The sequence below is a fragment of the Coturnix japonica genome, chromosome 9 (assembly GCF_001577835.2).
Source record: "Coturnix japonica isolate 7356 chromosome 9, Coturnix japonica 2.1, whole genome shotgun sequence".
NCBI classification, from domain to species: domain Eukaryota; kingdom Metazoa; phylum Chordata; class Aves; order Galliformes; family Phasianidae; genus Coturnix; species Coturnix japonica.
In genome coordinates this window covers 11785539-11928081 of record NC_029524.1, presented here as the reverse complement: position 1 = coordinate 11928081, position 142543 = coordinate 11785539, and the positions used below count along the sequence as shown (strand labels likewise).

Sequence of the window (142543 nt, the reverse complement as noted above, 5' to 3'; positions counted from 1 at the left end):
TAGGGAGACGTTCTAGTAAAGCAGCTCTGTCCGTATACATAAACCCTCCAGCTCCTAGTCCATGCAGGTAGTGTTCGATGAACTAGTGATGAAAAGGAATTAGCTGGCTGGTAATTCATCTAAAAGATTGGCAGAGGATTTTATAGGCTTACACCAGAGCTGGCTGGAGACAATAATCTCTTTTCTCAAAGAATGCTGAGGTCCTGACGCCCAGCTCGTTGGAATGAAACCTGAATGCTTTTTAATTCTCTGTAAAAGATTTTTTTTCTTTCTTTTTTTCCTCACTGCTTTTTGTTTTTAAGAAGGAACAAAATGTTTCATTGTGATTTTGTCAATGATTTTGATAGAATGGATTAAAAGAGTAAATGTCTTCCAAATACCAGAGCTTTTTAAAAGAAGAATTCCATTCCAAACACATCAGAGCTGTTTTCTCTTCTGAATTTTTGCTGAAATTTCATTTTAAGGAAAGGTTTACACACTTTGGTGGCAGTGTGGGCTCCCTGGAAGCAATGATGTGCAGTAGAATTTCTGCTAACAGGATTTTTCATACAGTTATACTTATTGCTGTCCTGGAGTTGAAAGGGGCATGGGGGAGGCTTGTGTCCACTTGGCAGCCTTTTACAATGCCAAAGCAATGTAAAAAGACCTCAGAGTGCATAAGAAACAAGAGAAATCTTTGGTTTTTAACTGCCCCTGGATGAGTGAGCAGGATTGATCGATGCCTTACTGCAATTTTACACTTGTACAATCCTGTTGCAAACTGTAATAGTACAGAAGAGTAAGAAACAAGGTTAGTAAAGTGCTACAGAGTAGGCTTTGGAGAAGGGACATCTGGCTCGAAGTTCTCATGCCACAGTCTCTTGGTGGGACTAGAAGGAATGGAAGCTTACATGGCAGCTATTCAGAGTTATCTGGAGGTTCTAGGGGACTTTTTGTTTTGTTTTGTTTTTCCATTTCCTCCTGGTCAGTCAGAAATGAGACCCAGTGCCAGCCATGGAACATCAAGGACTGGTCTGCCGTTCACAGTTAACACTGAAGCTCAGCAGTTTCCAGATGTGCACACTGGGATCCTTGTTTGTCAGATCAGCATTAACCAACTTTCTCTCTTATGGTTGGAAAGGAGTGGTGTTATATGAAAAACAGCGAGTTCATCTGATACTTTTCAGAGTCAGCATGTCGCCCTCCAAGTCTCTTGCTTCTTCCATCTGCAAAGGGCTGTAGTGTCTGAAGAGGCTGTGGCTTGCAGTAAGGGCAACTTGTTGCTAAAAATGTTTTGGTCGTCATGCACTTCTGCATAGTGGTGTTTAATAGAACTGTGCAGTATGTGGACACTAGAGGGCTTGCTAGAATCCCTTCTCTGGCTCTGCACGTGCAGGTCGAGCTTGTTCAGTTGGGTACATGAGGGAATCTTTGCTCAAGTTCTTGCAAGTGGATTTTAGTCTTGAGGGGGAAACTGAGGACTACAAAATCATAAGGTTCTGCTCACCCACCACCTCAGATGGGACTGTGTAAGAGAGCTCTGTTAGTCCCAGATACTTAAGCAAGGAGAAATGTGACTTTATTCTTGGGACAGCCTTGGAGCATTGTGTACTTATCTTTCATTTATTCACTGAACACAATTTTCCACGAGATTATTTTCATTAGTAAGTCTGACTCTGGATGTGTGTGTATATATCTTGTGAACAGTCACATTGTTTTACCAGCGTTTACCAAATACTAATTGGTTGATTTTGTCTAATGACATGAATGGAGCAATGTTGCTGCTGGCCCATTTTTTAAACAAAAAGAAAAAAAAAGCTTTTTTTGATAGTAAAATGAGTATTGTCCATGTAAAGAGACAAATAGCATAAGTCACGCTACCTGAGTCTTGAGACAAGCCACAAAGTTTTGTTGTTGCTTTTTTTCTCTCTTTGTCTATTATTATTGGATTTCCTCAGGTTCAGGTATTATAAATGCGGTGCTTTTGTTTATTTGCTTGTTTGTTTCTGCAGCTATAAGGCCTTTAAAGTGGACATTCTGAAGTGATTGTGTAAATACTATTATTTCATATAGTGAAACATCTCTAGTGTGGAAAACAGCAACAAGAAAGCATGGATGTAGTATAGGGATGTGAATTCAGATTCTGCAGACTTGATTTCCAAGGTTATGTTCTGAAGTGTGTATTTCATACAGATACTTAAAGTGAAGCAAAAAGACCAGGAAACCTCTTTATCTACCTGTGTTTTTAGGTGATCTTGATTTTTAACTATTGCACATTCTTAAAATACAACATTTTTTGGAACAACGCAGTTCTGTTTGTCTTTAATTCAGGTGTGTCAGTGATGGAGGAGATTTGACACGTGCCCGTGGCTTTGTGTCCAGAAGCACTCATGGATTTATCAGCATAGAAGAGATGAACCCAGGTAACCAGCCAGGTGGCTTCTTGAGATGATAAACTGGAGGAAGATCAGAAGGTAGCAACACCACAACCACTTCTCACCTGGTAAGTGCATTTCAGAAGATCACTTGGTCCTGCTGCAATCTTTGAAAGTGAGGTTTTAGTAGCAGGGCTGTGGGGCTGGGGTTCCTCTGCCTTTCAGCATCAAGTGCATCTCTTACCAAATACAAGTTGCTAATGGGAGCAATGCAAACAGAAACTTGGTTTCAGTTACACGTTTGATATAGGAAGATGATTGCAGTAGTGATCTCCTGAGGTTCAGACTAGAGCACTGAGTTGCTGTGTAGGCTGCTGGAAATTCGGTTGTTTGTAAGATATACCCTAGTAATGTGACTCTGTGCTCAAGTACCAAGTTGAACACAGTGTTATGCATAGCAAACTCACCTCCTGGTAATGTTTTCATTCAATCTGTCTCACCCTGGTGCTGTTGGCTCTAGTTCCGCTTTACCTACCATCTGAGCTGCTGCTTAACATTGTGTTTAACTGGCTTAGAAACAATGATATCACTGAGTTCCCCCACTTCAGTTTTTAACAATAAACCTTCAATCACAGCATTGGGCAGTAAAACAGAATGGCTTTGAAATTCAGTGTGCTACCAACAGGCAGCTTTCCAGCAATGGGTTAAGCAGGGCCATCTCTGTAGACTGTCCCTCAACAGTCTTTTGTTGAGTTGACCTGCTAGGATTTTTACCTCTCTTCCTACCCTTTCCTCTTTCTTTCTTTCTTTCTCTATTCTTTTTCTCAAGTCTCTTGATTTCATGCTGGCTTTTAAATTGAGGATAAAGTTAATTCACTGCACAATGCCACAGCTGGAATGAAATATGGCCGGTGGCCCATGTGGCAGGGAGGGGTGCGTGCTGGCTGGGGGTGGTTCATTGGATCTCCTAAGGCCACTACGGGCTGTCGCTGATTTATTGATAGTGCTTCTAAGCAACAAAGCAAGAAGTTAACTAATTATGAGCATATGGTTCAGCTCATGCTTGACTCAGCAGACACCTTGTTAGCCTGGGGCTAGCTAGGTGCTCAGAAGCAGAAGAGGAAAGTTTTGGGTAGAAGTTGTGGTCCAAAGTCCCACAGGCAAGCCAGAGGGAGACTTGATTGATCCTAATCTGGCCTTTTTGTTAGGAGGCAGCATGCTGCTGTCAGGAACAGCTTGGTAATAACAGATTTGTGGCCTCTACGTCCTTGTGGTTATAGTCAGCACGCGACACTCGGTCGGCTCCTTGCATGCTCTGTGCTTAATTGGTCTCAATGGTGGGGGCTGAAATGAGATGGTAGTTCAAGGTGCAACACATGCTATACCTGAAATTGCAGCCTGTGAGCTGCTGCACAGATGTCAGCTTTTTACTCATGGACTTACCACTAGGGAACCAGAGCGTTCCTACAAAAAGTGATAAGGGATGTCTGAGAGAATCTTGCAGATTTTCAGTGCTCTGTATGAAATTAATTAGAGGGAAATTTAGAGAGAGTGACTGGTAGAGGAAGAAGGAGGGAGGCACACAGAACTTAGTAGGAAGTTTATCAAGGTGAATTTCAGTGTCTTCATTGAGTGGTCATATGCATAACTTGTACACAGGAGAGTATTTAGTGGGAACTGTTGTCAGCAAAGGAGGGAAGAGGGTGTTTCTTCCTGTCCATCTGTTGGTCTTTTACAGATGAATTGTGCTGTGCCACAGGATTCAGATCAATACAGTTAGAATCTTTTTTCCCCATGAGTGTGCATGGTCTCTAGGAAGTGCAGGCTTATTGCTGTCTGGATCATACTGAGGTTAGAACAGTTTAAGAATGAATATAGTTTTCCTGACTGGAAATGCTGAGGGTAGGAAGATAGCAATTTTGCTGTTTGGCAGCAGAAAGAACTCCCGGGATGAATGATTTCACGCAGCCAACAAACAGCTTATCTGTGACTAGACAGGACTGAAGCAGGCAGGCGGTCTGTGTATTGGAGTAAATAAGCAAGGTCAGGTGGCCTAGTCACCTCTGCTAGACACTGGTGAGACTGCATCTGAAGTACTGCATCTAGTTCTGTTCTTCACAGGACCAGAGAAGATTCTTGCTTAGAACAAATGGAGTGCAGCCCAGGGTCTGGGACAGCGACATGGCATTATTAAGGCAGAAACAGTTCTGAGTCTAAATAAGTCCCTGTTCCTCATCAATTTCTTATCACTGACTTCAAGAGGATGCTGCCAATAAGTTGAGGAACAGACTTTGAGAAGCCCCTGGCTAAACTTGTGTGGCTGCTGAAGGTAGTTAGAGCTCACCTGGCTGGCAGCGCTGCTGCAGGCTGGAAGCTCTAATGTGGCTTGTACTACAGACTTGGGATGCTGTGATGTTAATCTCTTCTTAAGTCACCTAGAGGAACTGGAGGAATAAATTCTCAAGCTATTAAAGCTGTTTTTACTGTGGATTTCTGACCAAAGCATTGCTTTGTATTTGCTTATAGGGAGTATCTCTGACAGAAAGCTTTGTCTGCTATTGTAACCAAACAGCAACAATTACTACTTATGAAGATTATTATATCAACATGTCTGTTGTGATGTATATTAGACAAAGAACTGAGACTAAATGTTCAGCCTTAAATTCTCAATAGTTCTCATTTGTATTGCTCCAAAGTGTGTGGGAGAGATCCACATGAAATAGCACTTTAAGCCTGGCATAACACTTCATTAGTGTGTATGCATGTTGCAAAGCAGCTTTGGAGGAAATCAAAACTGGGACTTGATGCTTGCCTGTTTCTCTCAGAATCCATTTCCCTTTGATTCTTTACCCAGAGAAGTAGAGGGGGATAGTAGAGACCTTTTCAAGGTGGTTTCAACATTGCTCACTGTGGAAAAACAGCCACTGCTTTGATTTGTTACAAGTACAGGTTATTTCAAGAGATCAGGCAATGGTCATGAATATTTAAAGGAATTGAGCTCAGGTTTGAAAGTGTTTGGATCAGTAAGAGATTTTGTACCTAATTCAGAAAGGGAGCTGGGGATAAAGATTAGGATTTAAATAATGATCCAAAAATCCTGTATGATACTTAGAAACGTTTGAATATAAAGTCCAATTTCAGACTTGCTGCCAGGGAGATATCCTTGCTGCCATTTTAAGAGAAGCTCTTCTGACTTCATTTTGAAGTTACTGTGACAGACAGATTGCATCTGAGTAGGAACTCTCTACAGTTTAGCTGGCATCAGACAGAAATTGGGAATCAGCCATCGTAGTTTTATAGACACTTTATAGTCTCTGAAGTTGGCTGAAGAGGAAAATGTAAGCAGAACTAGTGCCAGCAACAGATGAAAGGCAGAAAAACTATGTTGTCAGTCCTTACAAAGAGAAAGCCTGCGTTAGACGCAAGTACTAAAGAGTTCCTGTTCAGTCAGAGTCAGATTCAAAGCTTCTGTACTATGTGAGTTAATGAAATGTTCTGTCTCCTTGTCCAGATGTTGAGTAAATGTTGCTACAGCTGTAGCTTCTTACCCATTTCTATTTCTTAGAGAGCTTTACATCACTACAGACAGAATTTTCAGGTGCACTCTCTAACAGAATCCACTGTTTCCTTGTCTCCTGTTTTTCTTTGGCTGTCCAGCTGAAACCCTAATCTAAGCAGCTGCCGTGTCACAACACTCTGGTTTTGATACCAATTGCTGCTCCCTTTCCCACTTAACACAGATGTAGTCATTAGGATGACTTGCATCCTGCTGCAAGCAATATGTCCGATCTTTAACGTACAAAGGTATTGTTTAAAGGGCTCTAAAGGTTTTGAACAAACTGGCCTGGCAGGGGGACTTTCAGCTTCCCCTCCCTTATGGGCGCAACAGCCTGTGTTTGTAAACAGAGCCTTATAGGACTAGTGGGAGCCACTAGAGGACTGTCAGCTGGTTAATTGGATGTCAGCTCCCTGCTGGGAATAAAAGCTAATGAGTCATCCTGCATAAAGAAAACGGCCCAGAGTGAAAGGCAAAGAATTGCACAGCAATAATCACATACACAGAGAAACCCGCAGCTCGCTTGTTGGGATAAAGGCAGGGCAGCATTTGGGGACAGAGGGCTTCCCTGTTTGGTTTTAGTTAAATAGAGATTAAGCAGGTTATGAATCTATAAAGATGAGATATCGTTGGTGTGTATTATGTGTGAGCATGGATGCATGAGCAATTGCTCTGTATGCAATATGAACATTTTTAGGCCTCATATTTTTGTTGCCTTTGTGTTTTCTTTCATCTTTACGAAGTTCAGAAATCAAAATGGCTGTCTAATGAGGAGTTTACTGCAGGAAGTAACAAAAAGGAATCATGAAAGGAAACCAGCAATCATTATTTTAAGCTGGAAAGTTACTTTTTCTTCTTGTGAAAAGTGAAATCAAACAGATAGTCAAAAAAGCCGGATGAAAAGTGTGTTCTAAAAGGATGAGGTTTTTGTTGAGAACATAACATTTTGCAAAAAGAATAATTGGAGTTTAGCATTTTGTGCATATACATACATACATACATACATACATATATATATATATATATATACACATATATATATCAGTATAGTTACATTAAAAAAATAAGCCTTTTTATGTACATTCTTTTCAGAGGATGAATGAGAGAAACTGGATTTTGGCTGTAAGTTTTATAATAAGGGCATATGTTGCCATTTTGTTTTATCTTTTTGCCAAAGAAAGGGCTAATAACAGGGAAATAGGCAGACATACAAAGAAGAAAATACAAAGCTCAAAAGAATCTTCAAAAAGATAGCTGTAAGAGATCCTGAGAGGCCATTAGACCTGTCTAGATGCCCTAAAATAGTTGATTTCTATTTAAGCTCTGCCTGACAGGTATTTACGTAGCCAGTCCTTAAAATGCAGGAGAATGGAAGTTCCTTAGCCAACCAATTTCAGTACCTCACTATACCTCTGCAGCAATTCTTCCTGATGCTTAACTTCAACCATCCTTGTAGCAATTGAAATCCATTGCTTCATGTCCTGTACTGCTTGGAAATACAATCAATCCTCTTTCCTCTTTCAGCACCCTTTTCCATACTGAATTCTTTCCTTAAATCTTCCTGTCTTATTCATGGCAGGCAATATGTTATTTTTTCCTCTTTCCTGGTATCCTGTCCATTGATCTTTCTGGTGTCTCCACAAGACTCTGTGTAGTTATCATTTATTAATATTATCATATTATTAAGGGGGGAAAAAGAAGAGGAAAAGAAAAGCTAAAACGACATGCTGCAAAGACAACTTGTTAGTTGGGAGAACTTCGTAGGCAGGAGCTACCTGCTAGCTGGGGATGTGAAGATGGTGGTGGATGCAGCCAGTCCACAGATGTCATCCTAAGGCTTCAACAGTTCTTGGTCCTGTGTGGCCCACCCTCATCTTGTCCTTTATAACACACAAGTAATATGCACTCTGATCCTGTTATAATTCATAGCAATAGCACCAGGAAGATCTATATGTCTCAGTGCTTTTGAGTCATTCAAAAATGGCAATTTGTATGGGCTGAGAGCCAACTGAATAAATGAGATGTTGGCTTAACTCCAGATTTATGCAACATGCTGGATTTTATCAGTGCTTCTGTGAGTTGGCTTGGAAAGCAAATATGCAAATTGTTATTTGCATTTGATCTACAGATACAGCTGAATATGTCCACAACTGTTCTGAAGCGATCGAGGAAATATTTTCTTCCCTCTTGTCTCTTGAACTGCTGAAATATTAGTGACCTGGGACTGTGGGACTTCTTGATTAGGGAAACACACTATTTTGAAGTCTTCAGCAGCTGTAGTAATCATACGAGCTCCTTTCTTCCTTGGGCTTCTAACCATGCCTTATAACGGGGTAGCTGTTCCGGAAATAAAGATTTCTGATGAACTGATGCTTATAAGAAAGACAACTTGCAGGGTGCTGTGTAAGGATGGTGTAGTTCCAGCTATCCTAAGGAGGAAGAAGTATTGTGTCACCTTCTTTCAAAGCAGTAGTGAGTTATATTAGCTGGATAGCATGGTGTATTTACCTGGCTACTGCTAGTGCTAGATCAGTTCTGTGGAAAACAGTCAAAAGCCTGTCAATCCTATAGCAAATTAAAACAGAATCAGAGAATTAATGCTCTTTATAAATGCAGGTTAAGCCCACCATAAGCATGCTGTAATTATAGTCAGCTGCCAGGCTAGTGCAATCCAGTAGCACTGAGCTTAGGAACTGAGTATACAATTAATAGGAGCTTATATTAAAGGCATTAGTAAAGTTACAAAAGCTTTGTAACAACAGTGTGACCCACGGTTGGACACAAACAATGTGTTTTTGTGTGCTATAATTAGCACACACAAAAACTTCCTATTACCTTGACAGTTTTTCATTTGTTCTTTAAAGAACTGAGCAATGTAAAGCACTGTTGGCCCATGATAGATGGGAGCTGAGCTCTCGGTGTGGAAATGTCAGGTGTTGTCACTGTTTGGACAACTTGGGCAGTACCAGCTGGTCAGCAGACATACCTGACAAAATCACTTACCTACAAGGTCAAACTCTGCCTACACGCTGCTTGCATGCACCCAAGTAATACCAGGACTGGCACACAAGGAGTCATTGCCAGCCTTCCAAAGAGTCTCTCCTTTTTCTCCATCTTACTTTTGAGACAAATAGATCTCAGCGCAGAAAAATTTTTTGCTCTGTTGGAGGACCTGAGAGTTAAAGGAGAGAAGTGAATGCGGAGGAGGAGGAAGGAATTTTCTCATACGTAAGCCTAAGGGTTTGAAGAAGTCATGCATTGAATTTAACCCCAACATGGCGGTATTTGTGATCTGTGAGAGCTGGTATCGAGATCAATTTTCAGACCTGGGACAAGTTGGAGGAGGACTGAACAAATTGCACAAATAAAAGGTAGCAAGCTGTGAAGGTTATGCAAAGGAACAAGATCTGTGTAGAACCTCTGAACCCAAAGAAGTGGAGAAAAACAGCTAGTGGAGTACTGATAAAAACCCTTTGGAGGCAAAGAGTGTTCAACAGAAGTTTATTCGCCAGATGCAGTCCCAGATGTAGCTTAAAATGCAGATGGTACTTAACACGTAGCCTTCTGGGGACTCAGCTGTGGGACTAAGGAGGAGGTGAAAGAAAAAAGGTTATGTTCACCTGCAGCCCAGACAGTGTGTGCTTGTGCCAATTAGCTCCTGAGATACACTGCTTCTAAGACTTGCACCACTAAGGCCACTGATGTCTATGGTAGGGCTGGCAGCAAGTACAGTCCTGTGGCAGTGAAAGGTGTGGCATTGCCCTGTAGTTGCTCGGTCTGAAAGTACGAAGTCATCTATCTACTCCATTTCTGTCACCTACTACAGACTGTCTCTTCTTGCATTTCATGAGGATATGTGTAATAAGATTTTTTTTTTCCTCACTAAGCAGAACTTAATGATTGAGTTATGGTAGAATCTCTGATGGGGCCTTTCTGCGTCAGGACAAGCACCCTTAAAACTTGGTAGAGATCAGAGATCATCCAGAGAGCACTAATGTGCAGTTCTTCTGCCCAGCAAGTGAATCTTTTGTTCCTCCTGTTTGCCACAAATGCAGTCAGTTCTTAACTGTAGGTCTGCCATAGGGCTTTTTTGTCATACACTCTTCTGAGTTTATTTCACACTTGTGTTGATACGCTTTTCTCTCTTAAAATCTAGCTTATGCCCCTTCGAAGCCCATTTATCATCTTCACTAAGCTCTTCTCTTTTGCTGTCATCTTTCAATTTTGGGGACAGATATTAATTCCTAAGGAATGTTGTTTTTTTCAAAACATCCCAACTCAATGGCTTTGTTTGGACCTGAACAGTGTTCTAGTGCTCAACTGAGATGGAAACATCTGCATTCAGGATTTGTATACTTAATAACCTAGATGATACTCCTTTCACTATCTGAAAGAGCAGGCTTTTTTTCTTTTGTTTCCTGTACCTGAGTTTCAATAATCTTCCACTTGAGGAAAAATGTGTATATTTTTGAGTGGATGCAGAGAATGTCAGAATTATTGGATAAAGTATTGTGTTATTGCTTCCTTTTTTCCTGCTAACTACACAGTCTGTGCTGGAGATTTTTATAAAGCACACTTTGCTAGCAGCTGTGGCTTTCCTGTAGTGCACTAATATGTAATACAAATGACATCTGTCGTGTTTGATTTGTTCTGGTGCTTAAGTTCAGGGAGGAATAGCTCTCACTTGTGATGGGAAGTTTTGAGTATCTCCCTGCATGTTAAACTGTCTTGTAATTTGTTAGGGTTAGACAAGAGGGCTGTTCTTTGCTGCAGCTGAAATAGAAGCCCTACTAATGCACTAATCACTAGTATTAAATACAAAGGCAGCGCTTCTTGAAGTTTCTGAGTTGTGGGGAAGTATTGCCTTGCTCCTTCATTCTTACCTTGGCATCCACCGTGGAAGACAAGCAGTTATGGAGCTGAACAGCCCCTTAGAACCTTTATATTTTATTCATAAAGACTGACTAATTTAGTCTTCTCTTCAAAATAAGGAATGGTTGTAAAGCTCTTCAGTGTCATGTTGCTTAATTTGATCAGTGTTTGCCACTTCTCATCCTAAAGGTGCTGATAGCTGGAGGGTTAATGTTATCTGGGATTTTGCCTGTGTTGAGTTACAAAGCTGAATAAAATAAGATGTTCTAGCCCGGATAATAATTTGCTGCCTCACCTTCATCTCAAATGGTGACAAAACTTAAAATAACAAAATTATTGAGTGACATTTTGAAAATAATATTAATAATATTATATTATATTAGAAAAATGTCATTAGATTTGCTTCTCATTTTAGTCTGTCCTACAGATGTGCTGATGGTTATCTTAGGTCGTGTGTCCCTCTGTGCTCCCTGGTTCTTGGCTAACCAAGGTGTATTACTCTCTACCCAGTCTGTACTGCGGTTGCAAAGACTTTTTCTTTTCTTAACCAAACCTTTCAGTTTCTACCATTCTACCTTTTGTTCTTTGATGTTGATGTAATACTTAACTGAAAATTTTATAAAGCCATTTAGTGGATGGTTTGCATGAAACATAAGCAAATAAGTTGTAGGTTAAGGCTATGTTTGTCTCCATGTTCTCTGTTGGTGTGCACATACCTTTCATTTTTATATGAGTAATGTATATTTCTATTTTTATATATATGGACATACACACACATACATATACCTAATCTGTTTTATCCCGCTGTTGTATACACTACTGTTGTATTCCCCAAGTCCAGATAGGTTTCATACACGAAGTCTTGACTGTCTGATTGTTGCTATTATGCTTCTGAATATGTTTTCAAAAATAATTTCCTGCCACATTCCTGACTGTATTTGTAGGCTGAGTTTATCCTCTTCCCTGCTGTTCCATGATCTGCCCCTAGGTTACTAACAACCCCAACAGACAGCCTGGCTCATGCTACCTGCTGCTTAGACGCAGATTAACTCACTGCCAGCCATATGGACTACCGACTTCACAAATTCCTCTCCTTTTGCTTTCAGTTCTCTGAAAAGTTAATGGACAGTTTGCTGGTAAAGAAAACACAAAACAAAACCCCAAACCTGTGACATAATCACCTGGGCTTAACAGAACTGGCCCCTCCATCTGCTTTTACACTGGGATTTGTGCACGTAAAGCAGAATATGGTGCTGTGTGCATGGTGGGTTCATGGTGGTGACTTTCCCTTATGGCATATGTACTTGTTCAGAATGGAGTGTAATTGGATAAAGGCAATATGCATATATTGCATATGTACAAATATATATGACTTTGTATTCCTAAAATAATCCCCACAGAGAGGCTGGACTTCAATTAGTATTAACACTTGTGTTGTCATTGGTTGCTTTCTTTGCTATGGTTTCTACCCTGAGCTCTGGTCCTTGAAACCTACATCACTTTAAGTGTTATTAGATTGGCAGATCAAATTTTGAGGTGATTTTCACAGAGAATTATGAAGGCATACAAGATATAGGAGTGTGGATGTTATACCTGAAGAAGAGATTCTTGGTAGGTTAAGATGATGTGACATAAATATGGAGAGGACTATGATATATTACTAGTGTTGCATCTCAAGATTTTATCAGAAAACTGAACTCTACATGCCCAGCACTGAGTGTAGGAGCACCACGTGGGCTCTCTGCACAAACAAGTACCTCCTGAGCCACTCTACTTCTGATTTTTCTTGCTGTCTGGGGCATATGGAGATGTCCAAAGGAGACTGGTAGTATTAGCAGGTGCTTTCAGTCTGCGCTTGCAAAAATGTGACACGTGTTTTAAGATCCAAGTGAAATGTGTGCTAAGCCACTTCAGGCAATCACTAGCCGTAAAACATATGTATTTCTGTCATTTAGGCACTCTTGTATTTAAGACTTAGATTTCAATCATGCCACCTCCAGTAATTTGTGACAGTGAATCTTGGTTATGATATGCAGTTTGTAACATCTGCATTCCTGTACAGGCGTGTTCTATGGCTTCTCCCAGGACAGAATGCAGCCTGGTATAGGATAAGGGAAAAGAGGCAAATGTATAGTGAGTTTTTACTTTCCAAATGATGAGTAATTTTTAACAAACTATTTCTGGTATATCCTTTCTAAATATAGCAGCTTGTTACTTTTTCAGCTCAATTACTGAATATCCATAGAAGAGCCAAGCATTGATAGTAGGAAATACTGAAAAACTGTTTGAGTTTCATATCAGTTGGTGTACTTAGCTTAGGTGATATTGGAGTCTGATGCTTTGGTGCCTCCTTGAGCTACAGATGTTACTACAGAAATTAGTTATGTGGAAGCACAGGTTCTGACTTTAATTTTAACTGAAAAGGATTTGTAAATGATTTTTGAAAGTATTGACTGACCTGAAAAAGTTATAACTGTTCTTATTTAATACATTTATTCATAAGAATGCCTTTAAGTTGTCCATACAGTCAGAGACAAATCTTCCGCTTTTATTCAAGCTGGCAATAGGAAAATGAGATTAAAGGACAAAGCTGGTTCTCAGGTCAATTTGTTGAAAGTTTCTGCTAGAAATTTTGATGCTGAGTCTCACTTTGTATAGAAAAAAGAAGAGCTATCCCTCATTCCTGGGTTTCCAGGGAACTAAATATCTGGGAACATCCATCCTCATTTTTATCTCAAAACTATACTGAACATTTATGTTTATATTTAAGATGGATGGGTCTGCCCCTTAAACTTCCCTGTTTTGAATTAAAAGTATTTCATCCCCTTAAGTTTGCATGGCTGTTGTGGCCTTCTGGAAAGGCTGGGCAGAGGCAGGCCCTAGGGCTAGATATGTTGGTGCTGTGGTTTACCTGGTAGGCAGCTCATCACGACACAGCCCAGCCTCCATCATGCTTCCATTACTCAGTGATGCAGCAGTGCTATTAGGACTGCTCAGCTGAAACCAGGACAGTTAAGAAGGAGGGAATACCATGGTCCTTCTTTAGTCTTTGGTACATGGGAATGTTTGTTTAGTTCTAAGGTTTGAAATCTCTCCTCCTCAAGGTGAAAAATGAAGACAGTGGGCCCAAATTGCCAACCTACATAGCACCCAGAGCTGGCCAGAAGCCATGGCAAGACCACGGTGGCTGTGTGTGAGAAGAAGTGGTTCATTGCTGTTTTCTTCACCTACTTGGCCTACACAGACTCCTTACTGAATGATTGCATAGTCCAAGAAGTGGGCATGATGTCCATTAGTAATGTTTTTTCCTCTCAGGTAATACACATTCAGCTTAAGTCCTCCGTCCGATCCTTGTGTAATGAATATTTCCCAGCAGGATAATGACTTGTGCTACAACCTCAGGTCCTTGGGAGGAGGGTGGAAGAGATTTCTGTATCAGCAAATACCTTGGGAGTGAACATGGGATATTTAGTGAGCACGTGCAAGCTACCATGAGAGCAACAGGGAACCAAACTCTTAATGAAACCCCATGACAGGAGAGTAAGGCTGGCTGGTGTTGTTGCTGGTGCTTAGCTCTGGTGCTGACGCCAGCCAGGCCCTGTTGAAATAATCCTCTTAAGGAAAGAAAGAGTAGAAAGCATGTCCATCTGCTGCATGTACTCTTTGGCTGCAGCATNTTTCTCCCTGCCTTCTCACTCTGAGGTGTAACAGGAGATTCTAGGAAGACAGAAGTACTTGAAGTTGGAACTTTCATTTGAACATGGATATGGAAAAGAAAGCAATAGAAGTTGGTCTACTTCCCATGAATCACTTTGCATGTGGGCTGGCAGCCTTTACAACCTGACTTTCTGCCCCTGTTCATACACAGAATCATAGAATGGCTTGGATTGAGAGGAACCTTCATCCTTCCTTCTCCATCACTGGATCACACTGCTGCTCTCTTGATTTACTTGCCTCCTAAAGATCTCATATAGAGATATTCCATGATCTGTCAGCTTTCTTCTGAAGTTCTGCTGATGGTTTGATACCTTTTGGACTAAACGAATGCTGAGATCATTCTGGCTCCAAAGTCCTGAATTGAAACACCTGTGTTTTATGAGGGCAATGAAGCACTGGTCTTGCATCTACTGTAAGACTTGCATCTACTCCTGGTTTTGCATTTACTCCTGATTTTGATTTAGATTTTTGCTTTTTTTAGGTTATGAGCAATCTTTGACACTTACTTTGTGACATTAAAATGTTTTTAGGGTGGTGTCGCATGGCATCCTTTATGTACTGCGTGCTTGCTTTCGTAAGAGAAGCTGATCTCAGTCATGTGGGTTTTTGTCTTTGTACTGGCCAAGTCAGGTAGAGGAGCAGTACATTTCTTTCAATATTAAGCCATCAGCAGATTAAAGCAATATACTGTAAGGAAAAAGAGGTTCCTGAACATTATTAAGTCTTTAGTTTAGGATTAGGAGATTTTAAGACACATTTAATTAAACAGAGCAGGGACACCTTTATAAACCTGAAGTTGGGGTTAATTCACTCCTCTAATGTGCTCCATTTCTTCATTACACAAAGATGAAACAAATTCCGTGTTGTATTTGGGGAACCCTGGAAGGGAATGTGGAGTTTCATCTCCAGACAGTTCAGTGCACTGAAAGGACATGATTAATTACTGTGTCAGGGGACTCTTTGTGATGGAATGAAATGAAATCAAGCCATGTCTTGCAGCAAGTCAGTCCCACTCAGAGCACTTTCATGAAGATAATATCCTTGCTGAAGGACAGGAACCAACCTGGTAAAAGAGACCCTTCCGAGCAGCAGCAACATGGGGTAAGAGGAAAGGAAGATCCAAAAGTTGTCAAGACTTTGTACTTGGTATCTCTTTGACTGTGATAAGCCTCATTTCATTTAAGTGGTGATGTTGGTCAGTGTGTGCTTCCCACCTCTGCCTTTTTCTGGACCCAATGGCTTAGTGTTCAAGGGACACAAGATTTACAGAAGAAAACACAGAATTATTTGTGTTAACAAGTTATGGGTGTTTCCTCCCTAGGCCTGAGTAAATCAGTCCTGGACCTTAAGCTCTGAATTTAACATGAAATTTATTATAAAGAAATTAGAGTATCAGGAGAAATGAATGAATGTGTCTCGATATTTGGCAATATTGCAACAAATACTGTTTTGGGGGTAGAAGGGCAACTTTTCTGTTTTGTTAAGTAATGTGTCTGGAGATCTTTAAACCCAAAAAGGAACATCTTGTCTCTCACAATGCAGCTCTGTCAATTTTCTTCTTAGTTCTCTTTGAAGGGTGAGGTTTTGTATGTGAATAAAGCATCCTTTCCCAACAGGCATCTGCCTTGATTGAGTTGTTTAGGGAGGGGGAAGCTGCAGTCTCTTCAGAGAGTCAAGTCCAGTTTTTAATCAGTGGTGTGTTTTCTAGTTTCCATTTTCTTTCCACTGTGAGCAGTAGCTTCAAACTGTTAAAGGAAAGACCCTGTCTATACCTGGAATGGGAAGAGTACTCACATGCTGCTTTTGTTCTACATCTCAGCTGCATTTATTTGGTGGGCTGAACAGTGTGAACTGAAAGTGGATGAACAGGCAGCCCCAGTTTCTGCATCCTTTGCAACTGTTTCTCACTTCTTTTGTTCTAAATGTCTATATAAATCCGATACAAGTTCGTGGTGTAGGCAATCACAGCTGAGTCAAGGATAGCAGAAAAGTTACATTTTTCATTATATTCCATAAGAAGTCCTCTATAGTTAATGCAGCATCAATGATGCTTTTGGTCAGAGCACTTCATACACGTGGGAGTTGGGTTTTGGCTTTGTGTAGTATTCTGAATGCAACTCAGTACAGACTTTATTTTCTCCTAGTTGTTTTCTTTCTCTTGTTTCCCCTGTTGTTTTGTTTTGTTCCTGGAATACCAAACAGCTTGTTTATAGCATGGCAGTGTCACTGCTGACATGTAGATCTAGACTCTGGCCCTGCAGATAGTTAAGGAAGGGAAATAATGCCACCTTATGTCCTGATTTGTCACTGCCGAGCCTGATGTTTCAAGTCAGATGTATTTGCAGCAAGGACTGTTCTGGACTGCCTTTCCTCTGCTTTTTGGAGTTATTTCCACTTGATCAGAATGGATATGAGATGGATGCGGAATGCTTAGTGTGTTGGTAATGATTTGGCTCCTGCATTGCCTGAACTTGGCAGCATCAGAGCAAAAACAAGTACAAATTAGCCTCAAAGGGCTAATATCAAACCATTGAATATTCACATGAAATTCTTCCTGGGTTATTAAGTAAACGAGGCAAACTTTATAAATGCAAAATAAATTTAGGGATATGTTACATTGATTGTAACATATACGAAAATGAATGTAAGTCCTGTAAAATAAGTGACTATAGACTTATTAGTTAAAGCATTGGGAGCAAGCAGAGCATGAATACAGTCAGATTTGAAATTAACAATTTAAAGGGACCTCTGATGGTTGATGGATTTATTTCTTTATTAAATCTCAGTCATTTTGAGGGGAAAAGAAGTGAGATTTAAGATATAAGGAATACAACTGAAGTTTTTCTATGTGTGATTCTGTGCGCATATTGCATTTTATTTTGTAAGCTTGGCATTGCCAACACAGTCACTGTGTGATCTTAATGTCTGCTCTATTGTAATATAATAGATACGTTTTGTGGTATTTCTTTAAAGATGTTTTGTGTTCACCTGTTTGAAAGGCAGTGGGAGGAAAGTACAGCTGCCAAAGTGGTCGATTGCTCCATCCATACCAGCCAAAGAGATGGAAACGCCAGCCATGCTTTACCAATGACTAGGACTGGAGTTAGCCGTATCATTCCCTTCCAGGTCTCCCAGACATCCACCTATTTGTTTTACAGCCCACAGTGTCATCCAGTTTTTATTTTCTCCCCAGGATCATTTTTTCTACCTCGCTGCCTTTTTGTGATGAATCGGAGCAGCCCGGTGTGTTCATTTCTAATATGTTCCTGATACATCATTGGTTGAAACACGCAATTTCAGATTCAAGTTTATTTAGCTGCCTTCTTCCTTAATGAGCATTTGATCTTAGAGTTCTGCATAGAAGTTTTGGTGCAATGTTTTGGTTTGTTGATGATTGCTGTATGGCAAATCCTCTCTGCTTGCACATTATTTTGTTACAGCCTTGGGAGACTTTTCAGGTGCAGCTGATTGTTTGGCTGTTGTTGGCTATTCACTGCGTGAGAAATAGCAACAAATTAAGTGTTTTCCCCAAGTTTGTAGCTGACAACTGTGTGGAGAGCAATCTGCTAGAAGACCAATTACTATTTTGCTCAGAGAAAGGGGACGTAAACCCGCCAAGACCTTGGTGCTGAAGCCATTGGGACTTAGTAAAGTAAGTAGAAGTTGAATGTGAAGTGCTCGGAAAGCCGATAGACAGATAAAACGTAAAATATGATGCAAAGCTATCATTCATATATACAGAATGTTTATTCCTTGTATGTTATTAGGAATGACGAGATTCCTGCTTCTCAGAAAGGAATGAGTGCAGAAGATACCTTGTTTTCCTCATTCATACTCTGTAAGGGAAATTGGTATGCTGCTCTAAATTAACTCACATACTCAGATGAGAGGTTTGAAAAAACCAAACACAACAAAATGATAGAAATACTAAGATAGTGAATAATACCGAAGGATACCAAGAGGTCAAAACTATGATCTTAATAAAAAATCAAGTGATTAAAATGAATCATGCAGAGGAATTGCTGAAGGGCTGGTGGCCTTCAGAAAGTAAAGATGTGTTTCCTCAAAGATAAGGAGTTCAGTCTTGCAGTGTGTTCTTGGTTACCTGCTGAATTTGATGTCATATGGGAAAGAAGCACCATAGATTGGTGTCTGTCACATTGCCACATTAGAAAATGTCAAAAATATTTGTGCAAAATCATAGCTTTTGTGGTCAAACTGAAATGATACTCAAGAAGTATTTCACTTCTCTACAGAAAAACAGTTTTTGATCTTCCAGTTTTACTACAGCATGAATTTGTTTTTCCTCGTGCACTGATTGCATAGTAGGGGATCGCTGTTGTCTGAGCAACTTCTTTGGGATGGAATCCTATAGAGAGAGAATGAAAAAAGGATCACTCTCCTGCTTTTGTAGTCTCTTTCCAGGGTTTTGGCATCACCTCCCCGTGTATCCGCTGTGCAGTTAGGAAAACATTTTACTGTGCCTTTGCTATCTTTATGCCTTTGTGGATTCCTCACCTTCTTTTGGATCAAGTTCATTTCTTCTGCTTTTCTCTCGAACCCTTATCTTCCTTGGTTGAATAGAGTGCTGAAATAGTTGGCAAACTTTGGACATCCTTAATTATCATTAGTAAATTGTTGAGAACACAGTGGACAATTGATAGTCTGGTCTTTGGAGTGCCATTAAAAGAGATTAGAAAAGGCTGTTTGTGTGCGTTGTACAAATTTGTTTGTTTTCAAGCACTGAGAGTATAATGAAAATGTCCCAGCCAGGCTTAGCTGTTGCCGTAGTACCAGCCAAAGCCTGGGACATGTGAGTGAAGCATCGTTGTTCTGGGTTACCCAGGACCTCTGGGTTACTGAAGCTGGCCCTTCTGAGTGGAAGACTTAAAGGCAAAATGAAAGACAAGTGCAGGCTGACTGTCCTTCCTCTCCTCAAACCTATCCAAGAACGTCTGCTGGTCAGTTGCAAGTGGATTCTAAAGGCACTTATGTAAAAGGACATCACTTAATTATGTAAATCAATAATAAATTAAGTGAATATCTCAAGTGGATATATGCGTTTCCTCCAGCAAAAATCAATAACAAATGCTTCAGTTAAGAATGCAAGAAAAAATAATACAGATTCAAACATCATCCAGTTGGTATTAATGAATGTTCAGCATGTTCTCTGATAAATAGGTTATTAGGTAGCTTTGATTGTGTGTTTTGCCTAATGTAAAAATATATTCTCTTACTGCTGTGTGCAAGGACTCATCTAAACATTTGGTGTCAGTAATGTCTTATGTCTGATGAATTTCCCAGCATAAAGCTGCCAGCACCAGAGTGTGCAAAGAGAATATGGTGAAATGAAAGGACCAAGGGGGGGGAAGGATGGAGCTCTGCTGCTGTCTGTAGTCTTCTGACTCAGTTTAAATTACTAGAGAATGTTTTTTTCTTGTTTGTATATATCTTGGTTGTATGTGTCAAACAGGAGTGATGTTGGAAACATCCATCATGCTTTGTAGAAATTCATCTGGCTTTTTCCTTTATGTTGCCCATGTGTTTCTAGCAAAGAATCTGTCACTTCATTTTTGGATTCACATGAGTTTGAAATATTGAAGTGGAGCTTGACAAAATGTCTTAAGTTTCTCACTTCCATCAAAGTTCTGAGTGGCTGTATTTCAAACCAGCAATACTTTCTCTCAGGTTTCCTTGGATGCTTGCCAGCCTCAAACAAATGCTTGCAAACATGACTTTCAAGCTTCTCACAAAGTCTGGATGGTTTTGATACCATTTCTGATGGTGTTTTGCTGAAAGTTTCACAATCGTCTTGGTTGTAGGGATACCATTGTTCAAACACTGCACAGGTACATAATTTTGATGTACAGTGGGATTAATGAGTGTCTGAAGAGGGTTTCACGCTCCTCCAGCAACATGAGCTGTATGAGTTCCAGTATTCTGCCTATGTTGTTGGCATTTATCATATGGATATGGAGAAGAGCCAGTTCTGATTTCCCCACATGTAAAGAGTTAGGATGGTTTTTGAAAGAGAGGGGATGTGCATTTTGCTGACCCTACAAAGTGCCAGACAAGGATGTATAATGCTACCCATTATTATGAATAGCACAGAGAAAAGCTCATATACTGGAAACTGAGAGTCTCCTTGCCAAAAGATGCTGTAGAAGCTAACTTTCACATGTGTTCAAGAAAAGACTGGAGAAGTTCAGGAAGGAGAAATCCTGTCAGGGTTACTAAACATAGAAAGCACCACTCTGGCTCAGGAAGCGTCTGAGCTGAAAATAGTTGGAGATGGGATGAGTCTAAGGGAGAAGTATCAGATGTGTCGTGTGGTCTGTCTAGCAGCTGCTGTGGTCAATGCTGAGGCCAGTCTACTTGGTTAGGTCAATATTAAATCCCATCCAATACAGTGAGCATTCTTATGGTTTCTATATTATATGTATGTATATATATATATATATATATATATATATATATATATATATATAAGCCTATTTTTCTCATAACATACTCTAGTTTTATTAAATACTGAAATATCAGATGATTGGATATGGCTTGACATATTTCCATCCAGAGCTGAGTGAATCCCTGCAAGTTACAGACTATTGGGCACATAAGAGAGTCTAGATTTGGTGAACAATTTTTACTTCTTTATTTGGACCAGAAACAGGCTGTACTAGTGCAAAAAAAAATCATGTTTGTGCTTTCTCTCTTTTTCTGTGCGGCTGCTATGCTTTGGGCTCCAAGGGAAGTTCCAATGTGAAACCCAGAGCAACAGTTAAGAAAGCTAGTCTGTGCTCTGTACACTAAAAGGACATTGTGTACAAATGTAAGCACTTTTTAGCCACTGTTCCTGCATAATATTAATTAATCCACTGATTAATCTAAATTTGAGTAGACTATCTGGCTACCTGTTAAAGTGACAGAGATGAAGATGTGTTTCTCCTTTTCTGACCTAATGCAGGCAGTGACTTTCAGCAGAGGATCTGAATATCTGCTGCTCAGTGTGTGCTTGCTTTGCTCTGGGAAGCAAAGTTGTCCTCTGGGAAACCACAGAGAGAAAGATGTTAGAGGAGGGAGAAAAAAATTCTGTCCTGCTGGCTTGATTAGACAATGAGAACATGAAAGTATGTCAAGTTGTCAGTTGCCCAGGGTTAATTTAGGCAGAGAAACTGTAATTATCAAAGTAAAGTTCAGAGGCAGGAAAAAGGTTTAACCAAAACAGGCAGAGAAGTAGGGTTTGGTCTACTCTTGAAGGTCTCTGAATGGCTCCATTGCTGCCACTGCACACTTTTGCACACACCCTTCATACACCCAGAAGTGTCTGTTTCACGTGGCGCTGCTCGTGATGCAGTTCTTTGGTCCTTCCTCTTTTTGTCCCCCTAATCAATTTTTTCCACTTTCTTTTGGGAAGAAAGAAGAAGTTGTGAAGGGAGGGAGAAGCAATTTCTTTTTAATTGCTTGTTTGTCCTTGTCTGCTCTCCCATCTTTTCACATTTCTCAGAGCAGGGCTGGGGGTGTTTTTGTCTCTCTTTTCTTATTTTCACTAGTACTGATGGGGAAGAATGACATTTTCTGCTTGGATGCAAACCAATCACTTCCCCAGACCTCCTTGAAAAAGCTTAATTTGCTGAACTAGTCGGTATTCCATCTTCATTAAAAACTCCCAGACTGGAATTTGGATTTAATCCTTTTACTCACGTTTTTCCTTTTCTCTTCTGCCTTCTACAAACCCACTTATACTTCCCAAAGTCCTTTCCTTACCTCCTTTTTTTCCCCCATTATTCCTATATACTCAAGTTACCCTTTGCTTGGGAGGAAAAATGACAATATATATATATAGCTCCTTCCCAACCAAAGCAAATAAAGCATACCCCAAATAAATAAATAAGTAAGTGAAGAAAACAAGCTGCTAGTTTTTCTTCTGTCTTCCCCTTTAGGCATGAGGTAATGCCAAACAATTCAGTGCGTGATGCAATTGCCTGATGGACATTCAGCAAATCCCAACAGTAGTAAAGACAGAGTTTACCCAAGCACAATTTGGCAGTGATACTAACCTTCCCAACAAGAGGCTATTTAGAGTCACAATGTGATGCATTTGGAACATTTTCATTCAGCTCAGGATTTAATTGCTCGCTCACAAACCACCTAGACGTTTGTGCCAGCGTGTTTGTGACTGGAATTGTTTGCTATCTGTGCATTGTTTCTCCTTCTTTTGCAGTGCTGTTCAGTCGCCAACTGAGAAACTGAGGCAGGAATGAGAATGCGTTCCCGTAGTGCTTGCTGTCTGAGATGGGTCAGAAGGGAATTTACCCTTTGGTTATGTCTTGTATCTTCCATGTCTTGCATCTTTTTCTACAGTTATTTCAAACCAGCAACCTTTCCCCTTCTACCAGCTTGCTCACAAAGGATAGTGGTGAATGGGGTATGAAGATGTAATTAGCTGTATTATCTTCACATAGAAATGAGAAACTGTAGCACAGAGAGAGGTTAAATGTCCTGTTGAAGGATATGGAGATAATCATTGACAGAACGAGGATTAAACATGGTTCCTGACCCAGTGCCACCAGGATGATTTAGCCACACAGATGGGCTTTAGGCTGGCTGGCTTTGCAGCAGCACAGACATGGCACAGCCTATCTGCTAGAGTTCTCCCTGCATTTCTGTCTTTTGTTTTTACCTGTCTCCTTGGAAAGTCTCGAGGTTGAGTTAATTCTACCAGTTTAAAACACCAACACTTTAAAATGTGCTTAACCTTCACCAAAATCAAGTCACGCTGTCAGGTTACAGGACTCAAAGGCATATTTCAACACATTAGTGAGCTGAGGCCTTGATATCTTGTTGAACATTATGGAATCCTTGCATAGGAGTAGCTTTGTGCAGGTCAGTGAAGTATGATGGAATTATACATGCCGCTCACAGCTTTATTTCATTAGAACTATCCATGTAGATGAGCCTTATCAGTATCCTTCCTGAGGTGTTAGCAGTGAGTAGGTATTCTCAGCAACTAAAGCACCAAAGTAAAACAAACCCATTTGTTTACCAGTGCGAGCTTGCAGGAATCATTGTATTTCTTGGTACCTCAGTTTCTCCTGCCAAACAGCAGCAGTGATGATTGTCTTCCTTCGTGAAACACTCAGAAGCCAGTTGATGCAAGGCTCCCTGCAGGCATGTGCTGCCAGTCTGCAAGAGACTGCTGCGGGTGCTGATCATCTCTGTACAGCAGAGATGGAAAGAGAGTGCAAAAAAAAAACAAACCCAGGCTGTCCTGCTTCCTACAGCCTTCCTCCCATCACACACAACTTCTGGTATTCTTTGCTTTGGTATTAATTAGCAAATGAGCCAATACAGAAGCACTAACTTGGGTAGACTGTCCGTTCCTTAAGTTCTTTTAAATCAAGGAAGTGGCTCAAATGTGGTGGGTGTGTTGATGTTTTACATTATAGAACCACCCACTTCTCTGTCAGGTGCTTTTGCTGCCTTTGCATAGGAAGTTACTGCAGAAACTTGCTGTTGGGACACTACACTATATGCCATCTTGTTGCATGGCAGGAGTCCAGGCCAGCACCCACGAGCAAGTCAATGTGTGAGATTAGTTTAATCCTCTCTCAGAACCCTGTGATGGGGAGGGGAAGGACAATGTGACCTAGTGCCAGCATTTATTTTGTCCACAAGTTCAGTTTGAATAGAGAGGAGAAGGTGGTGGTGGTGGGGAAGGGAGAGAAAAAGCCTTCCTAGAGTTCATTGGGTCTGGAGGGGTGCCAAGCCCAGGGGGTGGCTCACAAATATGGGCTGAAGAAAAGCAGGGAAAGAAGAGTGGAATGATGATTAGAAATCACAAATGAAAGAATCCCAAACAGGGGGAGAAGAAAAAGAAAACAACAAAAACGTCTCTGCTTCTCTGAATATGTGCAGCAAGGAAAAAATTCCTCGCCTTTTCTAAGGGTCCTATTCATTAGCAGATGCACTTGCTCTTTTGCCAAGGGAAATGGAGCACCCTGTGAACAGTCCTCCCCTCTCTCCTGGGGAGGCATCTACTGGCTCAACCTTGGGGTGAGAGAAAGTGCCACCTCTCCTCTGCTGAAGCCTCTTTATGGTCCTGCTTCTTGCGAGGCTCTTTGGTCTCCCTCTCCTTTTGCTCCAGCCCTGCTCTCACTGTCTTATTTATGCCTGCTCCCCAAGGTGTGTGCAGCAGACTTCAGAGGGACTGCTTTACAGGAAGGCTGCTTGTACTCTGCCTCTTCCACAGGAGCTGTTCAGGAGAGGTCACCCCAAGCCTCACCTCCTTTGTGATGCTCATTTTACTCTCACTTCTCTTCTGCTGTGCAAAAGCCTCCAGTGACGCCCAGAGAAAGCAAACCTGCCTGCACTTCCCAGCATTGTATTTTTCCTCCTCACACATCCTCCCAGCTATCACAGGCACTTGTGAGAAATAAAAAGCACTGCACATCCTGCCCGTTCCTTTATGCAAAAAGCAGCTTGCAGGCTCCAGCCTCCCGTTCAGTCTCCCCTGCATCCATGCAGGCCCGTGTGTCTGTGCCCTGATAGCGCCGCCTGGCGGCAGCACTGCGCTATGACATGCGGAGCTGCCTTGGGATGACCGCAAGTGGCCATATCTCCGGCGGGGGAGGGCGAAACACCGAGTAAGGAAATGGATATAAAACCTGGAAGGTTATGGAGTAAAAGTAAAACAGATTGTAGCCACTGGTGCACAGAAGTGCAGGAATGCGTGCGCAACGTGTGTGTGATTTTTATTTTTTTAAAGCTAATGTGATGTTTGGACCTGAATCTGGATGTGATGTTCAGCTCCTGGATCTGAATTTCCTTCTCAATCAAGTTTCTTCTTTACTGGGACCCCGTTTAATTTGTGGACAGCTAGAAATACAGAAACACACGTTCTCTGGGGGGTTGTAGAGACTTGGCTACTAGCAGACAAGTTCAGGTCCCCATCAGAATCCAAACTGGGTGCACCGGGGTCCCCCACCCCCAGCTGATGGGGCCATGTGCACTAACACTTAAATCCAGCACATCCTCGCATGACAATAGAAGACACAGCTCTCCTGGGTTTTCAATTACTTCACAGGAAGCTGTCAGGAACAAAATATTCCTGGAACAGCCCACTAAGTCTGGGGTTTAATTCCTCTGTATGTTTTTCTAAAGCAATCTCAGATTATAACTCTGACAGAGGAAATCCAGGGGGTGAAAATTGCTATATGCTTCTCTGGTAAAGAGTATATGTGCCTGGAAGAGGTGGAGAGAGAAAATCCTATGCTGTTTTTACTGCTCAGCTGTCCACTGAGAGCAGTCTAGGAGAAGGGCAGGTTTAAATTGTGTGAGATATGAGGACTGATTTCAGAGGCAGCCTTTATGCATAGACAGAGTTAAACACTGCACAAAACTCAACCAGTGACTTTTTATTTGTGCTTATTGTTTTGTCTATAACAAGGTTCATTACTGTTAGCCTTCTTCCATGAGTCAGGGGCATACGTTGTGCTTTAAGGCAGTCAGCATTAAAGCCAAAGTCAGGATGCTGTATCTTTAACACTGCAGACAACAGCTCAGGTGTTTCACTTTGTAAATACATTCAGCTGGGGACTGGTTAAACATCCAGCCTTGTTCTTTGTCTTCCTGCTTCCTTGCTAGACATCCTACACTGAGCTGGGATAGTAGTAACAGCTGTGAGTAACTTGGCATTTTCTTTGTGTGGCAGCAGTCCCTTGTAATGTGTGTTACTTATATCAGTGTCATGAACACAAATGTAATCCTTTCTTGCTAAATTAGGCACCTGCAGACCTTCTCCTTCCAACAGGGTGATTAAGGCTTTGCCTGCTTCCAGCTCTATTGAATGAAGGGGCAGAATCACTGGGTCTGTGTGCCGATGCTTTGTTGTGTACTTAGTTAATGAACTTACAGCAGTACTTGCAACTGCTGTCTTCTATTGCTACAGTTATATTTACTTTGTTTTAGTGAGTGTTACTATAGGCCTAGACAAGCGTTGCAAATGGACAACTACATGAATGTTGCTTTAGTGATCTACATTTTGAATTTCAAAACACATCAGAGCTGTGGGCAGATGTTAATGTTATTGCAGGGGCAACTGAGGCACAACAGGGATGTTTTCAGAACAGAGAGATTTTAGTTTGTTAGGCTTTTTTCACACACTGGGTTTGCTTTTGTTCATGTCTCTGTATCCTGCACAGCCTGCTGTACCATGCAGGTTTACCTGATGATTCAACACAGGTGCAGGATCTGTCTCTGGGGATGTTTGTATGTACTCTTTGCTGTTTGTGACAGCTGCTTAGGTAACAAACACAGCCCTGTATCTTCCTGGCCATGAAAGCAAAAGCATTTTTTTGATAAGGGGTTTGCTGAGGAGTGTTTTTAAGGCTTCAGATTGATTTTGAGAGGCTGTAAAACCTTTCCTCATACTCATTAAGAACTCATTGAGGAGAGGAGTTGCAGCTGTGTGACAAATTGTCTCAGGGCTGTCACACAAAGGCTTAACGTGACCTGTCATGCGTTATTTAGGCTCATGAGCGATGGGGAGAGAGAAGTTCTGGAAATGAGAAAGGGTATTTAGAGAAGGAAAAGCATGTTATGGGCTTTTGGTCCATGATGGGTTTAAGTAAAAATCATCAGAATGGCAGGCTGTTAGACTGGCATTAGACCTATGGGCAATTTAAAACCAGCAGTTTCTTAATCATTTAGGAGAGTCTGAGTATCAATACACGTGTTGAGAAATACACCAGGGTAATTCCAGGAGCGTTCTGCAGTGTGACTGAACTCACTGCAGTGGGAGAGGATTTGGGGTGTGACTTCACAGTTGGAAAGCATCTAGAATGAATGAATTGTGGAAAGATTTTCACCCTGTATTAAATTCGTGTATATAAACACACACGTATTTTAGTCAACACACATTTTTTTTTTTCTGTTCTGTTTTCGTGTTTATATGATTGATTTCTAATTTATTAGAGGCTAAAAACCGTCACTGGAGAAAAAATGGTTACTTCAGTGCAGACAGAGGGCTGTCTGTTTGATTTAAGGTCTGTTGTTACGAGTGATGGTGTTTGCTCCCTAAAGCTGCTATACGTGCAGGCAAACATAGAATTATGCGGTAGACACACTACATGTTTATTAGTTTTTCAAGGCTAACCACAAATAGAAAATGAAAAACAGAGATGAAATAAACTCTTTTTTTCTCCAGGCTGACTTCTGACTAATGCAAGGGAATATCTCTAGGCTGGGTAGTGATTCATTGTCCGCAATGAAGGACCCTGACCCAGCCTGCCTGCTACTTTTGCTTGAAGTTAGCCATTGAACTGATTAGATCTGGAAATTCCCAATCTCCTTGCAAAAAGAAATAAATGCCAATGCAGAGTAATTATTTGCCCCTGTGCTCAGAATTCCAGTTGTGGCTCCATCCCCACCTTATCCAGGTAGCAGAAATACTCTTTTGAGTTTCCACACATCACCATTGTCAGCCCTGGAAGAAAAGGGGGGCAGTCCTTCATTGTCTTCCTCTCAAAGCTGATGCTTAGGTTCCAAAAGGTACCTTTGCTTCTGTCTGCCTGTGAATGCAGATATAACACCTAAAATTTCAGAGGGACAGCAAGAGTAGAATTCAGCCTCTTCATGTTTCTCATTGCTCCTTGCACTTGGTTATCTTTGATGCATTGCTCCATCCTGGATGTTCCTGCATCTGGCAGAGGTTGCCTGTGTATGCATAACACATACACACATGGAAAGCCATCATCACTTTTCAGCAATAACCTTGTGTTGTATGTGAAGACTTTTTCTTCCTTAAGCGGCAGCGTGCTTCATATTTCAGTTCATTAAAGTCAGAACAGTTCCTGCCAAAGGGATCAAGAACCTAATGGAAAAATCAGTCTTGGAAAATGTTTATTTGGAAAGGGTTACTATCACACCAGATGGTTGGCATTGCTTTGCTTGTTAGATTTGCTAGTACTTGAGAGTGATGGAACACTTCAGCAGATCAGCAGCATTGAAGAAGCTGAATGGTTTAGGTTTCCCCTTTGCTCGTAGGTGAAAGGCAGAGGAAAGAAACACTTTAAGAGGAAAGCAGCAAGATGAGAATTTGCTGCTTGCCAATATTAGGTCTGGAAAGGATTTGACCGAAATGAAGGACTGGCATCGGCAGATATCAGCTTTGCCTTGGGGAGAGTAGAGTTAATTAGAAAGCCAGAGCCAGCCTTTCAAAAATCACATCTGTGTTGTCATGTACACCAAATAACCCAAGAGTGTGGTCTGTCTCCATAATAGTGACATACAGGGCCAAATAACACTTCTCCAAACCTTTGGCCGACAGCCATAGAAATCATCTTTAAACAGATGCTGTCAACGTGAAAAATCATTATATGTATTTGTGTGGAGATAGATATCTGTATTGACATTCCTAACCTGTATTACTAAAATAAACTCTTCTGGGTGTTTTTGATTTTTGGTTTGGATTTTTTTCTCTTTAAGCCCCACTGACCCTTTGCCATCTCTGTGGTCTAGTTGCCTCAGCTCAGTTTTATTCCCCTTTGACTCGTAGGTCTTTTCAATGACAGCACCAGGAAAAATGAAAACTCTTGAAATCAGTTTAATTTATTGTGGGACCAAAGGTGTATTTGGGGCCATCCTCCACAAACTGCCTGATTTCAGCTTTCCATGCATTAGTTGAACTACTACAGAACTCTTTTTTTTCTGTTGTCTTATCCCGTGGTTAAGTGATCAGTACCATGTCCCTGTGATGTATTTTATTGTACATTTCTGGGTAGCAATCACTTGGGTGATAGTTGCGTTTCGTCTAGAATATAAATGAGCTGTTCTGTAGGGCTATCTTATTCATTTTTCCCCTGACAAACTGAATTCTTCAGACTCAATTTGGTCTTTGCCTCACAAGTTTACAGTCTGAAAAAGAGATAAGCTGGAAAAAAAAGAAAATAAGCAAATGGAAACAGAAACTCTGTTAAGTGTTCCTGAACTGCTGGAAGGCAGCTGTTGGCTCTTTTAAGGAAGGACTATACTCAGGCCCACCTCCATCTTCGTCTCAAGGAAGCAGATGCACTCAGAAACCTTTCTTGCTTCTTTTTTCAGTCTGAGTATAAGCTTCATTCTACAGTGTGATCTTAAGATGAGAGGTAAAATGTGTGAGTGTGCCTGGTCAGCACAGAACTGAACTGCTGCTTTGTCTGCTGGGCACTGGTAGGTTCCTCCTGCACTTCACAGGGAATGAGCACTTGCGTGTGGTGAATCCAACAGCACAAAGGGTCAAAGAACATTTGTAAAACATTATGAGATCCATGGCTGTAAAGTGCTGTATGATTTCTTTTGGGTCCGCCTGCCTACAGCTCTGTGGGATTCACTCCTTGGCTCCGATCTCCTTTTCTGTGCTCACCAACTTGCCTTCAGTTTGCACATAACCTGAGCAAGAGACGTGGGGAGCCTCACTTTCAGACACAGTCTTGTCTGCATCTGGTTCCAGAAACTGCTCACTTATCTCTAGTTAGGAAAACTATTATTCTTCATTGCACAGAGCTGCTCTGTGTGTGCCTGTTGTGCCAGCTTCAACTTCTGCTGGTCACTGAAGTATCTTCTTACTCTACATCTGCTTTATCTTTGGTTGGAAGAAATACTGATGCAGTGAGAATTTCTTGTATGTCACACTCCTGATTGTGTCACAACTGAGCTTTTCCAGCAGAAACTTGGTGATGTGGAGGCACAGATGAACTGGGTGGGGGTGACACTGTGCTCTGAAGATCCCTGGATGCAGCCAGGGCAGCACATTGGAAGCCTGTAACCTTCTCTGACACTGAAGGAAGGGAGCAGTCTTGTTGGAAGTCCACAGTGAAACCCCCTCCACGCCGTCTTCTTATGGTGGTGCCAGCTATTTAGCTTAAAGCATCACTATGTATAAATTAAGGAATACTTTCACTTAATCTCCTAAAAAAACCCACTGTTTTGTTTTCTTAGTGTATTTTATTTCTGAGCTGCGAACTCTAGGGCAAAAGCTAGTAGGTAAAGGTTGTTTAAACAACCAGAAGAACACCAAGGCAGAGCTATTCAAAGCAATCACATCCAAAATTTTCACTGGCATCAATTCAGGTTATTGTTGACATGTATGTGACTTACAGTGAAAAAATCCAGGTCTGAGAGCAAGGGTGTTTAGATAAAGGTATCTTTATGATGGGAGCAGACCTTGTTAACAGCCTGTGGCATTTATGTTCCTCTTAGATCACTGGTTTATGATCAGAAGCTCTCTAGTGGGAAACACAACTGCAGTTTTTCAGTATGCACCTGACAACATTTTGTTTTGGTGACTCTTTGTCTGGCTCTGCCACAGACTGTGTGCACTTATAGCTACCTCACTTGATCTCACAGCAGTCCAGTTCCAACAAAGCAGGGGTGTTGTTGCCTCTGGGAAGGATCTAGGAAGGTTGAAGAAGAGCCCCAGAGAAACACAAGTCAAAGCAAAACATGCTAGTGTGAAACAGCAGAGAGCATGTGCATATAGCTGTTTTGTGTCATAAACGGATTTACTTGAAATACTGAGTTTTAGCTTTGTCAGCAGAACCAGTCACAGGTATTTGCCATCAGTATCTTTTTATGCTTATTTGAGACTTCTCCTTTTAATTTGTGGGCATAGCCACAGATTGAAAAACTCCGTGCTGCTATGAACTTCAAAAGTTTGGCATCGTTTGTATCATGGATTTGGAGTAGCATTCTCCACCTTTGATAACAATAGCTGAAGTCAGTGAAATACAAACAGCAATTTTAGCCATTGGGGAGGAAAATGTTAATGAACAGTTTATGAATTCCCAAAGCTTTGACTCAAGTTTTGGATGATGGCTCAGCTCAATTTTACTTCTAATTGAATGTGTTCCCATCCCAGTGAAGACAAAAAAGTGACATAGTCTCTGGACACAGTGTTCATTATTGCTATAGCACGTAATAGATCCAGAGAATAATTGTATCAGAAATCTAAGTCATGGCTTGAAGCAGTGATTGAGCAGCTGCTGGGAAGGGTGGGCCAACACAGGGAGCTCAGGTGCATGCAATGTACCTGTGTCACTGGAAGGGGTGGAGCCAGGATCCATCCCTTTCCAGACATCATTTAGGGGTTAGCAGTGGAGGTAGGGGGATTTTGTTGGAGATCTCAGAGTATTGCAGGCTTTTCCAGGGTAAGCGGATTCTTTTCTTCATTTCTGTATCATCAGCTGTTGCATTTGATCTCATCCTTACTTGTTGCAGTTTAAGACTTTGCTGCTACCCTGTCATTACTGTACTTTTCATTGTGTTATAGTGTTACAGTAACTGGTATCATAACTGGGTGTAGACAACGTGAGAAGGCTGCAGTGCAGCTAGGCCAATGAGGGTATTGTTGCAAGGAGAGTATTGTGTGGCGACTTTGACTCTGACCACAGGCAAATATTCCTGGAGTATCTTGTAATAGCAGAGAATTCTTGTATTCATTGGTAAGAGAGTAGCACCAAGAAACCACTGGATGTTATACAAGTCTGTAATAGCTCATCTGAATGTGGAGGCTGTGAGGCTCCCATCTTCCACTATGAGCAGTGCCCTTTAAGTCTAAATCAGGGGAGTACAGTTGAAGAGGTATCAGACTGCCCTCTTCGATTCTCCTTTGATATTGCTTGGAACCATTTAACTGACTCCTTTGGAGCAGCCATGGGCTTATATGAACCCTTGAGCCAAAGCTCAACAGACGAAGTTCTTTCTTATATGGTTTTTGGGTCAAGCACAGTAAGATGGTTGGATAAGATCTAAACTGCACAATATATCAAACTAAATAAATATGCCTACTTTTAAAACAGGCGAAAGTTTGATAAAGAATAAATTGTCAAAAAAAAAAAATATATAAATCAGTACTTCCCCAAAACATTCAGAAGTTTAACTTTCAGTGTTGTTCTTCTTCCATTAAGCTTTGGTACAATCAGTTCCCTGTATGTTATCCAGTGGATTTTAGGGGATTATAGGAAGTTTCAATATCAATAGACGCCATCTGGCTTTCTGACGGTCATGTCTGCATGAAGTAGAATTTATTTGCAATTCAGGAGCGTCATTATATTTGTTTCAATGTTTCAAAAGTATATGTCTGTTCATCCTCAGGAATTCTGTAGGGGTATGGACTGTTTTTGCTGTATTTTTCAAGTTGCTGTGGTAACAAGGAGATACTGTGCTTAATATTTATCATGTGCCAAATCTGTGCCCTGGCTACTGGCCCAATTCTGGGAGGTATTTAATACTGCCTGAAAGTGTTAGAGTACTGTCAAGTAAACCAGAAGTAACTGTGGGGATATAGTCAACATCAGTGTTGTGAAAACGGTCGTATGCCTCCTGAGAACCATGGAAGGACACAGATTTGATGTACTTGTTTGGCTGCGGTATCTGATAAGTGGTGCAAGTGCTTGCCAGACCAGCTGAAAAAGAAAAATCTGGTGTTGTCCTCAGCAGAAACAGGTTGGATGCTTTCAGTAGCTGTTTAAATGAGTGATAATTTAAAAACTACTATATTTTTATAGTAGCAATTAGAGAAATACAGATCATCTGATAAAGGAGTACACCTGGATGTTATTTTTCATTACCAAGTGAAGGAGAGGAATGCTGGCATAGTACTTGAGGTTCTGCACTGGCTGCAGAAGGGTAGGGTAGAGCTTGGCTTTAAAGCAGAATCTGTGATGAGTTTTATCTTACCTGGTATGTTTCACAGACTGTTTCACCTGAAGAAAGCACTGAATTGAGACTCAAAAGCTCTGAACTCTATCCTTGGTGACTGCTCCAGACCAGATGCATGACTGTAGGTGAGTTGCATCATATTCTTCTGCCTCTGTTTCCCACAGGTAGTTATATCCCATTGTTATAAAGTGCTATAAGACATTAAAGTGAGAGTTAAGTGTGTTATTTGTTAATTTGTTATCTTGAGAGAAAATACACAGCACTTACTTTTGAGCATCATAGGTACTATAGTTCTAAAGCTGGGCAGCCTGCCATTAGAGGTAACTATAACTTATTATGTACTGGGAATAAAAATCTAATCAGAGTGACAGTGATAGCTGTTTACTTTCAGTTCTACCTGGTTACGTGGGTATTTGAATAGGAAAGAATGACCTGGACTTAAGTGATATGCATTAGCTGAGATCATATCTGTGGAAGGCACATGTTGAATAAAGATCACCAATCTCAAGTTTAGTTTCCTTAGTGATACTACAAACAGAAAAACCAAGCCAGAAAAGATTGCTCAATAATGTTAAAACTGCTTCTCTCTGATCATGAGGTCTGATCATTTCAGCCTGCAGGTGTAGCATCATCAAAATATTAAAAATGGTCATGAGAAGAGAACAGCACAGATGGTCTCACTACTACTGAATCGCTTGAACTTGGGACATTATACTCTAGACATACTCCTGGCTCTTGTGGATTGAGATAAACCATACAATTTGTTGTGATTTCTGTTTTATGCTATCATGTAAGAGAAATGGGGGGGGGGGGAGGGGAACCCACCACTTTTGAAACCTCACATTTCAGAAGGACATAGATATTGGGGAACAAAACATGTGATATGCAAGAAATAAAGCATGTATAGATGTGGTTGGTGCCATACAAGTTCTAAGTATTAGACAATTAGGCAATGGGAAAACTAGCGTGGTTTCACCAAGGGTTAGTCCTGCCAGACCAACCTTGCTGCTTTTTATGATGGTGTAACTGTGACAGAGGACAAGGGTAGAGCCCCTGAGGTCATCTATCTGGACTTTAGTAAGACCTCTGACATGGTTCCCATGACATTGTTCTCTCCAAATTGGAAACATGGATTTGGTGCGTGGACTGTTTGGACTAGGAACTGGTTGTTAGATCATAACCAGAGAGTAGTCATCAATGGCTCAATGTCTGAGTGGGGATCAGTGGCAAGTGGTGTCCCTCAGATCAGTGCTGGGGTCAGTGTTCTTTAACATCTTCATCAATGATGTTGACAGTGGGATCAAGTACACAGTCAGCGAGTTTGCTGATGAGACTAAGTTGTGTGGTGCAGTCTATACAGCAGATGGTTGGGATGCTGCTTAGAGAGACCTAGACAGATTTGAGCAGCAGGCCCAGGTGAACATCGTAAGGTTCAGCAAATCCAAGTGTAAGGTCTTGCACCTGGGTTGTGGCAACCCCCCTTATCAGTACAAGTTGGGGGATGTAATAAGCAGCAGACTTCTTGAAAAGGTCTTGGGATACTGGTGGATGATAAGCTGGACATGAGCCAGCGATGTGCTCAGATCCTGAGCTGCATCAAAAAAAGCATGATCAGCAGAGTGAGGGAGGTAATCCTACCCCTGTACTCTGTGCTGCTGAGACTTTGCTTGGATGAATGACATTCATGTGGGTGAATGACAAAGTTTACAAACATCACAAAAGTGGTCAAATAGTAGCTGTAGACAATACAAAGACTGGCAAGTTTTCAGTCACCTTTGTCTGTTTTGTGGTTAATTAGTATTGCAGAATGCCCCCAAACTTCTGTACAGGGAAGTGTGCACTACAAAGAGTGCTGCCAGTTAGATCTAGTTCTGAACAAACTACTGTAGCTGTATTGCATAGCACTTTATTGTATGGAGGCTGTAGCTCTGCTGCATGAGCCTAGTTACACAGTGGGCTTTTCATTTGTCTTTCACTAGCATGTGAAACAGAGCATTAATATGTTATTCCAGATTCAGGGTCATCTGTGAGACATGTAATCACGTGTGGACGTTCCCCTCCACTTGCTAGATATGAATAAGTGTTGCTAAAGACAGTATTGATCAATAGAGATGAGTGTGGAGAATAAAAGTAACTGAGCTTCAGTGAGTGAAAGTAAACAGAATGGAGTGAAATAAACTGTGCAGAGCTGTGACAAAACTGCAAGGTCTTTGGACACAGCCCAAAGATGGGCAGAATCCATGATCAGTCTGGGATCTGGTCATCTGTGTCTGATCAGAGTGAGCCTGACTGTGTCCCAGCTTATAACAGCACAGAGAGAAGAGCAATGCTGTGCAGTACAACTTGCGCACCATTCAGTCTACTGTTTAAATCATCACATTTTCATGTCCTTGAGAGCTTTACAGTTCCTCATGGTTACTTCTGAGCAGATACCTTTATCATCTCTTTGTTGTGAGACTAATGAACCTATTACCAGAAATCCCGACAATGATTTGGGAAAATCAATGATGCACAGAAAGACTGTGAGCACTTAGTATGCTTTGTTAGCACACTAGCTAGAAGGTCATTGCTAGCAGAAGGAATTATTTTCCTCCTGTCGATAGTATGGCTGGAAGCTGTTAATGTCATGCAGTCCTGCTCTGGCCTTAAGAGAAATGAGTGGTGTGAAATCTGCCAAGTTTTACTCAAAGGGCTGTTGTTCATATCAGAAACCTTGCAACTTCCATGAACTTAAAGGAAGAAATGGGAAAGGAAGTTTTTTTTCTGTCATTTATACGTGGCTGTTATTTATTTATTTTTAAAGTAGTATTCCATTTTTAAATGAACTGGAATGTTTATATGAAACCTTGAATGTTCAAAGATTAGTGATCATAGAGAAGCTGTACTCTGTCAATACAAATACAATCCAGGTGTTACAGGCAGGTGACCTGTAGAGACAGGGATGCCATTCTACAAGGTACTAGCAGGATACTTGGAAAGGGAAGGTGGATAGCAGAAAGGCTCTGAAAGTGATTTCAGTGCAAACTGGGACTGTTTTGGACAAGGGATTGGTGACAAAGGAAAGAACAGTGAAAAAAGGCATTTCAAAAAGGAGTCTGGGAGCAGAGGGAGAAGTGATTTTGTGTGAGTACGCAGCTTACGCTAGGCAGAAGTGATGAGCTCTTTCTGTGTGATTTGATAAAACTTTCTGAGACAGCAAATAGGCAAAGAGCTGAACAGTCTGAGTGACAAGACTGACCTTGTGATGAAGAAGAGTTGGGCCAGAGACTAGGTAAAGGTAAGGTTCTGAGAAGGCATAGAGCAATGTCATTCCAGAGGTAAGCATATTTGAGATCCCTGCAGTGTAGGTCATTGGGGATTGATAACTCTGTTAGTGCTGAAAGGTGGTTAACAAGTTGCGTTTTGCTGTCTTGTGTTCTCTGTAGTGCTATGACAAATAACATTGTTGTGAGCAAAGGGGGAAGTCAGATAGCCGGGATGGGACAAGGGAAGGATGAGGAGGATAAAAATGGGAGATGTGTGGTTTCCAGGCAGCCTGTTCTGGAGATGGCAGCCTGTACACAATGCCTATCCCCTGAGAGGCTATTGCAGGTCTGACTGGGCTTGAGGATGGTTCTGTAGATCCAAGCAAACAACTTGAGCTGTAATTAGAAACAGCATCCTATGTTCTTGCTGTACAACACCTATGAAAATCTTACCTTAATACAGCTGCGACAGTGCACTGAGTATTAAGAAGCTGTGTTGTTCAGAGTGCTGCTCTGCTCACTGTGCCTTTGAGCATGTACCAGACCATTTGGCAGGGAGCTGAGATACTGCAGGAATGCCTGTAGGGCTGTCCTGCAAACTCTGTGGGTGAGCTCCTGCTAACCCAGAGAAGCAAGGGACAAGAGTGTCACCAAGGTGAGAGCTGTACTCAGCAGCTAGGCTCTCTGAGGCTGTAGCAATAGAGCAATTTCTCCAGAACCCTCTGAATCATCATCATTGCATTTGGATAGTCTGCTGGGCTTCCTGCAAACCCGTGTGTTCTCTCTGAGCATCTTGAAAGCGTTTTGGCCTGCGCCACAGGTAGAAGTTCCCTTCTGTTACTAATATTCTTTTTCTTTCATTTTAATTTAATTTCCCCTGTCATTTCTCCTCTTTTCCGCTGCACATTTCCCCTTGAAAGCTGAGATTGTACAGTCGGATGTATATTCTTTCTCCCCAAGTGCATGTAGCCTTTTCTCTGCTGTTTGAAGAAATTAGCGTTTGGGCTGAAGCTCACCTGCAATTCCCATTAATGTAACAGAATGAAACTGACCCACTGGTAGAGAGAAAAGCTCTAATCTCCCTTTGTCTGACATCAGATCTCAGGAGAGGAAAAGAAAGAGACACAGTAGATGGTAGGGAAATCTTTTTTCTAAGCAGTGGCAGCACATAGGGTGTATTAGCTACTGATTGAGCCTTAATATCTGAACGCAGCTTGTGTGCTTAACTAACTTTGCCATTAGGAGGTTTGCTCTGAGCAGGCATACAGTATGGATTAGGTGTGTCATCCATGGATGTGTGACCCAGACAGATAATCTAAAAGCCTCTGAAAATTGAACTGTGTACAGAAATAATGTATAGTTTGGGGGGGGAGAGGGTAGAGGGAGAAAGGAGAATTAGTGGTGGGAAAGGAAGGGCCTTGTTTGGAGTTTTTCTTGTATTCGGTGGTAAGAGAGCAACTTTTGCTATGTTTTATTTATTTATTTATGCTCTAATTATCCTTGTTTAGGGCATTTTGGGTCTCACTCTGTGGTTGCTGTTTAGGATTTCAGCATGGACAGAAATATGTTACAGCAAAGAAGTCTAAAACAGTGCGGGAGCACAAAAGATGAACAGTGAGCAAACAAGAAGTTTGCTACTTGCTTTTGAAATGGGTGAATGCAATTCCTGTCCTCCTCTGTTCCAGTAAAACAAATTCTTACAAAAGTTGTATGTGAAGAGCAGTTCAAAAAAAGAAGTTCCAAAGAATTGAAGTACCGTGTTCCAGTCAAAGTATTCTGAGGAAAATGAGTCAGGATAGTTAAGAATAATATTTGTAAGGAAATAACTTCTCTATTTTTTCCCTCTCATTTATCTGTTCTTTTCTAGTATACTTATTACTTGCCAAATAATTTGGACAGCAGATATGTAGCATGCTTCTGCTTTTGTTTGTGCAAGCTGTTCCTTGTTTGATGTTCGTAGTGCCTCCAGATGAGAGCTTTTGTCCTTTCTGGAAGAAACAACTGAAGTGTGGTAATGAGGGTGCTGTCAGTAAGGCAGAAGGAAGAGCATCTTCACTAGGCTGAAGATGACAAAATCTCAAGAGAGGATCACACATTCCAAGTGGTGTTTTGCTTCATGTGTGCAGTTAAGGGATCAGAAAATGCAGTGAGGATGAAGGGGATAAAGATGTAAACTGTGCAGTGCTCATCTAGAATTTTCCTCCCCATGTCTTTACCTGTCTGCTCTGTAGCAGGATTGTGAAAACCTATCTGGTTCTGAGCTACTAAAGGTAAAACTGATGCACAGGACAAGCTCGCTTGTGTCTGAGCTGTGGATCTGTTTTGCTTCAGGTATTGCAGGAGTTGACTCATGAAGAAAAGATGTTAAGAAACATGGTAGGTAATAAATCACAAAGTGGCTACATACTGTCTTCTGCAAGAGCTGCAGATTGGAGGTATTTTCAGGCTGCCCACATATAGTATGTAGTGCCTTGTTCTGAGAGTGGCAAGAGCTGTGAGTTTGCTTTCAGTCCCTTGTGAAATGGCTCATATTAATGAGCCATTTTTCCCTTTAGGAGTTCCTTGCCTTCAGTCTCAGTTTCTCCCAATACTTGCTGTGACTCCTGCCTGTTAGAATCCTTAGTGTCCTCTTCCTTCTCTTGGCATTCTTTTCAGATCTGTTTCTGTCAGTGCCTCATAATTATTACTTAAAAGGATTTTTTTTCTCTGCCCTTCTTCGTGGTGAAGGTCCATGTGATCCAAATTACTTTTGTAAGTCCTCTTTCTTTATGCAGCTGGTAGGTGTGGTTGCCTCTTTGCAGGTGAGAAAGGTCAGTGTCTTTTGCATCAAACTGAGTTTTCAGCTGTTTGTGATGGAGGTTTCTCCATGCTCTGTGCTCCTCTTTAGCTGAGGATTGACTTCAGGATGCTCTCATCCATCTTTATAGAGGGCAGCAGCTTCAGGGACAGGCTTCTGTGGCACTTACCACTTCTGGGCAGAATTCCAGTCATCCTTGCTTTGTCAAGCAACCAGAGGAACTTGCTTTTATACATAAGGTATGAGTAGGAAGATACTGAACCAATAGTCCTTCCAATAGTTTTGTATAGTATGTATTCACGTAGTTTGAATTTCAGCATCTCAGCAGTTCGTCTGAAAATTGGAAGTAGGCAGAAGGAGTGGAGGAGACTGTGGCATTGAAAGGAAAAATGCAGAACAAAGTTTTAGTCTGCAAGATAGCTGGATTCAAAGTGTGTTTTTTCTCTTTCTTTATAATAGGAAATGAATCCCAGATTCCAAACTCTGTATCCCTGGTATAAGTTTGCGGTAGCTGTTAAAGCTGAAGAAGTGTAAATAAGAGCAAAACTGAGTCTTCAAAGCTCAATAAGAATTAGTGCAGTTTGTGAAAAGGCAGCCTTACTGATACATCAAACTGCTTCTCCCTGTTGCACTGGCCCTCTCAGTTTTAGGGAATGACACCCCAGCACTGTCCAGGTCTGCAGTTTATAAGGCTGAGCATTTACAGATCCCAGAGAGCCAGGACACAGAATGTGCAAAGAGAACAGGGGGAAAAAAAAGTAAAATTAAGAACCAAAAATAAATCTCACAGTCCAGCTGGCAAATATTCCCAGGCCTCAACTGCCTTTGGCACCTCTCCACCCCCCAAGGTCTCCAATGGTTCTGAGGCCCCCACCACAAGAAAATCAGGGGTTTTAAAATACAATAATTAAATAAAATCTTGATGTCATTTGGGTTTGGGAGTATTTGGAGGTTAGTGTTCTATGAGTGTATTTGCACATATGCACCCTGTTTTGTTCAAGTCTGAGCTGTTCAGTCACTGAAACCATCAGGGTTTGAGTTCTGGTTGCAGTAGAGATCTGATCCCTTTTCAGTGTTGTTGGCATCCTTTACAATCAGTGCAGTCTTGCCTCTGCCTTGTGTTCCCTTCCAGATTTGTTCAATTTACCCTCACCTTTTGGTTTTCTAAAAGGTGCCCAGAATGGACTGTCCAAACAAGTAGCAGATACCTCCCAGACAAAAAGGAAGGTGCAAGACTGCTCAACAGAGTAACATGTTAGCATGGTGGCTCTCTATGCTGTTGTGATCTTTAAGTTTGTTCCAAGGAGGATGACTCCAAAGTGGCTATTTCACACAGTGCGTTCCTAGTATTCCCTGGCAGCAGCCTGCCAGCCCTTTTCTACATCTCTTAATTGCATCTAAATCAGTAGCTGTCCTGTTGGCTTCTTTGGAAAGATACTTGAGAAGAGAGCAGGTATAACTAATTCTTTTGACTACATCTGATGTAGAAGCTGACTTTAATTCTCTCTGTGTGTGTTTATGATCAGCTACTTAAAAATTACAGTTAAGGCAGATGAGCTTTCTTTATGTATTTTCTTGCAGTTTTTTGACAGCTGCTTCCTTATCACTAATTGAAGTCTTGTGCCTTATTCATCCTCCCACGGTATAAAACTAAGGAGAATTTTCACAGCCTTTTTAAAGGAATGAAGGAAAAGGTAATGAAAGCTTCTACCCCAAAAGGAAAGCTTCAGTAGCAATCTTTGGCTGATTTCTTCACTGCCTTTTACCTCAGTTTCCCTTATTTGTTGCAGTTTATAATAGATTATTACTCTCACCTTAGAGCTATTCAATAAAAAATTGGATGGAGGGCAAAGAATTTTCTATTTCCCTCATGGATCACAGGTTTGTTTTGAGGTGTCCAGCTAAAGACATTCCACAGATATAGCTCCCACTAACTCGGGGTCAGCACTGAAGGGATGTTGCTGTGGTGCAGGGATACTACTGTGGTTAGTTCAGGCACTGCTGTGACCATCTAAAGACTCAAATGCATGTGCATGGCTTACTAGATAAAGTGGGAGAAGCTACTCAGCTTCTCAGTGGATATAACTTTGTGTTATTTGTGGGTCACTCTGGCTCTTCTCTGAAATGCCCTTTTCGTGCTTGCTGGATGGTTAATGTGACTGTATTGCTGTGGTTAGGGTGCAATGCACAGGACAGCATAGTTTGTGTTAATAATAATCATTAATGAAAAGGCAGTAACTAACAATTGTTATCCCTTGATCTAATTATAGCATGTTTACTGTTAAGACTGATGTGTCGGTTCTGGGCTCCAGAGGCTTTGTGACACTTTTCAAAAGCTTTTATTTTCTTATTTTTTTTCTATCTTTATTATTTCAAGATCCCAAGGTTTTCTGCCAGTCCTAAATTATCCTTTTTTAATATTTATTTGGCTTCCCATTGAAGCCATCCATTCATCTAGTTTCCATAAAACCCCTAATAACCATTTCAAAGTTTTTGTTCTTGGCTCTTTCCAAACCCATAAATACTGGTTTGAAAACCCAACCTGAATTCTGTGCAAATAATTCCCTCCACCACCCCTTCTCCTCTGGTTGTAAGCAGGGCCTTCAGTGTTTTCCTTCCTAGCACTTGTTAGTTATCAGTGGTCCATGTGTCACTTATTTACGAGGGGGAAAAAAATGTAACTGTGGTATATAAACAACTGATAGATAGTATCTAAGAGACATAATGGATGTAGCAAGGATGCAAAGTTGCAGTAGGTAAATCAGTTAGAGCACAATAGTTCTTCAAATCTTTTCTTTCTTTGCTTGTGTGAGGAGATTATTTGCTTATGGGCAGCTCTCAGCTTTCACATGGCAGGTGCAAACCAAACCCAGCCCCCAACAAGGAGTGCTGCTGGGGCATGAGGAATGTCTGAAGAGTCAGAAAGTGCCTCATGGGGGCTTAAAAATTGTGTTTGGATGAGTGGGGAAATCATAGCCATGCTCTGGGGCCAGCCTTGTAGCTTGTCAGAGTGGGAAGGATGAAGCAGTGGAGACATCCCTTTTGCAGTATATCAAAACCCTGGGGAGATAAAGTTCTTTAAAGAATTGCCTTTTGGATAAAAAGCCAACATCGGTGTCTTTTTCCTAACACTTGCCTCTGATACCTAGGATGATATTTGCTTTTAATGGAAAAGTTTTCTTCCTGTCAAAAGCAAACTGCCTTCTGCCAAGCTCATCCTTGGGAAATTCCTTGTTACGCTCATATCAGGGTGGTATGGGGATCAGGGTGCAGAGGACTGTGGACTTAGTACCAAGCCTGTGAGAAGGTGATTGGGTTCAGTCTCCTGTCTTTATGTTTTGTTGGCTCTTTCTTCTTTCTGTCACATGGATGCTGTGTCCTGACTGTGATGGAATTGCCTTATCCCACCTTCTGGGCTTGTGGATGTCAGGTTTACTGCAGCTAACCTGAGGCAGCCCTTCATTTGAAAGTACCTGAAGTGAATCCAGGGCCAGAAGTCCATCTCATGCCCTTTGCAGGTACTCAGTCTTGTAGATCTGTCAGCATAACTGTCTTTTCAGAATCTAGCTTGTGTCAAAAATTTTGGGGGGGGGAGGGGGGGAAAGGGGTGGCAAACCTAGAGCTATTTGAACTCAGAGGAAAAAAAATGTCTTCAAAAGTCTTCAATCCTTACCAGAGATAGAAGTAAATCTTCCAATATGCTTTTTCTATATAGAGATGCTGAGTGGGGCTTTTGGCCAACATCTGAAAAACCGGGGCCTAAAATTAGGCCCCTAAAATACCAAGAGCAGCGAGCAATTCCAACTGATACCAAGTTAGGAAAAAGAGCCTGAAATAAACAGATTCCTCAGTAACCAAGTTCCTGTTTTTGAGACAAGTGTTCATTCTCACAAATCAAAACATCAAGAAACCAGAAAAAAAAGAATGAAAACATCAAATCAAATCCCAGCAGCTCTACGATATTATCAGCCAAAGCATGTCTTAATAGAATGTTTTCCAAAATTCCTCAGGGAGTACCAGTGAGCCATGAAGAGGATATTGCTCTTTTTTGAAGTATTAGATGGGCTTTTTTGGAATGCATTGCATTTATTCCTGTGTCCTGTTTGTTCTTCTGTTAAGTCATGGATTTGATGTATAGCTCTTTTGTCCCTCTTGGAGTTTCTTCCTTTTCCAGGCTTATGCTGTAAGATATGTATTTTTAAAAGCACTGGTCTTCTCATCTTTCTGGCCTTGTGATGGGCAGCATGATTGTCTCAATTGGTAGGTAAAGTAGTAAAGCAATTAGTAAATATACTGTCAACAGGATAAGATTGATGTCCAAGGACTATCTTGCTTTAAGTGTGTATACATTGTCTAGAGCAATCCTTTTCACTGAATTAAACTGTTAGGGCTACAGAAGTGTAAATGTCAAAAATATTCATAGGAGTGACTGCAAACCTTAGAACACCTCAGAATTCTTTGAAATAGTACTTGGATCTGGTTTTCAGCCCTCTTCTGAGTTTGTGGTGGTGTTTCTTTCTGCATATGATAAAGCTGACCACATTTTAATTATTTTTACATCTCTATGAGGAACATATACACAGTAGGAACATTTGGAACATATTAGAAACATTAAGGATGAATGACTAAGCAAGAAGGCCCTGGAAGCCTTAGTAGATATTAGCTCTTTATTATTGCATTCACAGTTGTTACCCTGGCTTGAGCATCTAAGTAAACAATTTACAGTTTGACTTGAGTTGCGGTATCGTCCCAGTACTCTGCTTTTTAGTCAAGATCTTGTTGCCCAGTTATACAACCAGAAGACAGTTTTTTGTCTCAAGAGTTCACATGTCTGCTTGATTTCATGCAGAGGGAGGGAGAGAGAACTTGTATTGGACCTAACTGCTAAGGTCCCCCAACTGAGTGCATGTAACTGCTCAGGCTGCTTTAGCTATCAAATGATTTTTTTTTTGTATGTACCTGCAGAGAACATAGGAAAATGAGTGTGATTACGGGGTCAGTTTTCATACTTTTAATACAGGTTGAATAAATAATATCATCAAGAATTTATACCTTGAAATCTATGAGTGAGGGAGAATGTAGAGGGGACCCTGAAAAATATGGTGAAGAAAAATAATCTCTCCATGGTTGCTCAATACTGAAAACACAAAGTCATCTCAGACTTGCACAGACTCTTTTCTAGCAATTTTTTCCCCATTCTTTTTTCCTGTTCTCACCATCTGAGCATCTTTTTGGTCCCATGCCACCAAATTGCCCTGGTAGCTGTAGACAAGGCTGATGAGAGAAGTCATTTTAAAAAACAAAAAACAAGCTGCCTGGGCAGGATAACTGCTATACATGACCAATGGATTGTCTGACTATCCTTACTAACTGCAGTGTGTGCTTCCTTTTTTGACAAGGAATCTGAACAAGGGCTGAATTCTGCTACAGTCCTTGATGTTGTCTATCTTCTTCCTGTAGTTAGAAAATTCATTAGTCCCTGCAAATGGAGAATGATAAAAAGCTGAATCTTCCACAAGCTCTACTGGCAATTTGCTCTGCTTGAGAGAGTTATGCTCTGAATCAAGAGACTGGCACTGATGCAAAGCCCTAGACAGACCCCTGACATAGAAAAGGGCTTTCCATGACACTGCTTCCAGTAGAGTCTTTTCCATTTTAAGTTCAGTTGCCGTCATGGTGGCAGTAGTTTTGTGCATTGTCAGTTTATGATGGAACATAAATGTAGTTTTAAAAATACATATTGGGTTTAAATGCAGCTCAGAATGTCAGCATATTACTCTGTGGTCTGACAACAGCAGTGTTCTAATAAAATCACAGCCCTTTAACTTCTGGAAGGCGACATAGAGAATGATAATTCTCTGATATTCTAAGTTATATTTTCTCTTTATGGCTCTGGCAGATTTCTAGAATGTTCAGTGATATCCAGACAAAAACCATCTTAAAGAAGCCTTAACTCTGCCTAGAAAATTATCCTGATGTTACCTACATTTGGAGCTTCTTCATGCTAGTTTTAATAGAATGACTTTGTGTTTTAGAGATGTCTTATGTATATGTGGTTGGGAGGGTGTTGCATTCCTCTCCCCCACCCTCATTCAAGAAACACACTGCTGCTGTTATTTCTGCTGGGGTGTCCAAAGGAATGTATGCATATCTCAGTTACCATGTTAGGTAGTGTACTCCTGTCTCTGTGCTGGAAGACTTTATAGTGCTTCCATCACTTTCACAGTGCATACCTGCAGATGCCACCTTTCCTGTAGAGAGGTGCCTGGCAGCAACACAGAATGTGTTTCTCCAAAGAAGCAGGCATCTGTCTGATGTTGTTGGGCAAGTCCTAAGGTAGTTTACATCTTCATCCTTGGCTGTATTAACTCACTTTGTAGAAGTAATGGGATGTTTCCTGCTCTCTTTTCTCCCTCTTCTTCAAGAAAAGGTGAGAATTTTCCATAGTATGGAAAATTATTGTGTCATAATTAGCTTTTAAGTGAAACTGTTGCAGTTGCTGAATCCTATATCTTTATATTCATACTGGGTGCCCCTGCCTTAGCTTAACACAATGTGTGCAGGCTTAACAAAATGTAAATGCTTCCTGTAGGAGATGAGCTTGAGATTTGGTGCTTGATGAACTGGAAGTCTATTAATTCTTCAGCAGTTTCTTTTCACCTTATGTAATATGCAAGCAGATTCTTACTGGCATCCAAGCAGATACTTTTTGTGAGGTTTCCATAGGCATAATCTGTTGGGTTTGTTTGGCTCTTTCTTTTAGTGGTATAAGAGCACGAAATACAGTGAGAGCTGGGTTAAATTTTTCAGTTCTTATGGCTGTTTTACATAACAAGTAAGTCTGAGCAAAGGAAGGAAAAAGGTGTTTGAAATAATTCCAAGAAACTTTGCATTATTTTCAAAACTTGGACTTACAGTCATTTTCCATCAAAACTGCACTTTGAGGAAGTTGTAACAATTGTTCAACTACTGAAAATCTGTCAGCTTTTTCAATCATGGGGATAATTTTCTTGCATATCATAGCAGATTCCAACTTCAACTTTCAGTTTATTTTTCCCTTTAACTGCTTTAAGCATTCATTCACTCTTGGACTCATTCTTTATATTAGCCTCAGCACCATTACATCTTAGAACATTCTTCTTTTATCTCTGTACAGTGTCATAAAATGACCAATATGGAACCATTACAGTTTATCCCCAAACCCCACCATTTCTTTGTATAACATCAGTTAAAACTACTTGGTTTTGTACCAACAAAGATATTTAGCAATCCATTTCAAATAATTTATTTATATTTGTTAAAAACTTTAAAAGTATGTATTTTTCTGCCACTGGCTTTCTTTTGAAGGTAACAAACACAGTGTTGATGAGTCAGACTTCAGTAGAGCTATGCTGATTCACACTGGCTGAAGATCTGAGCAAATTCAAAGTTGCGTGGCATTTGGACTTAGAGCAGTAACCTTAAATCAGAGGTCTTCTGCATCTCTAACATGTGGGTATGGCAGAAGGGTTATCCATTGGAAAGCACATGTGGTATCGTAAAAAGATAAGTGCAGCTCAGTTCTTCTGTTTTGTGGGTGCTGTAGTTAGCAGAACTGCTGCCTAACTTGAATGCCATGCTATTTCTTCTGGATCTCAGTGACTCATGCAGACTGGCTGCTTCTATCCTAAAGAAAGGGAATGCAGTGTTTCTTTCATTTCTTTGGGGGCCTTGTCTCCATCATCACTAAGAACATACCGTTCCTTTGCCAGACAGAGAAGGTAAATCACCACATCACCTTTTCATCCTGGAGCTGGTCCTGGAACTTCTGTAGCACAGGCTCTGGTAAACCAGGAAGCATAACTCATGCCTTTGCTGCTTATGAACGAGGTGGCAGCCAGAATGCCAGTTTCAGACATTTCCCTGGCTTTCTGCTTGCTTTCTGCCACATGGGCGACGTCTCTAATGTAACACTCACATCCTGTATGTATTATTGTCTGTCTGTAGGTGTTCAGACATGCAATTGTGTTCCAGAATTCAACACGTCATCACATACTGTCTGCTCAGTGCCCTGAGCCTGTGGCTGCAGGGACATAACAGTTTAGCTTAGTCTGAAATGGAGGAAGGTTAAACTGAATCAAGTCATCCTGTTATAAACTAAGGGCACACAAACAAGAAACAACTGTATATTAGCTAACTGTAGTAAGCTGTGGTGACTCCACTGTACTGTGTAAGGCTTACTTCACTTAGAATGTGAGGCTGTGGTTCAGGAGAGGTCCTTCCTATTCTGACCTGGTAGGGTTGTGACCTGTATTTGGGACCATGAGTGATAATCCAATCTTGTGTTTTACTTGAAACTGCTGCAAATGCATTTTGTAAAAACCCTTCTCTTTTGATAGCACAGGAAAAAAAAATATTGAGAGAGAGTAATGTTCTACCTGAACCTTGTTTCACAGAAGCATGGGAGCAGTGGGATAACTGCCTTGAGCATAGAGGAGATGCAGGAGAGCTTGGTACTGACCTCTGGAGGTGATTAGAATGCCCTAATTATATGCTGTTAATGAAGGTTAGGTGCCTATGTCAACTGCTACAGGAGTGCTGGCAGGATGATGTACTTGCTGATGCATCACTTCAGGTGTTAAGGCTTTCCCAGGGTACATGTGGCTATATATAAGCATAGACTGACAGTCAGGTATGATACTACACACCATCTTTATTCCTCTGCCACCAAGGTAGAACTGATGCTCTTTTACATCTTCTGTGAAGGCAAGATTGATTTGTCACCTTCAGCTTTCTACACAGAGAAATTAAATCTCTGCTGTCCCTTGAAGCACTGACCCTTTAGTGAGGGCAGAGGGATATATTCTGCACTGTAGATAGTATTCCTGTGAAGTTCAGCAATGCTAGTGTGAAGTATAGGACATCAACAAACCTGGAATAAAATACTGATTTCCACCCCCCCACTCCCCCTCCGCAGATGATGGGAATGAGCTAAGGTTTGCCAACTGTACACGTGGCAAAGAGGGACCAGAATCACGGCAATTAATTTCTTGCTTGAGGGTCAAATAGCGACTTCCTCCTCTCACACTTCTGCAGAGCCAACCCCTTTTCCAAAAGTCAGCACACTCACATTTCACTGTATTCAAAAACCCTTGCTGTTCTTAGAATATTTCCTTAGCTCGTTTGTTCAGTGAGGGGCACAAGGGAAAGCAATTAATGCAGCAAAGGTGGAAAATGGAGGTAACGGTGCAATCTAATCACCACTCCACTGTGGAGAAAGCCACATCTCTTCTAACCACAGAGGAGGTGTTTAGTGCTCCGGCTCAAGGCAAATATTTCCTTATCACTCAGCAGCAGTTAGACAGGATGTGCCAAAACCAGCCAGGTCTTGCAGCGTGAGGAAAACAAGAGCTGCATGGAACTGTCATCAGCAACAGGAGTCCTAGAATTTAGGCTTGGCTTTTCTGGCCGTCCTTAACACAGGCAACAGGACACGTTTCAAGGCTGTGAGATTAAAGTTCCGCAAACTAAAGTGCAGAGCTAGTGCCAGTCATTGCTTTTAACTCTTTGAAGATTGTCAGTGACTTGCATCCTCCAAAGTCTTTGTATCTGGCTGACATAAACTGTGCAGCCTGACCTCACATATGTTATCTGAACATCAGTGAAACTTGCTGTGTAGATTCTCATGACGTTATTCCCTGTTTGCATTGAGGTCAGGACACTGAATGCTGGATTTATGTCGTGAACAAGCATGAAAATCATTTTCTTCCTCTTCTGTTAATAAAACATTACCAGGTGGTGAAGAGTTTCTTAAAAGACTGTAGCCTGAAAGTATTTAGAAAAAGTGAGCATCTTGAATGTTACAACTGAACTGTCACCAAGCTCCAAACTCAGCTCCTGTAGTGGAGGTCTTGTGTAAGGTTGGAATTATGAAGTTTTGATTAATGTAACAAGTAGACACACGGTGAGAATCTGGGTATGGCTTCTGTTTCTTCATTGCTTTCATTGAAGTATTTCTTTTGCTTCTGAAATATAAACCTGAAGTTTTACTTCTGCTGTTATAGACAGTTGCATGAAATCATACTGCTTATGAGCTGGTGATAATGCAGGTAGAGCCTTGCTCTGAGTGGTGTCCTGCACTTTAAGCCATGGTTCTACTGGCTGTCTGCAGATAGGTTCTTTACTTCCTCCTTGAGTCAAATCCAAGAGATAGTATTTTTATTAATGAATAAAATGCAACTTCAGTCTGATTTATGACCCAAGATGTGATGTAGAGATTGCTGAAAGGAAACCATCCAAATGAAGCTTCAGGAAATTCAGGATTAAATGTTGTTTCTCTGCAGACTGATCTATGGATTTATATACACTGACACTGAAGTGTGCTCGCATGCAATGACTTTTCAGCATGGATGCTATATACTGTTGGTGCCCAACATGTGGTTTTCTCAGAGCTATTTTAATTTTTAAGTCCATGCAAAACTATTAGCAAGATTTCAATAATTACCAATTACCAATTGTAGAAGTACCAGTTAAAATGTCAGATGTTTGCTGTATCAAATGTCAAGTCACATACTTCCATTTAATGAAATCAGTTTCCAGTAGAGTTCATAACATCATCAATGACCTAAATAGTACACCTGACAGCTTGTCTGCCACGTTGAGCTGTAAATCTGTATAACTAATGGTATATCGAAGGAAAAAAGGTCAATAAATGCAGAAATGTGTGGAGAATCTAATCTTTCCCTGGCACTCATTATTCCTCTTTTTTTCACTCTTCTTTTCTTTTATAATCTGTCACATTAAACTAGTCACGCTTGGCAAGGCCCTGGACAGGACAGGTTTCCAATAAAGCTGCAGCCATTCTCACCATACAGCATTGGATGAAAAAAGGCAGTGACTGCTGATCTAGGCACGCACAAGGGGAAAACATCTGTTTTAGAAATGCAATTTAGAGAATATCCATAAATATATGTAAACATATTGAAATCAAAAATGAGATGCAAGAGGCTACACAAGTCAATCCCCACTCACCACTGAAAAGTTTTTTGTTTAATTTGGTTTTGTTGTGTACACGACTGCTACTGCTGAGAACAAAAATGCATTGGTGTTTTGAGCTGTAGACCTGGTAGCTTTCCCATCTACTGGTACATTTTTCCCCTGTAGTGTTCTTAACACTTTGCTGAGTCCAGAAAGAAATGACTCAGTCAAAAGGGCTTCCTCCATCTCTCTTGGGTGATTATTCCACAGCCTGTTAGGTCTCCCCATTAAGAAATGTTTCCAACATCATGTTCCCTATGCTTTTAAAGTATCGTTCTGCCAGTGTTATACTAAACAATACAGTTCCATCATTAGTGTTTCCATTTCTTCTGAGCTTGTCTGTAGTTATCATATACTTTCCAGTATTTCTCTCTGTTGAGCTTCAAATGTTTAATGTATTTAACCTTTCCTTTTGTGTCAAGCATAGGCTGGCACCAGGATATTTGTAAACCATTAAAAAGGGTAGTGCCAGTTAAATGTAATTACTTTCTTCTGTTGCTTTTATGGTAAAGGTTGTGCTAGAGAACAAGGGCAGCTTCTATTCTGAACTATGTGGAAAAGATGCAACAGCTAAACAAGAATTACTTATAAACAGACTATATATAGTAATGTATTAGTTTAGTATCCACCCTTGATTTAAGTCCACAAGGGAAGCAGTTAAATTTAATAGATGCTGGCCTCTCAAACAAAGACGTAGCATATATGTACACACAAGAAATTCCATCCAAACTGATGAATATTATCAGGTTTACTAGTATTCTGTATTTTAACTGCAAAGAATATCTCTAAAACCACTAGAGTCTTTTAGACTGTGGGAAACGTTGCAAATGTTACCACACTATGTCTGGATGCATAATATGTATGTGTTTTTATATCTCAGCATATTTGGGTTTCTTTGAACTTTAAGATTAACTGTGAATTTCTTGAGTATACGAAGCTCACTTTAGGGATAATTATATTGTCACTCTATTGCATATTTACCCTACATTGCTGCTATGTACCAAGTATATTATTTGAATTAAAGGTAGGGTTTGATAAATATCTCTTTTATTGAAGTTGAAAACATTTAACATTTACCTTTGTCTGGTTGGTCATAAATTTACTAAGTTTTGAAGGCTTTGGGCTGAAATTTTCTGTGCCAACTTTTCCATGTGTCAGACACACTATGGTAAATGTAAATGTTACGATTGTTTCAGTTAATATGTTTAAGCCAATTCTGAAAACAAGAAAACAGAAAAATGCAATATAAAAATGCAGGAGCAGTCATACCAGGTCAGACCAGCCGTCTGTCTAGCTCGGGATAGTCATTCTGACAGTGGCCAGTATGCAAGCATTTTTGACACTTCCTTCATATATTCTCACAGCCTCCAACAGTTTGTGGCTGAGGGATTTTTGAACCAGACACAATATTTTGTACTTAATAGTCTTTGAGGGATTTTCCTTTGGTGACTTTGTTTTTGAATCTGTGTAAGCTTTTGGCATCTATAATATGGTGAGGAGTTCCACTGCTTAAATACCCAGTGGTTTAAGAGAGCTCCTTTCTGTATTTCAAGCCTATTTCCTGTCATTTTCAATTGAAGGTCCTGAGCTGTTACATTGGAAGCAATCATTTAGAAGATGAGTGTCTGCCAAACCCCATCGCAGTCTTCATTTCAGAGTCGTAACAGTCAGCTCAGAACCCTTTACTGTGTAGGCAAATAGAAATATTTAAAGTTGTTTGTTCCTCCATGAACCACTTCATATTTACTGACACTTAATTTTATCTGCCTCTTTTCTGGTCAGGTGCCCCATTGTGTTGTCTTCATACAAAATTTGTCATTATCATCACTAAACACCTGGAGGGCATATTATCAGTGGCAAACTGCCTTCTCGCTATTATCTTACTTTTCTAAATCATTTCATAAAGCATATTTTTTCTCACATTAGGAGTTTTAAGTGTCCTTTGAGCAGTTCAAACGTATTCACATGCTAGAAAAGAGACTTCAAATAGGAGACAGTGTTGTCATAAATATGTGTATTGTTATCCCTGTGAACATCTCAAGGTGTTGTGGGTTGAGTTAAAGGGAATGAAGCAGATGCTCAGCGGTATTAAAAGAAACTATGAATGTTCAGCTTTACTGAAATCTTACTCCATTTTACTGATATGACTTCAAAGGGCTGACTTTAGATACCAAGGATCAGCAGATTTTGGTTAAAGTATGAAATAGCAGACTCAACAGTGACTGGAACTGAGAGTGAGACTTGCTTAGAAATCAGTAGACTGTTGCATAAGGTGTAAAAAATAATGCTCTAGGATTATGAATAAATGAGAATTAGTCTAGGAGGCAGGACAAGAAGAAACGGACAGAAACTGGAGCGAAGGAAGTTCCGCATGAATGTGTGCAAGAACTTCTTTACAGTGAGGGTGATGGAGCACTGGAACAGGCTGCCCAGGGGAGTTGTGGAGTCTCCTTCTCTGGAGATATTCAAGACCTGCCTGCATGCCTACTTGTGTGACCTGGTGCAGGGAACCTGCTTTGGCAGGGGGATTGGACTCGATGATCTCTGGAGGTCCCTTCCAACCCCTGTGATTCTGTGCTTCTATGACTGTACGTGCCTCAGTGGGGTTACATGTGCTGAAATTGAAAACCATATTGAAATGCTTTGCTGGACCCTTAGTGTATGGTGTAGTTGTCTGCAAATATTGAAAATATGTGAATTGTTTGCGTTGTATGGCCAGAGGTAGTTTGAAAATCACCTATCAATTGTAGTGCTTCTGATTATCGACCTTTGCAGATCATCAGTTGTTTTCTTCTTTTTCATGCATTTCTCCCAGAATCCCAACCTGCAGACTTTGTGGGCCTGTTTTGGCCCCCGTTGAAGCTTATCAAGAAAATATCAACAAGATTTTTATTCCTCCTGGAATCAAGTTTCTTAACCTCCATTTCTTCCCCTCCTTTTTCTCCGAGAGGTCTGTTCCACACGGCCTGTGGAATTCTGGCTTCTTGTTCATATCTGGAAGAAAAACAAATTTGAAAATGCTGGAATTTCTCAGAGATCAGAAATTCCTTTTTCCAGATAGTTCTACATGAAAGGGTGCTAGTGATTTCTGTGGCACTTGGATTGCCTGTATAAGGTCATCAGGCAGGTACAACACGTGTATGGAGGAGGATGTGGCTGTGCAGCATCACATCCACCACGGCACCCTTCTGCCTCAGAAGTGGAGGCTGGGGTTTCTTATGCCTCCTCTTTGTTCCTTTGTTAAACCTGTTCCAGATTAATAGCTCCTTTGCTGAGTCAGTTTAACGTTTCCATCTGTAAAGGTAGTGGATATCTTTGCTAGAAATGGGATTCTCAGAAGTTCCTAAGAGAGTCAGCTTTCAGTGGGACACTTCGTTCCAGGCCTGCTGGTAAAAGGGAATTCTGAGTTGTGCCATATGCCATTGTTCCTTTAGACAGCATGTTTTTCCCAACGTAAAAGGAGAGAAAATAATGGAAGGAGGGAAGAGTCTGTTAGGAAAGGAATTAAAATAGTCCCAATATCTCCCTTTATCCATTCTCTGAAGCTACTGTTTCCTCCTTCACTCTGTCATTTTTGCAGTGTGAAACTGTCCACTATCCAGATTCTTTCTGTTACATTTTTTTGGGGGACGGCAGAAGAACAACACATTTCACTGACTTGCAGTAGAAGCAGGGGTAAGTGGGGACAGGAAGTTCAGCTTATATAGGATAAATAAGGAGAAAATAAATCATTCCAAAAGAAATGTACAAGGGTGTGAGAGTGATCTTGAAGGTGTTCTGCTGCATCTCCTGCTGCATCCTTTCAGTGCCAGTTGTGACCATGCACACTTAGTTTTTGAGTATAGGATTGACACAGGTCTTCATTTTCCAATGTGTGCACATCCGGTAGTCATTTCCATAGGATAAACTATGTTCATGACTCTCACCAGGCTGGCTGTGTATGCTTGGAATTGGTCTGCCTCAGAGCCATCTCTGAGTACCTGATGTTTTACAGGCAGATGAAGGAGCTTTCACAGATAGCAGTCTACCTGGCTGTTTCTTTCTAGCTCTCTACCCTAGTGTGGGTTAGCAGTGGAAAATACTACTGGTGTAAGACAGAAGCTGCTTTATATGGCTGAATTCAGGCTTCAGCCTGCTTTTAACCAGAACTACCTCCTTGGGCTTCAGTGATTTTTTTAAATTAATTTTTCATTAATTTTTTTTCTTTTTTTTCTTTTTTTCCTAATTGACTCAAGTATAAAGAGGAGAACATCAAGTGATAAAAATCTCTTCCAGTAAGTAATCCTGGATCTGTCTTTGCCATTAAAGTCTCTCTTCACAGCAGGGTCTTAAGAAAGTCCAAGGAATGCACGTCTGTAGATTCAGGAACAGGCACAACAAGTCTAAGTGCCTTCCTGAACCAGTGCCTTAAAATAACTTCACCAATGGCCATTTGTGCAGTGACATTTTGGAAATGTGCACTGCCTTATTAGAAAACTTGACTGTGAATACCAGGCAATCTACTGCGGTTCCTGGGATGTCAGCCCAGAATCCCAGCAGCCTTCCCATCCCAATGCGACTCAGAAAGGCAGTTTTTAAATTAAAATCTTCATGCAAAATAATAGATGCTGTGAGATGGGAAGCCTCATAAATTGGAAAATGTCAGTTGGTTTTGCAGAGGCGAATGAGAGATTGTTTATTTTCACCTCATAAACATTTCAGAGGGGGTTCTAGCACTTTGTTAAATTGCTGCAATATTGCAATCTTCCAAGTTTATACGTACCTAGTAAGCTCCCAGAAGCAGCAGGAGTGCTTGGTTTCAGCAGCTCCACAAGTGGTGACTGCATACTTCTGTTGTTGTATTAGATCAGCATCCCGATAGGCAAACCTGATAGACAAACCCTATGTGTGCTTCCTTTTGTGGCTCTATTTTCTGTTTGGGGATACTGGCTTGAATTCAGCCTCCATCCTACCAGCATCTCACCTGCCACACATCGTGCAGCTGGGTCTTGCACCAGCTTTGGAATTTGCAGAGGACTCGCTGTAAGGCAGGATCGCACCCTGGCATGTGGTTCAGCTCCAGTCTGGGTTATTGGCCAAATTCTCAGCTGCTGGAAAGTTGAGTTGGTTCTAAGTTGTTGTGAAAATCTGGACTGCTCTGTGCAGTTATTTATTTCCACTTGATGTCTGGATATTTGTGCTCACTTGCCCCACTGGAAACTTGCTTAAGCTAATGGAGTACAGAGGTGTTTCCTTTGATCTCAGCTGGTCTCAGAGTGCTCCAGTTCTCCTGGACCACGACTTCATTTAGGTTGTACCAAATTAAATGCTACTGAGGACAGAGAAGCTGTAGCAGCATTATAATACTTTGAGATAATTACTTATTTTTCTAGTTTACCCACCCCCCTCTGCTGATGTTTTCTTATGTATCCTTTACCCTGCCTCAGCACAGTGAGACTGGCTAATATTTCCTGACCCACATCCTCTTCTGAAGTCAGTCTGACTGCCAGCAGGGCTGGCAGTGGTGCCCAGGGTACCCCTGCTGACCATTCCCCCAGTTGTATTTTTGAGCTAACATCAGTGGTAAAACTTTCATCTAGTGAAAGTCAGCATGAGCCAACAAAGTCAGCAGTTCTGGGTCAGTGACAGGGAGATAAGTGTCATGGGCTAAAGCCACGGTGCAAAAGGTTTTTGCCTGGGTGTTAAGGGATGTGTTCTTGACAGACACCAGGCAAGTTTAACCATCTGGACAACATCTCCTGTATCTGTGGGTGTTTACTGTTCCATTATTCTCATTGAGCTGTATACCTCCCTCATCTGGAATATCTCCATTGATTTTAGTGAGCTCTGGATTTTCATCAGCACTAAAGAGTGTTCAGTTTGTTGCTCATAACACTGATGCTACGTCACTCCTGCAAGGACTGTGGCAAATGGGCCAAATACAAAGTTGAGGACCACATCCTCCATTTGTAATTTTGGGGACAGATTTTGAAGTTCTAATTATTATCTGTGCAAATCAGACCTAATCAGGATGTAAGCCACTCAGGAAATGCATTATAAAATGGGTGTACAAAATGAATATGAATTCTATTTCATTGGGGCTAAGGGGAAGTATAGTATGGCAAGAAGAAAGAAGGATAATACAGAGTATAAGGGTACGGTTGTGTGTGGGGGAAAGAGGGAATAGAACACAACCTTACAGAGATTTGTGGATCTTGTTGGCAGTGTTTTGGTGAATCAGTTGTTGCTACTACTGGCATCTGTAGAATGCAAAAGGGATGAATCACAGCTCGTGGTTTCCAGAAAAGCAATTAGGACCATCCCTTTCATTCCCAGCTCTTTGGAGGTGAATACCTAAAACAGTTCTTGTCATCTGTTGTGGGAAGGGAAGAAGCAAGTGGCCTGCACCTTGTCCCCTGGGAACTCCCATAGGCAGGATGCTTTTTGTGTGCTCCAGGAAGCTGCTGCGACCACCTGGGTGCCTGCACTCAGTATGTTATAGTGGCTTTTCCTTAGAACAAGCTTCTATCCTGCCAGTGCTGTGACCCATGTCAGCCACTCAGAGAGTTAACGTCCATCCTTCTACTGCACTAAGGCTGTACATTGCTGGGCAAGAAGTGTTCCCCATGCACTTCCCCTGGGAGGGGTGTGCTCTTCTACCGGAGGGGAAGGGAATGTGTTAATGGTCTGTATGTAGAAGGGTGATTTTTCCTGGCAGCACTTTTAGCTTTGCTTCCAGAATATGTACAGTTATCATTTATGCTCCTTTAAATTCTTTCCTTTTCTCAGAAGAGGTCGGTGCACAGAAAGAGAATTTGGATTATCAGGCTGCTGGCACCAGCCTGCATTTTCCATTGTATGTGCTTAGAATACAGTTTGGTATTGTGCCTCTCTTGATTTGTTTACCTTTTCCCCTCCCTTCTTCCTGCTGCCCACAGTAAGTTGTTGGATTCCTCTTCTAATGATAAGTATTTTAAAATTAAGGCATCGAGTCATTTTTGCAATTTATTTGAAAATGTTAGAATTGCACATTTGATCTCCTGACATATGAAGAGCCCAGGGAAATGACCAAGAATGAGATATAACTCTGATCCCCAGAGATTCACCACATTTGGGTCCTTACTACTGGAAGAAAAGATTTGAAAATGTCACATCTGGTCCTTCTTGACCCGGGAGCAAAGGGACCATGATAGTGATGGAGAGGACAGACTTTGCTGTTCAGGTTTTCTGTACTCTTCTAAAAAGGACAGAGCCCAAACAGAGGACAGGAGATCTCTGGATTAACCTGGATTGTAGAGCTTTACACAAGGATGCTCTTCAACCTCTCTGAGCTTAAACATCTGTGGTTTTGAACATCAAGTGCTCCTGGCTTACACATATGAGTCAAGTATATTAATTTGAAGTTCTGCAGAGTGGATTCAAATCTAGCCCCAGATTACAGAGAACAGCAGTTATCACTGGTTTATAGCCTACTGATGGGTTCCTGGGAAATGAGAAATACTCACCTTATCTTGTTATGAACAATTGTTAATGTAGTGAAAAAGACCACATTGGTTTCTGGGAGATTGGCCTGGTGAGTTCTGTCCATGCAAGGCTGTCTGACATAAAGTGTAATGTATTGCAGCTGGCAACTGCTAGCAGAGTGGAGAAAAAGGGTTGTTCCCTGAACACTTAGTCCGAGCCCAGGGCTTGAGACTGGGGAGGCAGAGGATAGACTTTCCTATGCGATGACCATGTATGCCTGTGATAGGATGATATATAGTTGTGGTTCCTAGGAACCAGTCCTGTTTCAGAGCAAGCCATGGAGATAATACTGCTGTTTGGCTCTAGAAGAGGTATTAATGTAAAAGAGAGCAGTTTAGAAGTGACTGTCTTTCCCCAGCTAGTTGTCTTGGTTGTGAAAACCCCATAGCAGAGCTAGTCCCTGAGCTAAAGTTATATACAAAACACTTTTAATTTGTGGAAACCAGTTTGCACATATTTGGATTATTTGGGTGTAAGAAAAGTCACTTTACAAATCATTGTCTGCTCTAGGAAAGCAAATTGTCATAGAATCAGAATATAAAAGCACTATATGTGTTTTTTTCCAGTGTATCAAGTCATGTGACAAATTAGAGGGATACCGAATAACATAATTTCAACACAGTCAAACAGTTCGTGCTCCGCTCGCATGGTGATTATGCTCTCAGTTTACACAGATCTTTGCACTCCTGTGGTGCTTTAATAACATCACTTTAAAACCCTGACATTTTGGTAACATGAGGAGCGGTGAACACTCACCGCACCTCCAGTCATCAGTCACTGTCAGCTCCAGGCTGAGGTTTCTCTGCTTTCTAACTATGTATGCTGAGCCTGAGCTCTGTTTCTGACTCTGAGGATTTAACAGAGCCCCCCCAAAACAACCCAGGAAGTATCTGGTTGGTCTGCCCAGCTGCCTGAAGACCCAGAGCCTGTGCAAATAGTACACTGTTCATTAACCCTGGCTGTGCCTCAGAGTAATGCAGGTTACATTGCATTATTTGTATGGCAGTAGAACAAGGGATCTGCTGGAGATGGAGGAGAGGTGGGGAAAAAAGAACAACTGAATAAGAAGACAGCCACTGATTTGCAGAACTTACAGAATCGGGTAGAAAAAAGGATGAAAGAAGGACAGGGATGAGATGCTTCACTTTGTGGTTTTGTGTGATAAGTGCCTCAGCAGGGTCTGTTTTTTCACACTGTTCACTCAAAAAAGCCGGGCTTGATTGTGGTCATACTTGTGCGAACAGATAGCTCCACTGACTGCAGCACAATGCCAGCAGTCTGTTATCAGGGCTTTTGACTCCAGAGTGGTTACTCTGCTTGTATCCTGACTGCATAGAAACTAGTCCTGTCTATGGGACTGGAAGACAGGGAATGGCTGGCAGCTGAATGTATTTTCCACTTATTGACTCTCTGCTTGATCTACTGACAACCAAATTTATCTCTGAATGAAGTGGTTGCTCCCTGCTCCTAGCAGCACTTTGTAGGAGTGAGGCTTACATCAGTAGCATCACTATGCATTCAGCAATGTCTGTGTGCAAGCAGTGCTATACAGCTCAGCAGCTAGGAATTCCCATGGAGCCATGGCATTCCACCACCCAGGGCATGGGTTTTTCCCTGTTGGATAAGTATAGCTGAGAGTGTGAAGCAGTTCCTTTTCAGTAGCAACCTTAGCAGCCCACCTGTTCTTTGTGTTTAGAATTCTCTTTGTGTTATTTACAGTATGCAAGGCCCTGTAAACCTCACAATATCATTCTTTTTCCCAGTGACAACTGGGCTTTGCAGTGACAAGGCTGTACCAGAGGCAGTACAGATGCTTCAGGCCTGTGAAAGATATGCTTGTGACTCATAGTTTGAATTACTTTGACGATGATGCATGTGATTCGATGCAGTCAGTAAAATCTAGTCACTGGAGTTGTGTGCTTGGTGGCAATGTGCTTGACTTGGGACTGCAAGATAGGGCTCAGAGTGCTTAGTCAGTATTATCTGCTCCGTTTTATTCCTCTGGTTGGTTGGTTTTAAATATATTTTGGATGCCTAATAATTCCAATAAGAAATTTCTAAAAGAACACCAGGAAAGCCATCCACAGTATTTAAATCACCATGTTAATGTGACTGAGCTCATGTGGCTAAGAGGTTGCAAATCACTTTCAGATGCCGTCAGCAGCTTTTTCAGTGCTTGTCTATGTCCTCCCGTGACCATTGCTTGGAGAGCCATGTACACACTCAAAGGATTTGCTTTGAGCGGAGGGCTCAAATATCAAAGTGGAAAAAAAGCATTCAAACCTAAAATCTGACCATAAAGCCCAGCACATCATTTTCAGAAGCAGAACATTATTGTTACTCTGCTGACAAACTTCTTTTGAGGGCAGCAGCACGGTCCAGCACCATTTGAGATTCGTCTTGAAGCCGCACGTAACCAAAATAAATATATGGTTGCATAAGAAACTATGTTATGTTCTTGCTCCCGGGTTCCAAGTCTAATTGTAAAGTAAACACAACTTCAGCGTGCTTGCACTTAGAGAGCTACAGGGCCAATCCCCTCCCGTGTGCAAGCCGGTTTATTCACACCTGGGATAGAGTGACTGATCAAGTGGCAGGGAGGTGGTTTTGTCCCTTCTGCTAAGGATTACATGTGAGAGTTGGAGGGTCTCTGTGGGATGGACATGAGGAGAACAGGTAGAGAGGGGCACTGAGCTCAGTGCTCCAGGGAAACACTGCTTTTCAAAGAGAGAACTGTGTATTTTTGGGGCATAGACCGGCTTGGTGTGAGTAACCAAAGCACAGAAGATTACATGGCTCATGAGAATCAGTAATGATTTATATGGTTTCATTAGTATGCCAGCAGCAATACCTGTAGTAATAGTGGCTTAATGCTGTGCAGGATACAAGCCTGCTTTTGGCTGTGTGTGCCTAGGGAAAGAATTATGTTGAGAAGCTGTGACAAACCTGTGCTTTTAGAGCTAGGCTTTGAAACTTGTCAGGGGATAATTGTACTTCTTTGTCCCTAAAGGTGTAGTGAAAATATATGAATCGCTGTTTATTTCCACAGCACTTGGACACCAGAACTTTACATGGGAGAGAAAACCCCACAAAGGGATTTAGTTTGCTTCAGAGCTGAGATACTCATGAAAATTCTCATGGAAGACAAATGTAGGCCTGCAGAGGGGGGAGGATTTGGCTGTGTGGCTGACACGGTGCAGGGAAGGATGGAGAAGCACACAGCAAAAATAAGCAGGCAGTTTTAGGACCCTGAGTTGTCTGAAGTTGGCAGTCCCTCTGCTTTAATCAGGCACAAATTGTTCAGTTCCATGCAGAAGGGACTGGATAATGTTTGCTGTCCTGTACTCCGTACAAGAATAAAATAGGTTCTTCTTCTTGGCTAGGCTACAGTATAGCAGCAGCAGAGGGAAAAGGGTGATAAGATCCAAGGGCATTTTCTTCGTCATTCTGTTCTGAAGAGGTCTTTACAGACCCTGGCTATAGGATACTATACACTGCTCAGTATTCAATCTCAATCTGTAAACACTAAGTGTACCCGGCAGAATAATGTGTGTGTGTGTAAGCTCCTAAAGAAAGGACATAATAGTAAAGAAAACAATGCAAAGCACCTAGGCAGCAGGATAGTGGCTGTTATAAAGTCCCTTGTAAGGAATGAGTGATGTCAAGATGAAAGGCCACATGTTTACAGAGGATAAGATAATTACCTACAAAGAACAAATAATAGTGGTAGTTGCTTCAGACAATAACAGTTTGGGGGGGGAAAAAAAGACCAAGTGTCATTAGCACTGCCTCACACCTGTGGACAGTAAGCCTCAGAAAGCTTAACCTAATGGCATCTAGTCAAGACAGAAGTGAAGGTGAGAACAGTCCTGTGCACCAGCGTGGTCTGAGGGCTGACCTTCTGGAAAACAGTTTTAAAAAGGAACTGAGGGTTGTGGTGAATAATTTGACTGTGAGCCAGCAGTAGACTTGCAGCAAAGGAACCCAGAATGCTAGTGTATGCACAGGTCTAGAGTGGTGTGTGCCCCCATATGAGGGGGACATGAGCATGCTGGAAGGACCACAGAGATAATTACAGGCTTGGGCTATCTGGTAGATGAAGAGAGGGTAGGAGAGCCGAGACTGTATAGCAGGGCTGATCTGATCAATGCATATTAACATTTGATGGGGGAGTATAGAGGACAGTGTCAGACTCTTTTCAGTGGTACTCGGCAAACATACAAAAGATAACAGGCACAAACTGGATAAATATAGGAAATTCCACTTAAAAATAAGTGTTTTTGTTGTTGTTGTTGTTTTCTTTCTTTTTACTGTGATGTTGTTTGAACAGTGAATCCTCTCCTGAATAAACTTAATAGAATAAACTCTCCTGAGTGCCAGAGCAGTGATTACAGTGAATTGGTTACTGTGATCGTGGACATCTGCTCTTTTTTGGTTAAATGTTGCTAACAGAAATATATGTTCAGGTATGGGACTTCACATGCACAGATGGTCTGTGTGTGTCTGAATACCTGGAGAATCCCTACACAGGGAGGCAAGCCAGAGCTTCCGGCCAGCCTGCCAGAAAAAAAAAAAAAAAGAATATATGTAAAAAATTGCTAAATTCCACCTAGACGGAATTTCCAGCTGGAAAAAATAAAGAGGATGTGTCTGGGAAAACCTGGACATGAGCTATTTGTGCCTCCAGGATCTTGTGCTAAGTTTCTGCACAGAGGAGTTTCTCCTTGAATAAACACTCAACTACTCAAACAGTATCTTAACACCCCCAGAAACAGTGTATTTGTCGCTCAGTTATGGTAGTGGGTTACTTGTTACTTATTGCTCTTTGTGTTTTTCCCTTTCAAATTTCAGACAAAGGAGAGAAAGGAGAGTGAATAGTTGTGTTTATGTATAAAGACTTGCTGCTTTTGCAGTATCAATTCAGTTGTGCCGCTGGTTTACTTTATATACATTGCTTGAGAAAAATAAGCTGTAATGAGAATCTGGTCTGGCATTTATTTTCACTGCTTTTTATGACATCTGTGGCATGTAGCTGTCTATGTGTTTCACTGCCATGGCAAATACATTAATACAATATGCTACAAGTTGGGTGACCTCCCAGAAGAGAGAAGGCAGGAATAATAGAGGAGCTGATGATCAGCACTCAGTAATTTGTTCCTGTAATGGTACGTGGATCAATCCTAATCAGCAAGGATCTTCCCTCCATACAGAAGTGGTTGGTACATCGCTCACAGCAAACCCAGATAGCGGTGACCAGAACTGTAGCTACCTCTAGAGGGCGATGATTGACTGATTAATGTTTGTGCTGTAATTGAAAATGATTACTGCAATGAGCCTAACAAAAAAATGTCTCTGTCCAGTTGAAATGATAGAGGAAATGTGGCCAAGAAGTATAGCAGAGTTTGGCCAGAACATTAGGATGGATTTACAAACTGTTGCGAGATCTTTAATTATCAGTAATACCAGAAGCTTTCATTTCTAGAACAGCATTTGCTCGTGAGGTTCCTTGCAGGAACCAAATCATAAGGATATTTAAACCAGAGTAAAACAGGGAAGGGAAATCAAATCAGTCCTCAATTGCTCTGAACTCTTAGGATTGTGTTAATAACTTGCTCTGGTTGGTCTCCAGCACAAAATGGTCCCACTATGCAAGACATACCAGCAATGAGAGCACAGTCTCTTATTAACATCATTTGGCACTGCTTGCTTCTTGGGAGAAGCAGGTGCCCAGTCCCAGCTTTGGCAAGGCCGCATCTTCTACCTGCATGTCAGGTAAGAAGTGACTATTTACGTTTCCTGCAGCACCCTGTTACAAGCAGTCCTCTTGTGGCCTTGTCCAGCTTCCAGGCTGTTTGAAGAACATCACTCACCTTCTCCTTTACCCCTAAGACCATTGCCATTTAGCTACTAGGCTACTTTCCTCTGTAACCTACTTTCTTCTGTATCCTTCTGAATTCTTTCTCCTCTGTCTTATTTCTCAGCACTGGAAAGACAATTGTTAACAGTTGTGTGTGTTTATATATATATATATATATATATATATATATATATATATATATAAAAGCATGAAGTCAGAACAGAATTTCAAGACAGACATATTTTTTCTTCTTGTGAGCATGTCTTTGAATTTAACCTGCTGCTGTGCATTACCAGGTTTGTAATTAGCTCTGAGCTGAAGTGCACTCTTCCAGTGCACCATGCCACAGGGGTTCATGGGTCAAAATGTTTATTTCAGTGACAAGTGACATCAGCATGCACGTCATCAGAACCATTCCTTTTCCCTCTTCCTTAGTACAGAAAGATGGGCTACTTTCTGTGTGTCATCTTTATATTTAGCATTGACTCCATGCAGCATAGCTACAGGGGTTGGAAACTCAATCTACTATCTTTCATTTCTGTCGTGCCAGTTTGAATTAGTGTCATGGCCAGTGATGGCTCAGAAAGTTTATCATTTGTGTAGTAGTTTGAGGCCTCTTTGCATGGCTTTGTTGTCCTGTGGACCACTTTGCCCATAGCACAAAAGGTCCCATCACTGTTTCTAACCATCCTGGGCCAAGAGCCAGTGGCATGTGCATGAAAGATAAAATGTATTTTTCATTTCCAATTGCATCCTTCTGCATCGTAGCATGACTGTTACAAAAGAAGCATGCATTTCAATTAACTGTCCTTGTTTAGGATTTTTTGCTTTATTTTGCCAGTACTTTTTATGGATCCTTAGTTGTCATGACCCAGAGCCTGTCACAAGCACTTAATTCTAGCACAAATGACCTCTTGGAAGTTTGTATAGGTACTGCCTGTAGGAAGTCTAGCATTCCTGAAAATGTGACTGATTTTTATATGCCACCTTCACTTCATGGGTTTTACTTCTCAAAACCCATTAGCTGCAAGGATTCATCTTAAAAGGAAGTGACAAAACAAAAGCTACTTGGGTAGCTAACAGATTTCAGAATAGCTGTTTTAAGATAGGTTTTCCTTCCAAAGTAAAACATACCTTTAATTGGAAAGCATGCACATACATTGTTAATATAGAGTCTCTTGCCCATAGTTCTACTTTGCGATGAATCATCTGCTCTCAAGCTCTGTATATCAACATGAAAGTAGGTGGGAAATCAACTTGCTTTTTGAAAATTCCTCTTACGTATTAACTGTTGTTTTAAAATGTTTCTCCTTCTCTCGTCAAGCTACGAGCAACAAAAGTAATCTTGGATATTCATCTCAAACTAGAAATGATGGGTGTTTGGTTAATTCCATAGAATGTTATTCAACTCTAAGACTGGTCAGAATTTGGCTGATTGTTTCAACAAATTAAAATAGACTGAAGACATCGAAAATAGGAATAGCTCAGTTGTTTAAATGGAGACACATGAATCAGTGCTGGCTGAGCACCTAGTTTGTAAAGATCAGTTCTAAGGAAAAACACTTGTAGTTTTCATTTGAAAAGTAAAGAAATATTTGATTATTTCTTTGATTCTGGTGACAAACCTGACAGAACTGGATTAAAAAAATCCATTTTTTCTAATTTCAGTGTTGTCCTTATTTCCCAGACTAAAACCACAACTACATTTCTAACACAAGACTGACTGTGCTTCTAATAACAAATGCATCCTTCCCTGAAATAGTCTTGACAATCCACGTAGCGAGTCCCATGCTTTTGCTTCATGGAAATTCAGTACAAAGTTAGTGAGGACAAATCTGTTGCTTTGGCCACAGCACCTTCTAGATCCAGCACTGTTTTTGTTGATCTATAAATGACAGGTATGTGACCTTATGTGAGTAACCTGTTACCAATGAGAGGATGGCATGACTTGGAGAGGCTGGAGGGTAGGGTGCCCATGAGACACTAAGAGAACTTCTGTTACTTAGAGCAATGTGGTCTGACATTACTTGTCACATGTTCTAATGGGAGAAGGTAAAACTTAAAGGTGCAATACAGCAAAACCAGAAATTGTATGTCGCTATATTTGCATATAATTCCTAAAGCTTTAAAGACAAGGATTGACAAACCCAAATATAGTTTCTTTTGGCAAGGCTGATGAAAGTAAGGGCAAGCTTGCACAACACTTATATAAGTGAACCCTTACTAACACCATTTCCTGAGTTAAATAAGACCCTGTCTACTGAAGAAACAAGGAAATTTTTGAGGCCATTCTGTTGATTTGCCTTCCCTCCTCCAATTGATTTTTATTTTCTTCATAGAGAAAATCTCATTTCATTTAATCACTTGAATTTAAGATCATAAAATTCCTACCAAACTCCTGGTTGCCGTAACTTAGCTAAGTGTGTTGGAAGTATAATTAAATCTCAGCAGAGTTGAGGACATCTGTTCCTTGGGCACTCTGCCACATAAGTAACCACCATACACATTTTTCATTATCTGGGAAGCTTCTTTATCAGCTTTCTCCAGAAGGTGTCAGAAAGATATCTGTGAGTTGTTGCTAAATCTAAATCACTTGTGACTTGAGAACTGTTAATGCTCTACACCTTTTTTTTTTCTTTTTCCCCTGGGAAAAAAAAAACAAATGGTGTTTGCTGGTAACCTGTGTCCTATTCTGAGGCCATCAGCAGCCCAAGAAGATGGCTGATTACTCACATCTGAGTCTCTTTCACCTCCTGGTCACAGCTAATGGTAGTTATGTGTATCAGCATCCATTTCAGAAATCTTTTAGACTTTGTTCTTTTGTAGGAAGAGAAGAGTGATCAATTCATGTTGAATTAGAGAAAGTGTGTATCACTTAACTAAAATGAAGAGCCGCCACCTCATGGTAGTTCCAAGTGGTAAAAAAAGTAATTGGAGCTTTGTTACCAGATCATCAATCAGCAGAGAGCCTGAAAGAAAACCTTAATACCTGATCTTGGACATACCCTTGGAGTCAAAGCTGCTGGCAGCATGGCTGCATTTCCCCTCCTGCTCTTCCCTGAGCCTGGCATCCTCCTGTATTGTGAGGCACTGAGCCTCAGCCTTCCTCCAGGCTTCCCCTGGGCAATCTCGTGTAGAACCATATTTGGAGTTTGGTGGCTGTGCCTTTGGCAGGGGGATTGGAACTTCGTGATACTTGGGGTCCCTTCCCAACTAAGCCATTCTATGATTTGCTGTGAAATACTGAAATGCCAAAGTTGCAGGCATTCAGTGGTCTGTTTTCAGCTTATTCATGTTGGCACAGCCTGTGTCTCGTGCCAGCCCTACCCATACTAAACAGAATGGAGCCCTGCTTACTTAAAGAGCCTGAGATGGAACCTCTAAAAACTCCCCCAAAAGTAAATGCTAGCAAGTGGTGTCTTTTGTCTGCCTAATATGAGAGCAACAGGAAAGAAACTGAGTGGACAGGACTGCAGTTGCTGCTCAGCAAAACCTCACAGTCATATGTACAAAAATTACTCCATCAATCTAATAATAACTCATTATTACACCATGGTTATCTTTTTCCTGAGATCCTGCCTGTGTGTTTTATGCAGATCAATCAAGTACTGCCATGGTCTTAGGCTTCAAGCATCTCAATGGAGGTAGCTATATAAAACTGAGACAGGTCCAGATCTTTCCCAGTGACAGCATTTTGGGCTGTTTTGTCTGTTCAGTCTTTTGCTCTGTGCTTCTGCTGCAGTTCTAATAACCACAGGGCCCATTTAGACTTCCATACTGGTTGTTATTATTCTGTTATACCCCACAGTGGAAAACAGTCCCAAAATGCATGCTCCAGCATGGAGTGGATACTCCTATGGCTACACATATTTTTGCAGCACTTGACTCACCCGTACACAAAGATCTGTATGTTCAGAGAAATGCTGTAAAAATAATCCCTTTGCATCTCTTTTTCTTCTGGGGCTGTAATTTGTATTGTCTTCATGATATAAACTGGGCTCTCTTTCTGTGCTTACTTTTTCCTTTCATTCTTTTTACTCCCCACCCCCCCCTTCCCTGATGCCTCAGTCAGAGTGTGGTGGAAACATTCTCTGCAGTGAACAATCCTGATTTGACACTTTATGTCGGCTCTGCAAAATTCTGCTGCCATCTTTGTCTGGAAAAATGAGCTGCACATTAAATATGTATGTATACATATATATATGAATAACCTATTATCTTTTTCTAATCGCTCCAATCAAGACAGGTGATGAAATCAAAGGTGTAGCTCCCTGGCTGGTATTTTTTTCCCAGGTGATGCAAAGCAATATTTGAAATTTCCTGTTTCTCTGTTGGTTGTAGCAAGTGCTTTTGGAAAGGCAGAGTTAAACTAATTTGAAAATACTGTGCCTACCTGCTGAGAGAATAAAGCCAGTATGAACAAACTGCTGAGGCGTCTGCACAGGTTGGAATTGTAGTCCCACAAATTAGTCCATAATTTCTATGTACATTACTTAAGAAATGAGATAGACTCATTCCTAGTGTACAGGCAAAGAAGAAAATAAAAGGTCCTCTGCTGCTGCCTGGGGAAGATACTTCCATAGATACTTCCACAACAGTGATTTCAATAACTGAAATAAGGTGTCTGAAAGACTTAAGTTCATGTAAGTTGCATTACAAAAGCACACTCCTTTACTACTACTTATCTCGTTGGTCTGGTAAACACACTAATTAATTTCTTCCTGAAGTAGATACTCTCCCTATAATGTTATTTCTGTTGTGCCCAGGGAACACAGTTAAAACATATATGTATTTAAAGATATTAGGCTTCTCTACTGCAGTTTGCAGACAGGAGGGGTTAGAGGAATGGTGATGCTGCGGAAAATATTCCCACTTCCATGGCTGTCTCATTCTCTGAAAGAAGGAAAAAAAAAATCCAACACACACAACAAAAGCCAAGACCTTTAATTATAACCTAATAATCTTCATCAGAGCAATAAATATAACAAATGTGAGGCAAGTATGTGTGTGAGAGTGCAAGACAGAGAAAGGTTTAGGGCAAGGATCAGTGGAAAATCTTTAGAAATGATGTAAGAGAAAGCAAAGGCAGGGATTGGAGTTTGTAGCCTACAGCAGAGACTATAAAAACTCTGAAAGAAAGCTGAACATTAGGGATAAGTTAGGGAGAAGAACATAGCAGGACCATTAAGGTTGGAATTGCTTATAACCAATGCAAGGTAAGATGAGTGAGGACAGAGAGGGGTTTGGGATATTTTCTGTGTCTGTGTGCTCTGTTTACTTCTCTACTTTCTTCCTTTCTATGCTTTCTTTTTATTTTTCTCCTATTTTTTTTTCATACTAGCAGGCATGCACAAAGTACACACATGCCCATGTCAGATGGGAAAAGTACAGCTTCTTTTTCCAGTTTGAGATTGGGATGCCTATCACCTGGTATTTTTGGTACTAGAACTGAACTAATAATATCCTGTGGAAACTTATTTCTTTCATTTAATCAGCCAATGTTTAAACAAGATGTGTCAGTGAGTTTTACAACACTGACTAGTTGCTTTCATGCTTTCACAGTGCTTCTGCAGCAATCTGCTGTCTGGTTTTATTGTTATGGATTTGCTTGTGTATTTTATTGTCAAATACACATTACTTCTTAAAATATACTGAAGTGCTATGACGGAATAATTCCTTTGCATTAGTGTATATCATACACAGTAGATAAGTTAGCAGTATGTAATATGTTTTAAAATACAATATGTGCAATTGATTTAGGGAAATATTTTTTCTTTAATTTCTGAATCTGCCAAAAGGTTTTTGTTATGTCCCATATGAGATAAACAATCCAGATTCTGTCACATTTCTGCAGTAACAGAACAATCCTGCAAAAACATTCCTACACTAACAGAGTAGTTATCATTATCCGGTGATCTGATTACTTCATCTTCGTACCACTGTAAGTGAAGTCAGACTCTGATTCAGTGATAGTCATTGTAATTTCTCCATTCTGGGTTCAAAACTATTTCACCACTTCTTTCTGCCTCCCAGACTGGAGTCATGCAAGTAAATACATGTAAGTAATCTTTGGTTTAGATGTCCAGAGGCTACTGTGAAGTTCAGAGCCCACTTATTATTCTTGACACACAAGCACACACTGCCTTTAGCTTTCCTAACTTGGTTTTTCAGTCTGGAATGACTGTCCTTGTGGGGAGTGCAGATTTGAAAGCTGAGGAACTGTAAGGACATTTTGTGCCCCTGCCCATTGACTCACTTAGGAAGCCAGGGGCAGATTATAGAATCACAGAATCATGCTTATTATGCTTACCTGTCTCTGCTCACCTGTAGCCGAACTGCAGCTCAGCCTACGTTTCTTGTAAAACGCTTCAAGTATCCTGAGGAGCAGTAGGCAAACAAATTAAACAACAGTGTAAGTGATGGGAAAGCTACAGAACAGGTATTCTTTAGTATTTATGAATACCTACCATGCTGCTTTCAGCACGCTAGGGCTTGGTTTTCACTTTTTGAATGAATGACAGGAGTACCTCTCTGGGCTTTCTACAGTGTAAAGTTAAAAATTTGAACCATATGAGAGTTGTAAGAAATCTCTTGATGGACCCTGCCAAAACTGCAATTGATAGCAGCTTCCCTTTTCTTGTTGGTCAACTCAAGGAAACAGATTAATCTCTAATTTCCCTTTGCAATTCATCAAGTAATTGACTTTTCTTCTTATGTTAATACCCTTGATCAGAACATTTAAAAGCTTTTATCCAGTAAATCAGTGTCACGGTTTGATTCTCTTGTTAGCAAATTCTAATGCCATTTTTGTCTCTTAAGAGGTTATCTCAAAGGCACATCTTGAAGGATATTTTTATTGGCCTTGAAATGGCTATGTCTTTGTATTGGTAATAATATATTCTGACAATGTACTCCTTATACCAGGTATAAAGAACTTCCACTTATCATTCCAATTCATTGGAAAATACTTCTTCCAAATGTAGAAGAACAACAATATATTTCTCAATTTTTATTGATATATTTTCAATGCTGGTAATGGCACTCCAACAACAAAGTTTTTCCTTCTCATGCTAAAGATGAAGGAAGAAAACTAAATGTGAAGTTACTAGAAATACTGGGAAAAGTTGGTGTGCTCAGTCAGTAAATATATAAATGATTTAGGGCTGAGAATTTGTTGGCAATGAAGAATAGCCTAATAATGTTTTGTTTTCCATTGTGCATACCAAGAATACTCACTCAACCATCTCACTTAGGAAAGGTGGAAATAGACTCCTCATTAATGGATGTTTTCTTATAATTCATGGTGTTCTTATCTGATAGTCTCTGGGTTGCTATATGTGTTTGGTCACTCCTATTGTGCCTCCTGCTTCCTGGTCTCTTACTTTTATGGTCTTGAAATGAGCTTGGAGTTTTTAATTGCTAAAATGTGCTGCTAGAAATTGAAATGTAGTCAGTTTTGCAAGATGTCCAGCTTGTCTCCTTACCCATTCCAAGGAAATTTGTCCCTGTTGTTCCATTGGGTTTCATTCTTTTCTTTGCAAACAGGGAGCTGGGGACCACGACTGACTTTTTCCACTATTGTTTTCCTACCTGTTCCCCATCTGCTTCTCTGAGGAGAACAACTGTCAGTTGATTCATTTTTGATAGAAACTTCAGTAGAACGAAGGCTGGGGTAACTTGTGATGGTATGAAAACACTGGTAGTTTGGGCCAAACACTGTGAATGGTATCATTAAGATGTTAATAATTGTTAAAACGAAGGCTTTGAAAAATGATGACTGATCCCAAATGCCTTCTTGAGAAACCTTTATAGAAATTCATTTTCAGAAAGTGGAGCATTCCTGTCCCCCAGATGTTTCATTTGGGACACAGATATACCCAGACATATTCTCAGAATGACTAGTCTTAAACCTCTTGCACAAGTACAGGAATTTTAAGTTATCTGTATTCTCATTATATGAAATCTGCCTGCAACTATTTATCTGCATAGCTGGGAAACTGAGAATAGAGGGAGATTTACATTGTAGAAGTTGACAAGTGTCTGTGTTATATATCTAATAAATTGTATAGAATTGCTTAAAAATCAAAACCTACTCCACATTATTAATAACATAATGAGCCTGACATTGACTGTCTACATTTCATTTCACCACAAAGTCCCATGTCCCATGCCTCAATGTCTTGCTTCAGTATCTTTTTAGAAAGCAGTATGTAAGAAGTGCTCTGTATCTCATCTGTGGGATGAGAACAAAAACGCCACTCTAACCTATCTTTGGACTCTGCTTTTTTGTTTTGTGAGGGTGGGATATATTTTGATTTTTTTTTTCCTCACTTTTCTTTGACATTTACATGACTAGAAAATTATGCTTGAGATAAACCCCGTCCCTTAAGAGTTTCTGGAAGTGCCAGGACTGCTGCTATGCACATATTTTTGGCTTTGTGGTAATGAAAATGCTCAGAAGATCCATCATACAGCTTTTAAAAGTAGGGCAAATTGGTTTCAACAGAAGAAGGCTTATTTTCAGAGCTCCACAAAGGCTATTAATAAGTTGTTCTTATGTCAAGATATTCACCATCATATTTATTTATAAGGTAGATTGCCATGAGGTGTCTGGTCTAAGGCTGATGAGGCCAGTGTTAAAACTTGATTCATTTTTTTCTTATGCCATTGGAGCAGCAAAAAATACGTGGGTAAATGGCTTGCAGATGCAGCCATGATTTTTGTCCAGCTGTTTGGAACCTGCATGGCATCAGAGACCATCACAGCTATCGGTGATGAAGGTTTCCCAACACCATCCCTGCTCATACAGCAGAAGGACTACAGTCCTAATAGGATCTACTGCCAGGAGTTCTCCTGCACCAAGGGGACAGCTGAGGCTTGGCTCTGTGGGTATAAACAGCACAAAGCCTTGTACCATCTGGGCTCATCCACATCATACTCATTTGCAGGTGAGCTTGGATGTGCCCCATGTTGGTATTGTGACAGCAAGCAGAGCACAGTCATCAATATATGGTGGCAGCTGAAGTAAAAGATTACAGTGCAAGGCAATGATGTCTTGCCTTGGTTCTCTTGCTAACAAGCCAGCAAGAAAAATAAAGCTCTTGTGATTTATTCTTGCAGGGTAATCTCTGTAGTAATGTGAAATATGATAGTTCAAATGAGTAAGAGCAATGACAGCTGTTATTGTTTTTGACAGGCAATGGGTTTGGAGCATGGTGACAAATTACACACTGTCTGGGCTTTGTTCAATCCACTCATCTTCAGGATGTCATTTTGTTTTTGGGTTGTTTGGTTCTTTTTTTGGGGGGGGCGGGAGGGGGTAGGGGGGTATCTTTTTATTTTCTTAAAGAAAAACATCTTTAAGTCCTTTGGTTTGAGGTTGGAGACATGAAGTTTCTGTTTGCTAAAGAATTCTGCTTTCTGCTAATCTTTTCCTGGAAAAAGACTCCATGCAGATTCCTTAAAAAAAAAAAAAAAAAGTTTTGAAGGTTTATCCTGCTTTGATAAGGTAGAATAATGTTCTCTCTTTTATCTTTAGTTGTATTTTAATTGGACCTGTAACAAGGATACTTATTTGTATAAGGGATTTGAGTTTTGACACATTTCAAGCTAAAGCATCGTTATCACTACAACACATAAATATGTCTGAATTTCAGACTTGTAATTATGTTTAGTGAAGGTTAAACAATATTTTATGTCAGATAACACCAGGCCAAACCCTGAAATACTAAAGACATAGAATAATACCCCAATCCCATGACCTATCTGTGCAAAACTGGTGGAAAAGTGATGGAAGAGAACGAAGCTGAATTGCTCCTTTTTCCTGCCATGGTCGCACCGCTACAAGGCAATCCAGCACAACTGGACTTTGTTGGACTTAGTTTTGCTCCCTGTTAAACCAATGATATTGCTTCTCAGCTACTGATTTCCATGGGAGCTAAAGCCAAGTTTCAAGTCCTTACAATTTCCTTTGCTTCTAATTTCACTGGCGTCGAGTTCTGACCAGTTAATCAAATGTCTTTTGTGTTGCAGGTGCCTTCATGTTTATTTTGATTAGTGTACTAGTTGCTATTTTTAGCTCTTTGGTCCTTGGGATGAATGAATACCAGCACAGACTTTAAACCATGATAAACATGTGTTTTTAACCTTGCCATTTATTTTTATGTCTCTGTATCCAAATAATCAGGATGTGGTTACCTGTGAAGGTAGTAGACTACTACTTAGAATTTCAGTGCACACCCACATACAAAAATATACATTGTAGAGGGCCAGAGCTTTAAAAACACCAGGCCAAACCCTTGTCTGGCTTTAATGGCTTGTCATATCAAACTGAGGGATGTTGGTACCACCTGGTTTGCTGCTTTGGCTTTGTCCTTTGATTCCAGTGAGTTTAGTTGGCTCACTGGAAGATTTGCTCCATACAGGTTAACCAGCTGCTTTCTACCACTCTACAACAATCCCTCATAAACAGTATAAAGAAGATATGTGTAATGGGGAAACCAGATAACAGAAGCACACACAAAACTTACTAGAAAGAAAAAACAAGTAAGAAACAGAACTTCGAGAAAAAGCATAAATGTTTTATCTTGTTAAAACTGGACTCTGTACTTTTGTACAAGCACTTTTGTAGCGTGGGAAAAAGTAGGAAGCCAAATACCTCTTACTGTGTGTTCTCTGCCTGAGCTTATGAGAGATTTGCTAAGCAAATGATAAAACAAATGCTGTATATCACAGAAATGCATTAATACATCCTTTCTGTTCTTGCTTTTGCCAAGAGAAGAGTCAGCAAAGAGTGGTAGAAGCAGGCTTGAACTCTTCTCTGGTGCTGAACCTGGTAACAAACTGATCAGCAAATTAGCAGGTACCTTTGGCTCTGGAGGCCTTGCCTAGCCTTATTAACATCAGCTGAAAGAGTTGACCTGGTCACATTGGAGACATGTCAAGTTTTAAAAGCTAGATCCAGTTAAGGACTGGAACATTAGCATAAATCCACAGCTGAAGAAATGACAGAATCACCAGTGCTGGAAAAGACAAGATCATCCAGTCCAACCATCCATCTATCACTAATAGTTCTCACTAAACCAAATACCTGCATCTTCCTGATCTTGCGAAAACTAGAACCTCTCACCTTACTTTGAGGGTCTGCAGGCATCAAAAGGCTGCTGGGGAGATCTGTGGTTCGTGGCCACCTCTGCTTACAAGTACGGATCTAATTCACCTGGTTTTAACACAAGTCTGCATTCATTACTCCTTCCTTCTTTGCAGATGCTGCAGTTCCAGCTTGTTGTGGTCCATCTGGCCCTTGTGATCACCCTGCTGCAGTGGCATTCTAGTTCAGTGCTCCTTGCAGAGGCAGCTCCAGAGGTAGGTCATTGTTTCTGCTCATTACCACATAACAATACTCTTCATAGGTTGCTACTGGCCACTGTGTGCGCAAGACACTATAATATCCTAACAGTACTGAAAGGGGAATGGTGTGTATTGATTCTGTGAGGGGCAAAGCAGGAGCAGGACAGCTTCCACAGTGATAAGAGTGATGTAAATTGCATGTCTCTCAGAGGACATGAAAGTTCCATAACCCTGAAAAGGAACAGAAGCAAACATTTAACAGCACTTGCAACTGAAAGAAGGGAAAACCAGAGGACAGTGTGAGAACCTTTGTGAAAGTATTGTTGCATTGACTACTGTAGTCACCTTGCTCCTCCTTACACAAAAGTCAGAGTTTTATACTTTCCATCCCTGGTTATACCACTCATCAGCAGTAGGAAGTGTCACTACCACAACTATGGTGTGGACCACTACTGCTGTCCACAAGCATATTACATCATATTACTCCTTTGAATAGAACGTGCCTGAAATCTGTTTTCTTCAGCAGCAAACTCATGTTGCTGTGTTTTTTTTCCACAGCCTTTGGAGCCTTCTGCTGCTCTGGGCATGGCAGTGCATCCTACTGCCAGTGAGGAGAAGTCAGCCTCCAGCCTGGCAGCCAAACTGCTCCTTCTTGACGAGTTGGTGTCTCTGGAGAATGAGGTAACTGAGACAAAGAAGAAAAGAAGTTTTCCAGGATTTGGGTCCCCGATAGACAGAATTTCCGCGACGTCTGTGGATGCTAAAGGCAAACAGAGGTAAAGGATGGGCTCAACCAGTGATAAAGGTGGGAGAAAGCAGTTGGTACATTATCCTGGATACAAATGGTGTAGCTTTAGCTGCTAACGATTTTACTGCAGTTGTGAGGAGCGTATGATCAGGGTACCAGAAACTCTTCAGAGATCATTCTGGCTGCATGATATATAGTTCTTCAGCTGTGATGGATAGTACATACAGTAGTTCATTTATCCTTAAAGCATCATCTGGATAACAAAGAACATTCAAGGACATGCACATTAGCTCACAACAACAGAAAGAAATATACTAAAAAAGTGTTATTTAAAGCTACGTTTTGGTCCTGAGATATTATGTAAATACCTGAAGTTCAAAAGCAAAGGAATAGGGGTGTTCCTGAGGTTGGGGGTTTGGTGGGGCACATCTGGAATATTGAGATGAAGAACATATTGTAAAAATAGACAGTCAGGATGCGGAATGGGCTTCCAAGGAGTAAAGCTTCAAGATCTTGGTCAACTTACAACAAGCCAGGCTTTAATCAATACAACAGTACACCTATACCTCCACAGTACAGGTTAGGAGATGTACATGTTTTTAACTGAGGGCTGAGGAACAACTTGGTACAGGTGGTGAAAGTCAGCATGTCTGGAGGCAAAGCAGGCAGTGATGTTCACCATGCCTGAAAGAGCTGAATTGTCTTAATCCCACCTTCTCCTAACTGACTTCAGCTGGATGGAATCCCCAGTGCTGTAACGTACTTAATAAAATGCTTAAAGCTTAGTCTGGAAATCGGAAGTACTCCCAAGATCCACTCAACATTACAGATTTTTTGTTGTGCTTCTTTCTTGCCTTCAGAAAGTGTTTCTTGTCCTTTTTTCTACTTATCCATCTAGTCTGCTAGTAGAATTTTTTGAATACCAATAAAATAATGTTAAAATATAAAGTTTTGAAGTCCTTAAGTAGAACTATTTTTCTGGTTATCACTTTGAGAGAACAAAATCAGTTTTGTTTACTTTTTGGCACTTGGCTGGCATGTGGAAAGATACTCTGGAATGCTTTATTTCTTTTATGTATGTTATACTTAAGAAAGGACACTTTAAATAGGAAACATCACTTTGCCCTTAGTGAGTGCTGAAATTGGTACAGTCTCATTTGGTAGGTAGAAAGGGAACAGCAAGCAAGACTGTGGAAGTGGATTGTCCTGCTATGGCTGCAAATGGCCACCAGAGGGGAAGCTCAGCTGCAGAACCTCTCTCGGACTGTTCAGCCTTTCCCGTTGATGTGCTCTTAGAATTTTACTGTTTAACTACAGACTATGGCAGTACTGCAACCAATGCATATGCAGAACGCATCTCTTGTAAACCAATCTGTGTAGTTAAAGAGGGGTTATAAGAATGAAGAGGACAGACTCTTTAGCAGGATCTGTTTTGACTGAGCAAGGGGAAATGGTTTCCTACTAAGAGGGGAGATTTAAATTGAATGTAAGGAAAAAGGTTTTCTGTCTGTTTTACAGTAAGAGTGGTGAGGCATTGGCACAGGTTGCCAAGATTGGTGGTGAATGCCCCATCCCTGGAGACACCCCAGGTCAGGCTGGACAGGGCTCTGAGCACCCAATGGAGAGCTGTGGGTGTCCCTGTCCAGTGCAGGGAGTTGGACCAGATGGCCTTTAAAGGTTTCTTCCAACTCAGATGGTTCTGTGCCTCTTATCAGTTCAGGCTCAGTATGACTTAAGCAGCCCAGGTCTCTCATCAGTTTGTGCCTACACTGCATTGGAAAGAGTACTGCCTGTGGGGTGATGAACTGTGCAAAAGTGTTTGATACAAAGGTTTTTGAGGAAAGGGGTGTGCAAGATTAAAACACAGGTAGTGCTTCAGTGCTGGCCTGTAAATCTGCACAGCTGTTCTGTCTGAATGGTAAAACTGTGAGTGGGATGAATGGCGGAATCAAAGATGTAGTAATGCTTTTGCTTGTTCCTATGATGTCTCTCCATAATTCTTTCCCTCCTTCTTTCCCATTTTCCCCTTGCAGGAAAGTGGTTGAGCTGCCTAAGAGACGGTTTGGAGTTCCTCTTGACCGGATTGGAGTGAGTCGTCTTGGCAACACCAAGGGTTAGAAGTTCCTGCAAGTAAGCCGAAGTGTCCGGGTGTGGGCAGGTTGGAGAGCCCCTCCTGCTCTCAATTACGTGGAAGTACTCAGGTCATGCCAGTAGGTTTGAATAGGGAGCCTTGGGGTAGGAAGGCTTCTTCTATAACATGGATTGTGACACAATTTAATTTGAATCCTCTACATCAGTACTACTCCCTTTTAAGAAAGATTTATTAGCTTTTTCTTCTCCTTATGTTGTCTTTGTCCAAGCCTTGCAGTTCTGATTTGAGAAGACGTAATGTTTATTGCTTTTCTGCCTATAGGTTCTTCAGTTCTGAATGATTGATATCATACAGGAAACATCACAGGAATGTGGAAGATGCATCAGAGCACGTCTTGTCATTGACTAATGATTCAACACTCAAGGAATCGACCTCCTGCAAAATCTTCTTCACCTTGTGTTTTACAACACTGCATTTACAAATAGTGACTAATTTAGTTCATCAGGTCTGGATGCTCTCACAGCTGAGCACAGTGCCACTGATAGGAGGAGACAGAAAAAATACATAGTTTAATAGCATGGCATTTATCTCTTAAACCTGCAGAAGTTCGTTCTTCAAGCAAGGACTGTTAGAGTTTTTGGATTTAAAATAAAACTCTCAGAGAAGCCAACAGCAATCCATGAAATGCAGGCAGTTTGCTTTGAACACACCTTTCAAGTGGGTGTTTTTCTGTTAGATGAAGGGAGGATTTAACAGTTATGGGACAAATCCGTATTTTATTTGAACTGCTATTTGGGAGAAGACATTTACTGATATCATTAGGAGTTGATCTGAATAAGAAGTAAGAAAAAAATATCTTAGGATTTGCTCTGATGCTTTTAACAGTCTTCCTTGTATCTCTGCACCAAATTTAGAAATGTTTTCATTGTACAGCATATCCTGACATGTGGCAAGACTGTCAGCTTCCTCCTGCAAGCTAACAAATGCATTTCGGTCCTCCCTATGCATAACATAGGATAGCGTCCAAATATGAAGTCATCTACTTCCTAGGCCATCTGCATTGTATGCCTTATTTTAGTCTCTTGATGTGTGCATGGGGCATAATCACATATGCAACTGCAAAAGTTCAAGCATTTCTTAGACTGTTAACATGTAAACGTGTGCCTGTTGTCTCTATTTCAATTCAGAGTAAAACAGGTTGTCTTGAATCTTGCTTCACTGCTTTTCACTTCTTTCCAGATTACGAAATACAGCTGAAAAGAGCTGTTGGCTGACATCTCAATGCTCAGATTCCCAACTGATCTCTTCTAAACCTCCTTGTAGGACTACGGTCTACATCAGCTAAATGCCTTGGATTGCTATTCCTGGGTATAAATAATCCTTAGAATTGCAAAAGATGATCCACAGAGAAAGGATTATTTAGGGCTGGGGAAGCAAAGTATATCTTGCCACATACTTTTACCCTGTGTTAGGCAGAGAGTTGCAGTAAGGCAAGAGAGAGAAACAAGTGTTAATTTCCTGATCTAATGTGAGGCACCTGTCTATCAGCTAACTAAATGAGTCCTTGAGATTAAAGCTGTTCTAAGGATTGGTACTTGGAGGCAGTTGCCCTGGTTCAGGCTATAGTGGGCAATGAGGTTCACATTCAGAAAGGCAGGCAGAATCCAGTGCATGTCCTGAATCCCACTGTTCGCTTTACCTTTAAGCTTGCAGATAAAGGATTTGGGACTGAGTGCTGATTTAAGACAATGTTTTCTGTCTATGCTAGATGCAAATCCACAAATGGACTCCAAGACAAGCTCAGCTCCCTGTCCTCTGGAGTGTGTGTGCTGCAGCCACCTATCCTGAGCATGCCCTGTAGTTCAGTAAACAGTTATTTCACTGAGTGCACCCAGACAGTCTGCAGCTAATCTGATTGCCAAGCAGACATATGTATGGTCTATGGGCAGATTATGGAAGTCATGTACTGCTGACCTCTCATATACTTGTCTTTCAAAAGCAGCATGGACAGACTTATTGCAGGGCATATTTTGGAAGGCTTGGATCAGAGGAATCCAGTGGTGACACAGCTGATCTGCAAAGATACTGCTGGATAATTAAAGTATTTCAGCAGTCAGTTGGTATTAGTGTGGGCTTTTAAATAAAAAGGGTTTTTTAAGCCTGTAGTTGGATGCAGAAATGCTTTCCATGTGAAGGAAAACATGAAAGCAAGTCAGGACAGAGGTCTCTCTGGTGGTTCTGCCTGAAACTAGAACCTGGAAGCTTCAGTCACTGCATGGATAACCTGGGAGAAAGCAACAGTCTTTCTGTTCATCTGTCCCTCCAAACACACTGCAGCCTGCACAAAGTGACAGGTGCTTTTTGAAGTATGATGATGTCTGAAGGGTTGGGTGCTATGATTTGTTTTCAGATACAGTACTGGATAGATTTGCTTATTGCGTGTAGCATGGAGATCAACAAGAGGATATACTGCACCCCTGTGTTGCCTGCTTGCAAAGCTATTCAGGAGCCTGTGAGGATTTTCTGCTAACAGTTCAATATGGTCTACTAGAATGCTCGAGGAAAATCCCTTTAATTATTGCCTGTGGATCATTAACTTCAGTAAGTCTGACTGCCCAAGCGTGGGTGAGGTGCAAGCAGCCATAGTGTGGAGGTGGCACCCGAGGAAAAGTTCTGTTCTGCATTTAGGAGGAAAGACAGGAGCCCTTGCTAACGGTGAGTCTAGTGAAGACATCACTACGTACTCTCTGAACTTGCAAACAAATTGCTTTCTGCATTGACGTTCATCACTCCAGCAGAAGTAGCCACCATATCAGCATGTGAGGAACATTAGAGTAGTCTGGATACAGTGAGCACAGAATGCTTAAAGACAGACATAGCCTTCTCTTAGCAATAGGCCATGCTTTTTCCTGCATTAGTTGCTGTTGTGAGGGTATGTGAAGGTGTATTACCACATAGCTTTTTCAGATTCACAAATGCATCAGAAAAGAGGAAATTTCTTCTGAATCACTGCTTTGATTTATTCTGAATACCTGTGGGAACATGATCCTTTTGCTTTGCAAGTGAAGTTAGATAATGTGATTTAAAATAGGTGTATGTAGGACCTTCTGTTGGACTGTGATTGCTTCCTTTTGGACAGGTGCAGAGAACTGACAGTTTGACAGTTGGACTAGATGATCTTAATGGTGTGTTCCAAACTTTATGATTCCATGAATTCTTCAGTAGGAAAAACCAGCTAGCAACTCTTTGGGGTAAGTAGGTAGAAGTGAGTAGGGATGGTCCAGTCCCATGAGTACAGCATCCCACACATACCCATGTTCTGGCTAAAGGAAGGGTGTGCTCCTGAGGCATATTAAAACAAATCTTCCTTGCTTTAGCAAGGTGTTTAATAGGAGCCTTATGATCCATTATGTAACCAGAGCCTATATCCATGGAAATGTACTCCCCCTTTGGGCCTCTGGAAGGGATGAGAAAGAAAACAGCGTGTGCTTCTGTGCAACAGAAAATCTTTATTGGAGTGATATCCAAAAGATCCAGACTTCTGTGCCCGTCCTCCCCCAAACCTACTGCATACGTTGGTGGGACATGACAAGGAACAACAGCTCTGGCTAAGCAAGGCAAGGCAGGCAGCCCTGAGCCCTCCCATTGCACCCAGATTGCCTTCCTTTCCTATCAGAGGGTGCTGAGGCTTCACAGACCTGCTCATGGGACACAACAGAAAATCCAGGCCCCACCATGCACAACATCTGCAAGTGGGCAGAGGGCTGAGCTCAGGAGGCTGGGTTGGTGTTTGGTGCCTTTGGGGGCCTGGTGAGAAGGGCAAGAATGTATAGTGGCAGCAGTCTGAATGGCACAGCAAGTGAAGTTGGGGAACATCTTCTAAGCAGAAGACTGTGGAAGGAAGAAGCAGCAGAGGTGGCAGGGAGCTTCCTGCACTTATCGTGGTGCCTCTTGGACTTGATTGTGGTGCAGTCACAGAGGGTAGCATTTAAGTTAGCAATGAGATGAGAGAACAGAACAAACTCTTAACACATTAACACCCAGAACGCAGTTTGGGGAAGGACCCATCTTCTTCTTCAAGTCCTAGCAAGCCTTCAGATGCAGTATTTCCAAAAGCAGGCTGGAAAGGGATACAAGAGAAGAGTTTTAGCATCCAAGAGACTTTTTTTCCAACTTCCCATAGCTCACCAGGAGGTGTTCTCAAAAGCCCAGTATCCTGAGAGAGTTGGAGGGTTAAGAGTTCATATAACATTTCTAGAAGGTGATGCTTTTGGTTTCTTAAAGTAAAAAGAAGGGCTTGTGATTTATAATGGTTTGCTATTCCTTTTGCTCTATTTCATCAGTGTCAGGAATCAGCGTTTTCTTTCCTGACTACTGTCCATCAGTCTGCAACCTGAGTTGTGCACAGGGCTTCTCACCCATGGCTGATGGGAAAAGCAGGTTACTGACCTGGAAACACCTGATTCAAACCCTACAATTACTTTTAAAAGCTCTATCACTATAGCATTCTGCTTCCAGCTGTCTTCCAAACAACACTTAATGCTGTGGGATCTTAGGGGAAGAAAAATTAGGGAATTTTGTGGATTTCAGTGTTGGAAAAAGTTGTGTCACCCCAGTCTGCCTGGTTCTTTGAACGCTGTATGGGTGTCAAGCATGAGAAAGAATTTCAACTTGTTGGGGTTTATTTTGTGGGAGAAAACTTCTACTGAATCAGCAGTGCCCAGGCCAAGACACAGGCTCCTCCCAAAATAGACGGACAAGACAAAGGCTCTCTTCTCTGTTTTCTGTCAGAATCTGATTTAAACCTGGCTGGGAGAAGCAGTTTTATGTACAGTTGATTCTTCCAGACTGGTGGGAGCATGAGTGAGATTAGCCAAATTAATGACAGTCTCCAAGGTCACTTATAAACTGCAGATTGTCTAAGCATCACCTAAGCACATAAGCCAGCCTTGCACAGAGGGGGATTTTCCCTTGTCTGTCTGGCATATTGTCAGCCTGAATGAGCACAGAACATGTGGGGTAAGGGCAAAAGGAGCTCTTTTGGGGTGAGGCCAGATCTACAACCAGTAACTACTGTTCTACAGCTGTCACTGCTTTGTGAAGGAGTCCTCTGCTGCCAACACATGTCCTTGTGCTCTTGGGCAGCTCTGCAGGAGTGCAAAGCTCCCAGGATGTACTGCAGAGAGCAGAGGGGCTGACTGGGGACGCAGTAACTCTTAGCTCCCTGCATTCCTGCTTCATTTCCACGTCCTTTACTTTGCTGCTTTTCAGCAGCTCAAACAACTGCTGCTTTATTCTCCCAGAGAAGCAGTGACCTTGGTGGAGCTGGACATATGCAGGCCACATGCCTCATTATGCCTCCAGCACAAGCTTCATGCCCTGCAGAGAGTGAGGGGTGCCCTGTGGGGACACGTTCCTGCTGAACTGCCCTCTGATTAGCCCCATAGTTATTCTCAGGCTGCTGCTCTAACTGCCTCTGATGAGGTCCTGAGTGACAATACACTCTATTCTGAGCATAGTAGGGGGCATGCATACTCTCACTGTTCTGCTACAGATAGGAAATGCTGGAACAGGGAGCCCGATGGGATGTCTGCAGTCAGCCAGACCCATAGGTAGGGCTCTAACCCAACACTTACCACGTTTTTTGGGCTGTGATGCTGAGAGACTTTCCAAGGCATCAGCCACCTCTGACCCTTCCTCAGCTGAGAGCTGATCCTTAAACTTCAACAGCTGTTGAGAAACACGCATCAGTGAGCAACTGCTCCATCAGAAGGATGGGACCCAGCACAGCATGGTAGAGGCAGGATGCAGGCAGCCCGGCAGGCAGTACCCATGGGATTAGGACTGTTCCAGGAGGATCTGCACTTGGAGCATCTCCTCATGTCCTGTCCACAGCTCTTGCTGACTTGCTACATGAAAACCCAAAGTGTTTTGCCTCCACCCGCAGCTTCTCTTTTCTAGCAAACTGGGGAGGCTCTAGTCATGGGCTGGGTCTGCCTTGCTGGTAGGGAACCCCGAGAAGTGCCGGTTTGGGAAAGGCATGCAGGGGCCATGTGTGCTGGAGACCAGCATGGGATAGAGGCAGCTGAATGCACAGGCAGACACCAAGACTTGCCCTTCTCCTTCCATCCTCTATGGTGATTTCTTTTGGCATCTGTTTTCTCTTTTCTCTTTATTCTAACTTAGCTTGGGTGTTATTCATGCAACAATAGACATGTATGTGTCTGCTCATTTGCTTATCTCACCTGTTCAAAGTCGTCAAATTTCTTTGCCAGCTCCCAGTCTGTAAAGAAAGAGAGTCACGTTGGTAATTCCTAAAGCTCAGATCTGAAGCAGTTTCTTCATACATGGTGGTGATGGGTTGATGGTTGAACTAGATAATGTTGGCAGTCTTTTCCAGCCTTATTGATTCTATGATTTTTCCTGTCTATCAGTTGACAAGGAAGGACCCATTTATCTTTTAATTCCTGTGTAGCCTCTGCTGGGCCCTTCTCTGCTCAGCATCTGGATGCCAGGCACCATCTTCATGGATCAACAGGCAGAGCAGCACTGCTGCACACAGCCTGTGCACACAGATGGGCAAAGTGCCATGAGATGTCAGAGGAGAGTCAGGTTCTGTGGACAGAATATGAGTCCCCAGCTGAACTGGGTTAGCAATAGGAAAGCAGCAGGGGAGGCTGTGGGTTTCCCATCTCACTCCTCTTGAAGGGTGAGTGACTTTATTCCAGGGCCAAGCTGAGGTTAAAAGCAATGAATGATTTTGAATAAGATAGCTAAAACAGTTATGAAAGGGGAACACAAAGTCATCAACTGCTTTGCAGTGCCAGTTTGTGAAAATATGCACTAAAATAAGCAGAAGAGACAGGAAATTGCTTAAGAATGTCTCTGTTCATCCCAAGAGCCAAACACCAGCCTCGGGCTGTCCGTGCTATCTGCTCCTGGCAGGGCAGCGGGTGATGGTCTGTGTCTCCTGGGGGATTTAGGAGAACATTCCCCTGATCTCAGATAAGGCTTCAGCACACATTGCCAGACTCAGGCTTTTTTTTAACATTTGAAACTGAATAGGAAGGTGCCGAAAAAAGAGCTGCCTCTATTCTCAGTTTCTCCTCTAAGAAAGCAACAATTTAATTGAAAACTACTGAATATTTTCTGATAGATATAAAACCAAAAAGTCAGCAGTTCTTAAGTAAATCCATCACACCTGAGTGCTAGGGCGAGGGGCAGGTAGTGGGGCTCAGCTCCTTGCCTTGCCTTGCAGCAACATCCGCAGGCAGAATCCTCTTAAATGTGTCTTTATGCATCCATAAGTGAAAAGTGCCCCTTAAGAGCTTATTCTTGTTGTTACAATTGATTTTATGATTATTATTTTACACATTTTTGCTCTTTCAGAATTTCGAGTGCTGATTTTGGCTCAACTTTCCACAAAGAGTAAGCTTGGCCAATGGCTGCTATGAATAGAAAATGAGCAGCGGTCGAAATTTGGAACGGATTATCTCAAGCAGAGAGAAGGAAGTTAATTTATGGAGGATGCCTTGAGAAACTGCCTGCTGTAAATCCTCTGTCTGTGCTCTGCTCAGAGATTCATTATATTCAATTGTCTGGCATAAAACGCAGCCTTTCCTCCAGGAGTAATAAGTGCAATAATCCATAAAGCAATCATAAAAATGTTATTTTTGAATGCATCCCCTTTACAAGAAGAATGCCTTTGTTAGTGTTAAGACTTGATTTATTTGTATTTATCTATTTGTCCGTGGATTGTTTAACTACTGCCTCACTGCATTAACAAGGGGCAGGGGAGGAGCACTGAGTGATTTTGATTAATGGATTTCCATGGTAAAAAATTTTTCTGAGCTCCATTTTCTGCTGTTTTTACAGGGAAAATCAGCTTCCTGCCCCGAGACCACCACACATGGCTCAGCTCCTTCTCACACTGCAGTGGCCGTGGGAAGTTCTGACCCCATTAATCCATTTGGTGCTTGCAATTGCTGCGTGCAGTGTCATGGAATGCCCAATTTTCCCTTTAGAGAGCCTGAGTTTGGAGCATGTCCCAACACACAGGATGGTCTTAAATTTGCTGTCTGTACATATAATACAGAGAAAAATCTTGACCTCCTCTCTGCAAAAAATCTGTGAGTTGATTCCTTACATCCATAGAATCAATACAGATACAGTTGCAAGAAGCTTGATCTCCCATTCCCTCTGCTTACCAAAATTTCCTGGTGTCCTCCATGCAAACTTCTTATTAAGCAGAGGAAGCAATGTGTCCTTGTGATTTGTGTCTTCTCTCTCCGGAAGCACTCGGTTATCTGCAGCACATAAAACATACCATTCTCAGTCTCTAGTGCCAAAACGGATGGACACTCCATCCCCCAACATTAAAACAAAAATTAAGGCTAAGACCTCTTCTGCAAGCACTCCCTTTTTTGCCTCATCACCCCATCCATCTCCCCAGGCCTGCTGGAGGTAGGATCTATTCCTTATGTGTGTGTGTAGCTGAAGAGCCCTGCAGCATTCCATATAGCCCTGTGCTCACCCAGTGCTGGGGCTGAGCTCTCTGGTTGCCCAAGGTATTAAGGGATTCATTCTGCTCATTGGCAAAGTGTGGAGGAGTTTAAGGCGAGACTCTTTCTCTCCAAGGAATCCTCTTAATGGTTGCTGTCAGCCATGCCTGTTTTCCTTCCCTGTCTTCCAGGAAAAATCCTCCCCAAGCTGCTTTCCTGTAGTAATTTGGACTTCTGTGTGAGGCCTATTTTGGGATCTTCCTCAGTGTTTTTTCTCTAGTGGTTGTGGCTATACCCTCAAACGAGTGGTTGTGAAGGTCAGAGCTTCAGCAGCATCTGACAGACACAGGGATCAGATGACCAGACTGGGCAAGGCTCTGGAATGCCCCCAGCTCTGCCAAACAGATTTCTAGGAGCATCTGGAACTTGTGTGATGCATTCATTTTTGGGAGGAGCATAAAATCGCAGAGTGGCCATTCCCCAAAGTCTTTTGTCTAATCCCCACACTCAGGCATTGCCAAGCCCTACAATATGCCCACAAAATCCACATAAAATGCAAAGAAATGACACAGAAGGACATTTTTTTCTCTTCTCCTGGGATCTTCAGGACTTCAGCTCAGTCCCTTCAAGGAGATGAAAAAGTAGCAATGAGTCTCAGATAGCCATCAGACCTACATAGCTGCGATGAGATGAATGCAAATAATTTCGATACAGACAAAACAAAGCACTATGACAGATGAGACCCCAAGATGCTCAAGAGTGTGTGGGAATGCACCCCAAGGTGATGCTCCCGGTATATGTGGCCAGATTTGCCCCCACCTAATGGTGCAGCTGAAGCCGAGTGTGATTTGAGGAAACAAACCCCAGGAGCTGAGCAGGGCTATGCGCTCTGTAAGACCTGCAGTTTCTGTGCTATAAACCTAAGCCTGAAAGACAGTTATGATTTTCAAAGAGCCGCTTTTAGTCATTTGAGGGATTTGATACAGAAAAAAGAAATACATATATACATATAAACACTCTAGTAAAAACTAAACAGAAGCTGTATTTAGAGAGGGTGGCCTCAGGAATGTTTTGGTTGTTGTTACAAAAATAAATAGGTGAAATAAGAGGAGAAATCTTTTGAAAAGCAATGCTGTTTCCTAGCCTATATTTAGCTGCTTTTATTTTTTTCCTGCTGCCAAGTCTCTCTAAGAAAGTAGATTAATGATTGACATTTTCCTGTGGAATAAGTTCAAGCTAAGATTAATTTAAATTATGGGAGAAGAACATATAAGCAGAAGTTTCACTATTAAAGAAGTTCAGCAGCACCCTACTCCTGACATTTAGGAGCTGTCACATCTCATATGGTACATACTTGGATTGCTACTCTCTGGTATTTTAATATATATCCTTGGAAATTTAATTTCAGGAAGAAAGAAGAAAATACCATTACCAGATATCACCAGATCTGGTATTTTCATTGTTTAGCAAAGTGCGACATATGAATATGTAACCAGCTGCAGACCAGAAGTACGTGCCAATATGCACAAGTCCCTGGGTAGTACCCATGTTGATTGATTATTTAGTATAGCTCAAGGTTGCTTTTATCTTCTTGCACGGATAAGCAAGTGTTGCATGGCCATGACAAGCAGCAAAGCAAAGCAAAAAGATAATGACCTACCTGTGTCATCTAGCCTGTATTCCAGCTTACCTAGTAGGAAAAAAGGCACTCCATGTGTAGATGGGACATACACAGTCATGGTCAAGATGGCTAGCACTCCGAGGGACAGCTGGACAGACCGCATCTTTTCCACGTACCCACCACCCAAAAGCATTCTTCCTTCAAGCACGGTGGAGGACTTCAATGCAACCCAGTGCCAGATGAGCTCACTTTTAAGAGGCAGTGGATGTGCCGTGATTGCAAATGGCCTTTGGAGGAGGGGAGAAAAATATCTCTTGAGATATAATTCAACCTGTCAATATGATTCACTCCTTTGGGAGTGGACAGAACAACCCAGTAACAGACGTCACATGGAACCTGTTCAATATATCTCATATCAGATTGATCTAATGAATTTTGATGTTGCCACAGGCATGACCTGTCCATGCACACTGATATACAGTCCATATGAACATCCATACGTACATACATTAAGAATATTTTTTCATGGCTGTAGCTTTAATGGAGTTCAGGCATGAAGACTTCCACATTAGCAGGGAAGATTTGTCTAACATACAAGTTGCCGTATGTCACCAGTTTGGACAGAATCAGGTTAATGGGTTTTTGTAATTTATCATCGCACTTCTTACTGCCTGTATTAATTAATGTGAGATATAATGAGTGCTGAAATGCTGGGAAACAGAGGGGGAGAGCTCTTTCCATTTAAGTGATTGGAAGATATTGAGTATGTCTTGCTTGCAGTGACTTATGGCTTTGTCAACGGGAAAGGCATCACATCCTATTTTGGGACTGTGTCTGAGTGGGGGAGTGCAAAATTGGCAGCAGACATGGAATACATCAAGGATGGGCAACTGTCTTCTTTTTTCTGGGGAAAAGAAGAAGTGGAAGGCCAGATGCCAGTTCTGACAGCAAAGCTATATTTCATTAGTTTAGAGCAGAGTATTGAGGCATGTTGCACACATCCTATGTCTTCTCAGGACATCACCATGTCTTGACTTGGCTTCTCTTTGTTGCTTGTCCATCCCAGTTGAGCAGGGACCTGCTGCTAGTTTTCTATTATGAGCTTACAAAGAAAAATGCTATTGCAGTAACAGCGCTAGCCTTTCTTCTGCACTTCTGCTCCTTCTGCCAATCATCATCTGCAGAACTGAATCATTTGTACTATACTTTGGCCAAGCTCTGACTTGTACATACACTCCTAGTGACTCATCTCTTGTGCTTTTTGGACACCACATCGTGCCAGATCACCCAATACAGCTTCATCTGATGGTACCTACTCTTCATCTTAAGTAAAAAGTAATGCCTTTTCCTTGTTTGGGCTTTTGGCTTCTGATCCCTAACTGTCCCTAAAACTGTCATTCTCCATTTACACAGTAAGAGGGGTGAGGGGTGGATGCTCTCAATGAGTGGGTGGAAAGATGCCTGACAGCCAGTGCCAGACACTAGTGACTTTTTGCATTTGTTGCAGTTGTGGGAGGGTTGACTTGAGGTATTAGGTTTAATTAACACTTGAACCTAGTTAATATATTTGCTTTTAGCCCAGTCTAGCTTTGGGCTCTTGATCCTGCCTGTTATCCTGGGTAAGGAATGCTGGTTAGTTAACCTCAGACCTGTCCTGTCAATATGGATGTGTTTATTGTTTGCTGGATTATGTTTGACCATGGTTGTCATCACTGGGACTGATTCTGACTGGTGGATTGAATTCTAGCTTGACCTTGAATCTTCCTCACTCCTATGGACTTCCTTAGTGACCCAGGCTCTTGGTTGATCTGAATGCTCCCTGACACTATTTTCCTCAATATACCCAGCATTCTTCCATGCACACTCTTTTCTCTGTCAGACAGGTCATCCTGACTTGGAGCAGTAAAAACCTTTAGGTATTCTGCATGAAATTCCAGTTTCTCTAAAGTCACTTTCAGCTTTGTTGCTAACTCTAATTGGTCTCTCTAGAACAGATGGAGTCTCCAAATAGCCTAGTTTAACCCCAAAGCAATAACATGTCTTCTTTCAGAGTAATCCTCACACAAGAGGAGTTCAGCAGGTTTCTTGGGCCACTTGCTAAATGCAGGAGGCAGTGTTGAGCTGCTGAAAGCAGGAGATCTTGAACCTTGCTTGGAGTGGCATGTTTCCAGGGCACTTTGCATGCTACACATTTGGCATTTGAAGAGGGGGAGGATTCTTGTCTTTTCAAGAGCTTCTTGAGAGCATATAAAAACTTCACATGCATCACATATTTCAGGTAAGCCTCAGCAGCATTTATGGGTTTTGCTGTGGTCTTTTAATCTCTGCTTAAGCTTTGTTTGTTCACAAAGCAACCAACCTGCTGTGGCAGGACCTGGGAGCAAAGAGCCCTTACTTAAGGTTGGGAGAAAGGGCATATTAACTGTCCTGCAGTATGTGCACCAAAAAGGGGACTTGACTGAAACTGTGTGCTCTCAGCTGATGGATTTATTTTTTTTTTAACCTGCCCCATATGTAGGAGGAGACTTACTGCTTCCTTGCTTAGTGTTTTTAAGGGCATGACAGGCATGGGAAAGAGGAGGGGACAAACAGTAGAGAGGAAAGCAAGCAGGATGCTAAAGAGACCCTGAAAAGCAGGGAGAAGTTAGGAGCCTTTCAGCATGAAGAGAAAGAGCTGCCCTCTCAGCAGGGGTGAGGTGAGTTTAGTACGCAGTTTCAGAAAGGCAGGAGTCACTTTGCTTCCCATCCCAAGCAGTGGCTCACAGAAGAATCCCTTATTCCCTCTGTCTACAAAACAATTTCTCCCCTTGGTAGTCTAGTTTCTGCTGTTTTGTAGCATCTGTTCTTCCCTGCATAAGCACTGTAGACCTGACAGCATTGGTGTCTCCTCTCTCTGATCCAGTTGCATCTGTCTGTCCTGTCTCTCCAGCTGTGCTTCCCCTGATAGGCATAGAAATGGAAGGCACTGAAAACCACCCTGTCCTCTTTGTCCTTCACGTATTTGTTCTCTGAATTCTTATCTGCCTATGTCGCTTCTACCCTGGCGTGAACCAGAAAACAAAACCCGCCCAGGTTCTATTATATAAAACGCCACTGGAAGGCGCTCGGCTATTCTGCTGCCGGCTGGTGCAAAGTCCCCAACACAACAGCACAGCTTCACTGCAGAAAGGAATTAAAATAATGTGCACATAAGCCAAGAGAGCATCTCCCTGAGAGGAGGGAGTACATAATGGGGAGGGAGATGTAGTTATAAAATGAGATTCTCTGTTCCTCAGGGGACTGTTAAAACCAGTCAATATTTATGAAGCTTTTAGACTGACTCATGCGATTTGTTCCCCCTTCTACGTGTTTGTCTTTGGGACTCAGCTGTTGCTTGGCCTGTTACTGCCATAAAATTAGATGCTGTGCTTTAACTGTCTCCTTGCATAGTGAAGGAGGAGGGAAAGGTCCCAAGCAGGACATAAAATGGCTTCACTTGTCACCTCCCTGCAGCCAGGAGTAGGAGGGCACAGAAGGAAGCATCATTAGCTCATACCAGGTGCGGATCACACTAAAGAGAAGCAGCACCTCGTGGTTAAGGCAGAGGAGGACACAGAGTGCAGATGGGCTGCATGTTTGCCTGGCTTTCACATCCACTCAGAGGGCTGCCAGGAGATGATTTGGCTTCTTAGAGGACAGGCCAGCACCAAAGTGCTCTCCTGGAGTGAGGGGTGAAAAAGCAGTGCAGGAATGCACTGGACTTCTACAGAAGCTAGTCATCCTTGGCTACAGGAGAAAGATCTAGAGTGGTTTGGAGCAGGAGCTTGCTCCCCTCCATCAGCTATGGTACATTGGAGAACAGCCACTTGTGGATGTGGTAACTGAGATGACAAATCTGCTCATTGCAAACCTGGGGAATCCACCAGGGTAGCTGTGCTGCAGGTTCTATGTGTCTCTGCAGAGGTAGTGTATTCTGAGTTGTCCTCAGAAAGCCCTGGCACATTCTGAGCAGCTGTTTGTGAGGCACTGTGTCCTCTAGAGCATGCTGCAGCCACCAGACAGCCAACTCACAGGCTGCTATAGGGACTGACGCAGGCTTGGTAGCTCCTGGTGTGACTGATGAGGAATGAGTTGCCTTGATCATCTCATTGCAGGTGCTGGGTTGAGGATGCTGAATCCTACCTGTGTCAAGGACCTCTGCAAGGATCTTTTCTCTTGGCCAAAAATCTCTGTATGGGAATGAGTGCTGGTGTTAATATTTCTGAATTTTGCACATTTCTTTCTACTTCAATCATAATTGTTAGTGAGACTGAATTGAATGCAGCTTGTACACATATTTCTTTTGGGCATCGTGGCCATAAACAAGGCTGGGTGGTTTCAACCCTGTCTGCCAACAGTGCCAACTTTCATGCTGTCATTCCTTTTTCTCCCTCTCCCTCCTCCCAGTTCCCATCATTTGGCTTTCTGACTTCTCAAGAACTACTACCTGTTCTTTGGGAAATGTTCTCGCTTTGAGTTACACACGGAAAGTCTGAGAGGGTAAATATATCTGGTTTATTTTGACGAAATTTGCATAGGTGACCATAGCTCTTGCATTTGAGAGCATGTCTTCTTACCCAGCTTGTCATCCGCATGTAGGGCCACTGAGACTGTGGTAGCTTCTGCACATGCAAAACCTGTTTTGTTGAGTGAATATCAATACTTTCTGGATGTAAACTTTTGTATATAAAATCAAGGCTTGAAATAAGAGATTTGAGGATGTGTGCATCCCTTGCATCTTGACCTTGGGGATCAAGGCTGGCAGAAGTGAGAACACCAAATTATTACCTTTCTTTTAACCAGCAAAGGATGAGGAAGGTGGTAATCAAAAGTAAATCTAACAGTTGTTCAGAGAATATAGCAAGCTTAGTGCCACATGAGACCTGCACTGACTTCAGGCCCCACTGAAGTCCTTTCAACATAATTGCTGAAATGTCATCCTGTAGTGACTGATGGCAGGCACAGGGGCTTCCCCACAGCCGGCCACCTTTATTAGGCTGCTTACTTCTCCCTTGTGTGGGCTTGCAGGAAGCACCCTGCAGAGCACGAAGTGAAGAAGAAATATCTGTTCTGGGTGAAAAGTGGTCAATGTGCCAACTTTGGTATTACTTCTCACTTTCTTTGGTGAAGAAGAATTTTGGAAGGTATTTGGTCTCACTTGCTGATGTGAAACTTAACAGTTTCATGGGGAGGAGGGGGAAAGGAGGGCAGAACTGTTACCCTTACAAATGTGTTTGTAAATTTGTGGGCACAGATGCAGAGCTAATTTGCACACTGCAGTTTCCTGGGCAGCCTGGACAAACAACCGAGCTGTGCACATCACAAAGCTGTGTGCAGCACTGTATGTGACTTCCCATTGTATGCCTTCTCTCTCCAACTAGAAAGCCAACAAAAGCCCTCCCAGTGCCCAACTCACCATTATTCTGTTGTTTCTATGACATTGCATGTAAGCACAAGTTTAGTTTAATTCATTCATTTTTTGCAATGCCCCAATCCATCGCCTCTGCATGTTTTATTTTATAATACTTTAATCCTTGCATGCTCCTGCTCTCCATATCCTCCAGGGAGCCCTAATTCCCACAGGCACCATTCGGCTACTGATGGAATTTGCACACCTGCTTCTTGCTGCTTGCTTCTTATCGGCCCCTTCTGGTACAGGAATTCAAACCTCTCCTAGTTTGGCTGCTTGGAAAAGGAGGAAGATTAATGACTGGGGTGGTCAGAGGAGGAAAGACATCATCTTATGCTTTGGCTTATGTGAGAGGGGGAAGGTTGTAGTCACCTATCACCACTGACCCACAAGTTTTGGACACAGGTTTGTGCGATGCTTGATTACTGTGAGATGCCTAGAACTGGTTTTCCATCCTTTTGCATTGCTCAGTGATGGATGCATTCCTGCCTGTGGGATCATTATCCTCTGTCTACCCCCACAGCAGCCTCATCAGTTGGAGTTTGCCATGCAGTCATTAGCAGAGCTCTAACAAAGGCTGCTCTGAAACTGAGCATCTTGATGAAGCCCAATTTATTTCACAGTTGTTATCTTGTTGTCCTGAGATGACAGCATAGCACTGGAAGGGGTGCCTGGTTTATTTAAGAAGCAGGCACAGAGCTGTTTCTTGGTCTGCAGGAGGAACAGAGCAGCACAAGGCACTCCTGGTGCTCTTAAATAAAATTAATAGTTGTTTTTTTTCTCTAGCTTTATTGGGATTAATGGAAATACTGAAATACCTTCAAGCTGGATGCTGTAAAAATTGCAGTGAAAAGCTTGCTGTCAGCCCAGCAGAACTGAGCTTCCATGCTTTCTGACTGGAGGCAGAGGTTTTCAGACACAGGTGGGAGCTGGGAGGTACCTTTTGGACCACAAGATGTGATGTGCAGTGTCAGCATTGCATCAGTCACACATGTCCTGGATCCTGCTTCAGTTTCTCTCATCTCCAGACCCCCCCCAGTCATTCCCATATTTCCACTGGTCTTTGAAGCCTCCTGAAGCCTTCAAGTGATTCCTGCCATCTTCCAGCTTCAGAGATTCTTCAGAATATCTCAACATCAAGCTAAGATGAGAGGAGTTCGATGTCACAAATGCGAGGAAAGAGCTGTTCCTGCTGTGCAGGTCCCTGCCCTTGGGAGCAGGGTGGGTAAATGCTGCTTGCTGGATTTGCTCCTTCCCAGGAGCATCAGTGAGTCTGGCAAGGACAAACACATCCACATGATTAACAGAGCTAGAGGAAGGCATGAGGAGCCACATAATTTGCGTAGGAGAAACCTGAGCAGAGAGAGCTCAGGAATTTTGACTAATTGGTGCTGCTGGTTTGGGCCTCAGCCAGATAAGGGGATCCAAATTCATTTGGAAAGACTGGAACAAGGAGCTGTGTATGTGAGGGAGAACTTGGGAGCACTGAAATCAATAAGTGGGAGATGATGTTTCTAAATGTGGGATAAAAAGGCTGCTCTGTTACATCAAATCATAGGATATCATAAGTTGGAAAGGTCCTCCAGACCCTTCCCCACCTTTGAATCCTTTGCTTTGATGCTCATATGTGTCCCCACTCATATCCAACAGCAGGTGCTTGCACAGAGATTAAAGACTGGGCTGGTAATGAGTGAAGGATGTCCTTCTGGTTGATCCCTGTGTGCACATGCTGCAGGGATTAATGGCCTTGCAAGGTGCTGCTCTGGGGCTGAAAAAATAAATGAGAGAAGGAGGAGAGAAAGAAACCCCACCACCAACAAAAGCATAAAGACTAAACAAAAAGAAATCTGAAAAGAAAGAATTTTAAATAAATATATATATATACACACATACATATTATATATATATAATTATATATCATATATTATAATTATATATATATATAATATAAATTATAAATTATATATGATAATTATTACATATTACATATATATATATAACGTATATAATTATATACATATATATATAATGGAAAAAATATTAAGAAAAATAAAGCAAAAGGGCTGAAAGTAAAAATGAAGGAAAACTGGGAGAAAAGGGGGGAAAATACATGAAAAAGGGGAGAAAATAGGGGAAATAAGGGAAAATGAGAAACATGGGGATGGGTGGATAAGAGAAAATGGGGAAAATAATAGAAAATATAGTGAGGGGAAAAAAGGAAATAAGGGAACAGAACAGTGGGAAATTGGGGGAAAAAAGGAAGCAATAGGGATAATAGGGAGGAGAAAGGAAAAATGACGGAAAAGGAGGGAAAATGAAGGAGAACGGTGGGGAGGGGGGGGGGAGAGGGAGACCGAAAGCAAAGGGAGAAGAAAGAATAAGTGGCAAACAAAGACCAATCGGCACAGCCGAACTCGAAGGGCAGCAGCCCGGTGCCGCCCGGCGCCCCGCCCCGCTCCTCCCCCGCCGCTTTCTGTCCCCTCCGCCGCGCCGTACGGCCGTTCGCTCCGGATCCCTCCGCGGGTAACTTCGCGTTGTGCGGCGGGGTGAGGGCGGCTCTACCCTCAACGTGGGGCCTGCCCTCCCCGCCCGGCTGCAGCAGCAGCATGGCCGAGATCGGCATCGATCAGTCCAAGCTGCCTGGAGTCAAGGAAGGTACGGGTTGATGGGCTGCGGGGTGAGCGTGTGTGCCCGGCGGTGCCCGGCGTGGTGCTGAGTGATGGGGATGAGCGTGCGGGGCTCCACCGCAATCTCGTTTTGTACTTTGCCCTGTGTGTCCCCGTGGTTCACGTGGAACGTGAAATTGCGGCGATCTTTTTTTTAGCGTTGCACGTCCTGTTTGCGTGTGGTCGCTCGAGAAAATGAATGTATTTAACCATTCCGGAGGGTTGGTTCGGTGGGATGACAGCCCTGTGCGAGCAACCTGCACGTGGTTGGGTTGGTTCGGGTGTGATTTGCGGGCTCCGGGTGAACCTGCGCCTGCGGTCAGATGCGCTGCACCCCCGGGGGACGTAGGTTGGATGGGAGCGATGCCCTGCACGGCCGCCGAGGCCCGAGCTTCGTTCTGCAGAGCCTCGGGCCCGTCCTGAGCTCTCAGCTCAGTGATATCATTTGTTTTTGTTGCTCCAAGTGTTGAAAGCGAGTTATGGCCCGGTTTAGGTTTATTCATACTCAGAGCGAATGCCAGCCAAGGGAAGAAATGCATCACCTTCCGTGCCTGGGGAAATATTTGTTCTTCTGATATAGAAATTACTGTTGATTCTTCTGGAAAAAAAATCAAAACAAAAAACGTTCCCTGTTTCCATTCTGGGCAAAGGTCAGCTCAGTGGTTCATTAACAGCAGGGCTCCATGCTTTGTTGTGGTGCGTGGACTTTGTTCAGCTCCCCTTTGGGGGGCTGTGTGGATTTGCTTCCATTGCTTTCCTTGGGACTGCCGTGTGACGGTGCCACCCTGCTCATCTCTTGTGGTCTTAAAGCTGCTGTACAGCCCAGTCGCTACTGTGCAGTGAAAATCCACCAGCTTCCTTCTTGTGGTTACTTTCTTTCTTTCATTTTCAAAGCCACCTGTATTAGCTGAAGGCTCGCTGTAGATAGGGCTTTGCTGGTGAAAACTAGTTCAGCCAGTCCACTTTATTTGGTTTACCAGTATAAAATATGCCCTTAGAGCATTCATTTCCAGCATCAACCAGACCTGGTGCTGCAGCTTGGTGTTACAACCACTTTCCAGGCATGCCAAGTGCTTTCTCTGACCACTGTGGTCAGCAAAGCTCTTATAAGGTGTTTGCTGAACGCTTTGGTGGTGGATGCAATATGTGGGCTGAGTGTCTCCGCTCTCCTCTCCAGTGTCTGTGATGTTCTCATTTCACAGAGTGACTTTGGCTCTGTGTGTGCTCGTCTGACCCTCCCCAGGGCATTGCTCAGCTGTCTGCACACAGATCTCTTACACTGGAAGTCTAATCTGTGAGCCTTTCAGGGACAAAAGCATCCTGGAAATATTATTTTAATTGGTTACTTGCAAAGCAAGCAACAAGCTGGCTGGAGCTCTGCTCACACATGTCTTTCATCTCTTGAGATCTGATGCATTACTAGAAGTGAAATTTGGCAGCCATCCTCTCCTGCAGTGGCAGAGATGAGAGCTGGGGCTGCAATGCTTGGTGCTGGTCTGAGTCTTCCTAAGGAAAAGAGGGTCTGGGGGAGGGAAAGGGAAACCCGGCACCCTGGTCTTGCAGTGCACAGCTCTTCAGAATGGAGGAGAACTGCAATGGGTGAAGTTCTCATTTATTGCCATTTTTAATAGCACTTAGAAGAAATAGAAGGGCAGTGTGTCTGCACCTGTCATTAGAATCAATGGAGCCATGGTGCTGTCGCTTAGGCTCCATTGTACTCTTTCTACTTGCACCCTGAGAGCTTAGCAAGTCTGACTTCTGCTCTTCATTAAGCATCTGCTTTGACTTCCTGGAGCTCCTGATTCATACTAAAGTGCTGCTGGTTGTTTCCCAAATGTGGTAGTAAAAGATATGACTATTATTTTGGGTGAGGAGGAAAGGTTTGGAGCTTTATTATCCCCCTTGTCAGGGCAGCCCCAGGGGCAGGCAGCCTGGCTGCTCTTTGTTGCCTTATTGCAAATTGAATAAGTTTGTGGTAAGCATCCATCTTCCTCCCAGCCACATCACCTTCCCTCCAACCGCTGCAGCTTAACGTGACCTCTGTGACACTGCTGCAGGGGGAACCTTGTGGTGCCAGACAGACAGTGTCCTGAGCAGCAGACTGCCTGATCTTATCAGCTTACAGCATTTTGGTGTCTGTGTGCTCAGCAATATGGCACTTCAAGGAGGAAACTTGATGTCTATCAGAAACCCCAGTGGGCTCAATGGTTTTGAGAGGCTCCTGTGAGGGATGTGTGGGGATGGGTTCTGCTTTGGGGTCTTTCCAGGGGGGCGATGTTGGGGGCCATGCTCATGTAGAGGAAGGGTTGGACTCCTGCTGGATTACTGTAATGCGGGCAGCTCTGAGAGCAGCTGCTGATCAGTCAGGTCACCCTGCAGCCACCTGCACTGTGCCCCTTGGCTCCAGATGGTGGGTTGTTTTTCATGAAGCATCATGTGCTGTGTCACAGTTTTCTGCTTGTTGACTTCCTCTGTGAAGCACTCTGAAAAATGCAGGCAAGCTGAATGGCTCGGGGGCAGCAAGGGCAGAGGCTGATGGGACATGGACGTGGGATTTTCTTTCTAGGTCATTGGTTCATGTCCAGCTCTTCTGAGTAATAGGAGGTCTGTTTTTCCAGCATGCATAAATTCAGTAGCTGAGGCTGCTGTGCTTGTTTTGCTCCTGGTTAAAGCTGGGTGTAAGTTTTATTCTTCATTCAGTTCTCCTGGGTCTGCAGCGCTTGGCTGAGGAGGTGGGCAGGATTAGCAGGTGTTTTCTTAGTTACTGATGAGCGGAGAAGTGTTGGGGTTGGGATAAAGGAGGCATAGCCTGTCTTACCCATTGGCTCTTCTGGGGGTGGCATTGGGGTGGGAAGCTCCCCCCTGTTGGCAGTACAGGACATTGCCATTGCTGCTGTCTGAGCAGTGACTTGCAGACAGCCTTTTATTTACTGTGACTGTGGGGCTCTGTTTAATCTTTAATTTCCCGTGGCAACGTCAGAAGGCTTGTGCATGCCAGGACTTGGAGACCAGGACCTGGAGACGGCATCTGCAAAGAGCAGGGTGGGCTGGTAGTGCCCTCGCCTGGGGCCACACAAGGAAAGCCCTGCCTGGGGATGTGTGCCTTGCAGCTGTGTTAAATGCCTCTGCTTTGCTGCAATAACCCTTGTTTTTCTTTTTGATCAGAGCCTTGTTTTCCTTCTTGCAGTTCACGTCAGTGTGACGATTTGTGGGACGAAGTGACATTTTCCCTCCCTGCTTCCTCGTCCCCCTCCCAGCATGTGTGCAGCTGGCTGCCTTCCATGTACTTGCTGCTGCCTCACTGCTTAGCACTGGTTGGAAGGCCAAAAGAGGAAGATGGCTGAGCAGTTGCTAAAACTGCCTTAAAACTTCAGAAGTTTAGGGCTGATGAGCACTTCCACCCAGGAAAGCAGGGCAGCCCTGTGTCCTTACAGTGCTGGTGGTAATCCAGCCACTTGGAAGCATATTGATGCTTTTTAAAAATAGGAGCCTTTTGCACCATCTCTTTGTATGTATAAAGACCCCACCCCACTCACTGTAGGAGAGCCCTGTGAGTCTTGGCACACTGCTGCTAGGAAAGCACAGCACCTGTGCCTGTGGTGAGTGCTGTTCAGGACTGAAAGTGGCAGTGGTTAGCAGGTGATGTGCTCTTCCTCACTTGTTGTTTCAGATGAGGTTTAAAAAACTGTGTGCAGACTTTGTGTGTGGTTCTTCCTTCTCCCATGTGTTCTGCTGAACCAGGAGTCTGTGGTTGGGCGAAAAGAAGAAGTGTTGTATGGGCTAATTATGTGATGTTCAGTCGGCAATGGCAAAGAGGCAAATGCTTGAAGGTACTGTGAAATGAGTGCACGTTGCCTTGGCCACTTATAGCCAGACAGGACAGGAGGCTGCAGTGTGCCTCAGCAGCACTACCACATCACTGGGGTGAAGCAGTGGAGGATGGCAGGGAAAGACCTGGGAGCTTTCCAAGCCGTCAGGGTGTTGGCTGTTTTTGTGGCACGTGGAGCTGCTGTTCACAGCACTCTGCTCTCCTGCAGGCATTGCAGCTGGCGCCAGGTTTCCGAAGGAAGTTGTGTTGGGAAGAGGCTGGGCTCTGCTAGAGTCATTTGCAGCACCTGAGGGCCCTGTGTTCCCACTGCCTGGTGCTGCCAGGAGGGACGGGCAGCCCTGCTTGCCTTCTTCAGGTACCTTATGCTCCCAGTCCTGATTTTAGTTGTCTGTTTGTTTTTTTTTAATCCCTATGCTGGTATGTATACTGTATCACTTAGATACTCCCCTTTGTCCCCCCCCCCCCCCCCAAAGGAAAAGACTTCTTGCAGTCCTTAAGCTAATTTTGAGTTCTTGGAGCATGAGCACAAAGCAGTTTGTTTCAGGTTTGCACTGTGATCCTCATTTCTCTGCCCGTCTGGCTCCAGAGACCAGGGCCGTATTCTTACCATCTTATCCTGCTGGTTTTGATCTTAGCTGTTCCAAGGGCAGGGTGCCAACTCAGGACACTGACAGGAAGGGAGATGTGCATTCTCAGTGCTACAGCTCTGCTGACTTGTGGCTCTTCTGTAGATAGCTGTGAAGGTCTGACTGATCTGGGGCCAGCTGTGGTACTTTGTGTTCTTCAGAGCTGACTAATGACCTTGGAGAACTTATGTGTGGGAAGTGAGGAGGGGGGAGAGCACCCAAAAGGGGCTGGTAAAGGGGGAACAAAATAAATGAATAATAATAAAAAGGAGTTGGAAATGAGGCAGAGCATCCTTTACTGGTTAGATGTAGGAAGGCTGTCCTCAGAAAGGAGATCACAGAGCAGCTCATCCTGAGCGCTGGCAGTGGCTGGGCAGGTGGCAGGCCGGAGTGCTCCTTCCAAGGAAGAAGGGAGCTGATAGGAATCTGCTGGAGTCAGTTGGAAGTCAATCTGCAATCAGCTTCACCGACAGTTTCAGCTTGGAATGCATTAGTTGGCTGGAGTGAGCCTGAGGGGCTGCTCTGAGCCTTGTCCTGCTGGAGCTTTGCTTCTTGCATATCTGATGTAATGAATGAAACCTGATTTGTCTGGGTATGCTGGGTGCTGATGCTGCCATCAGTCTGTCTGGCTGCAGATCTGGTTTAGCTGCAAGCTTTGAAGCAGTCTCTGCTTTGGCTGCAATCACCTGGGCACTGGAAAGAAAATAACACTTTTGCTTGCTCCTCCAAATGACTGCAAGCTCTCTGGGGTGTGAAACCATTCTGTGGGGTTTTAAGAGGAACTGGAACTCTTCTTGGTACTTGGCACCTTCTGCAAGAGCATCAGCTTTCAGCAGTCAGCCTTGCATGGAGTCCTCAGAGTGATGTGTGAACTTGTACCAGAATGGTACTGAGAGCCCAGTCCTGGACCCCTGCTCTCTTGCATTCTGCTGTATTATCTTTTAGGATTATGCTGGAGGAGCCTGGGAGAACTGACACTTTGAATTATTTCAGCTCCATCTCTGTGGAGCTGCTCTGTGAGTTTATTTATGACCGCCAGAAAAGGAGGGTTTAAGATGTGGGTGAAGCATCCTAGGGTGCTGTGGCTCCTGGGAGCTTGCCTGACCCATGGGGTGCACTTGCCAGCCCTCCCTAGAGAGTCTGCTTGACTGAGTGAGGGGGTTTAGGCCTATGCTGAGTAAAGAACCAGAAGTTTTGCTTATCTGGAAAATCAGCGTGTCCTTCCAACAATTGTGTAGTATAAAATTGTTAAAAATGCTGAAGTGAAAGCTACTTACCAGATCAAAGTAAAATAGGGTGATTGCTGCTGAAATGGCTCTGGGGGTAGTAGGGTGTGTGTATAGTGCAGATCCCTTGAGATGTGAGCTCCATGCCTGAGCAGTTTGCTGAGTGGGTGGCTGTTTTAAGTTGCGCACGAAAGGAGACATTTTTGTTCCCTTACACCAGTTTAAGTGAGTGGTGTGAGGCTTAAAAACTAAAACTGCCATGGCATCCTGTCTGTAGAAAAAACAGACAACAAAAACCTCCAGAAAATGACAGAATGAGAGATTTTAGTCATTGTGGGGCATGGTCTAAAATGACCTGAGATCCCTTGTTGTGCTACTTTTTGCAGTCTTAGACATTCTTGTTTGCCTGTGCAAGCGCGTCACCTCCTGTGTTGGAGTGCTCAGCAGATGCTATCTCTGCTTGAGGACTGCTCTAGAGTACAGTTCACAGGCAGGTTTACAGAAGAGAGAGTGCCAACCTGGTGGCCTCAGAGAGGGCATTTCCTGAAGGGAGAGATGCTGATTTCTATTTCAAGGCAGGTTAACAAAATAGGCTTGTGTTCTGAGGATTTCGTTCCAAAATATATGCAAACTTCTGTTGCAAAGCATTGGTTGGGCAGGTGACAGCTTATTGTTGGGGAATGGTGCAGATAGCACAAGGTTCTCTCATACCCTTGACCTTAAGGCATTATCTGTAGAGCAGTGAGGATAACCTCGTTCCCAAATCCCAATCTGCTTTTAGCTTCTGTACCAGGACTGCCAATTAAAAACAACAGCAACAACAAACCACACTGGTGGTGGAGATATTTCGTACTCCATATGTTTGCCCTTCTAAGAGCAAAAGAGAGACTTTTCTTGTTATCTGTGGAGCTGCTCAGCTTCTTTGTGTTCCCTTCCCCAGCCTGCCTGGTCCTGTCTGTTTCTCAGGAGCCGTCTTCTCCCTGTCTGAGGTTGATTTCCTTGGCATTGGCCACCCATGGTGACCAAAGTCCCAGGAATGCTGCTGAGATGTGATGTGGATTAGCACAAGCTCAAGAATCTCTCAGTGTGATGGGAGAGGCAGGAAGGAAATGAAAAGAACTGAGGTCAGGCTGTGTATCTCACAAAGCAGGCGGGTGTTGGAACTGCACAGCTCCTCTGGGAGCTGCTCCCAGTTTATTCCTTGCCCCAGCCAGGGCTACTCAGCCAGGTCATCTTGGTTTCAGGGAAATCTTGGAGCATTCACCTGGCTGATATAGTCCCTGCGGTGCCAGCTCTTCTTTCTGATTTGCAGTTTTATTAACTCAGCATTTTTCCTAGCTTGCTGGCTTGGAACAGGCTGTGCGTATTGCTCTCCACTTAATTTGTTAGCTCTGTAAGGCCTTAAGAAGCAGCTTTAGCTGCTGAAACTGTTTTTGCTTCTTTTTTTTCCCCCTGTGTCACTGTCTCTCCTTCCTTCCTTTAGGATTTGAAAACTGCAGATGTTTGGAGCTAAGCATGACTCACACCTTCTCGTTTATTTTGTGAACTATCCAGCACATGATGCTGACAGGGAGAATGCAGGGAGTGGGAGGGGATGGGGAGCAAGGGATGGTTTTTAAACCCCAAATGGAAATGCTGGGAGTGTGCCTGTGTTTAGCTGGCGGGGCTCCTGGGACGTGTCAGAAGGCCAGCACCAATGTGGGGCCCCTGGGCTGACATCACATGGCAAGGCCTAAGCTGTCAGGCACAAGTGATGGGTGCTCTGCTCTGAGCCCTGTGGGGTCTGGCCTGTTGGAGGCCCTGCTCGCTCTGCTGCCCATTCCTACCTCTGTCACACGGTACTGAGGGCTGCCTTAGCTCCTCTGTTGTGGTTACCTCACTCCCTTTGAAGCAATTCAGTGTTAAAGTGCTGAGCTATGAGGCTGAGGTAATGCTGGAGGAAGCTGGTGCAGCAGGATTGAAAGAGGAAAAGATAATTTTGTGAAATTTTGCTAAGTCGCTGTACCTAAGGCAGGGCTTTCAGCTGTGCTCACAAGAGCTGTATGCCTCAGCAGTGCTTAGAAAGGTGCGTTTTGGGCCTGAACATCTACGAGCAAGTGAGGCCTGTGTATGGGGCTTTCAGAGAGGCTCTTTTGGGTCCCTGTTGATGTGGCACTGAGAAACATAGAAAACATGGTGTGATGGGTTGATGTCTGGATTAGATGGTCTTAGTGGTCTTTTCCAACCTTAATAATTCCATGATATGATTCCATGCTTCCCATCATGCCTTGGCCATTGCTTTTCCTGCTGGCATTCCTGTGCTGGCATCGCTTTCATTCACAGCTGTGCCAGAAGTGCACATCCCTGCACACTCCCCGCTGTGGTCCAGCAGATTGGTTTAATCAGCCCCAGGGCAAACCTGTTGTCAGTGTTTCACGCTTTGCTGGACTTGCCGATTGCAGCTGCTCTGATTGTGCCCCTGCTGCTTGTTTGACTGCCTGATGGCTTGCAGCCAGGGGCCTCGGGATGGGAAATTGAGTTAATTCTCAGTGGTGAATGAGCATCAATCTTACCTTTTCATTTCTTAGCCATGCAATTAGGGGATAAGTAAACATATTTATTTATTTTATTCCACAATGCAGAGCCTCTCAGACAGAAGGAATTGTGATTCTGTTGTCACTGGGGCCGGACTGTTTCTCAGCGTGAACCCAGTGCCAGTAATGGCTTGTAATGGGCTGAGAGTGAGGGCTTATGCTGCTGAAGCTTTGTTTCAGACCACATCTATCCATCCTGCATCCTCAGTAATTTCCTATCAGCCTTGTTGTTGGATTCAACTTCAGGGAAGGAGAGTTGGTTTTCTTGACCTTCCTGCAGCTGCAGTTATGCTTGACTCTGTGCCACAAACACTGGGTCCATCTTGAGGGAGCACTTGGCACTTACCATCACCCCCCAAATTTGCAGGGGCCTGCAGGTGTCCCCATCTCCTGCCACTTGGCTGGCTGACAGTGCTCTGTTCCGTTCATAATGGGATGTTCTCATCCTCCTTTGCATGTTGTTCTCAGGCTGAGAGAACTTGAGAATAATGTGCTCTGATGAGTTAGGGGCATTCAGTCCAGCCAAGTTTCGGGTGGTGATGAACATCTCCTTCTTCCCTGCCAACAACTTCAGCCACACAGAAAGAGGTCTGCATGCTGCTGTTAGCCATTCGTGGATTTAAGAGAACAGACATCCATTAAAACAATAAAATAAGTTAAAAATCCCTGCTGTACTGTAGGATTGAAGCTCACTGGAGGAGGAGATGAGACTTTCTGTGGGGCTTGGTGCAAGACTGCTGAGAGAAGAGCAGCAGTGTTCTACCACAGACCTCGTTCCTTTTCACCTTTGCACCCAGTATATTCCTGTCACCATGATTTTTCCTGCATGAGTAGAGAAGTGTAGCTGGGTGTGAGCAGAATGGAGCACAGAATCTAAAGTCCTTCTCTGCCTGTGTGCCTCTGTGGGGAGGGGAGGGTGGAGCAAAGGTCCATTGGCACCTTCAATGTCATGACCAACACGGCAGAGCTCAAATGCTGTGGGGATCAGTAGGGAGTTCAAAAGGGCTGAGATGCAATTGCATAATCTTTGCAGATGTCTTCACATATGCAGCTCTGGAAATGTTTGCCCTTGCCTCTGTATTCCCTTGTTTTGCTCGTACAGCTGTTCAGGCAGCTGTGCAGTGAACTTGCTCCCAGACTTACTGTGGTAAATACAGCACTGTCTTCTCCTTCTGGTTTGCGGGTGGGATTTTTTCTGTCTTGTTGTTGTCAAACCTTCAGGAGGAAGTGCTCTTCCTCAGAGATGTGGTGGTAAAAGCACAGCCCTGGATCTGGACAGGCTCTCAGATATCTCTGCTAAGCTGCAGCCTCTGAGCTGGAGGTGCCTTTCCAGCAGGCTGGGTGATGCTTTGTGAGCAGAAAGTGGCTGTCTCACCATCATTCTGTGAAACTCAATAGTGTTAGGGACCTCAGAGTAAAGTGTTTTTGGGGTACATCTGTCCTCATCCAATAAAAACATGTTCCTGAACACTGGACACCCTGAGTATGTCACCTGTGAGTAGCACTGAAACAGCTGTGGTTGGTGGCTGGAGAAAGCATTTATTTATAGGAAAGGCCAGCTGGAAGTGTTTCATTGTTGGTTAGTGTTTAGTATCCTCTTTGCAATAGAGCTGCAATAAAAAGAAAGCAACAACAAAGCCTAAATTGCACCATCCAGAACTGTGCATGCTTAAAATGAATCACTCTGGGATTGTGTTACCGTAATCGCTGTCCTCATCTCCACCCTGCTGCTTGTCCCTCCTTTCCTGAAGCACTGCCTTTGACCTTGAAGGGAGGGCTGCCTGAAGTGCAGCCTTATCTTCCGTCTGTCATCTACAAAACACCCTCAAATGCACCAAGGCTTATCCTTGATCATACTCAAACAGGATTTTTGGTTAAAGTGCTATCTTGGCTGCAGTCAGAAGCTCTTTGCAAAAAGCCCATGAAGCTCTATGGGTGCTGAGGAGTGTCCTGATAAATCTCAGTCCGTACGGGTCGCTGTGAGACAAAGGAAGGCTCGTGGGATTGTGGCTGCTTTCCCCTCCCCTTGCAATGTTTTCTGCCCTTTGTGGGGCTGGTAATGGTGTCTGCTCAGACTCTTCAATGAATGGGTTCCTCAGAAATTGCCCTTGTAGCTCTGCTAAGTCCTTGGGTCCTTAAACTCCCCTTAAAGTGGGAGCTCCACATGCAGCAGTGCATGCTTTGTGTGTCTGTGCTACCAAAACACCAGACTCTGCATGTGGCCCCGTCCCAATAGGTGTGTGACTGTTTTACTGTTCCGCTGCCTATCATAACAAGTTAAAAATAAACCCTTATGCTTTCCCACAGTGTGGGCAGAGCATTCCTTTGAAAGCTTGAGAGTGAAAGTGATTGGCGTTTGTAAAAATACGCTTCTTTCAGACTGGGACTCATCCCCTTCCTGTTTATTTGTCTCCGGGTCAGCACAGCTTCCAAAAAGAAGCTGAAAATTACCCACGATGCTAATGCTGTGGGTGGTTGTTTTGGGTTCTGCAGGTCAATTTCTGGAGTCTTGAGAGCAGCTTAGTGGGAAGACAGAATCTTCCCCCTGAGGAAGGAGCCTGTGTCTTGGGGAGGGGTGTTTCCACCAGCATTTTCAATGGGAAGTTTCAACTCTCTTTCAACCCAATGCCCCCCCTAAGTTTTGGCTCAAAATGTAAATAAATGTTTTCCATGGGAAAATCTTTTGTCTGAAGTCTATAAATTAACTCAGGGACAGTTTTCACACTGAAAATGGCGTGATAACCCTTGTCTGGAGTACACCCAGCAGGCTTGGGGGTAGGAAGCTGTTTGCTGCCCTGAGGAGCTGAGCTGGACATGGTTGAAGTATGTGCTGATGGAGGGAGCAAGAATGATTTGAATGGGTTTTGAATACTCATTCATGTGATCTAAGGGAAAAAGAAACCTTTTGTTATTTCTCACTATAAGCATGAAGTTCAGGTTGCTCGCATTTTGGAATCTCAAGGTCTTGTTTTGGACTGCATCCAGCCAGTGCTATTGCAGGGTTGGGTAGATAACGTTTTCCTTTTCCACTTCCAAGTAAGGCCTATCTACATAGAAATTAGCTTCCTGTGATTCTTTTGGGCTTGAAGTCTCGTGACTGTTGAGAGGGCATTGGATTTGAGATCTGTGTATTCTGCTTTTGCCTTACAATTTCCAATGTCCTTTTGGTGGGGGAGAGAGAGCAGCCCTAGGAACTGTGTTAAAACCCTGGGAAAGCTGATGGAGGCCTTCGTTAGTCTTAGAGAATGGGAGTGCAGTGATGCCAGGCAAAGTGCTTCCTTGGAATGCGCATTATGCCAAGCACACCAAATGTCAGGTTGCAGGTTTGAATCGTTACCGGTTCTTGCTGCAGCCATGTTCAGGCCACTGAAGTTTCAGTCATTTCGTTTGCTGTGCTTGATGTTTGTGTGCATTACCAGTGAGTATGTGTTGCATGAGTTTCTGGTATGATTGCACAGCAATCAGTGCTGGTCCCGATAACGTTTGTCACTTTTCGTCCTTGCTCGGGGTAAATACAGAGTTGTTATCAATTTGTGATGACTTGAAGCCAGAGAGGTGTGTAATGTAAAGGTGGGGCATGTTTACACAGCCGCCTATATTGCAAACTTGGCTTCACACTGCTTTACAATTTCAAAGTCTGTGTGGCAGAGAACAGAGGCTCTGTGAGTGAGCAACCCAGTGGTGGGCATTCCAGCGCTGTGGAACAGGGCAGAGACATGTCCCCTAAGCACTGACTTTGTCTGGTTTGCGCAGGTCAGTGCCTCTGTTTGAGAGCCCAAGTGTCTGTATTGATATTTTTTCTTTTTCCCCCCTTCCTTTCTCCTCACTCTCTTGGCTTTGTTTCCCTGTGCAGTGTGTCGAGACTTTGCTATTCTGGAAGATCATACCTTGGCCCATAACTTGCAGGAACAAGAAAGTAAGTAGCAATATTTGTAACAAATTGAATCAAATCTATCCCAGCAGATAACTGTTTCTGTGTTGTTGTTACAATGTTGGTTTTTGTTTTTGCTTAGAGCAATTCTCCCTGCTTTTATTTATTTATTTGCTTGTTTTTATTATTATTCTTTCTAATGGGATATTGTTATCATCACTGTATTTGCTGTCCTATAACACTACTCTGCATTCTACCCCAGCTTGCATTGCCCTCTAGAGATGGTTGCATTTCATATATGTGCTTTTCTCATTCCATTTAGAATGGAGTTTCTGTATGCTGATTATAATAAGATTGCATGTGGGAGTGCACTTGAGGTTTTATTGCTGTGTGAGGCTGTTAGAAATGACCAGCGTGTCTGGAAGCTTCCCATTTTAAAGGCTGACCTGAGTGCAGCCAGTAGAGGCTTGCTTATCGACTGATTTCAGAACAGAATGGAGGCTTCCTTTTAATTAAGATGTTTTGAGGCAAGGCAGCTGCATGCTTTAAAAAGGAGGGGAAAAAAATTACAGCCAGGAACTTTAAAGTGGCTGGTGATTTCTATACAGGAGATGTTTGTTTTTCAGTCAGGGCTGAGGTGGCCTCTCTAATCTGTTTTGCTGCATACCAGTTGCATTGGTATCTACCAATACAAGGTGCTAGTGCTGTTCCATTGGCTCTACTGAGTGTGCAGCTTGCACTGAAGTGGCTCTTACTGCTGGGATGTGAGACCACCAAACAAAAGCTGGCTCTCAGCTGCAGTTCTTACAGTCATCTTTTCTTGGAGGCATTATCCATATATGGTAAAAGGCTCACTGTTGTGTTTAGTAGCTGTGTTGCTAAATATAAAGTTAGTGAGATTCTGGAACCTATTACATAGGAAGGGAGAGGAGTTCCTCTCTTTGGATTTTCTTGAAAGTGAATTAGGGAAGAATCCATCAGAAGTGATTTAGGTTCCACGCATCTTTATTGGCTTCTTGTGGAATCTGGGTTAATTTCCTGGGACCAGAAAATGAAACACAAAGCCTAAAAGTAAATCCCTACAAGTCTGTATGCAGTTAAGATACATAGGCCTTATTTTGGTAATAAACATACATGCAGCCTTCTTAGTGTTGAAGTGAGGCAATCTCAAGCTGCTAACATAATTTCAATTTGGGGCTTACCCACCTGTAGAGAAGTTAATGACATTACCCTGCAGAAAACTGTCTTTATTTGTAGCCTGGAATCTCCCTCCCACTTGCTTAATCTTGTTCACACCATGACATACAGCAGGCTGATTTTTGGGGCTTTTGTCTGTGCTTATTTCCAGTTGAGCATCACTTGGCGACAAACATTCAGCGTAATCGTCTGGTGCAGCATGACTTGCAGGTGGCCAAGCAACTGCAAGAGGAGGAAGATCTGAAAGCACGTGCACAAATCCAGAAACGCCAAAAAGACCTGTGAGTTTAGGATGGAGCTGTTCAAATGTTCATCCCATTTGGTCAGAATGCTGAAATCAGTTGCTTTGTTTCAATTTGATGCACTCTATAGTGGAGTACAAGTTGTTCAGTCTTTTGCCTTTAGATATCTGTTGCTATAGAAGTATGGACAGTAGTCTCTAGCATGGGACAGGATGGAAGCAGATGTACCTAGGGTCTGTCTTGGCCTGGGCTCTGTTGGCTTACTGTGAAAAGAAGTCTTCCTATTCTGTTTGTTGGCAGAGAGGAGTAACTTGGCCATTTGCAGTAGGTTTGTTTCTGGCTGAAGTCTGAAAGAGAAGAATTTACACTATAGAAGTACACAGTGTTATAGTGAATTTTCTCTCTTGTGGAAATGGCAGATATTGGCCTACCTGTATTGTGCCTTATGTGTGCTTTTGAGGATTTTGGCACTGTATGCCTTGGCTTCCCACTGTGCTGAATAGCTCAAAGCTCATACTTGTGCTTGTAGATGCTCCAGCATGAAGCATGGTGGGAAGAGGAGCTGCTGTTCTGGGGCCACTTGGTGGAGATAGTAGTTGTGGATATTTCTTCTCTTGCAGCCACTTGATTTCTGTAGCAGCTGCAGGAAGATCCTTAATGATTGATTCAGTTTACTCTGCAGGTTTGCTCAGGGCCCCTCTTACCAGATCTAAGCCACAATGGAGCTTGTGATTTGGATTTCTCTGTGCCATGACTGTGGAGCCCGTTATAGGAACAAAAAGTTGTAGTGCAGAAAAAAAACAAACTGGGACTTACCAGCCCAGAGTTGACTTTGATCCTACTCTTGTATTTTTTACCTTTCACTCAAGCTCTTGCCGTGCGTGAGAAGTAACAAATGGTTTGTGTGTCAGGGCTCAGTAAGATCACAATGAAGAGAGGCAGCAGCTTGCTTTCTGAAGGAGCTCCCTGCAAGGTCTACAAAGCACAATGCAGCACAGCAGCTGGGAAATGCATCCTGGCTTGTCTTGCTCTGTGATGCCACCCGCCAGGTACAGCTGTTGGTGAATCACAAACCCTGCGGGGTTCATCTGGCAGAGGGTGATGCAGTAGAAAAGCTCTGTGCTGCAGATGTGTGTGATACAGCTTCAAAGGAGCTGCTCATAAAAGATTTCAAGGCTGGGGTGTGGCAAGTCAGCCGCTGTGCTTAATGGTACTAGCACATGCAGACAGTATGTGTGCATCTCTGAAGTTTGTGCTTTCTTCCAATAGCTTTGTTAGCAATTAGAGATGTGAGCATGTGAAGGGCAACTTAAAAATTAACTTTGTATGACAGAAATGATTCCTTTTTGCTACTTGCTGGGAACTGCAAATGATTTTGTTGCTGTGGGGCTTCACAAAATGGGATTTGCTAACTTTGTGAGCCAAGTTACAGACAGGACTGCTGACGCAGTAGTGCAGAGCCCATGATTTCTCATCAGATACCAGGACTCCCTGTACTTAATGCTGCTCGTATTTAGAAAATAGGTCCCAAAACATCCATGATCAAAGCACAAAGCATGAGAAAACAGACTCATAGGCAGTTTGGTAAGAAAGGAGATAGGAACTTCAGCAGCAGTTCTACTCCTGAAAGCGTGAGCTTTTTAGCAAGAATAGTTTTTGTTGTTTAATAAATAAATAAATAAATAAAAAGCTGGGGGCATCCTTTTGTAACTGGATCTGTGTCTTCCTTAATTCTTAGTACATTCCAACTGTCTCTTCCTTGTGCAAGATTTGTGAGTTCTGGCAACAGTGACCCCCCACCACTGCTGTGTGGTGTATGGCCTAGGACAGTCTGACCCTGCAAGGTGACAGAGGGGTGAAGAGGCAGAACTGGGTGGTCTGCTTAGAAAAAAAGCTTAACAAGAAAAGCTCTTTAAACGGAAGGGAGATCTGAAAGACAAAGAAAACATGTCTATTCTTGCTGATCTTTCCTTTCTTGAAAAATTCGGGGAAGCTCAGAACGCTGCTAGTACTCCTGCTTCTTTAAAAGCATTTCTCACATCTAACTGAGCAGCCTGCTTGCTGCCAAGCATAGTAGCAAGGCTGCTAAAATAACTGAAATACTGTGAAAAGACGCTCTTTCCTTGTTCTGTTCCCACTGCCATAATGATTCTGTTACACTAATGTGAACAGCTCCTTTGAACACTTCCCTTAAACCCTTTTGTTGTTTCTCATCTGGCAATAATTACTTGCTCCAGCCGTGAGTGGCAGCTTTCTAATCAGTGCCTTTATTTTTTTATTGTTCTCTAAGCTGATGTTTCTTTAACTGTAACACTGCTGGCTGTGCTGGTATGAAGGGCACCTCGGTGGGATGTTTGGAGGTGGAGACTAAAGCCATTGAATTCACAGTAAAGAAACCAGAGGACAAGAAAAGCTGTCCAAGTTCTTTAACCTTTTTGCTTATGTTCAAGTCAAACTGAAACACTAGCCTGTGTTAAATAACTAATCAAGTCTCAGGATTTAATTACCACTGAGCTACAAGAAAAGACAAAATCCAATCCTTTGTCTCTGTTCAGTGGTTATGAAAGAGCTTGATAAGGAGTACTCCAGGATGCATGTCATCAGGAACAAGAAAGCACTTCTGCTTGTGCATTACTTCTGGTGTTCTTTGCTGTGAATGGAGAGGCAGTGACCTTATTGCCTTGGCTCTGGAAGACAATTAGCTGTTTGTCTCGTTTGTCTGAGGAAGATGGATTTTAAGCATTCAGCAATTCAGCTTGTGCCAGTGAACTCATCACCTTAGCTTTGTTCACAGGTGCCAGGAGGGACTACAGACCTGCAACACATCGATGTGTTTGACCTTTCTAATTTATTTTCTACATGAATCTATGTAATCTGAGATCGGCCTCATAAAAGATCTAGTATTTTATACACACTGACAGTGTGCTTCTAGGGTCTGCATATTCGTTGTCTTTTTGCTTGGTACTGGTTCCCTGTTGGTACCGGGTTTACCAACATTCCCTTTTTATAAGGCAGGGTCAAGAACTACAATTGACACAATTGACCTCTGTGCTTCTGAATAGATCTCTGCCTGTAGTCAGGTGCAACACACAAACATACACACTTGCCAAATATCAGTTCTCTTATAGAGTTGAAAGAAACTGATGTCTGAAATGGTTTTCTCTGTCAATAACTACAGGTCTGCACACACTGAAGTTCATGAGAACCTTCTAGGGTGTCTCAAGGCCTGTGTCAATTTAGGAATGTGAGCAAATGTTTACAAACATGGTCCAGGAAAGGGAAGGAAACATCACATTGTGACATGGACATGGGGCTCTTGTGTGTTTAGAGAAGGAAAAGGAAGTATAAATAACACACAGTACCCAAGTGTAGGTCTGTTTCTGAGAGCAACTGACAGAAGTAAAAAAAAAAACTTTTTTCCTTCATGTTTCTTTTTTTTTTTTTCTTTCTTCTTTTTTGTCTCTGACAGATCAAATGTTTATTGGTGGCATTTCTCCTCTAATGCACTTCTTGCAGTGTCCTTCCCCACCCTGTGCCACCTAACCAACTCCTTGCACTTCTATAAAATAAGCCTCTGTTGTGCCATTGATTGCTCCAACAACATTTCTCTCAGCTTTGCTGCTGAAATGCTTGTTTGCATGTGAGATTTTAATCACATCAGCTCATGTCCCAGACACCTTTCCAGTCCATTGCCTCCAAGTGTGCCAGATCATTTAAATCCTGATCCTTCCTCAAGACAAGAACAGGTGCTCTGGCCCACAGTGTGCAGCTTTCATGTAGCTGAACCTGCTTCTCTTGAAATATTTGCCTGACTTCCATAGAATACTCTTGGTAGTCCTCCCATCACCTATCTGATCATTGCTAGCATATTCTCCCAAAGATTGTATCCTGATAAAGCAAGCTCTGCCTGTTGCTGTTCTCATTCCTGTCTCCTGTGCCTTACCTTTTAGCAATTGCAACTGCAGAGATACCTGTAGATTGATAGATGTTATTTTTTCCTTTTTTTTTCCCTTCTTTTTTCCCCCCTCTGACATGTTCAGGGCAGTCATTGGCTCCATTTCAACAGTGCTGAAAGAAAGAGCTCTTAATGTTTGTTCTCTAATCCCTCAGCCCTGTTCTGGATTGCCTTGAAGAACCATTGGCTGTCATTCAGGCCTGCTTGCTGGGAGTCGGAGCTTGCAGCTGAGCATTGCACAATTCTTGCAGATGCTTTCTGTATGACATCCCACAAATACATCTTTCCTGGTCTACCAACCCACATTTAACCCATGGAAACACAACATTTTATGTCACAATTACTGTTTTTCTGTTCTCCAGTTAATATAGTCCTGTGCTGCTCCCACATGTGCAGTGATGCTTCCCACCCCTCATTCTGATGTACATTGCTGTGTTCCCTACTGACTGTGCTTCTGCTTTTGTATCTCATTCCACCTCGGCAGCATTTCTCATTCATTACTAAACTGCTGCTCTAGCTTCTGCTTGGCCTATGTGCTGCGTGTCTAATAAGCATTGCTGTGCTTTCTCCTTCTTGGCTTTCATCTGAAAACCACTTTCCAGAAATGCTTGTGCTAACCTTACCCCTAAACTCATCCCTTGGCACTGTGTGTACAAGTGCTCCTCAGCAGCATTAGACTGCTGTTTGCAGAGACTCCTATGTACTTCCTTGGCCTGCTCTGTCTTATGGTTCCTATCTCCATTCTTAGCAAACTGCCTATGAGTCTGTTTTCTCATGCTTTGTACTTTGATCATGGATGTTTTGGGACCTATTTTCTAAATACCAGCAGCATTAAGTACAGGGAGTCCTGGTCTCTGATGAGAATTCATGGGCTCTGCACTACTGCTGAGGAATAATAACTCTTCTGTGTGAACTGAATAGCTGCTTTTAGCTCTTTTTATCCCTCTTTCCAGGCTAACTAATGTCTGTGATTTTAGGTACTTATGATCCTTGTTTCCTTCTCTTCTAGGGAACGTCAGGACTCAGAGATTGCTCAGGAAATCCAAGTGAAGCTGGTTTTTGAAGCAGAGCAGCGACGCCGGCAGGAGGAAAAAGATGAGGTAAATTTGCAAAGATGGCAGAGCTACTTGTATCAGCCATTTTAGTGCAGGCATTACTCAGCTGTTAGCTGCAGAAGCTGCTTTGCCTGCTGTTGGCAGCAGTCTTCATGGATTATCAGCATGCACAGAAATTTCAGGGCGCCCTATTACAGGTGTAAGATACATCTGTGGTCTACAAGGGCTGTTGTTGACAATGCCACGCTAACAAAGAGGGCAAATAATAGTAGGTCTTCCTGAGGTGTCCAGAAAATCCTGGACTGGAGGAATGTGCATGTGAGCTTAGAGTGTGTCCCTGTATTTAACTGCAGGTAGGTCCATGAGAAATCTGGATAATTTTACATTGCTGAAGAGGCAGCTAGTGGCATTTTCTCCATGGGTAGCATTTAAACGCAAGGCTATTTCTTGGAAGAACAAGAAATAATTAGTCTTTAGCTAACTGATAAATCAGTTTACTTGTTCAAGACTTCATTTTTTTCTAGTACCATTAAGTCCAAACAAGTACAGAAATGCTGGCCAGACATGGAAAAGCTTCCAAGAGGATCATGTAATGGGAGAGATGGGAACACCAGCTAAAGGATTTGTGCTTTAAATGTGATCGTCTCTCTTATTTTCCTGAGGAAAGTAAAGGAGATGCAATCCTGCTTCTGCTGGCGGTGGTATTGCAGCCACACAGGTTTAAGCAGAGGGCTTCTTGGGATGTCAGCAGTCTGACGGCAAGTCCTTGCAACCTCTCAAACCAGCCTACTGATTATCTTTGGATGCTGGGAGCTATCTTCAGATGAGTGTAACTCGATGTAATGAGGAAAAGCCACAAATATTCCTTCTCTTCCTATCAGTTTCTAGGTAGTTCTCAAGTGTGGCTGAAACAGATATGTGCTGGGTTAGACTGCAGATGAGTATTGAAGGTGAAGCACTACTGCCTGACTTTGTGTTAGGACTTCTGGAGGTCTTGAATTGGTCCTGTTTTCCTTCCATGGTCCCCAGTGTTACTTCCTTTGGGTGGTCTCCTGTGCTGATGCAGGGCTCAGGTCCTTAACAAAGCTGGTTGCCATCCAAAATGATCTGAATACTGAAATAATAATTGATATTTGAACATTCATCCATCGCCCTCCAGTGCCTGCTTTGCTTTTGGTGTGTTTCAGTTCTGACTGTGCATTTCACTGTTGTTTTTCCTACCTGCCACGTACGTTCTGCGTACACAGCTCTATAATAGCCCTGAGGGCTAGGGAGGCTTAGATGAATATCATCCAAGGGTTAGGTTGTCCAGCTGGTATCTTCCAGCTTCTCTTCCTAGCTTCAGATCAGGCCCCAAGTGTGGAAACCCCAAAGAGCTGTTTACTGTTGCTAGACCTCGTTGAACCATTAGTCATCTTGAAGGAAAACTGATTAAGAAAACAGAATGCTGTTCTTTGATTGCCTATCTACCAAATCAGCAACAAGATAAATGGCCTACGGTCCTGACTGCACTCCTGTGCTGTGTGTAGCTCTTCTCTCCTAACATCACATTTGATTTCTCTTTTCCTTCAACCTCTGTCAAATTGATGTATCTGCCTGCTTGGCATGCTATGAGCCCTATAAATTAAATCCTGTTTGAAGCAAGTTCCAGTCTTGGTCTGGGAACTGCTTTCAGTCAGAAGTGCCGTCAGCCTGGGACAGTCTGTGCTTCTGTGTTTTTCCTTGGCTAGTGGAGTCATGTGAGCCTCAAAAGTGTTGCTGAAAGCCTGAGGTTGCACATGAAATCCCTCCTACCACTTCTTGGCAGTTACTACTTAGTAGACTTGTGTGTAGGTAGACTAGGAACCTGCAGGTTGTTGGGTAGGCTCAGTGGTGGGTAGTGTTCTAGTTGCTGATACTGCCTCCTGTCAGCCACTAAGCTGGAAGCCCCATCCAGTCTATGGTTTGAATGCAACGATAGCCCTGTCAGTATTGTCTTAAAAAATAAAACTGAGGGTTTTTATAATTGTGTTCTAATAAAAGCATCTGGAGATGTTTTGTGGGAAAGGTAACGATTATTTTCTTCCATCTCTGCAGGACATTGCCCGTCTCCTACAACAGAAAGAACTGCAGGAAGAAAAAAAGCGCAAGAAGCACTACCCAGAATCCCAGGGACACAAAGTCTATGAGGACAGCTATTATTCAGAGAATGGAGGTAAGTCTCTGCTTGTAAAAGGGATCAAGATCATGGTAATGTAGGTGAACCTGGTGATCAGGTTAGTTTTGTTTGGGTGATTTCCCTTACTTGCATTCAATCCTGCATTCTGCACTGTAGTATTGCATGAATTTCCAGGCTCAGGATCTGATTTTATTCTAAAGTCAGGAATTACCTGTGCAGGAAAAAACAATAGCTGAGTGTACTGATAAGTCAGTTATTTCTGTATGATGCTACAGCTGTGCAGAATAGAAATGCAGATGCAATTCCACACTTAGAACTGTTTCTGTTTCAATGTATGTGGTCATCTGTGGTGCTGGCACTGCTACTTGTTTATGGAAGTAAATGCTGGTTCATGGAACAGCTTTTCAAAAAATCAATCAATTAAAAAATAATCCATTCAGGTATGTATCCAAGCCCTACAATTAACACAACTGCTTTGAATGACTTACTGAATAACAAGATCATCTCCAGAGAATTCTTGCTGTGATTACCCTCTGGGAAGGCATTTTGTGAAGACAACATGACTCAGTGCTGTGTTGCTTTCTTCTGGACGTCTTTTGCAATCAAATATGATCTTTCTTTAAATTGAGAGGGGAGAATCTATGTGTGTTTAATTATGGAGCGATGTGGTGATTGCTTTGCTGTGAACTGGTGGTGGCTCTTGTGTTCTATCTTGGAAAGTGTGGTCGGGAAGAGATGGGTTGCTTTTGATCAACAGACTATCAAGATGAAAATCAAAGCTCTTATTTCTCATCTTAGCATCCATACCGCTAGCAATTTTAAATATATTCATCTGAACTCAAAGTATTGTAGTTCCAATTGAGTTAGAAGCTCAAGGAGGGCAGAGAAAATGCACAGCACAAAGTGCAGAACAGTAACTAGGTGAAAACTTTATGGACACTGGTTCTGTTATGTGCGCAAAGCTGGAAAGACTTTGGTCTGAAAGTTCTATGGCCAACCCACAGTTCTAAGTTTTCAGCGTTAAATGGATCACATCCCTGGAAAAATTACAATAGAGGCAGTAATGTTGCCAGGCTGAGATGGTACAACAGAATGGGTTTTTGTAACAGAGAGCAGCTGACAGAAAGAAGCCTACGACTCTCTGAACTTTGATTGTTATGGATTTGGAGATTTTGGGGATCTAATTTTTCTTCCTGCTGTAATCTGTAGTTTTGGAAGTGTGGTAGATTTATTGCCTGACTCTGTAGTAGTGCTGCGCTTGATCCCTGTTCTTCAAAACCAGAAGGGGCTGACATGGATTTTGATGTCTGGATTGTCTAGCACATTAATTAAAGCTCTTTAAATACTTGGGCACCATTTGATCAGGTTTCATCTTAAATACAAAAGAAAAGCCCTTGCTTTATTTGGGTTTTAGTCCGTCTTGCCCGAATAAAAATATATCCCCATCTAGGAGGAGTGTGGATTGGTGTTATTGCTTCAGAGCAAACCAAGCCTTTAAGAAATGGAAAAATAAACATGAAAGAAAGCAGAGTTCCTACCAGAAGTGCCTGTGCCATGAAAAATATTTCAGTATTAGCTTAGTCACATGCTGCTTGAGAGAGTAACACCAGGACCTAAAGAGTGTTTACTTGGCTCCCGCAGAAGGTGCTGTGGAAACCAGTGCCTGCTGAGGAGTTAATAGCCTTGAGATAACCAAAAAGTAAATTTCCTGCCTGGGCTGTCTGGCATGATTGTGTTACCTGCACCAAACTTGTCCTAACGCTGCCATACTTTACTCTTGCATGATCTCCTTTTCTATTCTGTCAAATCATCAAGCTTTCCCTAAATGGCAAATTGAATTAATTCTTAGTCCTTTGTTAATATCATTTAAAAATCAACAAAAACCCACTTCAGACTCTTACTTTCAGATTCTGGTGCACGTTGTTCAGTAAGTCACTTAAATGGTTGCACTGGATGTCTCTCTTCTGTAAATCAATTTAAAACTGAACACAAAAACCCACCAGCTAACAGGAGCTGCTGTGGTTATTCTGAAAGTCGCACAAACAGAACCCGTTTGTTTTCAGGGTAGGTTTTCAGTAGGCTCTATTTTTGCTGGCTCAGAAGAAGGTATTTTTCTGGATAGGATGACTTGAAGGGAACATGAAGTATTTTGGTTTGTTTTCTTAGTTCTGAAATGTGGATGATTGTAGAGAAGGCAGAGCTGTTTGTTAAGACAGAAGGTGCCGGGTAATTTATTAAATGTTTTCAGATGCTATAAAAACTCTTAGCAATGGAGCAGGAAAATCTTATGCTTTTCTTTGTACACTTCTGTTTCAAATCAGCTTCTGCTTGAAGGGATGTTTTTCTGCAGCAGTACACGTTTGCTTTGAAAAGCTGCTGGGGAGATAATGGTTCACTCAGTGCGATGTTTTTTTTCCTCATCGAATAGGTTGATTAGAAATGAAATAGATAAACAGATCATATGCACTCAGACTTCTGCATCCACGCAGTTGTGACTGAAACTAAAAGCAAAGAAAAATTTCCACCTGCTTTCTGGAAAGCACAGAGGAAACAGCCCCACTAAGCTGCTGAGTAAGCGGCTTTTTCCAGCTCTGCTGCTGAGGTCAGGAGCTTGGTTGCTGTGAAATCTTATCCTGCCCTTAAGCTGCTGTAGTCCTCTCTGCAGTCAGGCCAAACTTCTGTTTATGAGATGAATAGCCTGAAAATTCTTTGTCTTCAGGAGCTTCAGGTGTCAGTTTGTGGTGGAAAGTACGTGGATGCAGCAGCTATCTGTCGTCTTTCTTTTTAAATATAAAGAAAAAGCAATTCCATCACAGCTCTTTTTCTTCTTCCCACTTGCTGTGGGTATTTGCCCATTAAGGTGAGGCTTTTATTTCTGGTAAACAACCCTGTAGTTAAGCCAGAGTGAGGCATGGATGCTCATAAACCAGGATCCACCCTGAGTCTCTGCTTAGAATGTCCTGGCCTTAAGCTCCACTGCTGCTTCCCCAGCCTTGCTTCCTGAGGGTTCCAGTATCCCACAGCAGTGACAGATCACCAGGAAATGTGTTGCTCTGCTGTTTTTCAGCCCTAATGGCATCAGTAAAAATCCTTAATCTCTGCATCGGCTTATCCTCACTTTAGGACATGTTCAGGCATGCTTTGGGGCTGCAGCTATGCTTTTTGCTCTAACCCCTTTGCCTCCTGTGTTGCCCTGATGTAAGCACGGCCCCCATTCCACTCTTTGCTGTTGCATCTTGTGAGCATTATGTCCCCATTCATTCCTTCCCAGCCACACTGTGCTTTACCTCCATTTCCAGCTTTTTCCTTGCATCAGACTGTAATTCTGTCCTCACTGAGCTCCCACTAGCCCCATGTCACTAACCAGCTCCTTGTTTGTCCCTCCCCTGCTGCTCAGAGCACCTCCGGGCTGATCCCAGGGAGCAGGTTTCTGAGCCTCACAGGGCACGTGGTGATAATAGGCACACGCACCGACAGAGAGAGCACCAAAAAGCGCGCTCAGCTTTATCCAGCAGTGCCCCCCAACACACGCATGCCCCACTGGAAGATCGCTGTAGGTCTCCTCAACCAAGTGAGGCCACTGATAGCCATCGGCATGGGTGCAGATCTGCCAGCCAGAGTGGGTCTGGGAGACCTCCCAGCCTTGTCCTGGAAAGAGAGGCTGATCGTGGTGCCGGTGAGCACAGTGGCAACTGGGAACTCCAGGACAGGAGTGCACCTGGGAGGGAGAAGTCTTGGAGACCTCTCAGTCTTGACCTGGAGTCAGAGTGTGGACTCACAGAGCAGGCACAGCACAGTAGAAAGCTGACAAGGCGAGATGGAGCAAAGCGCCTTCCTGTTCTTGACGTGGAGCTGGAGGCTGAGCAGGAGACCTGGCGTCGGGGCGGCAGCCAGCTGGTGCACCCTGAAAACCACAAATCCCGCTATCGAGGCCACTCTTCTCATGAAATGAAGCACAAGGGCAGGATCCAGGAGTCCAGATCCCAAGAAGATCATAGGAGGGGTGAGGAGAGAGACTGCAAAAGGGCAGAACATAGGAGGCCTTCCCCATCCCCACATACTGTGACCCAGGAAAAGGTTGGAGACTACCGGAAAGACTCAGGTAACCAAGTGATGGGGAAGGCATATTTGTGCGTGAGGATGGATCTTTGATCGCCCCATCCTCTTATCTGAAACTGGGGTTTTCTTATGAAGACATTTAATCTCCTATATCAGTCTGCAGTGTGTACCTGATGAAACTTGCTGTGGTTTCTCCTCTATTTAATGATATTCATCTTAGCCACTAAGACTCTCACTGTTAATTTCCAGACATGTCCTCATGGCATTAAAGTGGATAGGTAAGAAGGTATTGTTGGAAATTGTACTCTTTATCTTGTGTTAGAATTCTCTTTTTAATTTTCATTGAGACACTTTGTGCTGTGGTTCTGTATCACAGGAATGGGATTTGATGTGGGATACAAGGCTGTAAATGAGGACAGTTGGCTTAAGCCAGCAACTTCCCTCCAATTCCCATTGAGAGACTTGTTGGAAAAGTAAAGATGAGGTTCTCATCAAATTCTGTACAAGTAGATATTTCTGTGGTCTGTAGTTTTTGTTAGATAGTACTGGGGGGAGTGGTGATCTTCAAAAATCAAGATATGTCTTACTGCTTTTTAACCTGCATGGGTGCAAGGACTGGTTTCTTAGTGAAAGTAGGAGTTCAGAGGCTTGAGTCTGTGCCTGCCACATGGTGGGAAACTCATGCTTCAGGCCCTGCAACTGGTTCTCACCTGAATGAGGTGGAGCAGATGATGCATGTCTGTCTCCAGAGATGCCAGGAGCATTATTCTTTGTTCAACATTCAAAACTTTTCTTTGGGGGCAGTGGAAGATGTTAACTGGGCTATTATACAACATGGGCCTGTGTGACTCGGTATCTGATCACACTGACACTGAGTCCGAATAGCTGGAAGCTCTTATCCTTGTCCTGTGGGAATTGGGCTGGTCTTTGTGCTCCCTGAATGTGGGCAGAAGTGATATGGAAGTAACACTTTATTGCTTTCTGATCAGATGGAGGCTGGGACCAGTCTATGTGTAAGGCAAGCCCAGTCTCTGGCTGTTTGGTGAACAATTCCTGGAAATTCAGTTTTGTTCTTCCTAAGGGCAATGGTGTTGTATGGGCTATTCATTCCAGTGTGGAAATAAAGGCTGTATTTACCATGGCCTTGGAAGCAGTCTGAATATTTTAACTCTCACCAAGCTGGTACTTTTTGCTGGAGTTCCTTTGCTGCCTTGAGACTGCAGATCTTTCCAGCTTGGACTGATCAAACTGTTCCTGAAAGGCCACGCTGTGCACTTAACTGGAGCCACCAGAACTGCTAAAAGGTTTCTTTTTATGCTCACATTTGCAAGAAGAGTGCTGTGTGCTTAAGATTATTGGTCAGTTGGCTTAAGGGAAACAAAAGCAAAAATACCCCATATGTCACCTTTCAACACCTATTCTTGAGGTTGATGCTTGAGCTCTCTGTCCTTCTGTAGTCTGAAGCATTTAAGATGCACCATTGGGTACGATGCTGGTTTGGTAAATGCACAGAAAGTAACCTACTGACCACTAAAAATATCTTTTTTTTTTCCCCTCGCTCTCGCCTGATCAATAAGTTGATATGTAGCCACCAGGATATTACATGCATTTGTAATCAATGTGTAAACAGTGTGGCTAGAAGGATAGAAGTGAAGCTTATTTTCTGAGTTTGTAATGGAAGAGATACAGATATCCGTGTAGTGGTGTATTTCAGATATAAAGCAGAAGCTCATTTAAATGTCTGAGATTGCTGAGCATTACAGTTCCAACTACAGTTGGAAGGGGAAGACATTCATTATATGTGAATGAGATCATGCATTTTGTAGAGGGGATGCAGTAGGTCTCCTTTGGTATAGTCTATAGCAAATAGACTATGGAGGGATTAAAAATGCAATACCTTAAAACACTTGTGGATGGTTTGGCTTTGAAATGAAAATTAAAACAAAGTGAAAATGAAAACCTTATCTTTGAAGTAAGCATTAAGAACAAAACAAAGACCTATGTACTCAAAGCAAGACCTGAACCTTGCATGAACTCCAGAAATGTTTATGTGTTTTCTAACTGTATTGCAAAATTCATGGGTCAGACAAAGGAACAAAACTGTCAGAAACCTCATGTGAGTCTGTCCCAGCCACCTTTTGCAGCTCATGTTGTGCTGGAGTGTTTCTGATCTCTGCTGTACTTGTAGTAAATACATTAGGCTGCTCTCTGCTGTTGAGTTTTGCCAGTGTAAAAAAATCTGCATCCTTTGGTATCGTCGTCATGCCAGCAAAAGCTGCAGCAAGAGGCACAGCTTTTCTGTCATACAGTTGCATTTGTCATGGAAGATGGAGTGTAACTGTATGTAAAGAGAAACCTCTCTCTAAGGTACATGCAGCACCTTAGCTAAAGTGTTGTCAAAATGTTTGCCTGACAGATATGTTGTAGTGGTTTGTGGGCCCCCTGAGTGGGAGCTTTGCAGGTGGCTGAGGAGATGGTGGGGATTTCCTTTCTGAAGCATTTGGGGAACGGATGAGTTGATTGTTTTCTCTCAATTCTGTAGGAACTAAGTTGAGGGGGACAAAGCAAACTGTTTACGATAAACCCCGAAGGGAACAGGAATTGTCTGACGCAGAGATTGCTCGGAAACTGCAAGAAGAAGAGCTCCTGGTGAGTAGAGAGAATGTATTGGCCACATTAAAGAAATCAAGGTACCCATCAGTGATAACTTGAATCTGCACACCTTTTGCGTTTGACTGTGACTTAGATCTCAGGTCTTGTTGACGTGGTCTGATGGTCATCTCTGCCTTCCATAGTTAAAGAGTGAAAGCTTCTGTCCAAACAGTAGAGTCTTTTTCCCGAATCATACACTTGAAAACTAAGTGGTAGAAGCAGAGTGATATTAAATGAATGCTTTCAGGCAAGAAAAGATGGCCTGTAGGCAGTGTGGTGAGCTGGGACAGGCCAGTATCTTGGGAAGAGAATGGTAGAATGGACATTTATGGATTATGGAGTGTCTTGGCAGATAGGTGGAGAGTAAACTCCACTGAAATACCACTTTGGTATTGGGTTTTGAGGTAAATGTTGAATTAACTTACTATGTTTGGAGAGGATGGTAGTGCATTCCTAGGGAAACTTATTTTCCTTTTCCAGTAGGTTGATGTATCTGAACAATTCAGAGATACTACTGTTTTGTTTGTTTCTTTTTTTAAGGCCAATCAAGCAGATCAGATGGCAGCTCAAGTGGCCCAAGATGAGGTAAGAAGCTAAATGTCTGTAGTATTCCTTTACTTGCGGAAACTGCTGAACTCCACCTGTCCTCTCTGACCCTCTAATTGTCCATCTCCCTTGGTGCAGCAGAAGTTCAGGCCTCCAGTGAGGTTTGTTTCTGGCTGGTTTTCATGTGTGTGTTCAGGTTAGCCAAGCAGGGAGTTGTGCTGCCTGTTGCAGCTATGACAGAGGAAGGAGCTATGTGGCTGCAGAAAAGCATCTCCTGTAACTGAACCCTGTTAGAAGGTTATCAGAGGTGCTACAAGGTGAACTCAGCACTGAAGGAAAAGAAACAAAGGGCAGAAAGGCTCTGCTAACACAAGCAGATGAACTGGGGGACCTCTGGGCATGCAGCATGTAGTCCATTTCACTTCTGCTCTGGCATTTGATCCCTGATCATAGACGTTGGTAATCCTGGCTTTGCACCCAATTGACATAGCATAGAAAAGGATATGAACAGCTCAAACCCTCAAGAGTGGTAAAACCTTCTGACACGCTCTGTTTTCCCTTTCAGGAGATTGCTCGTCTCTTGATGGCAGAAGAAAAAAAGGCTTTCAAGAAAGGGAAGGAGAAAGAAAAGTCTTCCTTTGAAAGGAGGAGGAATGATCAAGACTGGAAGGTATGTCAAGCTTCAGGAGGCCTCACAAATGAAATGCTGTAATGTTGTTCCAGGGGGTGGTGAGATTATAACACGGGGCCAGGAGGAACCAGACAGATCCTTGCATGAAAAGGGTCCTGTTGCCTGTTATTCAGCTACTTTGCAGACAGAGTTTTCCATATGTTGAAGTCCTTGCTGGAGCAGTAGCTGGTTTTCTTTGGTCATCACAGGTACAAGGACAGCACAGCTGCTCCAGTTGTCCCTCCTTCATAATGAAATTGGCACCATAACCGAAGTATTGAGTATATCAAGCCTATGCTAGGTTTTTGTGAGTTATGCTGCAGAACTTTGGCTAGCTGTTGTGGAAGGAGATAAGAAACAGATTTCACAGTCTGTTGTAGTAATGTGCTAAAGGGGGTGTTGTGTTAATCTTGGGGCCAGCTGAAGGTAGCTCATGGTTTTGGACTTCTTACCATGTTTGAACAGTTGCAGCAGCACAGCTGTGTGCAGCTGTCCCTTGCGATGAGCCCTGCTGCATTCAGTCATTATGCACAGACCACATGCACCTGACCCCAGTTTTCAGATGGGACCCCCAGTGCTGTCCTGAATTTCGAGCAAAGATTATGTTTGGCTCAGCAAGACTGAGTTTCAGTTACTGGAAACTAGTCCTGATCCTGTTTGCAAATGTCTGCTTGTGGTTAGCGTGCATAACCAGAGCACAAAAGGAGCTGAGGCAGTCTTGATACGACTGGCTGGTGTCTTGCAAGGCATGCAGATGTGAACTGCTTTCCCTTCTTCCCATCAGCACGATGCAAGTGAGTCCCCGCGCTCAAGGTCAAAAGAAGGACCTGAAACTCAGCGACACAAAAGTGATAAGTCTTCAAGGTGAGCTGAATGTACAGCTGGTAGATCTGGGGAAGCACATTCAGGAAAGTGCTCAGGATCTGAGTCATGGGGAGCAGTTGTGGGGTGAGCAGACTGACTCACGAAGGGGCTTGGCAGAGAGCTCTTAGCACTGGAAGGGGATGTCTGACACAGAGCTCATGAGGTGCTTGGTGACGTGTGTCACTCTCTGTGCTCATGGCATCTGGCCATATTGGTCTTCCTGCTTGATACTGACAGAGATTGATGAGCCTGTGCAGTGACATTTGTTAAATGGCAGAAAAGCATCATGAGGGTTAAAGGACTGCCGGGAATGTGAAATGAAATGACATCTCTGGGCAGGAAGGAATAATCGCACTGCATTTACACAGCTACTCCCTTGTGTCCCTGCTCCCCAGCTGAGTCCTATGCACTGCTCCTGCTGCTGTGTGGGGACACCCCATTGCAGTGAGTGTGTTGTGCTTCAGACAGCCTATTCCCTGAACTGGTGGGAACGTGCTGTAATGCTGTGCATCTTCTGAGTTTCTTCATACCTGGGACTGGTGCTTCTGATGTGAGACTGGATGCTGGAAATGAATGACCTTGGCAGTTTTGATTTCCAATCCTGATAACACCTAACAAGGTCCTTTCTCATGCTTGGCAGATCACAGCCTCTCCTTGATGACTTTGAGCATGCTCGGTATTACACAAGCCAGCCCAGCCCCTTACGCCAGTTTTCCAAACCTGAGCACTCTCCTAAAGGTAGGATCAAGTCTGCAGCTGGCTCAGCATGTGGATTATTGTGGGCTATTTTCTTCAGATAACTAGCCTGAAGGACAGAACAGTTGAAAGGGGAAGAATGGCTGTTTTTGTCCCAGCAGGCAGATGATGCCGTTCAGTGTTTGAGCATTACTTGCTTAGCACGTTGCTGGCTGAGAGTAAATAGCTGAACTGGTTTGCCTCAAGATTGTCAAACTGCTCTCTGCTTGTTCTCTATGATCTCTCAATGATAAATGACTGTAAACTCGGGCAGCAAATGAAGGAGAAATAACATCAAGACAATGATGTGATGGGTTTTAGGTGACTCACTAATATCAAGCAATCCAATACATGACAAAAAGCCTCAGAGTCTCTCCTGTCTGGCGGATGAGTGGGATGATACAAAAGCTTGTCCTGAGAACAGGCTTGTTTTGTTCCTGTTGCATCTCAATGTTTTGTTGGCTCATTTCCTGAAATAGTTTGGCAGCAGTGCAGTGTATTTAGGATCACCCTCCCTCCAGCTCTTGAAACCTGAATGCCAGTTCTCTGAGTTACCTCTGGAGTCCCTGAGGGAAGAAAGGTGCAGCCAGAGTTTGAGTCAGTGGTTCAGATTGCTTCCAACTCCACTGATTGCAGCTTAAATATGGACAGTTTACTTTCCAAAATTTAAAGTTTGGAAAGCTTTCTTAATGGTTATAGAGCACAAGAGCTGGAATTTGATGGCAGTTCATATGGCTCTGTGTTCATTCTGTTTTATTTAGTAAGACTGAAATGCGGCTACAGTGCTGTTCATGGCCTGGAAGCAATGAGTGTCTTGTGAATCTATGCTTCCTTTTGTTCCAGTAAAGTAATGTACAATTCTCATTTTGATGTTTGACTTTACCAATTCAGACACCCAGCAGGGCAGTACAAGTAATAAGACTGCAGGTCATTGTATTTTCTTTATCAGGATCTATCCTTACAGATTGTTTTGTTTCTGTTCTGCTTTCCAGGTTCCCGTAGGAAGCAGTAAACTATGCTAGCCTTTGCTTTGGTACTGACTCTTCTGTAGCAAACATTACTGGAATTGCCAGGCAACTTTCTCAAATCCTTACCCTGTGGGGGATCCACCTTCCACTCTCAGGATCTCCTTTTTAAGTGTCATTGTATTAATAAGGAACGTTTGTTCATTTCTATTTTTTATCCATATGTGATCAGTCAAGCAGTGCCGTACAATCTAGCCATCACTGAGCTGTGTGAATCAACAAGCCAATAACAGTTCCCTCTTATATTCCTTTCAGGCTTTCCTTTTATTTTTAGGCTTTGGCTGGAGCTTTCACAAATAGAGTTGCACATACAACAGGGAGAAAAATTCAAGATATGAGCTGGGTCATGGCAGTGTAGCAGAACATCTCAATTGCACATCCTTTCCATGTTAAGATGGCTGAGCAAAGAGTTCTAAGAGGGAATGTGTGTTTTTTCTTCTGCTGGATAACAATGGAGCCAATCTAACAGTTGCATTAGCTTGCAGGAAGGAGAGAGCATCCTCACAGAGTTCATAGTCCAAAGCTGGAACCTGGGGGTGGTGAGGAAGAAGTTGCCTGCAGAATAAAAACTCTTTAAATGCTGTGTTTATTTCTAGGGTTCCCAGCAATTTGTTTAGAGCGCTTTACCATGCAGTTAGCTTCAGGGTATAGGATAGGACGGTTAGGAGGAAAAGACTATTTCAGTTGAAATTAGGCCTTTGTGTGCATGGCTTTTAAGGCATGCCAGGGAGTTGATGAAGCTGTGAGCTGTGGGTTGGGGAGAATCATGCAAATGAATTTAAATGCTCGAGGAGATCTCTGTGGTCACCTGCTTTGAGCTTCCGGGTGGTGCAAGCCAAGGAATTCCACAGAAACCACGTTAAGAGTTACTGTAACTCCTAGTTCAGTTACTGATGCACTTCAGCACAGTAACTTGTGTCTGAACAGAAACATGTCTTATAAACATGGGGCCAAATGGACTTAGAGGATTAAATCCAAAAGCTACAGTTACTTCTCACCACTTTGAGGTAGCCATAGAGTGCCAAACTGTGCAGAACATGTGCTAACTGCCTCCCTCTGACTTTGCTCTGTCCAGCACACCAGACGAGCTCCAGTCAGGACCAAACCATTGCTCTGCAGGGCACAGTGGCATCTCCAAGTTTTAAGTCCTCTGTGCAGATTTCTTCATGTACTTGTTTCTTTTTTTCCTTTTGATGGTTTGCCTTCCCTTGACTCTTTGAGAACCATCCTTTTGCAGTAAGAAGCAGCCTTGTCCCCTTGCTTCTGTCATCCCAGTTCTTTTGTTTTGCTGACTTTTTTTTGCCAACTGCATTTTTAAGCTGCAAAGCTTAGTGGCTGGATACTGGCTCAGTCTACCCAGCCCAGTACAAGTTACTTGCTTGGCGGTCTCATTCATGGTGGTAGAGCCTGGCTGCAGTGCCTCAGTGCCCAACCTGCTTATAGCACAACGCTGAGCCTGTCCTGCCACACTCTTCATCATCTGCTGGCAGTCACAGTTCTGCTGCTGGCTTTGCTGAGGATTTGAGGCAGAGCTGTGATTATTCTCAGCCTCACCACTGGCCTGTGCAGCTGCCTGAGAAAGGAGCCTTACACTTCTATGGAGCTTTGTGGAGAGCAGATGCTGGCGTGGAGTGCTGATAGGAAGTCAGAGGAGATGATGGTTCTCTGTTCTTGCACTAATGTACAATTCAAGCCTGTAGACAGCTGAAAGGCTTTAACTTTGGCTGTTTTCCTCGGTTAGGATAGCTACTGAGACAAATCACTAGGAATAAAAAGCAACTTGTTTTTGCAGAGGTTGCAAGGGCACATTTAATAACACAGCACGAGCTCTTGCCTTGAATAACAACTCAGACTTCCATCTCTTACTCCCACTTCTGTACCTATGAAGTACCAGGTAACCCCTCAGCTCCAGGCATATGCTAACCAAAAAACATTGCAGCATAACTCTTTGTGCACCACCAGCCACCCAGTTGCATACCCTCACTTCCAGGCTGTGGTCTTGCTTACCTGCATGAGTGCTTAGATGAGTTGCAAGCTCTTGCTTGTTTGCTCTTTTCTTCTCAGGAAATATCTCAGCCAGTGGCTAGATTGTACTGCTCTTTTCTTGTGCCCTCTTCTTGTTCCACCTTTGTCCATTCAGAAGTGTTAATGTTGTTTTTAAGGGATTGGGGGGGAAAAAAAACAACATAAACAGGTTTTTTTATTATTATTATTTGATAACTTGGATCAATGTGGCAACTTCATTTGCGGTGACTTTATTTTATAAAAGTTTATTTTTCTATTTCATGTAACAGTCAAAATTTTTAGTGCTAAAAATGCCATTTTTTTCTTCTTTTCTGTGGGATTTTCCCCCTCCTTTGCCATTAGAGTGTATTTACTGTTGTGAAATGGATGCCTGGTAGGGTTTTGTGTGCTAATACTCCTGCAGGTATCCCAGACCTTGCTGCTTGTATCATCTGGGCACTAATGAAAATTGATGGGGAAAAATCCTGCCAAATAAGAAAGCAGTAGCGCATTGTTCACACTTTGCATGGGAAAATGGTGACCCTCTGCACAAGGCATGAGGGAAGCCGCTAAATAGGGATCCAGCCCTTCCTGGGCTTCTGGAGATAACTGTGATGGGCTTTTGTGCACTGCAGTTGGCTGATGTTACTTCTGTCCTTCTGATCAGGAAAGTCACAAAGGCCCTGAGCCTGCTGGCTGAAGAAGAGCCTATTAAATTGGGAGAGATGCTTTTGAGCATTCAGATTGTTGACTTCAATGGGATTGAGTGGAAATGATGTGAAGGATCATTGTGGCTGATTTGGTTTGGAAGCTGAGTGAAGTCCAGAAAAATGACCCAGTGCCTAGACTGTAAAGCTGCAGCATCTACTTATTGGCCTTCTCAGGCCAGCCATGCTGTCTAGTGGTGGCACCAAGAAGAGGGAGTTCATGGGAAGGAGCTGGGATTGTCTGCAACTTCTTTGGATGTTTCCAGGGAGTGCTGAATGCCCTGGGGCTGCTTTGCTCTGTATCTTTCCTCAGTGCTTCCTTTGTAAATCTTATTCCCTGCCTTTATTCGTTTGCCTTCCATTGTTCTGCTTCTGCTTTATTTTTTCCATGGCCCTTGTGGAAACAAGGACCTTGAGGTTTTGCTGGAAGAGAGCTGACACCTAGAGGGAGAAATGCTAAGATTGATAACTGAGAAAAGAATACAATAAATAGGGGATAAACAGAGCAGTTGTTCATCTGGCATGTCTTGCAGACCTTGCACAGAGAGCCTCATGCAAAGATTGCGCCCTGCATATTTAATTAATAGCCACATCCATGGCACCATTGAAGTCAACAAGTGCTAAGGTCAGAGGTGAGCAAGAAGCCAAATCTTCCTGGAGCTCAGCACCTCAGTTCTGCTGAGAGTCAGCAAGATGGAGTGGCACAGTCTAGATACAAAATCAGCACCTTGCATGTACCTCCCTGGGGGAGGGGGGGAGGAGCACAGTGAAATTGTTCTTAAAAAAGAAACAACTAGAGCAATATCTGTTGCTGTGGCAGAAAAAATCATGACTTCTTTTTTTGTGTGTGTTTGTTTTTTCTTGCTGAGTCTCAGTAGCTCTGGCTATGGTTTTGCTCTGAATTTAGTAGTGCGTTAGAGCCAGGACCCCTATCCTGATTACTCAGATCTTGTATCCCTGTCTTACTACCTGCATTAACAAGGGAACGTGGAGAGTCCATCACTGTGGAATCGTGGCACTTCCTGATCTCCACAGCAGGCACATCTCACCAGCAAGAGCTCTCACCACCTCCTTGCCTCCGTCCGAAGCACAATGATCCGCAGAAGAGAGGTTGGGTGAACCCGAGTGGTCGTGCCTTACCTGCAGAGATACTCAATGTCTTCAGCAGTCTGATCTGGGTCACCTTGCTATGAAACACTGTCTTAAATCATGGACTGTACAGCTTCCTGAGAAGCAGTTATCATCATGGGAATAGACCAAACAGGTTAATCTCATCTTTTTGTAAGGAACTTCATGGTTTTGAACTTAGTGGGGGTGGGAAAATATCATTTGTTAGGGATAGATGGATTTGTCTCATCATTGAATTTCCTCCTCTCAGGGAGGAAGGATAGAAGTTACAAATGCTGCAGCCTGCTTTGCTCTGTAAAAGGGATCTTGTATGTACAGTATTTTTATATCTTTTCATTCCCACATGTCTGTTTCTAAATCAAGTTTGGTAACACACATAGGAAAAAAAAATGGATTTTGTTTTTTTGCAATACCTTTGAGTTTTTTGGGTTTTTTTGTTTTTTATTTTGTGCCAAATTACAGCAACTGTTACATTCTAGGGTATTCATTCAGTTTATTGATCAATGTGTGTATTATATTTTTTATTATCAAGGTTTTTATTTGCATTCATATTAACCTGTATGCAAGCTAACTGTGGATTGCTAATTTATATATAAGGGGAGCACTTTGGAGACAGTGTGAGGATTCCCCTGCTTCGTTTACACTCCTGTCATGTAGTGCAGCCAGTCCATAGAACTCATCAGTTCTTGGAAAGAACGTTCTCCTGGGCACCTGCTACCCAAGTAGATGGTTGCTGTGAGGAAGGGCAGGAGCACTGATGCTGCAAGGCTGTGTTCAGCTGCGATAGGAAATGAAGCACAGCCTGTAGCAGGGCTGACCCAGCTCTCTGCTGTCCTGTTTGTGGCAGAGAAGCCCAGGGATGCTGCTGGAGCAGGAGTCCCCTTTTAGGGGTGACTTTGATGTTTAATCTGCCCTATGTCCATCCCCAGCAGATGGGCCATTTTGGTCTTGACCTGCTCTCAAGGCTCTCAATGTGTGGTTTTGCAATTGCTTTGGGAGATGGGTGTGAGGCACAGCTGTGCCCCTCACACTGTGCATTCTGCAGGCAGCTCATCTCTTCTTGTGGAGAGCAGGCACAAACTTGCAGAGATTCCGGTTTATTGTACTCTTATAACATGTCCTGCAGCACGTTTCTGTGCAGTAATGCCTGTGCTTCATACAAGTGCCACTTGGACTGCGATGCCCCAGACAGGCTGCACTACGCAGGTCCTGTGCTGAGAAGCTGCACTGCCCACAGCCTGTGGGCTGCAAATGTCAGCCACCACCTCCTCTTGGGGTGGCACAGGGCAAGGCTGGAGCTGTGCAGCTGATGCTCATCATAGGAGAATCCTACAGCAGACAGCAGCACACAAATGAGTATTTTCTACTTCACAGCAAACAAGTTTCACTGTATCAGTGTTCACTCTTAAGTAGACTCCACAGTGTGTCTCCAGCTGCATCTGTGCACTGCAATATAGCTAACTGCCTCAGAAAAGCTGCGGTTGTCTAATTTAGCTCTTCAGGGTAAGCTTTCGGCCTGTTGGATCTAAATGTTGGCCATAAGATAGTCGAGCGGTTGAACTTCCTCAGAGCTGCAAGTGTACCCTGTGTTGCAACAGCTAATCCTTAAGTATAAATCGCGCACTGACAATAATCTGTCTATGCAAGCCTATTTCTTTTCTTATTTTTGACTGTTCACTCTCTAATTTTACCAGGTTTGGCATAGAACTTCTGAATGACATTTAACCAAAGTATCGTGTCCATGTGTGTGTGTGTAGCATGTTTGGCTTCTTACTCCTGAGTTCATTGAATGTAAAGGGAACATTGCCTTGCCCCATTTTGTTCAATAAACTGTTGTATTTTGTTACTGACCCCATCCTTCCGTCCCTCTGTCTGCTTTTCTGGGAACACTGAATGGGAATGGGGTCCTTTTCCCCCCAGTGTGTCAGGCTCATACAGTGTGTCCTGCTGTGGGTCACACAAGAGCATGGTGAAAGCAGCGCTTCATTCCACTTCTGGCTCCCGGAGCTTTGCAGATTATACCAATAATTATGTTCTTCCAATTTAATAGATATGTAGCAAAACAACAGTTTGTATTTAATTTGATTGTTTTGTGGCCAGAGAGATGGAAAAAAAAACAACAACTGTGTAATGTCTTTGAAAGGATTTGGACTGTTTCATTTCCTGAGATTGTGATGCTGAAAAATAAAAGCTGTGTAATTATTTGCAAGGGTAGGATACTTATTTCTTTTTTTGTTGATGTGGCTTTTGGTTTGTTAAATGTTGTCTTGTGAAGCTTCCCAAGAGCAGCTCAGTCCTTCAGCAGTTTGCCAGAAGGCAATGAGGAAACATGACCGATGTCCTCGAAGTGGGTGATGTCTTCAGAGGAGCCAGGTAAGGATGCAGTCACATTCAACTGGTCCCAGGAGGGAGGCAGGGAGCAGCAAAACACATAATAAAAAATACTGGGCTTGGGCTAACAGAGGAAGAGCCTTGTAAATACAGAGCACTCCTAAGTGCCAAAAACTCTGCCAACTTGCAATTTATTGTAGACTTCTGTCTGGAATGACTGGGTTGGTCTGTTTTCTTTGAAAGGCTCCTTTCATGCCAGCCTTGGCGCTTGTGTGAGCACTGGGCTGTGGTGGGAAGGGGGCCAGCTGGAGCCCCCAGCAGCATCTCTCACCTGCTGTGCCAATGTGCACACAGAGAATTGTATGTGGGAACCACAAAAGGAACAGTGAAGGGCCTCTGGGGCCTTTAAAATTTTTCTTGGCTGTATCAAAGGAATTGCTGATCTCTGGGTTTCCAAGTTGCATGCAGCTACCGACTGTGTGGATGTAGCTGATGATCTGTTGTGCCGATCAGTGGTGATGGATCCAAGTTTCCCAGGTAACCTTCAGCAATGATAGAAGGTAAGCCAGCAAATTGTTTCAAGCCAGCATTGCTGGGTACTTGGGACCCTAGTTGCACATTTGGCTGCTCCATCCTGCTTTGCAAGATTGGATTTGCAGATTGCAGCAGCCATGCTCACAGGAACAGGGTGCCCTGAAGAAGCTATAGATGCCCCATCCCTGAAGGTGCCAAAGGCCAGGCTGGATGGGGCCCTGGGCAGCCTGAGCTGGTGGGGAAAACCAGTAAATGGCAGGGGTAGGGACTGAGGGTATTCAAGATTCCTTCCAACTCAATGCAACCATTCTGTGCTTGTGATCTCCCATATGCACACATTTCCTGATAATCTTCCACCTAGGTTTATGTTATTGTTTGTTGCTTGTGGCTTGGGATGGCTGAGCCATGCTTATAGGCTGCCCAAGGAAGGGCAAGGAATGCTTACACTGCAGGTAGATGGCTTTTCTTTCCCACTCTGACAGCCAATACTAAGCTGAGCTGCTGTGTGCTAGCTCATGCTGGCTTTGCACTGGGAGCAAATGCTGATGGGGGATGTGGCTCTCAAGATGATGGAGAGGTCCTGGATATGGGAAGCATCCCTCTGCCTTGTGAGACCCTGATTCATACCTGTGCGTGTCCCTTCCTAATCTCAATACTGTGCAACACAGCCCTTACATCCTGTTGTTTTGCACCATTCTACTAGCAAAAAGTGGACAACTCCTTGTATTGATTGGTTATCTCAGGTCAGTGGTACATGTCCATTACCATGGTTCAGTCTTTCATAGTGAATGTGATCTTTGTAATGCATCCTAAGCCCATTAGCCTTCTCCTGCTTCACCTTGGCTACTTGAGTCCATCATCTATGTATTGGTGAATGTCTTTGCTTCTCTGAGCCCAAGAAGCTCAACCCAGCACCTTCCAGTGGCTGTGCCGAAGCCTGCTCCAGTTTCATCAAGCTGATGGCCTGCAGCAGTTCTGAGCATGGACACCTCAATTTTCATGTTGCCTTCTTTCTGCCAGCGTTGTTCTTGCCTTAGTAATCACCTTCTCAAAACAGACTCAGTCCCAATGACTCACCTCGTGGCCTTTTGAGGCCATGCTCCATACAGCTGCAAACGGCTCCTGGCTGTTACTCTGGAACCACTGCATGGCTTCTATTTATATCTGAGCTGCTTAATGCCACTTTACAGGACATTTCTGTCCCTGCCTGTTTCAGATTTGGATCCTTTTCCATCTTTATTAAAACACAGTCGATGTACCCCATATCTAAGAGCATCCTTTTCCTGGGCTGAGCTCGGAGCCCAGAGTGCATTACACACCACAGCCTTCCTCTCCTCATCATCCTCCCTGGGTTGTGTCCATGCTAAGGCTACTCATCTGATGGTCACCAGAGGGTGCTCTGAGACCGTCAGCATCCTGGCTAGGCTGGAAAACAGGTGCTTTGTAGTTTAGCAATTAAAAGCAATTACTTCCAGCAACAGCTGACCACCTGGTAATGGCTCCCCTGGCAGCCCAAGGCAGCTCTGTTATGACAGGAGCTAATTCAGCTGCACGAAGTAAACGTTAATAGTACTTGGATCTCTGTAGGCTGATGATGCTGAAACAGCCAATGAAGGCTGGTCCCTCCCAGCCCTCCTGCTTTCAGATTTGGCACTGGAAGTTACTTCTGCTCAGCTGAAAAGACTTTGTTTTCTCTAAATATTCTTCTGATCTACTGACAAGCTGGTGGGCAGTCAGGGTAGAGCCCCAGAAACAAAGGGAGTTGTTGCCATGCAGGTGCCCAAGCCCTGTGACACAGTCCAGCCTACCTGGAGCTTTAACAGAAAATACTCAAAAACATCATGTAACCCTGAAGACCAGGGAGATCCTGCAGAAGCAGGACAATGCATCATTTACATACAAACTATCACCGTTCTGATCTATTACTGGGGTAGTTGTGAAGGCAGTGTGAACCTGACCAAGGAGGGGGGCTTATTCCTTAAACCTGGTGCACCACACAGTGATGGAGCTTGCTCTGCCCTACTGCCTATTAATAAGAAGAGCTTGAAAATAAAGCTGGGGTAATGATGAAAATAAGTTATAACACTGTGGGGGGGGGGAAGGATGAAGGTGGAAAAATACTTTTAATTTCATTTCGACTGAGGTTTTGCTTCGTCCCTGAGTGTCATGCTTTATCCCATGGCTCTCTCTAGTGGCCAGAGTGCAGCTGAGAGGCAGCTCGTGGCTGTTCCTTGTACAGGGCATAGACAAATCCACTGCTAACTGAACAGCAGTGAGTGTTGTTCTTTTTCCCCTCGGAGAATTGCAAATGCTCTCTCATCCTGAGATGAATCTCATAGCTTCCCTTCTCACTGCAATGTATGCAGTGGCTGTTGGTGTGAAATGCTTCAGCCTGTGGTTTTAAAAGGAGCAAATGTGTTTCTCTGGCTTGTAGGGCTTTGGGGATTCTTTTCTTGCTACAGTGTGAGCAAGACCTTAGAGAAACCTGAGGCTGCTGCCTGGCAAAGAAGCTCTTAGGGATGCTTCCAGAAACTGTTCTAGTGATGCAATTTCTGTCTGTGCAGCACTGCCATGAAGCTGCTGTGGGTGCACTGAGCGCTCTGCATGACAGTGTCTTGCAGCTTCTCCCCAAGGGAACTACTGTAGTTGGCTCCTGAGGCCCAGGCTCTACAGCCAAATGACTGTCAAAAAGTTCCCATAGTCCTGCCTGTATCCAGTGGAAGAGAGATGCTCTCTAGCAAAATTCTCATGTAGTGCACTTAGGGAAACCTTTTTCCTGTTAAACCATTCCCATCTTTTCTGTACATGAAAGCAGAAGAAACATCACTGCTCCGAAGAACATTGGTAGCTTCCATTGCAGAGGTTACCTGAAAATACCACTATGATGGTGCTTTACCAGCTTGAAGCAGAACCCCAAATCACCCACAGTGCCTGTGCAAGGGGGAGGCAGCCAGCCACGGGAGTAGCAGCTCACCAACACCAGCTCTCACTGCTGTTCACGCCTCCTTAACTTTAGTTTGGTCCAAAAGCACAGCTTTATCTACCTGCCTCAGTCCTGTGGTCTGAAGCACGTAACTATTCTTGTATCGTGGCCTTCTTCCTCTTGCAGTATTTACCCTTTACAGCTTAATTGGGTTCTGTGTTACTGAAGGCTGCTCGCTACTTAAAGGGCATTAGAGACTTGCATTGAAATATTTATGTTCAGTGCATTACTTCATTAAGGAAATGATCTAAAATGAATGAAGATTGAATTATGCTCAAAATGCCCTATAAAACTGTATGCCGACTGATTACTTAATGGTTCTCCTGATACATGATGCATTAGAGGTCCATGTTGCCTTTAATTTTTCATGGGCTGAACTGTCTTGCAGCAACCCTGGCCTGTTGTTTAATGGCATTTCCTTGTAACAAAAAACCTGTTTCTTCTTTTCTTGCCATATGTGATGTTTCTGAGATATATGAATGGAGGTGCCAAAGCATGTTTTGTGCTTGAGAAAGTAACTGAGGGCACTAAGGGTATCACTGCCATTTTGAAGACAGGATAACTGTTCAGAAGATGCCTCTGTAGCTGAAGAGAGCCCTTGAGATGTGTGTTCCATCCAGCCCTGAACATGTAAGCTGTCTATCCAATGTACCAGTAAGGGAGTGGTTCTGAGGTTAAGATTGAAAGCGCTTAATTCAGTGCTAACCACCAAACAGAACATTTGGGTAGCAAAAAGCTTTCACCAAACTCTTCAGGTTTCTGTTAGGGCTTTTAGTAAGTTCACTGCAATTTGATCTTCAGGAGTGGCAAATGAATCCTTCCAGCTGGGTCTCCACAGTTACTCAAACAGGATGCAAAGAAGCAGCACTGCAACAGGTATTTTAGACACTTCTTTCATCACTTCCTTTGTGTATTCCCGTTCTTTTTTCTTCTGGATTCTAATGCTGTTTTTCATTCCCCATGAAAATCATTGTACACTTCCATAATGGAGGAACTCCAGCTTGTGTACACTGAACAAGGCTGAAAGTGAGCCTTCAATTGTATAAAGGAAACCACCCTGGGTTAAATAGGAACAGCTTTGCTACAGCAGAGATGTCAGCCCTGTTCCCCTTCTGGCCTGCCTCCTAATCTCAGTCTCATGCACTAGGACAATCCAGCCCTTGCAAAGTCAGTTGTATTAACTGATACTTACTGGTTTATCTTTGTAATCAAATGAGCTTTAGCTGAGTGAGATGGAAAAATAAAGAGTGCACAGGGGCTCAGAGATTCAATTCAGTAGAACCCCTTTGTGAGTAGAGCAGCTCCTGCAGAATCCAGTTTCCTGAAGCACTGAGTTTCTCTCTGCTGTAAGGGGTAGAAAGTGCGGGACTGGGAAGAAGGAGAGCTGGGTCCATCTTGCAGACCAGTGTGTGCTCCCAGGGCAATGCTGACAGGGCTGAGGGTGCAAGCATGGAGCTCTGCAGCAGGAGGTGGCTGCCCCAGTGATGAACAGGCAGTGCTTTGCCTGTGCCACACTTTCCTAAGGAAATCAGTATTTTGTCTGTGTGACTTAGAAAATTCAGTGTATTGACAAACTTTGGGCTATTCACCAGGAAATGTGGTACATGGATGTGTGCGTCAGGCTTTGGTCTGCTTTCATGGTTTGGGGCACTTAGATTCTCTCCAGGCAGTATCCACTGCAGTAGCAATTTTCTGCATCAAAAATATAAGGGGTTATCTATTTGAAAACCTGGGTTTTAATCCATCTGCTTGCTGAGCTACAAAGCGATGCCTCCTCTGTGCCAGGAGAGTGTGCTGGCTACACAAATTTAGCCTGATAAGACCATGCTTTGCAGTGCTTGCTGCTCAAGCTCTGAAGCCCTGTGATGAGTTCACAGAGACAAGTGGAAGATTGGGGGATTCTGGGAGAGGAGAGCCAGTCCCACTTCTGCAGCAATACGTGTCTTTGATGCTGTTGTTGAATTAAATCCTGGCTGCAGCTATCTGGCTTGACATTGCAGGGTACCTAGTCCTTGGGCAGGTGGCTCCAGCTGGTGTTTCTGTGGCTCCTAAGGCTTGTTGCTGCCTGCACTCAGGCACTGTGTCCCTCTGAGTGGTGGCAAGCAAAAAGCTTTGGGCCACATGGCCATACAGCCATGGTGTAGGCAGCAGGTGACACTCACAGGTGGAAACAATCATGGGGATGTTCACAGGTGGGAAAGAGTGGGGCCCTGGAGTCAGAATGATTGGAGCTGTGCAGAGCGGGGTGTGTGCAAAAGGACACATGCAGAGCAAAACAAATTAGCATTTTTATTGCATTACTTCTCGAACAAACTGGGGTTTTTGCTTTGCTTTCTCAGGGGATTGGGAATATCTACTCTCTGTCTTGCAATGAAAACCCAAAATGCATCCTCTGGCTCCTGAAAGCTTGAGATTTCTAACACAGTAAATAAGGCAATGTGTTTTCTGTTTTTGTTTTTCCAAAGTCAAAAAAGGACTTGGGATTTGTGGGGAAAAGCATTAATAAAAAGCATTCTCTGGGGCAGTGAATTCAGAGGTTGCCTCATCAGACAGTAATTACCAGCTCGGCACCACCATTCCTGAGACTATTGAAATTTACCCTCCTGACAAAAAAAAAAATAATTGATTTTGAAGATTAATTGTCCCCTGTAGCACAGTTTTAGTCCAATCTGAAATACAGAGAGGACAACTGTCCTTTGAGTTTAATAGAGCTGTCTCTCTTTGATATTCACAGGGCTGGAGCTGCTCTACACATTTCTTCTTGTTTTTGTCTTGACTTAAGGCTGTTTGAGTGCTGCTCCTGTCAGAGAGGGGTGAGCCATGGCTGATGTCTGTTGGACTTAATGGTTTTAGAGTTCTTTTCCAACTCAAATGATCCCACGATTCAACAGCATTTATTGCCAGTGTTAGACAAGGGGTAACAAAATTAGGATTTTAAAAAGTAATCATAAGATACCTGGGGGAGCAGCAAAGCTGGGAGCTTGGGGATTCATCTTCACACCAACCTATAGAACCCTGCTCATACTCTCAGGTCCTGTACCACCAGGCTGTGCTGGGAAGTGGGGAAGCAAAAGTCCCTTTAGTAACAGCAGGACAAAGTAGCAGGGTTTGGGATTATCCTTTCTGCAGGGGGAACCCGTGAGCCCGGCTTGCAAACGCCCCAGCTGCCCTCCATCTCTCACACGTGCATACAGTTATCCCATCATTCTTCACTTCATTAGCTGCTGGTGGGAGAGAAAACTCCCTTTGAACCTCTGTGTTTTATACTGGGTTTATTTTGATTCCTGTGACTCCACCAGCCAGGGATGGCACCGACCAGCATCTTTGGAGTCGTCCTTCGTCGTCAGAAGAAAACGTTCGGCAAATACAAGCAGGAAAATAACTTCTCGGTAAGCTGTAAGCAGCCCGGCTTTTCTTAAGCTGAGCGGTCCCACTGTCCTCCCTATTCACCCCCAGCAAACTGCGGTTCTGTGCGTGCGATGCGGCGGTTTGGCCGCTTGATGTCTCTGTGGGTTGTGAGGAGCCGCCTGTAAATGGAAATCAGGCTGGAACTTTCCCCTTCCCCTTCCATTTCTTGCTATAAACTTCAGATTCTGATGTGAACTGGGGGGCCGGGAAGACTTGATTCTAAGGGAAACTGCTGAGGATCTGCACCCATCGATACTGCAGGTATAAAACACACCAGGAGATTCCCAAAGAAATGTGAGATGAGGGTCCTGGTCAGCCCATACCCCCACCTGCTGCTGCCTTGCACATAACCCCGTAAGAAAGGCTCCGTTTGCTCCATGCAGGGGGTGAGGAGGCGTAGCAAGTGCAGATCAAAACCTCTACCTTTCCCTTGTGGAGTCTTGCATGATGTGTGCTGCCAAAGCTGGGAATCCCAGCCCTGTGGGGTGCATCACAAGGATCCATGGGGTACTGCATGGCTTGCTGAGGTGTGCAAGAGGATCAGTCCCCAGGAATTCTGAGACACAGGCTGAGGATTTGGGTGGGACAGATGTGCTGCATCAGGTCTGACATCCTCACAACCCTAAAGGGAGTGTTTGCCACAAGGCTTCTATTTGTGCACGATGAGAATCCAGATTAGCTTTTGCTGCAGCCGGGCTCTGTGGTATCTCTGTGCCTTTGGGCATGGAGAGATGGATGGGTTTGAGCTCACTTTGGGCACGGGATAGATAAAACTGGACAAATTTACAGCCAGAGCTGCACGTGGAAATACCTCAGGTTTCCAATAGAAATTTCTGCAGGGAGTACTAAATTTTGTTGCAGCGGTAACTGGAGGACTCAGCTGTCCTATGCTAAATGCAGGTTACATTACGAGCAGGCAGATTCCTTTCCGACCCATCTAGTCCTAAAGAGTTTTCGAAACTTCACTTCTGCAAACCCAGATCTGCCTGGATACAGGCTTTTCTCATAGTGATTCAGCAAGTCTGTTGCTGCTCCATAGGAATGTACAGAGCCATATATAAGTCAGATACAATTTAATATAAAAAAATAAGTGGAATGACCTTTTTTTCCAGCTCAGTAAGAAGTTATTGTATCAAACGGGCAGTTCCAGCTCTGCATGGGTTTTCTTCTTGGATCTTTTATAGTGCTTCCTCCTGCAGTGCATCCATCGTTATGTTGGGAAGGTGGTGGGTGGGGAAATGTGCAGCTCCAGCAAAACAGATTCATCGAGCCTTGGGGTGCTCGGGCAAAATCGTGCACAAGTCTCATGCTGCAATTTGCTGTTGCTTGCGTGGGAAGATAAATTTGAAATGTCTCACTCTATCTGCTAAGCTGCTCTTTATGAGCTACAGATGGCTAAACCTTAGAGAAAACTAACAGGTTTGGACCAAAATCCTGCCAGAGTTCCCCTGGACTCAGGGACCACGGATATAACAAGCTTTGTTGTTTCTGCATGAAGCATTTGAAGCTGCAGAGGGGATGAGGAGTACAACCCCATGCGGTCTTCTTCTCAGATGAAAGGAGCTTTGGGCTCAGAGATACTTAAAGAAGTGAAGGATTTGGTGGGGAAATGGTTTGGGAAATCTGCAGAAAATGGACATCTCTGTTCCTATACAGTTCACAAGAGAAAAGGGAGGGATTTGTTTATTAAATAGCTTTCTGTGACTTATTAACTCCATTCATCTGAGGATAGAGCAGCTCCCCCTGGAGTGCTTGTTATTGCTCGCCTGGAAATCAGTCAGGGTCTGGCCAAGAAATTATGTTCCAGTTGAAGCTCCTTGTTCAGATGGTAATTTATGCAATTGCAAGGAGACTGCTCCCATGGCCAAACGACTTCTATTAGCATAACTTTAATTCTCTACTTTTAACAGAAATAATTCATGCTTTGTGTTTTTCTTCAGGACCCTTTAATAGACTTCAAGCCCAGCTTCATGGAGAGATTAGGGTTCTGTCTTTCCACCAGTGATTGCTTCAATAGTAGAAACTGCTTGAATTTTTTTGAGAGCTAGCCTGGAAAAATGGAACAGATCCTGGCAGGTGTCTATCCTGTCTATCCCAAAGTTTTATCTTTTCTCAGATTAGCATTTGCTATGTAGGCTGCTGTAGCC

At 42.9% G+C, this 142543-nt stretch overlaps 3 protein-coding genes and 1 long non-coding RNA gene across 8 annotated transcripts; 2 read left to right on the top strand and 2 right to left on the bottom strand.

The window, feature by feature from the left end:
• The first annotated feature begins 33225 nt into the window (after positions 1 to 33225).
• On the top strand, positions 33226 to 79010 carry OSTN (osteocrin). Of its 4 annotated transcripts, none has more exons than XM_015871929.2 (5): positions 33226 to 33320; positions 74879 to 74977; positions 75521 to 75738; positions 77744 to 77823; positions 78124 to 79010. In XM_015871929.2, the coding sequence occupies exons 2-5, from the start codon at positions 74879 to 74881 to the stop codon at positions 78144 to 78146; spliced, it is 420 nt and encodes a 139-aa protein (XP_015727415.1). In that variant the 5' UTR covers positions 33226 to 33320; the 3' UTR covers positions 78147 to 79010. The 4 variants fall into 4 exon arrangements, with proteins under 4 accessions (XP_015727415.1, XP_015727414.1, XP_015727413.1 ...); XM_015871928.2 differs by lacking the exon at positions 33226 to 33320 and adding an exon at positions 37002 to 37260; XM_015871927.2 differs by lacking the exon at positions 33226 to 33320 and adding an exon at positions 68720 to 68829.
• A 2281-nt stretch (positions 79011 to 81291) lies between these two features.
• On the bottom strand, positions 81292 to 88207 carry UTS2B (urotensin 2B). Its single transcript, XM_015871932.2, has 5 exons — positions 87964 to 88207; positions 86010 to 86108; positions 84048 to 84085; positions 83439 to 83532; positions 81292 to 81922 (listed from the first exon to the last, which is right to left on the bottom strand). Exons 1-5 carry the CDS (start codon positions 88115 to 88117, stop codon positions 81897 to 81899), a joined length of 411 nt encoding a protein of 136 aa, XP_015727418.1. The 5' UTR covers positions 88118 to 88207; the 3' UTR covers positions 81292 to 81896.
• Positions 88208 to 94112: 5905 nt separating this feature from the next.
• On the bottom strand, positions 94113 to 95171 carry LOC107318102. Its single transcript, XR_001557189.2, has 2 exons — positions 94951 to 95171; positions 94113 to 94625 (listed from the first exon to the last, which is right to left on the bottom strand). It is a non-coding gene; the product is annotated as an uncharacterized LOC107318102 (long non-coding RNA).
• A 568-nt stretch (positions 95172 to 95739) lies between these two features.
• On the top strand, positions 95740 to 133349 carry CCDC50 (coiled-coil domain containing 50). Of its 2 annotated transcripts, XM_015871712.2 has the most exons (12): positions 95740 to 96007; positions 108126 to 108188; positions 109492 to 109621; positions 114547 to 114637; positions 116669 to 116786; positions 120148 to 120852; positions 123352 to 123458; positions 124002 to 124046; positions 124573 to 124677; positions 125462 to 125541; positions 126182 to 126279; positions 127269 to 133349. In XM_015871712.2, the coding sequence occupies exons 1-12, from the start codon at positions 95959 to 95961 to the stop codon at positions 127286 to 127288; spliced, it is 1611 nt and encodes a 536-aa protein (XP_015727198.1). In that variant the 5' UTR covers positions 95740 to 95958; the 3' UTR covers positions 127289 to 133349. The 2 variants fall into 2 exon arrangements, with proteins under 2 accessions (XP_015727198.1, XP_015727199.1); XM_015871713.2 differs by lacking the exon at positions 120148 to 120852 and having other exon boundaries at positions 95817 to 96007.
• Positions 133350 to 142543: the final 9194 nt, after the last annotated feature.

What these genes read in the sequence shown, in the direction of transcription:
- UTS2B (XM_015871932.2), bottom strand. Translation starts at nt 88,117, where the DNA reads ATGCTTTTGGGTGGTGGGTACGTGGAAAAGATGCGGTCTGTCCAGCTG. An exon ending in ATACAGGCTAGATGACACAG is followed by an intron (nt 86,109 to 87,963) that starts GTAGGTCATTAT and finishes TATGTGCTGCAG; the next exon opens with ATAACCGAGTGCTTCCGGAG. An exon ending in GAGGACACCAGGAAATTTTG is followed by an intron (nt 84,086 to 86,009) that starts GTAAGCAGAGGG and finishes CTTTCTTTACAG; the next exon opens with ACTGGGAGCTGGCAAAGAAA.
- OSTN (XM_015871929.2), top strand. Translation starts at nt 74,879, where the DNA reads ATGCTGCAGTTCCAGCTTGTTGTGGTCCATCTGGCCCTTGTGATCACC. An exon ending in TTGCAGAGGCAGCTCCAGAG is followed by an intron (nt 74,978 to 75,520) that starts GTAGGTCATTGT and finishes TTTTTTCCACAG; the next exon opens with CCTTTGGAGCCTTCTGCTGC. An exon ending in GATGCTAAAGGCAAACAGAG is followed by an intron (nt 75,739 to 77,743) that starts GTAAAGGATGGG and finishes TTCCCCTTGCAG; the next exon opens with GAAAGTGGTTGAGCTGCCTA.
- CCDC50 (XM_015871712.2), top strand. Translation starts at nt 95,959, where the DNA reads ATGGCCGAGATCGGCATCGATCAGTCCAAGCTGCCTGGAGTCAAGGAA. An exon ending in CAGAAACGCCAAAAAGACCT is followed by an intron (nt 109,622 to 114,546) that starts GTGAGTTTAGGA and finishes CTTCTCTTCTAG; the next exon opens with GGAACGTCAGGACTCAGAGA. An exon ending in CTATTATTCAGAGAATGGAG is followed by an intron (nt 116,787 to 120,147) that starts GTAAGTCTCTGC and finishes CCTGCTGCTCAG; the next exon opens with AGCACCTCCGGGCTGATCCC.